This window comes from Haliotis rufescens, unplaced genomic scaffold (genome assembly GCF_023055435.1).
Source record: "Haliotis rufescens isolate VD_foot unplaced genomic scaffold, xgHalRufe1.0.p SCAF_5, whole genome shotgun sequence".
Classification (NCBI taxonomy): Eukaryota; Metazoa; Mollusca; class Gastropoda; order Lepetellida; family Haliotidae; genus Haliotis; species Haliotis rufescens.
Window position 1 is genome coordinate 38,324,675 of NW_025964223.1, and position 144,179 is coordinate 38,468,853.

The 144,179-nt window shown below is 40.7% G+C and overlaps 5 protein-coding genes and 1 long non-coding RNA gene across 9 annotated transcripts; 3 read left to right on the forward strand and 3 right to left on the reverse strand.

The window, feature by feature from the left end:
- Window positions 1–23,170: 23,170 nt before the first annotated feature.
- LOC125373401 lies at window positions 23,171–25,143 on the forward strand. Its single transcript, XR_007218369.1, has 3 exons — window positions 23,171–23,653; window positions 24,060–24,130; window positions 24,687–25,143. It is a non-coding gene; the product is annotated as an uncharacterized LOC125373401 (long non-coding RNA).
- Window positions 25,144–25,893: 750 nt separating this feature from the next.
- Window positions 25,894–49,764, forward strand: LOC125373122 (coiled-coil domain-containing protein 83-like). Of its 4 annotated transcripts, none has more exons than XM_048383993.1 (12): window positions 25,894–26,023; window positions 28,735–28,871; window positions 30,542–30,626; window positions 33,831–33,999; window positions 34,246–34,413; window positions 34,727–34,818; window positions 35,748–35,816; window positions 36,582–36,703; window positions 38,283–38,425; window positions 40,422–40,526; window positions 47,336–47,409; window positions 48,151–49,764. In XM_048383993.1, the coding sequence occupies exons 2-12, from the start codon at window positions 28,765–28,767 to the stop codon at window positions 48,325–48,327; spliced, it is 1,311 nt and encodes a 436-aa protein (XP_048239950.1). In that variant the 5' UTR covers window positions 25,894–26,023; window positions 28,735–28,764; the 3' UTR covers window positions 48,328–49,764. The 4 variants fall into 4 exon arrangements, with proteins under 4 accessions (XP_048239950.1, XP_048239952.1, XP_048239953.1 ...); XM_048383995.1 differs by having other exon boundaries at window positions 38,283–38,416; XM_048383996.1 differs by having other exon boundaries at window positions 38,283–38,407.
- An 8,250-nt stretch (window positions 49,765–58,014) lies between these two features.
- Window positions 58,015–75,787, forward strand: LOC124125324 (con-Ins Im2-like). Its single transcript, XM_046488606.2, has 3 exons — window positions 58,015–58,308; window positions 72,670–72,940; window positions 75,306–75,787. Exons 1-3 carry the CDS (start codon window positions 58,276–58,278, stop codon window positions 75,455–75,457), a joined length of 456 nt encoding a protein of 151 aa, XP_046344562.2. The 5' UTR covers window positions 58,015–58,275; the 3' UTR covers window positions 75,458–75,787.
- A 3,982-nt stretch (window positions 75,788–79,769) lies between these two features.
- LOC124125329 (UDP-GlcNAc:betaGal beta-1,3-N-acetylglucosaminyltransferase 7-like) lies at window positions 79,770–83,717 on the reverse strand. The gene is made up of 3 exons (XM_048384282.1): window positions 83,437–83,717; window positions 83,272–83,395; window positions 79,770–79,916 (listed from the first exon to the last, which is right to left on the reverse strand). Exons 1-3 carry the CDS (start codon window positions 83,715–83,717, stop codon window positions 79,770–79,772), a joined length of 552 nt encoding a protein of 183 aa, XP_048240239.1.
- A 7,355-nt stretch (window positions 83,718–91,072) lies between these two features.
- LOC124125331 (beta-1,3-galactosyltransferase 5-like) lies at window positions 91,073–93,555 on the reverse strand. The gene has a single exon (XM_046488614.2). The coding sequence runs from the start codon at window positions 93,134–93,136 to the stop codon at window positions 92,141–92,143; it is 996 nt and encodes a 331-aa protein (XP_046344570.2). The 5' UTR covers window positions 93,137–93,555; the 3' UTR covers window positions 91,073–92,140.
- Window positions 93,556–111,598: 18,043 nt separating this feature from the next.
- Window positions 111,599–121,982, reverse strand: LOC124125327 (ras-related and estrogen-regulated growth inhibitor-like protein). Its single transcript, XM_046488610.2, has 5 exons — window positions 121,869–121,982; window positions 118,493–118,549; window positions 117,116–117,192; window positions 113,614–114,385; window positions 111,599–111,825 (listed from the first exon to the last, which is right to left on the reverse strand). The coding sequence occupies exons 1-4, from the start codon at window positions 121,930–121,932 to the stop codon at window positions 113,912–113,914; spliced, it is 672 nt and encodes a 223-aa protein (XP_046344566.1). The 5' UTR covers window positions 121,933–121,982; the 3' UTR covers window positions 111,599–111,825; window positions 113,614–113,911.
- Between the last annotated feature and the right edge of the window lie 22,197 nt (window positions 121,983–144,179).

Below are 144,179 nucleotides of genomic sequence, written 5' to 3' on the forward strand. Positions count from 1 at the left end.
TGGTGGACCAGTGTATGTGTCTGGTGGACCAGTGTATGTGTCTGGTGGACCAGTGTATGTGTCTAGTGGACCAGTGTATGTGTCTTGTGGACATGTGTATTTGTCTAGTGGACCAGTGTATGTGTCTGGTGGACCAGTGTATGTGTCTAGTGGACCAGTGTATGTGTCTTGTGGACCAGTGTATGTGTCTGGTGGACCAGTGTATGTGTCTGGTGGACCAGTGTATGTGTCTAGTGGACCAGTGTATGTGTCTAGTGGACCAGTGTCTGTGTCTAGTGGACCAGTGTATGTGTCTAGTGGACCAGTGTATGTGTCTAGTGGACCAGTGTATGTGTCTGGTGGACCAGTGTATGTGTCTTGTGGACCAGTGTATTTGTCTGGTGGACCAGTGTATGTGTCTTGTGGACCAGTGTATGTGTCTAGTGGACCAGTGTATTTGTCTAGTGGACCAGTGTATGTGTCTTGTGGACCAGTGTATGTGTCTGGTGGACCAGTGTATGTGTCTGGTGGACCAGTGTATGTGTCTGGTGGACCAGTGTATGTGTCTGGTGGACCAGTGTATGTGTCTGGTGGACCAGTGTATGTGTCTTGTGGACCAGTGTATTTGTCTGGTGGACATGTGTATGTGTCTAGTGGACCAGTGTATGTGTCTGGTGGACCAGTGTATGTGTCTAGTGGGCCAGTGTATGTGTCTAGTGGACCAGTGTATGTGTCTTGTGGACCAGTGTATGTGTCTTGTGGACCAGTGTATTTGTCTAGTGGAGCAGTGTATGTGTCTAGTGGACCAGTGTATGTGTCTTGTGGACCAGTGTATGTGTCTTGTGGACCAGTGTATGTGTCTGGTGGACCAGTGTATGTGTCTGGTGGACCAGTGTATGTGTCTGGTGGACCAGTGTATGTGTCTTGTGGACCAGTGTATGTGTCTGGTGGACATGTGTATGTGTCTATTGGACCAGTGTATGTGTCTGGTGGACCAGTGTATGTGTCTGGTGGACCAGTGTATGTGTCTGGTGGACCAGTGTATGTGTCTTGTGGACCAGTGTATGTATCTGGTGGACCAGTGTATGTGTCTGGTGGACCAGTGTATGTGTCTAGTGGACCAGTGTATGTGTCTGGTGGACCAGTGTATGTGTCTTGTGGACCAGTGTATTTGTCTAGTGGAGCAGTGTATGTGTCTAGTGGACAAGTGTATGTGTCTAGTGGACCAGTGTATGTGTCTAGTGGACAAGTGTATGTGTCTAGTGGACCAGTGTATGTGTCTTGTGGACCAGTGTATGTGTCTGGTGGACCAGTGTATGTGTCTAGTGGACCAGTGTATGTGTCTGGTCGACCAGTGTCTGTGTCTAGTGGACCAGTGTATGTGTCTGGTGGACCAGTGTATGTGTCTAGTGGACCAGTGTATGTGTCTGGTGGACCAGTGTATGTGTCTAGTGGACCAGTGTATGTGTCTGGTGGACCAGTGTATGTGTCTGGTGGACCAGTGTTTGTGTCTAGTGGACCAGTGTATGTGTCTGGTGGACCAGTGTATGTGTCTTGTGGACGTGTATTTGTCTAGTGGACCAGTGTATTTGTCTAGTGGACCAGTGTATGTGTGTAGTGGACCAGTGTATGTGTCTAGCGGACCAGTGTATGTGTCTTGTGGACCAGTGTATGTGTCTAGTGGACCAGTGTATGTGTCTGGTGGACCAGTGTATGTGTCTTGTGGACCAGTGTATTTGTCTAGTGGACCAGTGTATGTGTCTGGTGGACCAGTGTATGTGTCTTGTGGACCAGTGTATGTGTCTGGTGGACCAGTGTATGTGTCTAGTGGACCAGTGTATGTGTCTAGTGGACCAGTGTATGTGTCTTGTGGACATGTGTATTTGTCTAGTGGACCAGTGTATGTGTCTGGTGGACCAGTGTATGTGTCTGGTGGACCAGTGTATGTGTCTGGTGGACCAGTGTATGTGTCTAGTGGACCAGTGTATGTGTCTGGTGGACCAGTGTATGTGTCTTGTGGACCAGTGTATTTGTCTGGTGGACCAGTGTATGTGTCTTGTGGACCAGTGTATGTGTCTAGTGGACCAGTGTATTTGTCTAGTGGACCAGTGTATGTGTCTTGTGGACCAGTGTATGTGTCTGGTGGACCAGTGTATGTGTCTGGTGGACCAGTGTATGTGTCTGGTGGACCAGTGTATGTGTCTAGTGGACCAGTGTATGTGTCTTGTGGACATGTGTATTTGTCTAGTGGACCAGTGTATGTGTCTGGTGGACCAGTGTATGTGTCTAGTGGACCAGTGTATGTGTCTTGTGGACCAGTGTATGTGTCTGGTGGACCAGTGTATGTGTCTGGTGGACCAGTGTATGTGTCTAGTGGACCAGTGTATGTGTCTAGTGGACCAGTGTCTGTGTCTAGTGGACCAGTGTATGTGTCTAGTGGACCAGTGTATGTGTCTAGTGGACCAGTGTATGTGTCTGGTGGACCAGTGTATGTGTCTTGTGGACCAGTGTATTTGTCTGGTGGACCAGTGTATGTGTCTTGTGGACCAGTGTATGTGTCTAGTGGACCAGTGTATTTGTCTAGTGGACCAGTGTATGTGTCTTGTGGACCAGTGTATGTGTCTGGTGGACCAGTGTATGTGTCTGGTGGACCAGTGTATGTGTCTGGTGGACCAGTGTATGTGTCTAGTGGACCAGTGTATGTGTCTGGTGGACCAGTGTATGTGTCTAGTGGACCAGTGTATGTGTCTGGTGGACCAGTGTATGTGTCTTGTGGACCAGTGTATGTGTCTGGTGGACCAGTGTATTTGTTCAGTGGACCAGTGTATGTGTCTAGTGGACCAGTGTATGTGTCTTGTGGACCAGTGTATGTGTCTGGTGGACCAGTGTATGTGTCTGGTGGACCAGTGTATGTGTCTGGTGGACCAGTGTATGTGTCTGGTGGACCAGTGTATGTGTCTGGTGGACCAGTGTATTTGTTCAGTGGACCAGTGTATGTGTCTTGTGGACCATTGTATGTGTCTGGTGGACCAGTGTATTTGTTCAGCGGACCAGTGTATGTGTGTACTTTGAACAGAAGAACTGTATCTACATTATGGTTGTGAGGAGACTGAGTGTTGTCGTCAACAGGACCAAGCCTGACGTGTAGACACAGGGAGCAGACAACATGAATATATTGATGAGACATACATGACTATCAAATATTAACTATAAGAGTCTCTGGGAGAGGTCAGCTCCAGCACATGCTCCACACATGAGTATGGGAAACTGACTGGCCAAGCTGCACTCACCCGCACATCATCATTCATACATTAATATTGCATGCAGTCTGCAAGGGAAACATTTCAAAGGAAAGGATTTACTCGGAGCTAAACAAACTAAGCAACTGTTCATGAACATTTCACTTGCTTGCAAACGACAGTAAAGTCCAACTGAAGTTTTTGAAAAGGTCAAAAAAATTTTTGTAGATAGATGATTCTGATACTCATGAACCACATTGTGTTTTTTTATAAGGTGCATCCGGGGAGCAAATATTTGAGTTTGTGGAACTGATAAGGCCCCACTGTCTATATTACAAAGCTAAGCTTGGTCATGCAGTTTTTGACAATATGATCTTGTGATTCTTTCCAACATGGCAACTCAGTGACATATTGATTTCCAATAGGTCTTGATAAAATAACTAAGCGTTAACTGTCATAACCATATGCTTTTTGTAGAAGAATATCATTGCAGAAAATTAAGAGATGTTGAAAATGTGAATGATTCTTTGGATGCTCCCGTGACAATGGGCAACTTCCCTAATGTCAGATCCCCTGGCCTGAAATTAGTACCAAAAAGGTAGAAGGCTGATCTTATGATCTGAAATTTGAAATAGGCCAATGCACAGGGGCAAATGGTACAATTGTTGTCAGCTGAATGTCGCATGGTGTAAAATCTATAGCCTTCCAATATGGATAGTGTATCTGTTCACTGGCTTTGTAATGTTGTCTGTTTTTTATGCAAGGATAGCATGATCTCAATGAATGATTCTTTAAATCTAAAAAAACCCATCTATGTAAACTATGTTGTACAGGAGTTTCTGAGATGTAAAAGATTTGATCAAAACAGAGAGCAGTTAATGGTGCATATAGGAAACTTTAACTACATTTATTAAAAAATTAATATCAAAGGAAAATACCCAATTCTGAACGTTAAAGCCATAATTCAAATCTAAATCCCATTGAAGTGCTATCAGCCCTCTTGCCCGTTGGCTTTCTCAGAAGATGATGCCTTAGTACTTTACCACAACTGGAGAATAATTTTTCATGGATGTTTTAAATAACCAATCTTTCAATTCCATGCCATAACCAAACTGAAGTCAAATTTGTTTAAGCTTTGTTGTTTCTGGTTTGAAAGTTTAAGATTTCCCTATTAATGTTTGTTTGATTTACTGGCATAAAAAAATGTGAATCCACCTGCACTTGTACTAAAGACCACAGCAAGTATTACTGAATGTTTTCCACAATTTTATCTTATTTCATTTTTATTTTAAACCACAATTTTGTTTTTAATGCCAAGTACAGATCTGAATCCTTTGGTTTTGGTTTTGTAATTATTTTCTTTAAGGAGATTGAACTTAAGAAAGCTTTTCTGCTCAGAATTCCATTGCTAAGTAATGTTTATTTTTATCAAACTAACAACAAATAGTATTTTGAAAGTAAATATAATAACTCAATTTTATTTCCTGAATTTGAGGATCGAAACCAAGAATAATGGTCTAGCCAAAAAAATAAGATATAATCATATTAGACAAGCACAATAATGTCCTGGGTGAGAACACTTATGTTCTACAGACTGTTACTAATTGCAGTCACTTTGTCGAAATTAAGCAAATATTTCATGTAACTCAAAATAGGTTTTCTTCATTTTATCGCTGGGAAAACAAAACTAAATAATTTATGTAACTCAAAATATTTTTTTTTTAATTTATTGCTGGGAAAACAAAATTAAATTTAAAATATTTTCTTTTCATTTCTGTTTGATGCTGTGGTGATTGATCCACTTGCAGAAAAATTTGAAGACTGTCATCACCTAACATACCTGATGATGGACAATACCTTGATCCAACTGTTTAATAAAATAAAATATAAGAAAATATAGTGGTTCTTGTCTCAAAATGTAAAAAAAATGTAAATGCATTCGATCCTGACCAATTGCATATTTATTATTACATTTTCACCTCCTACATCACCACATGTTGGTAGAGAGAATATGCTACACAACAAAGGCATTGCTCTGATCTAAGATCATAATTTCCTCTGAATATTCTCATCACAAAAAGCTCTTACAATTTAAAACCATTAACCCTGACTAAATCTAATAACTGTGTACATATCTTCATACACATTGTCTTTAACCAACTAGACATGGACAAACATTCAGGAGTTTTTTTCTCTGGAGAATGTCAATAGGAGACATACGTCTATGGAATTTAATACAAAATTGATTTAAATTCTTCAAATTTGACAGACCAGAAAATTTGATGACATTTTATGAATATTTCTCCTGTGAAGTTCTTTCTGTGTGGAATCGAGATTTTCACTCGGCACAAGATCTCTCTACTGGCTTGATTAATTTTATATCACTAAAAAAGTAAAAGAATCACTTTCTACTTAATTATTCATGATTTCCCAGGTAATTTAATAATGCCACATTAGTTGCCTGAATTTTGAATTATTGGCTATCACCTGTTTCAGGGCAATTAGGAGAGTTGAATTAGAAATAGTTGTTTCATTTCACTAAAATATGCACATTTTTCTATGGTTTTTGATGTTATGCATGATTTCCTACTTGGCTGAAGGACAAGAGCTTTGTTGTTGGTTAACTTCTTTAGACAGCAGTGTAACCAGTATGTAACTAATACCAGATATCGAAACTGATAAACACAGTTTGACCCTGTGCCTCTGACACAACATGTTCTACTGCATATTGTAGTTTGTATCATGTTCAAGCATGGGACATCAGAGAGATAGCCAGGTAATCACCAGCATCATGTCACAGGCTGCTCAAGAGCTTCTTATCATAATGGTAAATATTCTTTTATAATTACCACTTAAGGAAGCATTAATAAGCACGTTAATTTCAAAAGACTAGGCCTTCCTGAGATTGGTAAGTTTACAAAGTCTTGTTACTATGCCACTGAAATGCATTGTGCTGTGTGGGTGTTAAGTTCTCCAATATAAGTACTCGTAGGTCGGAGAATGGATGTTTTGGGTTGGTGGGTGTGTGTGTTGGTGGTTGTGGGAGTGGTTGAGTGGTTGAGTTGTTGAGTGGTTGACTGGTTGAGTGGTTGACTGGTTGAATGGTTGAGAGCCAAGGAGATTATACATAAGGTACAGTACAGGATCTATAGAACGTTTGGACCATGCACTCAATCACAAGCTCACCAATCCAAGAGCTCAGTATTCTGAACATATCATTGCACTGATGGAATGAAGTGAATAAACTTATGCTTTCAACCAAAAGGTAGTCAAAAATAGAATCACTTGTGTTTGATTTGAACACACACCTCACAAGAACACTTATGTCAAATAACTGATGGGTGATCAAGGAAAGCAATATCTACAAGAAGATATTGTTTGTGTGAATGAGATAAGAAATCAGACTGTCTGTATTGGCTGTAAGTCCAGCTCCAGCTCCTGCCATGTAAGAACGGCTCCCACTGATCCACGTGAGCATGTCCTCCTCTCCCAGCACTGGTCAGAGCAGGGAGCCAGCATTAAACCTTTCCTTAACATGGATTAGAAGATGACTAATATTTTGTATTTCATTGTCCTGCATGCAATGAAATCAGGAAATGATATTTTCTAGAGCATTTCTGTAATCATGTAAATATTACAAACTTAAAAGTTTATGTGAATACTGTTATCAATTCTAAATACTGGTTTGATAACAGGGTTCTATATTTTGTGTGAAAACAGGGCGTAAGTTGTTATAGCAGTCAACTTTAGTACATGCTGTCATAACTTACTTGACCGCATCCGTGGTCTACTGGCAGAGCATCCGCCGGGAGAGTGGAAAGTCAGGGGTTCAAACCCAAGCCACATCGTTCCAAAAAGATGTTAAAAGATGGTACTTGCTGTTACCCTGTCTGGCGCTCGGCTTTAAGGGGCTAAGACAAGGACTGGTCGCACGGAGTCAGTATACTGTGTCTTAGGGGGGTATTCATGTTAAACTGCGGCATGGTATCTCAGTGGGCTAGCACTATAAAATCGGCATTAGTCCAGACTAGTACAAGCAGTCCCCCCACACACTCATGTGCATGACATCGCTATATAAGTCCAATAATCTTGAATGAGACATTAAACCACATTAAACTTCACCTCATCACTTACTTGCCACTGTAACCCAAATGTAAATGGGAAAGAAGCTTCATAATAAATATTCCTTGACTTCCAATACAGAATATTTTTATTTTTCAAATATCCAGATCCATGTTAATGTCCCTGCCACCATGATGGCCACGGAACACAACCAATGTTACATTTGATTAATGTATGTGTCTATAGTAGTCAATCTTTTGTAATTATACTTCAGAGAATTCCTTTTTCTTTTTCTCTACTTCATTCTTTATAAACCCAGATTCTCAGACCACCCATGTGAATATGTAGCGTGCCAGTTTTCAGCTTAAAAACGCTTCTGTACAGAATTAAAATTATATTGGAAAAACTTAAGTACTGCCCTTTATTTAACTTCTCACACTTCTGTTAAACAAACTTGCAGACTATGAGAATTAAGTATTAACTGAAACATACACTCTCCCTGAAGTCATACCCCCACCCCCAACCTCCCTTCCTCGTGTGACATGTGTGTCTGCATATAATATGTTGGGTATGGCTCGGGATACCATTACCACGATCCTGATATGGAGCACAGATAGGGATCAGGTATTCACCATAATGTTTTTGCCGCTACTCAGATAATCCCCATAGGTGACCAATCAGGGGCAGCCTTACTTGTTCACCTGTAAACAGAACCAGCGAGATCGCCAGATAAACCTCATGTTCCTGTGTCAAGCCGTTGAGCCTTTGTTTAGACTACTACAACAATAACGTCAGACAGAATACGAAGACTGCTCAATTGAGCTTTTGTGAACCTTTTCTCCAATAGCAAAAGACAATACAGCAATACTAGATTTCTGACTTTTTCAAGGCGCTGCTAGGATTCAAATGAGCACCGACTCATAGAAATGGCTTAAATGGTTTGTAGGTATTCTGGTTCATAAACTTTCAAAGTAGAAGTTGGAGGGTCACTTTGAAGTTCCAACTGCAGCTGGGAGTATTGTAAACAACTGAAGATCAAAGGACATTCTTGAACTGTATTGAAACTTAATCACACACCCCATGATGAATGAATTTGTATCAAACTTATTGCTTAGTGCTGAAAATTTCTTTTTCAAAGTAGCCACAGATATTCTTACAAAGTTAATGTTACTTTGTGTTCTAATATAACCTTCTTAATGAAATGAATTTCTATCTTTGAAATTTGACATTTTGAGAAATATGTACAGACTTTTTGTAAAATTACATTAATGTTTAATGTAACAGGAAATTGGTGAAAAAACAATTATTATTTATCATACTTCTTATATTTACAAAGGGTAGGAGGAATATGGTGTCATTCAGTTTGTTGAATGCTGCATAATCATATGTAGTTCCATAGAAATCTAACACTAAAAGTGTGTGTGTGTGGGGGGGGGAGGGGGGGGGGGGGGGGCTGATCATTTAACCTAAAGACGAGAACTTTCAACTTGGGAAATGATGTTACTCTCAGGAAAGACAAACAGGAACATCATAGCTCAAACAATTGAAAAAAGTTACTGTTTGCTTAAAAAATGGAACATATATTTTGTCCTGTTTTATTCTTTTCCCCAAGCCACATCAAAGATGAAGTGTCTATCACTGTTTTATGTGTGCTGGTACCAACTGATCATATGTTTCCCTCAAATCTTATGTAAAAATGAACAAACCACAATGGTATTGCTACTGAGGAGGAAGAATGGTTTTTAGAAAACATAACAATTTCAATTCCTCATTTAACATATTATGGACATAAAATATCCCATAAACATCTAATCTCTCCTTGATAACACTGTTACAGCTCTGACGTACTGACGAAGGAGGCACTGCACCGTCTGAACTAGCTCTCTCTATGGTCTGAATCATTCATGCCACCTTTAAAATGACCTGCAATATTTATGCTGATCTTCAAGTGTGTAGGAAAGTTGGTGGGCATTCTGCAATATGTCTGATCTATGAGACATAATAAGCCCCAAGAATGGCTGCGTTCACACCCAGCACAGTACATTATGGGCAGATAAGGTACAACGACTTTCACCTGCTGCTGCTAACATGTGACTGATGATAATCTGAACAGTGGCTCAGCATTTCTAATGCAGTCAAGGTGATAAGCTGTTGTAGGTGTGGGGATATTATCACAGGCCCAATTGCAAATAATAATAATAATAATAAAAAAATTTTTAAATGGAGCAGTTTACTCAAGTTTTATATTCCTCTGCAGTTTCTAAAGTTGGCAATATGTCTCAAACTTCAATTATTTTGAGAAACACATTACCTACATAATAAAGAGATTATTACCCTCATGTGTTTCTATATAATAAATATTATATCTTTGGAATGCATTTTTATATTCCTACTACATGATATTTACAATAGGAAACAAATAAAAATTATAAAACACTTATCATGATAATCATAGTTATCATTGATATAGAAACAATAATAATAACAATGAAAATAATATTTTATTATTATCATTAACATAATCAATCCTTACAAACATAAAAACATGAATAAGAATCCTTACAATAATGATACACTGTATATCCTCATTATAAAAATAACAGCAATAGTGAAAATAAAATGAATAATAATAATCATGAATAAAACAACAATGATATTAGTGGATGGTAGTTGAGAAGGAGGAGAAGAAGAAGGAAGAGGTCACAAGAACACCAATAACAAGAATAAAACGCTATGTGTTCCCTTCCATCCTATTGGATGAACTACACGAAATACATGGACCTACCAAACATTCACACTTTTCGGAATGAAATCCATACACAACTACTGTTTGTTTCTTGTTTAACGCCGCACTCAGCAATATTCCAGCTATATGATGGCGGTCTGTAAATAATTGAGTCTGGACCAGACTAGCCAGTGATTGACATCATGAGCATCGATCTATGCACTTGGGATATGATGACATGCATCAACAAAGTCAGAGAGCCTGACCACCTGATCCTGTTTGTTGCCTTTTAAGACAAGCTTGGGTTGCCGCAGACCTATTCTATCCTGGAACTTCACTGGTCCACAACTACTGGCCACAGATGCTCTGAATAGAATTAAACATACACAAACAAAATACCTGACCCACCTCAAACTTTAGATGAAACTCTAATTACTGACTTTACTGTATGTCATTTATACTGTATGACTTTGCTTATGTCATTAACATAACTGTTATTATTGATATTATTATTATAACAGTTTCATGAGAGGAGTCTTCTGTACGTTTTGCTGTTATGAAATGAACTAACGACAAGAACTTAAATATCAAATTTTAGAGAATCAAAATAAGGATGATTAAATCAAAAGGGTATTTTACATAGTAACAGTAAATTACGGAAATACCTAATTATCAGGTGTACCCTGTGTCAACTTTCAGGGATAACATCAAAGACAATCTGTACAGGTGTGATTGGCTTGACCACAAGGGTGTGACATATGGCATGAGACACACATTAGATATCTAGCAAGTATATGTATTTGACAACAAGTCATTATTATCACTCAATCTGGCTATGCCAAGTCTGTACTTCACACTGTTTCATCAATCACTTGTCAATAATTCAATATATCTCATAAAGTTAGAAATAAGCTTTTATGCGCACCTGTTGACGGACAGACTGCTTGTACATTCTACCATATGCTTGTACATTTCAGACACAGCGCGTCAATTTCAATCAGTTTAATGCAGTTTTTATGATGTAGTTATTATACTATGCAAAATAAAATTTCTAATCACCTCTTTCTTGATGAGACCAGAAATACCTCATTATAGCATGGGTGATTGGCTACACTACCTTGACAATTTGTGTACAGAAATTGACAGTTATTTTACAGTTGAAATTGCTTTTAAAGTAGCATCAACATCATATTTAAGTCATGTCAACAAAATATTTGAAAATTTCATATAATTGACCCTGCTTTATCAAACTGTGTTATAATGAGGATTTCAAGTCTCTGTCAGCCACAGGTAAACTTCACAGGTAGCCTACTGGGATCACGGCCTCACTGCCCCATGGGGTGAATCGATTGTTGATTGAAGGTAATTACACTTACCTTACGGGAGGGATACTGTCTTGAGACCCATTTTTACCTGGCCAAGGTAATTTAATCAACACATAAGTGCCTTAATTATCATGAGAGTTTCCACCTTGCAACAACTTGATTAATGATGATCAATAAAATTTCTGTTTTTCGTTCATTTTGTCAAAAATCATATGCTTTCCATGCAGGGGGATGGAGAAGAGATATTTTTAATCAGCTTGCTGTGTTTACTGATGGACTGGAGTTTTCAGTTATCCCGGAGAAAGTGAATTGGTTCCAACAGAGAATGCAATGATAGGGAATACCTTGCAGGTGACAAATGTAATTAGCTGTACATCAATCAGAATTGACATCGTCATACCGGAATAAGTGATTATTCACAATTTTGCAAGTTGATGCAATTTGTTTTTAAGTTGATTCAAAAGTTAGCTATGATCCTGTCATAAATGTTTTTCAGCCCTTATGAACATTTTGTGAAAATCTGTTAAATTCATTGAGGACTTATTCCAAAAATGGTCTTACATGAACACAATTGTTGATAGAACAGTAAATCAAATTATTTGAAACCTCGAATTCAACGAGAACATTTCCATCAGTATCATCAGATTGTAATCATTCTCATATCATCGTCTGTGTCATCATCATCATCATCATCATCATCACCACCAAAGGTTTCAATGAAATTCCGAAGGCATCAAATAATGTAAATCATAATGCAACAAACAGTTCCGTAAGGTACTTTCTTGCTATGTGTGGTCAGTATCTGATGTCAGTGATGTCACTTTGGAATGTCATGATGTCATACGCTTCAATAACAACCGAGAAAGCCGAGAAAACATGTAGGTTTTCTTTTCATGTTTTAACCAGTTTGAATGAATGATGAATACAGTACTAATGGCAGCCCTCTATACACAATGTGTTTCACATTTTTTGATGCAGAAATATATATCTACTTGCATGAAACATATATTCATATGAAGTAGTTGAGTAAAATTTACACCTTCAAAATCTGATTCCAGTACACAAGAATGTAGATTGATGTGTGATTGAATAAAGACTAGGTGCATAAACAGATGTTCACTGCTTAACAGAACCAAGCAGAACATGCCTTGTTGGCCATCTGGTCTCTACAACACGATGTTGCCTGTATATACATACACAAGTGTGTGTTGGTTGGTTGGTTGGTTGGTTTGTTGTTTTACGCCGCACTCAGCAATATTCTAGCTATATGACGGCGGTCTGTAAATATTCGAGTCTGGACCAGACAATCCAGTGATTGATATCATGAGCATCGATCCATACAATTGGGATCGATGACATGCATCAACCAAGTCAGCGAGCCTGACCACCCGATCCCGTTAGTCGCCTTTTACGACAAGCCGAGTCGCCTTTTACGGCAAGCATGGGTTGCTGAAGACCTATTCTACCCCGGATCTTCACGGGTCCACAAGTGTGTGAGTTTAGGTAGGTTTCAGCAATGTGTCCCGCTGTAACCTGCACCCACTGTACCCATGTATGTTGTATGTATGTTGCCTGTATAAACATACACAGTGTGAGTTTAGGTAGGTTTCAGCAATGTGTCCCACTGTAACCTGCACCCACTGTACCCATGGCAGCCACAACCTGAATGCTATAACCACACCACTGAACTACATCCATTTACACTGCTCAGACATCACACTCTACCTGGTACCTACAACCTACTGAATGAATATAAGTGTTGCAGCTGTGAAGTGTGCTGGATTGGGGCTAAATGTTAAATATGAGGATAGAACAAGTGGTTTAGGTCTGATCCAGTGTGAATATTGACCACCCAATCCTCTGGACAGGTATAGACATGTACAGCACTTTATATCAGTGATAATCGTGTAGCTTAAGCTGGTTTTATCCATGATGAGCTATGACCGAGTCTTGCTGTCTATGTACAGTGTTCCTGCTCGTCCAACTGACACCGGAGGAGATTGAGAGTGTATCTGATTTTACCTGACATTTCAACCAGTGCTGTTTAGATATCTCTTTTCAAAAGTTTGAAATCCAAGCCTAAATTTCTATATAAAAAATTAATTTAGTTGACTTTTACTGTTCCTAGAAGGTTAGTTTTGCTATAATGAACGTGTGTACATCTCTGCAGTGTGGTACCTCCAGCCTGGGTACAGATGAAGCCTCACCAAAAATACTGCTTGTTTCCCATCACAGCCCAAATGGAGAAATACGTTCTTGTCATATCTCTCATCCTCATCATCTAGTAGCTAATGCATTTATATGTCATATTGCAGTTATTATAAAACCCAAATATAGTGCTTCAATACCATTCACAATGTCACTGTTAAAGGGGTTTCAATCAAATTATGTAACTAAAGACCGCAAACATTCTAAAACGTTCAACATCAAAGGTATCATTTGGTGTTTTTTCTGAAGTCAGACTATTATTTCCTCGCTTACATTAGTTTGTTATAAAAATAATTTTTAAGTCCTTGCTGTGACACTATGTTAAAAAAAACCATAAGGAAATAAAGGTGGAAAATAACCAAAAATATCCATTGATTTATCACTCCAAAAAAAGGATGAAATTTCAAATGTCATGTGTACCTTGCTATGGTGATACAGGAGACAGCGACAGAAACTCACCTTTCCTACACTTCTATAACATAAATACTTCATTGAGGAACACTCAATCAATGCACCATATAGATTAAACACTCATCAAGGTACATTCTAATGTTAGCAACTGCTACTCAAATTAAATAAATCATATAGTTTGTAAAATATAGTAAAATTACAGTGTCAAATATTTGTCAGGGAGTTGAGGGAGTGCTAATGTGACTGTTACCGTCTTCCATTGGACAAGTGTCACAATAGGACTAATTAAACATCTGTCATAGGCTCTTCAAAGATGACATGTTAGTTACAAAAGTAACCATTTAGCACCATTACCAACATTACTTGTGCAGTAATTTCCCACATATTTTTCAAATGAATATTTTAAGTGTTTCTGTCAAATGTGAGGACTTTAAAAGACGAAATTGACAAGATTCTGTTTCAAATTTACTCAGTGCCCTCTGAAATACACACCAGAAAATCAAAGTGGAAAAAATCTGTCAATAGCTCATGTGAGCAATTAAGGTACCGACACCTGTCCAGGGTCGGAAGTGCAGAATGTACGAGGCTCTTGGTACGTTGGATGAATTATAAACAAAGCCGGCACAAGCAAAGTACTGCTGGATGAGTTCTTCTGACTTGTAAATTGCACCTCAGACAGTATTGGTTTCATTGGCTTTGTCCAAGTGGAAAGCATATGCTAGTTTTTACAGGTATCAGTTTAATCACAAAAAAACAGCAACACACCCTGAAACTGATATAGTGAAAAAAATAGCTGACGTAAAACCAAAAACTGTTTATCTAAGAGGCTAGTTGGCAACATAAATTACTGTCTTATCACAACCAGACAGACGTATAGTACAGATTTCAAATTTATAGATTTTATCATGTTTATTGAACATTTTTTAAAATCAAATGCCCAACCAGTTTGAACTTTGGTTTAAAATATCAGACTTCCCGACTGTGATTTATCAGCAGTGAATATGTGATAATCCTGCTCTTGTGAATGTTGTTCTACCAAAAAGGCAGTGGCTTTGTAAATGTGTGTCGTAAATTATAACTATTAAAGTTTGTAACAATATTTGTAAAAGGCGCAATGTAGCGAGTAGACGTCATGCACGTCCATCTCACTGAGGCATGACAGCTGCACTATTCACCCTTGTGGGAAGCTGCATACAAACTACAAGCAACTGACAACCTATCAATATGTCAGCTCTTATCAAAATTATTTTATGGGAGATGTGATATATCTCATGAAATATACAATATTATTGTTTAAAACAATCAATGTATGAACATTCTTAAAGAAAAAAAATCAGAAAATTTTTTTTTAAACACATGACAATATCTTAATTTTTATATTTTTTTGATAATTGCAGTCTTTGTCTTAACTTATTTATAGAAATATTGTTGCTAATTTTTGTTACCATTAGTCTTGCAGAAAATAGAACATTGATAGCATTGCTCACCAGGTACAATCCGAGTGAGTTGAATATCATATATGATATGTATCATCAGCCCTCCTTTTAGGAGAATGTAGCGTCTACTTGGCTGTGTTGTGAGGTCGGATTAATGAGGGAGTCGAATTATATCAAGGCAATACCATTTCACTGTTACTGTAAAAATCATCTATAGAAAGTATCATTGCATGTTGGTAAGATTTAAGTTTCTGAGGTGAAAGATATTATAATTTTCGGAACAGTGACAATGGCCTAAATTGAGAGGCAATGATGCTGTTTAAAAAAGTCTTTATTATCATTATGTTTTACGAAAGCGCTATCACTGGATGTTAAGGAAAAAATACTACCCCTTTCCCTACTCATATCGCTAACCCTAACACTAACACTAACAGTAACACTAACAGTAACACTAACAAACACTAACATTAACATTAACCCTAACACTAACACAACACTTACATTAACACTAACATTAACAATAACCCTAAAACAACACTTACACTAACACTAATGCCAACACTTACTGCAACACTAACACCAAAACTAGACCTAACACTGACCCTGACCCTGCTGAACTGTTTATCTAAACATTTTGAACAACAGACTATTTTTCGGTTTGAAAACATTAAATCAAATTTGTCAGTTCTATGCCATGAACATTATTCAAGTCCTATTATGGTCTGACATAACTTCATTAGTTTTACTAAGAGCCTTGTTGTTCCTAAATAGAGGGGAGAGGAAATGGGGTTTAATAGTGCATTCAAGATATTTGCGCTAATATTGCTTATGTGTGATATCTTGTACTTGTCTGGACTAATACCAGATTTGTAGTTCTAGCCCACCAAGACACCATGCTGTAGTTTAACATGGATACCCCACATAGACACAGTATAAGACTACGAGGCAGCCAGTCCTTGTCGTATCCCCTTAATGCTAAGGGCAAGGAAGTGGAATGACTAACAAGTGTAGCAGGGCGTGGAGTCATCCCAAAGATGACATCCTTAACTTGTCAGCTTGCTGATGGGGTTAATCTCTTTGGTCATGTGGGCAAGGCATCCGACCGCGGATCAGAAGGTACATGGTTCAAATCCCATCATGGGACTCGGATATTTTATGGCCGCTACATTGGCGCCCAACGTGGGGCTGGGCACGTTCATATTAAATTTGAGCAAAATAAGCCTCAATACCCTACTATGCAGCCCGGGACGTGCCTTCTGTTGACGTGGGAGTATGTAGCAGGGCGTGGAGTCGTCCAACAGTTATCCTTGTGGACAAGGCGTCCGACCTTGGATCAGAAGGTCCATAGTTTGAATCCCATCACGGGACTCAGAAATTTTATGGCCACTACACAAGTACCATATTTTAACATCACTTGGTAAGGGAGCAGCCAAGGATGGAACCATCGCCCTTCTGCTCTCAAGGCAGACGCTCTATCCGCAAGACCATGGCGGCAGTCGTTTCTAAAAACAAGTTTCTTAAGGATATTTTTTCACTTTACAGACAGGAACAATTGCTACACACCATATCAACATTACAGATTCCTGGACCTTGAGTCTGAGACGCACATTCTGAAAGATTTTTACCTTTTTGTTTTTATTGTTTTTGAAAAAAACTTTTTACATTTATCACTACAAAAAATTGGAGTCCAAAGTTACAAGCTTATTCCTTCAGTTGTTTTGCAAATGAAGTCTACAGAAAATGGATGGATGAAGGGACAGACGACAGACAGATGGATGGTCGGAGAGACACAAGACTGTCGGATGGACAACAGGCCACAATCTGAATTGACTTGGTCCAGGTGAGCTAAAATGTGAATGTAACCCAAAATCATGATGAAGAAATATCTATAAAGCATAAACTATCCCTTGAGTCATTCAGTATATATGAGAGGTATATATACTCTCCAAAACAGTAGGGGATATTAAAAAATAACAGATGATTACAGAAACACAAAGACATATGGAGTGATGGTATTGGATGGATAAGGAAAATGAAGGACAAGGTGTAACATGACAATGAACAGAACATGTTGGCGGTGTATTGTAAGGGTGCAAAAGCCAAGAAAGATGACAGGGGTGTATAGTAAACTAGTAAAGATGACTTGAGGTGACTTGATATATGATGTCAAACTTTGGTTTATATGACGTGGCATGCTCCAAACGAATCTCCCAATGACAATTTGAGGGAGTCTTGTCCACTCCTCTTGCCACCATTGCCCAGTTTAGATAACATATCATATGACCCTGACGTTGGCGTACACGTCTCCCGATTGCGTCGCAGACTCAAGACTGGTCATTGCATTCTGGTGATGTTTCACTGTTGGAATTAGTCCGATGCGATACATTCATGGTGGGCACAAGCGTTATCATCTTAAAAGACAAAACATGGACAAGCATCGGGTGTGAGCGGCACAAGTATTGGCGCCAGTATGTTGTCTCTGTAGCACTGTCCAGTGACCTTACCATGGTCAGTGTGCAGTGGTGTTCGGCAGTCAGGTTTGTCTGGCTGTTATTTCTCAAAGCTGATCTTTTTTCCGACGTCCAATCATAACATTTATATTCATGATCCCCTACTTTTTTTGGAGAGTATATGTGAATGATGGACTTAGAAGAGTAAAAAGATTTCTGGCTTGATTGCATTCGTGACAAATATGGTTGACTAGTAACAATGAATAATGTCAGGGTTTAACAAACTAATATCCTGGGTGAGACATGGGAGTGGGTGTTGTGCCTGGATGAGCAATACCCAGCCCTGTCTATCACAGATCACATAGGTAATATCCACTTACAGATAAGCAGCTTCAGCAAGTCATCCTCCTCAAAAACAGAATGTGCTTAAGACAAAGGGATGTTGGTGCAATCTTATTTCTGAAAAAGAAGGACATTGTGTTATAAGATATCCTGAATAAAAAAATATCTCATTAAAGTAGCTGAATTGATATGTTTTATATATTTCAGATGAGTGTATTAATATGAGACAAGTGTGAATTTATTATCAGTACAATCTAAAGGGTGCTCCCTGTCTGGTTATTGGTTGAAAATACACTCATTGGAAAATAGATAGACTGCCAAAAGAACTTGTCTCCCCATTTCAAACCAATCTGTGTGAGAGACAAGCTCCATTTCAGTGTAGGACTTTGTTGCAGATATATTCTTGCCTTACAGAGAATTAATTTATTGGAGAAATATGGCTGCACACAAAAGTGTGATGTTCTGATATTCCGCAAGCATCATTAATGGAGGTGATGTGTTAATATTCAAATACAATATATGATATATGTATATAATATATTTATCACATCTTAACCCCAGAATAATCTGATTGCCTGTGGAAAACTGATCTGATCTTCCACTTTATGTTGTGTCTGAAGTGAGGAATGTTCTCCAAGAGAAGGCTGACAAACAGGAATCAACAAAGTACAAGATTTGATGTTCAGCTGACTACCATATTCGCTGACATAACCGCCTGGGTGGTTACAAAGTTGACAATGGGGGGAGCTTATTAAAACCATACACAAGTCAAAGTCATGCATACTTGTCAAAGAAATCTGGGTATTGTATTGTTTTTGATAATAGTAACTTGGAAATTATATACTACTCAAAAGAATTTTAACACCTAATTTTTTCAAGAGACCATATTTAATCTGCCATGGCCATGCCAGGTTAACTATAGTCATGTGAAAAAAACATTGGTGGCAACAACACAACAAAATAAAGACTCTTGTGATGTTTGGGCTTAGAATGGGGCCCTTCTAAAGATTCCTCACAGTGTTGTTGATTATGGGGTGCTTAATACAGGGAATACGGTAATTGTGCTTATACAAATAAGAATGGTTGAAAACAACAATTCCACAAAGGAATGTTCAAATTGGTTAGTCAGAGGTATCAAATCACTGAGTTTCAATCACATGGTTACAATCCAGGTAACAATCGACATGACTGGAGCGAATATATTTAGCAGCGTGTGCAGTGTATGTACATTACCAGCATGAGCTGAAAGAAAAGTATGTGCAGATGTAGTATTTAAAGCACTCTTGACCCCGGTTACATGCTAAATACACCTGCTCGCAGTCACTTGACTGTCGATTGTCACCCGGATTGTAACCACGTGATTAAAACTCAATGATTATGTTTATCGCTAAGAAAATGGACATTTCTTAAAAAGTGCACTTTGCAGTTTTTACTATTACTGCAATATTGTTTATTGGCAGAATGGCTTGTTTTCACTTTATAAGTATTAGCACAACTGCAGCTCTTAATTATCGAAATATTTTGTGTTTCTATGTTAAAGTGGCGAGGACAGTTGTGTCCTGGCTGTGTTTGTGTTACATTGTACCCTATCAATAATCTTCAATGGTTGCGGGGAACAAGGCATTGACTAACTATCACCAATGAGAAGACAACATGAAGATGCATCTTTAGAGGAGGTAATAGGTTGTATCATGGACCCTATATATAAATCGTATTAAGTGTCCATGGTTACATAGAGAGAGGTATTGAGGAATATATATAATTTATGATAGTGCTGCCAATCAGAGACTTATAAAATTATAATTGTGTTGTAAATCCAACAGTGCACATTGGAAGACGGGTCACAATTGGCAGCTCCCACCTAACACTTAACAAAGCACGAACGAGGACGGCAAGTACATAACATAGTCACCAGGTCAAAGGGAAGGAACTCTAACTAGTATTTAATGAAGTGTCCGTAAAATCCATGTTTTTAGTGTAGTGTCGTGTGTGTGTGTGTGTGTGTGTGTAAGCTTGAAATTTGCAGTGATGATGATGATGATGCTGATGATGATGATCAGCCATATGTGGGTTTTTCAAAAAAATATCTCACAACCAAATAAAGATAAGGCCTTATTTAATCATGGATCCGTCCAGCATTTTGGATGTACACTTGAAGGGAAATAACTCATAGGGCATGTTATGAGAAGCGGTCATAAAATATACGAAATGGTGTATAAGTTTATACAAATATACTGTTTGAATGGACGGACGCGCCATTCCCCAAAACAACTGAAATCGAACAACCGCAATTGTATCATAATGAAAGAACCCGTGAAGATCCGGGTTACAATTAGTTTTTAGCAACCGATGCTTGTCGTAAGAGACGACTAACGGGATCGGGTGGTCAGGCTCTGACTTGGTTGATGCATGTGATTGTTTCCCAGATCGATTCTCACTGGATTGTCTGGCCCAGACTCGAGCAACAAACACACAAATCAAAATGAAACGGATTCATCTGAGGTAAAATTCATGCCTATTTACTTCAATGGGCCGTCATCTTTGACCCAAACACCATTATGTAGGTACCTGGTATGCCTAACTTCGGCATGGCTTGAGCTCCAGGGCGTGGAGTCATCCCACAGATGACATCCTTACTTTGCCCGCTTGCTGACGGGATTAACCTCTTTGGTCATGTGGACAAGACGTCCAACCGCGGATCAGAAGGTCCGTGGTTCGAATCCCATCACGGGACTCGGAAATTTTATGGCCGCTACATTAGCGCCCAATTTGGGGCTGGGCACGTTCATATTAAATTTGAGCAAAATAAGCCTCAGTACCCTACTATGCGGCCCGGGACATGCCTTCTGTTGACGTGGGAGTATGTAGCAGGGCGTGGAGTCATCCCGCAAATGACATCCTTACCTTGTCAGCTTGCTGACGGTGTTGACTTCTTTGTGGACAGAAAGTCCGTGGTTCGAATCCCATCAAGGAACTCGGAAATTTTATGGCCGCTACATATAGATCATTATTAAAAAACCCATAGCCGTGTCTTTCCATTTATATACACACGAGCTCTTGTGATATTCGTCGCCAGAGAAATATTTTGCCCTGTACGTATTCTTAAAAGAACAAGAATTGTATGTGTATTGAAATGTAAGCAAGGTGGAATATCTCTATGTGAAATCATCTAATTATTACAATAACATTGATGGTGATCGTCTTTTCCATCCGAGACCTACATCTAGACCGAGACCTAGACCTACAACTAGGCCGAGACCTAGACCTACACCAAGGCCGAGTCCCAGACCTACAGCTAGACCGAGACCAAGACCTACAGCTAGATCGAGACCCAGACCTACATCTAGACCGAGACCTAGACCTATAGCTAGACCGAGACCTAGACCTACAGCTAGACCGAGACCAAGACCTACAGCTAGATCGAGACCTAGACCTACATCTAGGCCGAGACCTAGACCTACATCAAGGCCGAGACCTAGACCTACATCTAGGCCGAGACCTAGACCTACATCTAGACCGAGACCTAGACCTACATCAAGGCCGAGACCTAGACCTACATCTAGGCCGAGACCTAGACCTACAGCTAGACCGAGACCGAGACCTACAGCCAGACCGAGACCTAGACCTTTATCTAGACAGATACCTAGACCTATATCTACACTGAGACCTAGACCTACAGCTATACCGAGACCTAGACCTACATCTAGACCGAGACAGAGACCTACATCTAGACCGAGACCTAGACCTATATCTAGACCGAGACCTACATCTAGACCGAAACCTAGACCTATATAAAGACTGAGACCTAGACTTGTATCTGGATCTAAATCTAGACCTACAAACTGCCTGTTCTAGTGGATAGAAGCTCTGTCCAAAGAACGGAGTTCGGTGGTTCGATCCCCTGGCAGCACCATTACCAAAAGACGTTAAAATGTGGTATTTGTGTTGCCCTTGCTGGCGCTCGGCATTAAGTGGATAAAATAAGGACTGGTCAGAATACTGTGTAGGAGTTGGGTATCCATGCCATGTTATACTGCGACGTGGTATCTCATTGGGCTAGCAATATATAACCGACATTAGTTCGGACGAATACAAGCAAGGACGCACGCATGAACACATACACGTGCATGAATGGTAAACTTCATTTCACCTCTTGACCTGCATCTTCAACTACATCTACACCTACAAGTAGACCTAGTGCTATATCTGCAATACAATTATTTAGACCTACATCCAAACGTAAATCTTGACCAACACATGTACACCTACAAGTAGACCTAGACCTACATCTACACCAAAATTTAGACCTACATCTAAACGTACATCTAGACCTACAAATGGATAGATTTCTGAAAACTGCATGAACAAAAAAAGCATGCAAATACTTTTACATTAATTGCTGCCATTAAACACATGACATAAGGTAGATATTTGCCGTCAAATACGGTGAAATGCAATATTTGTTGCACTGAAATTGTTTGGAGTTAATGCGCGTGCCACCTTGCGCCTTGGGTAAGGCCATGGTGAATTGATATTACAGTATTTTTGATGAGAGATGATACGGGGAACGATTTAGGTAGTCAATCAAATTACGTCAGTCAGTGTGACCCTATCAGAGATACGATGAGAAGTTAATACAGCGTGACCGGTGGTCGTCAACTGTCCAGTCAAAGAGGCGGCCTTCTCTTTGACCGCGGTCAATAACCGGTGCAGTGATGTAATGTTGGCGGTGTCCGGGACACATCCTGGAGCTTGCCAGTATGATGTACACAGTCTTACATGAATGGTGAATATAAACAATCACTATTTAGAGAATCATTGCTTCATTTGCATGCGAAACAGAGTGTCTATATATATGGAAGTGCGGAGTTAACTCCCTTTGGCTTACTCCGTTCAGTGTCTGTGACAGTCTGTGTAATTGGCACCGTGTCTTGCTCCAAGCGCTTCAAGAAATAGTCTATTAATAGTCTATCAAACTAACGTGATTTTCCGCTATTATGCAATAATGTCATCAGTGATATAACCATGACAACAGGCTATGGTCAAGTGTTGACCAATGACCTAGGAAAGGCAGTTGTTTGTATAGTGGCCTTCTATTCCTTCCTGGTTAAAGTGATACAGATGGACATTTTCCGTCACACTCTACAGTCACGCGATGACCAGTTCACAACGCTGAAAAGTCAAAACGACACGTATAAATATATGCAGCTAAAGGATTTCCCCGTTGTACTAAATCTTTGAAACGATGCGTTACACGTCAAATGGGGACCATACACCGGCCTATACCGATGTTTTCTAATCGCATGAACGTCGTTACATTTATGAACGTCTCGTCATAAACCGCGAGAAGCGCGTCATGTCTGTGACGTCATACCATTGTTGATTGTGTCGAGTGACGAATCTTTGGAAACATCGCAGCCTCTGTGAGCAGAAGGATTACTGAAAAATAGTTTACAGTTCAAACAAACTTCTTGGGGTAAGTATATTATGTTTTCAGGCTAACTTCCAACATTTTATTTGGGACAGAATAGTTTATCCATCCATTTTAAGTATAAATGTTCATGAATTGAAGACTATTGTCGGAATCAGATTAAAAAGAATAAAACATACTTTCTGAATAATTGTTTTCACTGATTATAATATCGGCCCAAAATATCCACTCTTATAATACCCACTATACAGTGCCGTAGCCAGTCGGGGGGAGGAGTGGGGGTGGGTGAGGAGGAGTTGCACCCTAAAACAACATCCTGTATCCGCGCTTCGCTAACAATATTGGCTTCTCATTCTGAGATGGTAGACCCAATAAACTGTATTTAACAGTATACTTTCGGTGTAAATCAAAATAATCATAATGACAGAGTGTTTCTTTGTTTTCCTGACAGCCTACTGAAGATGATGAGTGTATGGATCGCTTCCTCGGCCGTTGTCGCCGGCGCCTATGTAGCTTTTAAAGGTATATATAACTGTAATATCTGCAATGCGGTCATCATCATCTGCCAAGCCTCGGGCTTTAAACAACACACGTGGTATGCATACATGCTGTATGGTCCATCTACTCCCCGGTCGACTATACTGAATCTCTGTAGCTTTAATTATATCGAATTATTTTATGAGCACGTGTGCAACTTTGAGTGGAATTTTTAATCGCTCAACATAAGTGAGCTACCCAGTGATCGATAGTATGATCAACGTCGGATCCGATGACACACGATCAGCCGAGTTATAGAATGTGATCCCCCAATCTCAATATCATCGTCGGCTTACATGAGGTGCTTCACGTATGCGTGAAAGGCTTTGTACATGAAGTATGTTGTAAAAGGGTCAGAACTGCCAAGGTTTACCTACGTTGTCATATTCAAGCAGCATGTCTAGGACAGTAGTTGGTTCTGTTAATGCATATGTTTAGTACAGAGGCGTGAAAAGAAAATGAAGCGTTTAAAAGTGCTTGATATCTGAGTAATATTCAGCCCTACAATTCTTGAATGTCTCATCTTTGTGATCAATTTCAGCCGCATTTTCTTGGTACGAGGCAATACGGCGTCCAACTTTGACCAAAGTGGAAGTTGAAATAATCCCCCCTGCCTTCCTCTCCTCTTCTCCTTGGGGTCAAAGGCCAACAATGCCTCACTCGCGACCGTCTGCCCGCCTTTCCGATGATGCTAAAGTTGCCCATCTGAAACTTGCCACCTCCCAGCTCTACCGCCGCTCAAGGGTGGCCACGTGAATCACTCCCATGTAAAATTGTGGACTTGTTCAATCGGTTACTCGGCCGAGGAACTGATATTGAGATGAATATGATATGTTGTATTGTTGAAAGGAGGTGCTAAATCAAGGCACTCGTATGTTTTATTTGGAATATTTTGTATATTTTGTTGTCGATTTCTCTAGGAATATATTCCGCGAATTGTCATTGCATGTGTCAAATGAAGTGCTATTTATTGTCTCAGATTAAAATGTATAAAAGAAGCATTGTGTTTTCCCTACAAGACAGGACCCTAGATTTGTTTGCTAGGACAGGTTTGGTTGACAAAGAAGATACGCGTTTATATACTATAGTATTAACAACTTCTTTATTATACTGTAATAGCGACGATTTGGAAAAGATCCTATACCGAACGTCACTATTATAGCATAATAAATAAGTTGTTATCCATAAACCTATCTATGTATACTTTGTCATCCGTCAACTTCTGAGAAATGACAATCAAACAGTTGAAGTTGGGTTCAGTCAAAGTCGCCATGTAAACTGGCGTGTTACCCAAATGGGAGAGGAGTGAATTAATGAATCCACTTTTCGTTCATTCCCAAAGCTACAACAAGCCGCACTATCACTATCCAGAGTGAAATTACTGACTTCTTTTACCAAGCTAAGTCATTGAATTAGATAAAAAATCAAGTTCATCATGTAGCTGAAACTACATAAAAAGTCATTTAAAAAATTTAGTTATCTTAACCGACCTGCGCCAAAACGGACTATGTAATGTGGACAAACGGTGTTTCACCACTATCTGTGGCCTTATGCCTAATAGGAAAATTGACAGATGATGAGATATGCGTTATTTGTCTAGACGGATACTCTTACATACAATTTATCACGTGTATGTTATATTGTGTATGAAGTATATTTTGGATATTGATAGGATAAGAGTAACGAAAGTTTAATGAGTATCCACATTGTGATCCGATCCCGCAATCAAACCGCGAATACGAAACTGGGGACTACTTGTAGTCAAAATGTTGGCTTTGCTTGTACTCGTTGCTAGTCCAAACAAACATGGCGGCGTAAACGCAGATGTTCGCTAGACGTTTGCATCAGCTGTACATGTAACTGCTACGATGGAGTAATGTACGTATTTCTTCTGTATCCCAATATAGATGTTACAGGACAAAACTGAATAAGTACATTATTATTCAGCCAATCACATTGCTGGAGATTGAGCAGATGACCGCAAGGTGTGATGGTGTCTATCTTCATCTTTCTAACAGCAACAATCTAAAATAACAATAGCTTTAAACATGTGAAATTAAATAGTATGTTTGCACTTTCGTAAATATTGTAAATGCCCATTATATATTTAGTCTTCTAAACGTCACTATGCACTCGTCATACAAAATGTACTATACACCCAATGATCATCTGCAAATAGCCTAGCCTAGCCTGAGCAATGAGAAGCATTCAAATAATAGCAGCTTTCTAAATTCTCTGATTTCGCTGCAGAAATTCTGTATACCATTAAAAATAGTATGTTACACCTTGTTCTTAATCATTTTCCTAGCAATGTTACAGAGAATGTGATCATGTTGATGGGTTGTCAAAAAGTAAACTTAGGTCCTCAGTGATCCATGAAAACACCCACAGCAAATAGATCAACATACCTGTCATTTGTCACTTTTAGGCCACTAGTCCTTATAATGATAACATATAGCAAAACCCTTAAAAATGGCATATTTTTTACTAGTCCTTATGATTCCTTAATTATTTGCCAGTTTGGCAACGACTACAGGACTAGGGCCAATTTCTAACGCAGAGGCGAAATCACATGTTTGTCACCGAAATTGTCCCTTATCATTTCATAAAGGTTATCATTTGTATGCAAAAGATAGGCCTTTGTTAAATCGTGAAATCTCATCATCGAAACAATCAGGTTACGGTCTGGGACATCAAAATCGTCCGATATCAAATGTACCATAATACCTCTTTCCTTGGACGTCAGGCGTTTATTAATCACGCCAGAGCCGTTGACCCGGCATGTATTCAAGACCTGGCTTTTCTTTGCGACCCAGCGTGTAATGGAGGAAATATTGATGAGTTTTACAGTTCCTATGGGTGATCGATCGGCAGACATTTTATTTATGGATTGATATGTAGGCTATCGATGTATTCATATGCTGGGTTTTGGTGTGAAAAGGCTTAATATATTTAAAGGAGATTTCTGTTGCAAAAAGGAAACCTCTTTTTAACCAAGCAGAATCAAGCATTCTTCAATGTCATGGTAGAAGTTATCCATAGGTTAATTCTGAGTTGAAAATTTTAGTGTCTACCGCTGATTCACTGAAACAAACGATAATTAAAGTAAAATATAACATTACAAAATAACTTTATTTATATGACAACATGTTGTTCACAAACTTTTTGTGATCGATATTCATTGCCATCTCTGTCAACCACCAACGTTAGGTTTTGTCACGAAGGGATTTGGACGACTGTGTCAGGGACACAGTTGTCACATTTCTTTCACATGCTTTCATCGAATGCAGTGAAATCTTGAAACTGACAGGTGATGGGTTAAATGAAGAATCCCTCGTGTCAATGCTGGCTCATCTGCAGCCTAAAACATGGCTGTACAGTCATATTCCAGTCACAGAACAAACCAGATGACTATTGGACATCAATATGACATCACCTAACAGTAGGTGTGATAATGGCCCTTCATCAAGCTATATGAAGGCATTATCAAGTGACACTGGCCCGCTCATTTCTGATAACAAGCGGGCGGTTTAATGATAATTCTATCCATTTTAGCTATAATGTTGTCATCTTGCCTTGTGTTACTTGTCTGAGGCACAGAGACTGTCCAAAACAACATTCACAGCCATTGACAGTAGAGATGAGTGACACATCCAAGTCCGGGGTGGAGAGGCCTTATTTTTGAAGTTGTATTATTTACTAGGGGTAATGGCTAACTAACTAATAAGACTTACACATTTAAAATACTTAGTAGAATGTTAATTAATAAAGTTTGTTTGAGAAATAAATTTATTAAGTATTTTTTAAACTCTTTCTACAACCTGTCACTCCTACATTGAGAGATGACATATGTGATTTCCAAAAAATGATTTGGTGAGTCCAAGCAGTGCACAACAGTTTGCAATGAAATTAAAACACATATCTTTGGACTCAATTTGTAGGGTTATTTGTCAACTTCTTTCTTAAAAAAACATGTGCATATTAGTGTTCAACTTTAGTAATATTTGTTACATTAATGACTTACTGTGACCCCTTTTCAGAATGTTGTAAGAGAGCGGACCTTAGTACCTGTGTAGGTACACACTGCTTTCATATCTCTCTGGTCGTCATGGGGGGCACAGGTGGCCCAGTCGTCTATGGCACTGGGTTTGCCCCGATTATGTTTCTAGGTTTGTCAGTACCATATCCATGCTCATGGGTTTCACCAAAGTGGTAAACATCCGAGACCTGCATCCCTTCGGGCTGACACGCTGTGATATAACTGGAATAATGTTAAAAGCGGCGTTAAACCCAACTCACTCACTCACTCTTGTCGTCATGGTAAAATAGAGATAAACCTACTGTTTTGAAATTTGATGTAGTCCAACTGTAGAGTAAATACCTCTTATTCAAACATTTGAAACCTGAGCGCCAAAGCGCTCCATAAAATCATGTCTATCCATGCACGCACTCGCACACACACATGGGATGTTAGTGACTAACTAAAATACATTATTCTTAGAACAGTACTTTCTGTATTAACAGCAGGTTTTTTTTATAAATGAAATGCAAGGACCTGTCTTCTTTCACAGTTTGGATTTGATTTCCAGCACCCCTGGCCAAAAAAGTAGTCTTTCAATATGGGTAAGAAAGGGAAGAAGGGGAAGAAAGGGAAGAAGGGGAAGAAAGGAGGGAAGAAGAGCAAGGAACCTCAGATGACAGCAAAGGAAGCTATCCTGGGATATCAGTGAGTTTTAACTCATCACACAGATTCATGCAACCAGAATTAACTTTTAAGTTCTGAACAGTGACAACACTCCTTTGCAATGATAAAGTGTGTGTTCATTCTATATCAGTCTCTACACTTGTTCAGGACTCAATGACCCCAATTGTGTTTCCAGGTCTGTCAGCACCATACCCGTGCTCGTGGGTTTCACCAAAGTGGTAAACATCTAAGACCTGCATCACTTGGGTCTCTCCTCCACATCCAGCTGACACCAAATTCAATTCGTGCTGTTAAACTTGTGATATGTCAAATACAGTCAAGCATAAACAATTATGTGGTTTCAGTCGTTACTGAATACTGTAAATCTAGAATGTTTTGCGATCATTTATAGTTTAAAAATCCCTGAGTGACACTGAGTTCCCCTTTCATCATGCCGCTTCCTACTAATCAACTATAACACAACATCTGTAATAATGGATGACAACATTGATATCATGTGCTTTTAAGTCCATGATCAGGTACTGTTGTATCTGGGGCGGTCGGGTAGCCTAGTGGTTAAAGCGTTCGCTCGTCACGCCGAAGACCCAGGTTCGATTCCCGACATGGGTACAATATGTGAAGCCCATTTTTGGTGTCCCCCGCCGTGATATTGCTGGAATATTGCTAAACGCGGCGTAAAACCATACTCACTCACTCACTCACTGTTGTATCTGAATGAGAAAAACGATTCAGAAACTATTTCAGATTTCATTAGCCAGATGCTGTCAGAAACATTTCCAGCTGCAATTTGGACTATGTGGAAGCTGGTATGGGGAGTTTTTTTTCATCTAGGTTTCATCAACCTCTCTGAATATTAAGTATTTTAAGTCACTTATATTTCAATCCTGTATTTGCACTGATAAGGGTCCCTGTTTTGTCAGCACCATGTATGTGCTCATGAGTTTCACAAAAATGGTAAATGACAAAAGCCATATAAACAACACATACCTGTCTATGTGGCCCCACCTCTGTATTAAAAGAACACATACCTGTGTATGTGGCCCCACCTCTGTATGTAAAAGAAAACAAACCTGTCAATGTGGCCCAACCTCTGTATGTATAACAACACATACCTGTCTATGTGGCCCCACCTCTGTATGTAAAAGAACACATACCTTTCTATGTGGCCCCACCTCTGTATGTAAAAGAAAACAACCTGTCAATGTGGCCCCACCTCTGTATGTAAAACAACACATGTATACCTGTCTATGTGGCCCCACCTCTGTATGTAAAACAACACATGTATACCTGTCTATGTGGCCCCACCTCTGTATGTAAAACAACACATGTATACCTGTCTATGTGGCCCCACCTCTGTATGTAAAGCAACACATACCTGTCTATGTGGCCCCACCTCTGTATGTAAAACAACACAAACCTGTCTATGTGGCCCCACCTCTGTATGTAAAACAACACATACCTGTCTATGTGGCCCCACCTCTGTATGGAAAACAACACATACCTGTCTATGTGGACATGTCTCTGTATGCTGTAGCATCATAAGAGTTACCTCCCTTGGACTATAAGTCATGAGTTATTAACTGTTTTGTGATGAATATTTTTTCAAGCACTGTAACATGTAGTTAGTTTTCTTGCCATGAAATATGATAATTTGGCATAAATATAAGAAACCATAATGTTTTCTACTCCAGGATCAACATTGTGGAGAAGAAATTAGAGGATGTGTCCTTTGAGATCCGTGGCTGGGAGGAGAAGAACAGACGCCACCTTGAGAGGGTAGGCAACTAAAACAATCGTCTGTCTCTGTGTCTGTTTAGTTAATCTATTCAAATATCATACATGTATTTCCATTACAAACCACATGAATACCAGACACTCTAGCTCATCATTTAATTGTTCCCAAGCACCTGCAAGGAAAATGACTATATGTGACCAACCATGAGTCTCATCATCATACGGGACCTTATAGGTGAAAAATCACAGTATGACTTCTTATTGCATTTTAAAATTACAGTATCTTACGAATACAAAAGTGCAAATTCATAAGCTTCAATTCATATTTATTACAGAGATACATGGCATTAAACATTTGGACTCACTTTCTGCAGTACCATTTTCAGACTTGTTACTGACATGTATGCTGAAATGTTTTGTAATGAAGTTTTTATTACATTGCAAACTTACAAGCAAAAGATAAGACTTTTAGGGAAGTATGTTGACGTCAACGTTTTTCTTTATGACATCAGAGCATAATTGCATCCTAGCACCCATAATGTCCCTTTTCTCCAGGTGGGTCATATATGTGTGTTCTCCTCTTTCTTTATTGTATGAAATATACCATATACCATCTATCCGAGGCAAGGGAGTTAACAGACTCTAAAAGTCCACTTCACCGTTTGCTAGACTAAGCTGTGATTTTTAGGTTCAATCTAAGTGCCTCCAGTGGCTCTTCTGAGTTCTGTCCCTTTTATGTCCCTCCTATTGACCAATCGTATTCCACCTCTCATATCACTTGCTTTTGCATTAAAATGTGCATCAAAATTGTGGCGACCAGGGAAGATGACCTGACTGATAATCAAGATCTATATTGTAATAAAAAGGGTCTTACTTCGTGAAGTGCATCAAATCTTGTGAGCACCTTGATGAAAAGATTTGGAAAATATCTGTTGATGCTAACATGCTTTGCAAATCCTACAATTGATCGAAATCTGCACTTCAGTTTATGAACCGGATGTCAATTTCATTACCCGATTTTGATTGAACTATGCATAGGCTCATTAGTCTAGGCAAAATATAACTCCATAATTTCAGCATAGTTCATCAAGGGTGGAAACTGGACTTTTACTGTCAGATAACTCCCTTGCCTCGGGAAGATGACCATATACAAAGTCCAACCAAACATGCACTCTTTAGGTGAATTACATCCACCAATATGGACAGATACCATGATCAATTTGTTATAAAAAATATATGCCAAAAAATAGAATGCCACTACGTCACATTTGTTATACGAGTAATACAAGTCATAAACGTGACCCACCATCATAGTATCTTTGGCACACAAGAATACAATTCACAAGCTCCAATTCATATTTATTACAGAGATACATGACATCAACATTTGGACTCAATTTCCAACTTATAACTGTTTATACAATAATTTCAGTTTTTGGAAATAATGTCTGATGAATTGAAAGTAGATATGTATGCTGAAAGGTATTGAAATAAAATGTTTTTATTACATTACAAACTGACGAGAGAAAAATAAGATATTTTTGTGCATTATGCACACATGGCAATCTTCACTGAAGTAAGTTGATGTCAAACGTCTTTATGATGTCACAGTACAATTGTATCTAAGCACCCATAAGGTCCTCTTCTCCTTGTAGGTCCGAATCTTGATTGTAGGCATTAGGGCTGCAACGAATACACTATGAGGTGAATGGGATTCATATCACGAATATAGAGTAACGAATACGAATATTAATGCACTCATACAATAAAAAGTCAGCTGTTGATTGTAGCTGTATGGGGGTTGTCAAGGGTTTGTGATGCATGTGTCCAGAGGTATTTTGGAGGTGTAGCTGTATGGGGGTTGTCAAGGGTTTGTGTTGCCTGTGTCCGGGGGTATTGTGGAGGTGTAGCTGTACAGGTGTTGTTAAGGGTTTGTGTTGCCTGTGTCCGGGGGTATTGTGGAGGTGTAGCTGTACAGGTGTTGTTAAGGGTTTGTGTTGCCTGTGTCCGGGGATATTGTGGAGGTGTAGCTGTACAGGTGTTGTTAAGGGTTTGTGTTGCCTGTGTCCGGGGATATTGTGGAGGTGTAGCTGTATGGGGGTTGTTAAGGGTTTGTGTTGCCTGTGTCCGGGGATATTGTGGAGGTGTAGCTGTATGGGGGTTGTTAAGGGTTTGTGTTGCCTGTGTCCGGGGATATTGTGGAGGTGTAGCTGTATGGGGGTTGTTAAGGGTTTGTGTTGCCTGTGTCCGGGGATATTGTGGAGGTGTAGCTGTATGGGGGTTGTTAAGGGTTTGTGTTGCCTGTGTCCGGGGATATTGTGGAGGTGTAGCTGTACAGGTGTTGTTAAGGGTTTGTGTTGCATGTGTCCGGGGATATTGTGGAGGTGTAGCTGTATGGGGGTTGTTAAGGGTTTGTGTTGCCTGTGTCCGGGGATATTGTGGAGGTGTAGCTGTATGGGGGTTGTTAAGGGTTTGTGTTGCCTGTGTCCGGGGATATTGTGGAGGTGTAGCTGTATGGGGGTTGTTAAGGGTTTGTGTTGCCTGTGTCCGGGGATATTGTGGAGGTGTAGCTGTATGGGGGTTGTTAAGGGTTTGTGTTGCATGTGTCCGGGGATATTGTGGAGGTGTAGCTGTATGGGGGTTGTTAAGGGTTTGTGTTGCCTGTGTCCGGGGATATTGTGGAGGTGTAGCTGTATGGGGGTTGTTAAGGGTTTGTGTTGCATGTGTCCGGGGGTATTGTGGAGGTGTAGCTGTATGGGGGTTGTTAAGGGTTTGTGTTGCATGTGTCCGGGGATATTGTGGAGGTGTAGCTGTACAGGTGTTGTTAAGGGTTTGTGTTGCATGTGTCAGGGGATATTGTGGAGGTGTAGCTGTATGGGGGTTGTTAAGGGTTTGTGTTGCCTGTGTCCGGGGATATTGTGGAGGTGTAGCTGTATGGGGGTTGTTAAGGGTTTGTGTTGCCTGTGTCCGGGGGTATTGTGGAGGTGTAGCTGTACAGGTGTTGTTAAGGGTTTGTGTTGCATGTGTCCGGGGATATTGTGGAGGTGTAGCTGTACAGGTGTTGTTAAGGGTTTGTGTTGCCTGTGTCCGGGATATTGTGGAGGTGTAGCTGTATGGGGGTTGTTAAGGGTTTGTGTTGCATGTGTCCATCAGGAGTGTGGGCGTACATAGCAGGGTGTGTTTAACCCAGGTTGCAAAGACAATTCAGATTATTTCTGAGTGAGTTATCCCCCTTGACTTTTCCAGAATGAGAAACTAAAGTCGGAGCAGCTACTGCTAGTGGAACACCTTCTCAAGCAGGCCAAGGATGCAGAGCGGTTCTTTGAGTCGGAGGAGATCAAAAACAGAGAAGATGTAGTCCTGGCCATGAAGAACATGTGGCTGCTTCGGCGGCAGCGAGAGAAGGAACTCGAAGGTGGGTGGGGCGTATTTGTTGCCTAAAACTGGTCATTCAAATTCTCCATTATGAAAAAGCCTTTTGTTCTCAGTAAAACCAAAATCAGATTTCCAGGGAAAGGTTTGTTTTATTGCTTTATATATATTTTTAAAAGACTGGTGTTTCTTTAATTCAACTCTTGAATATGCAACCAGAGAGCGGAGATATTAGTACAAGCTTGTGAGGCATGTTTTCTATTACCAGATCTGACTTTCCTATTTGCAGAGAAGAAGAGTGCAATAGCCATGGAACAAACTAAGATAGAGGGTGTGTCAAAGGAGGTCCAGTGCTGGTCGTGGTACCGGGACAAGGGCAAGGCCGAGCACGAGAAACAGATCCGCATCCTGGAGCAAGAACTGCAAGACATGCAGAACAGCTTTGACGAGATGGCAGGTATGTACTTCAACATCTACAGTTGGGGCACTGGTGACCCAGTGGTTGCAAGTGGCATAATTTGCTATGCAGAGTTGCTCCCCTTCACCAAGCCAGGATAAACTGGCTGTTGATTACCTTGTGAGGTACCCTGCCTACCTGTACCTCATTCCATGTGATGTAACCCTAAGACCACATATTTATGTCATGCACTGGGACCAATGAGATGTGATTGCACTGGGGTTGGTGTGGTTTCAAGGGGCTTCAACTGATAGTTTCCTGTGTCCTGTGTCCTGTGTTTTAATGAGCACCCATCTGTCCCTCTCTGTTTCAGCTCATCTGACCAAGTCTCTGGAGAAGTCCCGAGCTGAGGTAGATAAATACACAGAGGAGACTCTGGCCAAACAGAAGGATCTGGCTTCAGAGGTAGGGACATACTGGCAACACTGAAGGATTGCAACAAGTAGTGTGGATCTATTTTCTCTTTATTATTATCTCTTTATCATATTAGTGTGATGTGGGAGAGGTATATAAAAATGGATACTGTCTGTCGGGCCAATGAAATATATTAGAAATGTTGTAATGTTTGCAAGGTTTCTTAATGATAAGTGGGGCGGTCGGGTAGCCTTGTGGTTAAAGCGTTCACTTGTCACGCCGAAGACCTGGGTTCGATTCCCGACATGGGTACAATGTGTGAAGCCCATTTCTGGTGTCCCCTGCCATGATATTGCTGAAATATTGCTAAAAGTGGTGTAATATCAAACTCACTCACTTACTCACTCTTAATGGTAAGGAGGACATGAAAATGCACGTTATCAGATCATAGAATGATTGCCCTTGTTTTTCTGAAATGTGGACTTACTGAAAAAACAAAGATATGTAAGAGAGATGAGAGAATGAAAATTACTGGATCAAAGAGTTATTGCCCTTAGTTTTTGGAATCTTGACTTCACCTCATACTCAATGTCGTTGGCAGTGTGTTTTTGTATTGAAACATGCAAGGGGTGTTATATATGTCAGACTGACTGATCTGCTACTACCATAACTGATATAAGGGCCTAATTTTTCTTTCAATTTGGAAGCATCTGTGGACCAAATAAGGAGTTTTGAAGAGTGGGGATGCTCCAAAGTCTTTAATGCTCTTTTGATGGGGGGGGCGGTCGGGTAGCCCAGTGGTTAAAGCATTCGCCCGTCATGCCGAAGACCCAGGTTCGATTCCCGACATGGGTACAATATGTGAAGCCCATTTCTGGTGTCCCCCGCCGTGATATTGCTGGAATATTGCTAAAAGCGGCGTAAAACCAAACTCACTCACTCACTTTTTTGATGGGTGATGCAGGTTTTTTTGCTTACAGAAAGCCATAGCCCACATGGACAAATACAGTCGACAGGAAGTGCTGGACAACGACTGGCTCAAGCGTGAGGTGGGGCAGCGGTTCTTTACACTGCATCTCACACACAGTAGCTGGAGAACTTTATATGATAAATAGCCTTAAGGATTTAGAAACTAACTCTATAAGTTGTTTGAATAGGCAAGTCTTTTTGTATACATTGACACTGCTGGATTTGGGGGTAAGTTTTGTTTACTTATTTTCTTAGTCAGTAGAGAGTGGTATATAGTAAGACACAAGAGGCCAAATGTAAAAAAATGTCCAGATATGATCTTCCCATTTGGCACTTATAACAAACTAAGTGTACAGGTAAGGCTACACTTTTAGAGGTTTTCAGTAATTGTTTGTCTAACAGTGGAAATCTTTGACCGAAGCTGATTTTCTGAGACAATTGAGGATAAAATCAGTACAAACATGCAGTAAAAGCTCCACTCATTTTAGCCACACTGATGTATTTGATCATGTCAGAAGTCAAAATACTCCAAGCCTAAGAAAAACAAAAGGCTAGTTCTCAGCCACTTTTAAAGGTTACATTGCCATTTTAATTTGACCATGTTGACATTTCTAGTGGGCCAAAATTGTTTTCCTTCTTAATTCTTTCCTAATATCACATCTCAACATAAAATGTTTGACAAGATAAGCACATTTGCAATTAAATACAGCATTTAACTTTTCTTTTATTATCTTGTAAACTCAGTCACTGTAACAGACAACATGATAGAATTTGTTCTGCTTTTCACAGATTGTCTTTGAATTTATTATTGTGTGAGCCTGATCTTGTGTCTGTGCCATGTGCAGGTGATGATCCACCAGCGTGAGTCGGAGGAGTTGCACAGTGTCGTGGAGGACCTGGAGAAGTACAACCTCCATGTCATGAGTCAACTGTTTGAGTGTACCGTAGATGATCTGAAAATATCCAGGTCAGTGGCTACACTAAAGGAAACTTGGAAATTATTAGGACAACTAATGTAAATAATGTCTAGGGTAGAACTCATCTCCTTGCAGTGTATTATGCTTATAGTAACCATCAGCATGTAGATTGTGTTGCAAGTATGGGAGAAAATAAGATGGAACAGCATTATACACAGATTTCACTACCAAGATACCTGGAATCCATTAGAGTTGTATGTGCCTCTCATGCTGTGCTTTCTCGACAGGTTCTGTTTAAAAAAACAAACTACAAGTGAGCCCTCTCTGAATTATGATAATCCTTGTTCATGTTGAAAAAATCATAAAATTTGTAAAGTTTGGTTCAAATCTCTCAATGTTCCTTTCTATTGCCCTGAGCACTGGACCCTACAGGCTACTGCAGCTGTAGAGTCATTCAGGAAGATATGTCAGCCCCTTACTCTGCCCATGTCAATTTAAAGAGAATTAGTTATCATTCATGGTAAGGCCAAACCAATACACTTCCTGTTTTCTGGACAATCTGGCAATCTACCCCAAATACTTATCCCAGTACTGTTCAGGACATAACCTTGGTTCATTTGTTCACTTATGTGGTTAATCAGCGAGAATTCTCAAAATAGTATCCACAATGATTATGTTATTATTGAAATTATTCATATCTCTTCTTTGAAATGGGGGTGGTCGGGTAGCCTAGTGGTTACAGTATTCACTCATCATGCAGAAGACCGGGGTTTGATTCCTGACATGGTTACAATGTGTGAAGCCCATTTCTGGTGTCCCCTGCCATGATATTGCTGGAATATTGCTAAAAGCAGCGTAAAACAATACTCACTCACTCATTTCTTTGAAATGAAACTTCAGTCTGCTGAATTGTTTTAGCATAAAGAGGGTGGAAGATTTCAAACAGACGATGGGACTGGGACAAGGGACACTTGAAGAACTATTTTGCACATTTATTCCTGATAGGAGACTTCACATTACTATATAAAAATGTCCCAATGTTTTCAATGATACCAAGGTTAAAACCAAAGCGAACACAAAATTTTGTAAAAAAGTTTTAACTTGTCTGAATTACATCATTGAAGGTCGTATGCATTTAATGTTAGGAACCTTTTCAAATTGTTAAATTTGTGCAAATTGATTTCAGTAATATCTTCAATATCTTAATTTTAACTGAGTATAAATTTGATTGGCAAATAACAGCGCGATGGTAAATTATGAACCATTTCAATAAATTTATTATCCAAGCGCTAAACAGAATAAAACCCATTTTTCGAGGTCATTATGTCAGTTGCAGGAACATAAACGTCAGGGTTAATCTAACATTTCATTTTATAAAATTTGCAGGAAACAATAAATGACTTATAAATATTCACCAATCCTAATTTCAAGTGTTTTTGTGGAATATTTTCGATATACGAAAATCAATTTAAGGGTGTCCTTTGACTACACACCTGTCGAATGAGTTCGCCTGTTGCATTGAGAGCCTTAAGCATGTTAAGTGACCTGTCATGACCAAACTAAGAGTTTGCAATTTTACAATCAATGAAAACAAGAAATACATATTTACCTGCTACTGCTTGCATCCAGGAACTTCTATCTGACCCAGTTTGCTGACAGTGAGAACCTGGAGGAAACTGGGATCCTGGAAATGGATCTTGCCAGTCTCACCTTCCCGGAAGAAGAGGACAAGATAGACAAGAAACCTTGTCCAAGTGAGAGAAGTGAGAGAGGTAACATGTCCTAGTGAGAGAGGTAACATGTCCTTGTGAGAGAGGTGACATGTCCAAGTGAGAGAGGTAACATGTCCTAGTGAGAGAGGTAACATGTCCTAGTGAGAGAGGTGACATGTCCTAGTGAGAGAGGTGACATGTCCAAGTGAGAGAGGTGACATGTCGGAGTGAGAGAGGTAACATGTCCTTGTGAGAGAGGTAACATGTCCTTGTGAGAGAGGTAACATGTCCTAGTGAGAGAGGTAACATGTCCTAGTGAGAGAGGTAACATGTATATGTGAGAGAGGTAACATGTCCTAGTGAGAGAGGTGACATGTCCTAGTGAGAGAGGTAATGTGTCCTAGTGAGAGAGGTAACATGTCCTAGTGAGAGAGGTAACATGTCCTAGTGAGAGAGGTAACGTGTCCTAGTGAGAGAGGTAACATGTATATGTGAGAGAGGTAACATGTCCTAGTGAGAGAGGTGGCATGTCCTAGTGAGAGAGGTGACATGTCCAAGTGAGAGAGGTGAGAGAGGTTACATGTCCTAGTGAGATAGGTAACATGTCCAAGTGAGAGAGGTAACATGTCCTTGTAAGATAGATAATATGTCCAAGTGAGAGAGGTGAAAGAAGTTACATGTCCTAGTGAGATAGGTAACATGCCTAAGTGAGAGAGGTAACATGTACCTGTGAGTGAGGTAACATGTCCTAGTGAGAGAGGAAACATGTCCTAGTGAGAGAGGTTACATGTCCTTGTGAGAGAGGTAACATGTCCAAGTGAGAGAGGTAACATGTCCTAGTGAGAGAGGTAACATGTCCTTGTGAGAGAGGTAACATGTACATGTGAGAGAGGTAACATGTCCTTGTGAGAGAGGTAACATGTACATGTGAGTGAGGTAACATGTCCTAGTGAGAGAGGTAACATGTCCTTGTGAGAGAGGTAACATGTCCTAGTGAAAGATGTAACATGTCCTAGTGAGAGAGGTAACATGTCCTAGTGAGAGAGGTAACATGTCCTTGTGAGAGAGGTAACATGTCCTAGTGAGAGAGGTAACATGTCCTTGTGAGAGAGGTAACATGTACATGTGAGAGAGGTAACATGTCCTAGTGAGAGAGGTAACATGTCCTTGTGAGAGAGGTAACATGTACATGTGAGAGAGGTAACATGTCCTAGTGAGAGAGGTAACATGTCCTTGTGAGTGAGGTAACATGTCCTAGTGAGAGAGGTAACATGTCCTTGTGAGAGAGGTAACATGTACATGTGAGAGAGGTTACATGTCCTAGTTAGAGAGGTTACATGTCCTTGTGAGAGAGGTAACATGTCCTTGTGAGAGAGGTAACATGTCCTTGTAAGATAGATCATATGTCCAAGTGAGAGAGGTGAGAGAAGTTACATGTCCCAGTGAGATAGGTAACATGCCTAAGTGAGAGAGATAACATGTCGGAGTGAGAGAGGTAACATGTCCTAGTGAGAGAGGTAACATGTCCTTGTGAGAGAGGTAACATGTACATGTGAGAGAGGTAACATGTCCTAGTGAAAGAGGTAACATGTCCTAGTGAGAGAGGTAACATGTCCAAGTGAGAGAGGTAACATGTCCTAGTGAGAGAGGTAACATGTCCTAGTGAGATACCCAGTCAAGACTATCTGATCAATAATCATAATGTTTATTGTAATAAAACAGGTCTTACTTCGTGAAATGCATTGAATCACATGAGCACCTTGATTGAAAACATGAAAAGATTTGGAAAATATCCGTTGATAACGTGTCCTTGTGAGAGAGGTGAGAGTTGGCACATGCTTTGCAAATCCTACAATAGACGGAAATCTGCATGGCAGTTTATGAACCGTGTGTCAATTTTGTTATGCGATTTTGATTTGACTATGCCAAGATCAGCAAGTTCGGAAACTGGATTTTCATAGTTAGTTAACTCCCTTGCCTCGAGAAGATGGATATAACCATGATATGGTTGACTAGTGCAAAACATTGACTGACTCCCCCTCCCCATCTGCTCTAGTGCGACCCATGAGCGCCACCCAGAGGGCTGTGGAGCAGAAGGTGTTCACCCTGGCCACATCTGCTGTAGATGAGGTGGATACAGATGATGAGGAAGGTTCAACAGGTGGGTACACAGTGTTAGAAGTTGGCACTAGTCCTATAGTCCTTGCCAAACTGCCCATGAGGACTAGTATAAATTTGCACTTTTTAGGGGATTTGCTATATGCTATCATTAAAAGGACTAGTGGACGGAAATTGTTAGTTTCTATCGCTGGTACACATACTGGGCAGACCTTCATGGCGGGGATTAGTCGGGGATGAGATGTGTCTCATTACTGGATGAGGTATAGCTGACATCCAAAACTTGATAATTTATTATGAGACAGAAGATGTTGGTGATCCAAGACTTCTGCCATTAAACCTTAATTTTCGACAAACCTTCCCAAGAATTTTGTTTGTGAGGATCACAGTGCAGATTCCGTTCCTCCTTGCTTGTCTCTGACAGTAACAGGGAATTGTGGACCAAACCTACTTCGTATTTGTATTTGGATAGTATCTGGCCGATTTAGTTTATCATCATACCCATGTGGTGTAATGTGTATTGTCATATGTGTTGTGACAATGCATGTATTGATAAAAAATAAGTTCCCTACCACTTAACACTCAGCAAGGTCAATTTTACTAAATATAATTGAGTAAATTCTCTTAGTTATTCCATTGGTTTGGGAATACCTTTTCTTAACAACTCACCCTGTAGCAATTTCAGTTTAGAACTGGTTTCCAGACACCTTTGATTGTTGTACAAGGTCGATCAGGGTTGGGGACTTTGTTGGGAGTGTGGATATTTAGTTGGTGTATCAATCACTGGATTGTCTGTTTCAGACTTGATTATTTATAGGCTGCCGTCATAATAATATTCCAGCTTTAAATGCTGTGTTTAAAAACAAAGAAAGAAAACTTAATGCAGCAGTACGTGTCTAGCTGCAAGCAGACAACAGAAGCTACTGTGTCATTCAGCGGCCAATATACCCATGAAGATCTAGGTTAGACTCGGTCTTCAGCAACCCATGCTTGCTGTAAAGGTAAAAGGTGACTCGTCTTGTCGTAAAAGGTAACTAACAGGATTGGTTTGTCAGGCTTTCGTATTTGGTTGATGCATGTCCTTGTATTCCAATTGCATAGATTGATGCTCATGATATCTATCGCTGGATTTTCTTGCCCAGACTTGATTATTTACAGACCGACATTAAATAGCTGGAATATTGATGACTGCTGTGTTAAACAACAAACAGAACAAAAACAAAATCAATGGTGAATATTGTCTTCCAGATGGCAGTGTAGCGTAAAAACCTTGAAACAATCTGATCTGTATTAAAACAGATATAAAACATCATCTAATAAACAGATAATACATACAGTTCCTACACATACTGATATAGTAGGTGGCATTGTTGTAGGTACACTGGCTATGGAGGTCACATCCTAGCTATAAACAAGTATGTGCACTTATACAAGATATATGTTTGTCTTTCTATTACCAAGCACATCCACTAGACAGACAATATACACAGTTATAGTGCCAAAGGTGAGGTATGAGACATGAGAGTGGATTGAATGGCCGTGGATTTTCAGGTGCTAGTGGGCTGCTAAGATGCTAGTTAATTACATGTAAAACTAGCTTTGCCAATTTGGATTAGCAGCTGCCACTGTTGGCCTAGGGCAGCTATTGCTGACCAGAACTGGTAGCATATTATATTATAAAAAATGTACCGTTGCTTGGCAACTTGGCTACCGCTGCCTGGCTCAATTAGTAAAACCAGCTACTGCTGCCGGACCAAATGTCAACTAACGCTGACATGACGACTACCGCTGCTGGACCAATATATGTGTTGTAATTGGCTGCCCAACTTACACTATTTTACAATTCAACGGCTGACAAATTTGGAAAGACACGGTTCCCCCTGAGAACCAGGTAACCCCGGAAAGGTTCACGCTGAAAAGCAGGTAGTAATTTGGAAGCAAGTTATTGAGATATGATGCTATAGGACCAGCGAATGCTTGTAACATGTATATAAGATTTGTGACACAAAAATACACAACAGAAACGTTTTTCTTTCAAATCTCGGATTTATATAATTCATAGTCCAACTAAAAGTGAAACAGCATTGTGATAATTGTTAACTGGTTGGCGAGAAGTTGTCTCTTCCCTCTAATTGGCACATCTAGGTTTTGGAACTTCTTCTTCTTCGAAGGTATCAAAATACCTGGATTGTGATCGCGGTATTATCCAGCTCAACCTGCAGTATATCAATGAATATGTACAGATTTGGAGACAAGATTTGATTTGTTGACGTCGGCCCACTTCCCAGAGACATATTAATGAGCTTTGTGACAAAGTCATCTTTGGCGTTAATAGTGGTCGGACATCCTCTTTGGGAACATTTCCAATGAATGGAAATATGACATTCGGTCTTAATCATGAACTTGTATCCGACAAAAGCTAAGTGCTGACCCATGGAGAAACGGGCAGAAGTCTTACCAAAAGATTATGTCCTGTCACGCAATTATATATATTTTAAAAGTTTTCACACCGTACAGTGTATGTGCATATATTTCAACAATTAGTTGTGTCTATCTATTTTGTGAGATGTTCACCAATTAGTTGTCAAATCCTTATTCAAATATTGTCTCACCAATCACCACACTCAAATGAATTGGTACCTGCAACAATAGCTGCTGGACAACTTGGAAGACCCCCAATGAACCACCAGGCAGACTGGGCACTGGCCCCATTGTTGGAATTGCGCAGCACATCAATCATGGGGACAACTTCACCTGACATATTTTGTCGTCTGTTTTAGGCCATTTTCCTTTTTCAAATTTAATTTGATCAAACATTTGTTATAATGTATGTCCTAAAGTATTAAAATCTGCAAATTTGCAAAGTTGACTTTACATGCCCTTTAAAGCAGTGCAGTGTGCTGACGTACTTACAGATAAATACTGCTACTATTTTCCTAGAATATTGGGAATACAGTTAATGGATAGAATATAAACTACTAACCTTGGAAAATGATCCAAAGAGCCAAAAGATCCAGAGATCATATCCTTGAGATTCACAATGGTGAGCAGAATAAAAAAATGTGTGTATCCTTCAATGAATATGTACTTAACCGCAAAAGGAAACCCGATTTCATCTGACAAAAAAACATAAGTGCAAACGCAACCTCACAAAAGTCTGTGGGAGCGGTTGCGAACATTCCTTGTGCAAATCAAGATGCACGTGCAGTAGAAGATAGCTATGGGTTTAAAAGCTACCTCATTAGATTCATACAGTGGCAATGGTGAGATTAACTGCCAATGAGAGACAACAGGCTGTTGGAAGATTGAAAGCTGATCAGCTTGCATCGGTTGTCGCAAATCCTATGCGCCACGGAAACAGCTCGGCAGATGATCCGCACCCACCAGCGACCAATCAGTTCCGACACTGCACCATCAACAGCAACATCTTTTGTTGGTAGTTCTGCCCAAGTGCCCATCCTCACAGATTGTATCCCAATTGCGTGGATCGATGCTCATGATGTCAATCACTGGATTGTCTGGTCCAGACTCGATTATTTACAGACCACCATCATATAGCTGGAATATTGCTGAGTGCGGCGTTAAACAACAAAGAAAGAAACAAACAAACAAACAGACCGACATGGTCAGGTATGACTTGGATGGGCAATCCAGTATCAACATTGGCAACATCAGCATTGAGGAACGTCATCTTCTCTGATGAAAGTCATTATTGTGTGTTGGCGCAGGATGGTAGGGAAAGGATCTAAAGAACTGGACCTTTGGTCTTCCAAAATATTGGTCCAGGCAGGGGTATTGGTGTCACATAGCAGCGCTATATTGACCAAGTCCTCAGACCTTACGTCTTTCCCTTTTTCGCCCGTCACAAACGCCACATATTCAAGCAAGACGACGCTCGTCCCCCATAAAAGTTGAGTCAACAGAGACATCCTACAGCAGCATAACATCACCATGCCCTCAGTCTGGATTTGAATCCAATAGAACACTTGTGGGACACGATCCAAAGACGTCTGAATGACCTCCAACTAAGGCCAACAACTGCAGCGGAATTGAGTGAATGTTTATATACTTATAGATATTGCGTTTCTTTTGCGGTTGAGTGTATGTAAAGTGACTCCAAGACATTCTGAGGGGTCCGTCGCTGTATTGCAGATATAATGCCGTTGTGACAATAAATTTTAACTCACTCACTCTGAAGGGTCCAGTGTACAGCTCAGCTGAGTACCCAAGTTGGCTGGAAAGACAAAAGAATTTGAGGGGGAAGTGCTTGGCCTATTGTGATAGTGCACAGGGTGTGAATATTACAAAATAATCTTGCAAAAGCATGCTTAGTGAAAGGGTTGTTACTTTTGTGAAAATTTGAGATAGGCTAAGCAATATAATAAAACAACTAAAACTATGACTTACACAAGCGCAGACACTTATTTCGATAAAACTAAAAATCTGTTACTGCTACAGTGCGGTCATCTGATGCTCACGCTGGCAAAGGTATGGAAGTATAAAAAAATCGTCAAACATGGTGCAACAATATATTGATACAAAATGAGTTGTGTCCATTTACCAGTAAATATACCTTGTTTCAGGGCACTGTGGTACTGTTGAATCGTATGCTATTCAGAGCACCAAGGTACTGTTGAATCATACCCTATACAGGGAACTGAGGTACTGTTGAATCATATGCTATACAGGGCAAAGAGGTACTGTTGTATCAGATCCTATACCGGTCAGTGAGGTACTGTTGATTCATACGCTATACTGGTCAGTGAGGTACTGTTGTATCAGATCCTATACTGGTCAGTGAGGTACTGTTGATTCATACGCTATACTGGTCGGTGAGGTACTGTTGAATCATATGCTATACTGGTCAGTGAGGTACTGTTGAATCATATGCTATACTGGTCAGTGAGGTACTGTTGTATCAGATCCTATACTGGTCAGTGAGGTACTGTTGTATCAGATCCTATACTGGTCAGTGAGGTACTGTTGATTCATACACTATACTGGTCAGTGAGGTACTGTTGAATCATACACTATACTGGTCAGTGAGGTACTGTTGAATCATACACTATACTGGTCGGTGAGGTACTGTTGATTCATACACTATACTGGTCAGTGAGGTACTGTTGAATCATACACTATACTGGTCAGTGAGGTACTGTTGATTCATACGCTATACTGGTCGGTGAGGTACTGTTGAATCATATGCTATACTGGTCAGTGAGGTACTGTTGTATCATATCCTATACTGGTCAGTGAGGTACTGTTGAATCTTATGCTATACTGGTCGGTGAGGTACTGTTGATTCATACGCTATACTGGTCAGTGAGGTACTGTTGATTCATACGCTATACTGGTCGGTGAGGTACTGTTGAATCATATGCTATACTGGTCAGTGAGGTACTGTTGTATCAGATCCTATACTGGTCAGTGAGGTACTGTTGAATCTTATGCTATACTGGTCAGTGAGGTACTGTTGAATCTTATGCTATACTGGTCGGTGAGGTACTGTTGAATCTTATGCTATACTGGTCAGTGAGGTACTGTTGAATCTTATGCTATACTGGTCAGTGAGGTACTGTTGTATCATATGCTATACTGGTCAGTGAGGTACTGTTGATTCATACGCTATACTGGTCGGTGAGGTACTGTTGAATCATATGCTATACTGGTCAGTGAGGTACTGTTGAATCATATGCAATACTGGTCAGTGAGGTACTGTTGAATCTTATGCTATACTGGTCAGTGAGGTACTGTTGATTCATACACTATACTGGTCGGTGAGGTACTGTTGAATCATATGCTATACTGGTCAGTGAGGTACTGTTGATTCATACACTATACTGGTCAGTGAGGTACTGTTGAATCTTATGCTATACTGGTCAGTGAGGTACTGTTGATTCATACACTATACTGGTCGGTGAGGTACTGTTGAATCATATGCTATACTGGTCAGTGAGGTACTGTTGATTCATACGCTATACTGGTCAGTGAGGTACTGTTGAATCTTATGCTATACTGGTCAGTGAGGTACTGTTGAATCATATGCTATACTGGTCGGTGAGGTACTGTTGAATCATATGCTATACTGGTCAGTGAGGTACTGTTGATTCATACGCTATACTGGTCAGTGAGGTACTGTTGAATCTTATGCTATACTGGTCAGTGAGGTACTGTTGAATCATATGCTATACTGGTCGGTGAGGTACTGTTGAATCATATGCTATACTGGTCAGTGAGGTACTGTTGATTCATACGCTATACTGGTCGGTGAGGTACTGTTGAATCATATGCTATACTGGTCAGTGAGGTACTGTTGTATCATATGCTATACTGGTCAGTGAGGTACTGTTGATTCATACGCTATACTGGTCGGTGAGGTACTGTTGAATCATATGCTATACTGGTCGGTGAGGTACTGTTGAATCATATGCTATACTGGTCAGTGAGGTACTGTTGATTCATACGCTATACTGGTCGGTGAGGTACTGTTGAATCATATGCAATACTGGTCAGTGAGGTACTGTTGTATCATATGCTATACTGGTCGGTGAGGTACTGTTGAATCATATGCTATATAGGCCACTGTGGTACTGTTGAATCATACACAATACAGGCCACTGTGGTACTGTTGAATCATTGTTTAGGTGTCATAGTTTGATGAGGTACAAGTCTTCTGACGTGCTGCTGACATAATGCTGAAAATATACTGTTGACCTATAATTTGAAGACTGTTGACAGTTTGCGGAGATGCCGCTGACATACTGCTGAGATGAGATAATACCAGACCTTTCACTCTGATGGATAATGAACACCATATTACTTTATGTAAAGATCTTCTACTGACTGTTTCAGATGGAGCCTCCACACACACAAGTCAGGGCAGTGAGCTTTTTGAGAACCTCTTCTATGAAGAGGAAGATTTTACTGTAAGTTATTCTCTGGAGATGATGATATATTCACAGGCACAGGTATTTACAGTTTGCTGTGCAGAGTTGTATCCCTTAGCCGTCCCAGGAGCCTATGATCATGGGTTTGAAATCTGAGATTCACCTTGGGTATGATTCTTGGAGGCTTCAGCATCATGCTTGTAGTTTTGGGGTTCACTCTGCTTTAGCGAGTGGTAAACTTCTGAGACCTGCAACTTTGGGCTTTTCTCCCACATTAAACTTATGTGCTGTCATATGACTGGAATAGTTTTAACCAACTGTGCCACTTAACCAAACTCACTCACATTTTCTTTTGCCATTGGGTATATTATTCTGCTATTGTCATCCATGATGCCAGTCTACAGACCACTGTAAGCTGCTTCCTGTTTGTTCACCCACCCTCCTCCTGGGATGGGGCAGTCGGGTTGTCTTGTGGTTAAAGCGTTCCCTATTCACGTTGAAGACCCGGGTTCGATTCCTGACATGGGTACAATGTGTGAAGCCCATTTCTAGTGTCCCCTGCTGTGATATTGCTGGAATATTGCTAAAACCAGCGTGAAACCATCCTCACTGACTCCTCTTGTGGTTAAACTGTTGCTCATCATGCTGATGGCCCTGGTTCAGTTCCCCACATGGGTAGGATGTGTGAAACTTACTTCTGGTGTCCCCTGCCTTGAAACTGCTGGAATATTGCTAAAGCATCACAAAACCTAACTCACTCACCCCGCCTTCATCCTGCAGGACTATCTGCAGCTCGGCCCGCTGGAGCTGAAGCTGTTGAACATCACTGGCACCCAGATGCCCATCCACAAGCCGTACCAGCCCACAGACGAGGAGCTGCAGGCACTCAAGTGTAATCCCGAGGAATGGCCCGTCACACAGCCCATGCTCAAGAGTGCCATCACTCACACAGCATAGCCCTAGCTGTGGGGCATGCTGGGTGGGGCACGGGAGAGGATCATGGGTGGGTTATTGTATGATGTCCTAGGGTAAGGGACAGGGTAATGTGTGTGCAGTAATGAGATCAGCTTGGTGATATTTCATCTCATGTCACATGGCTTCTGTTTATGGTCTTACAGCTCATGTTTTCTAAAGCCCTCACAATGGGATAACAGTGCCACATGTTTTGTAAGGTATGAATGTAAACTGTAACATTCTTCAAGACTTTTTTGCCATAATCTCTGTCAGGCTATTTTTTTGTTTCATCCAAAAGTGGAGCAATTTTTAGTTTTGCTAGAACACACTGTCAAAAGCATCTCAGCCAAATACCCAAATATTGTTCAGCTACTATCATAGAAATATAATACTCACCTTAAAACTACTGTGAATTATGAATATGAATTTGATTCACCAAACAATCTGAGGAGGTAGTACTCAGATATCATGGGAAGTGTGTGGACTGACACTGAAAATCAAACTTGACCAATTATCGGTAATAATGTGTTGCCAGTTATTATCTTTATGTACCTATATATATGTTTACACTGAGATATTTATGTACTTTTCTTCCCTTCCATGTGTATACTTTTTTTGCGTTGCTCAAACCTAAATGACACACTAATTACACACTTGCCAGTAACTTGTATTTCATTCTTGTGTAAATTATTCTTATACTAGGATAATGATATGTCTTCCCAAATTGTTGTTGTTAAGAATTTTATTATACCCGCCAGTTTTCATCTTCTGATGGATTGATCAGTGTGATACACCCAACTAGTATGTGTCTGTTTTATTCAGTTGTTTCCATGAAACTCTAAATTTAGTGAAAAGAAATTTTGAAATGCAACTGTGATCAACTAGTGGTATAGTGTCTGCACAGTTAGTATGTAAGTCACATGTAGTCCATATAATGATTATAATTACATTTCCGTTATCAATGTATAAGATACATTTGACTTTTGAATGTATGCTCTCCAAAATGAAAATATTCTGTTTAGGTGATGAAAAAAATATGACAAAATAAATTCTTACTCTGACATTAAACCATTTACTGAGTAAAATTGTCTCATAACTAGAATACATTAAATGTTTGACATTTGAAACAGTAACAAATGTTTTTATATTTCAATGGTGTAAGAGGCTCAGATTTGTAGACTAGACAATCTAAGAACTTAAACATGTTAAAGACTGACTGCAGATCTACATGTGTACTGTTCCTGGCAGTTACATTATGATTCATCTGAACCTGATGATTCTGTACTGTTTACTATTATGTTGTATTATTGCTATCATTATGCAAAGTCAGAATTACTTCTATATCAGTACGTGTGTCTGTTAATTAAAAGTCATTGGTGTGGAGGAGAGATGGTATTTTATGGATTGTTGAATAAATGTGAATAAATGTGTTAGATAGATGCTTTGTTTTCTGTTAATGTCATTTACTATGTATCATCAAGAGTTTACTCAAATCACTATCATAAAGAGTTTACTCAAATCACTATCGGAAAGAGTTATCTCAAATCACTATCTATCATGAAGAATTTACTCAAATCACTATCATGAACAGTTTGCTCAAATCACTATCTATCATGAAGATTTACACAAATTACTATCATAAAGAGTTTTCTCGAATCACTAGCTTTCATGAAGAATTTACTCAAATCACTATCATGAAGAGTTTACTCAAATCACTATCATGAAGAGGTAACTCAAATCACTATCATGAAGTGTTTACTCAAATCACTATCATGAAGAGGTAACTCAAATCACTATTATGAAGAGTTTACTCAAATCACTATCATGAAGAGTTTACTCAAATCACTAGCATGAAGAGTTTACTCAAATCACTATCGTAAAGAGTTTTCTCAAACCATGAGCATGAAGAGTTTACTCAGATCACTAGCATAAAGAGTTAACTCAAATCACTAGCATGAAGAGTTTACTCAAATCACTAGCATGAAGAGTTTACTCAAATCACTAGCATTAAGAGTTTACACAAATCACTAGCTATCATGAAGAGTTTACACAAATCACTAGCATGAAGAGTTTACTCAAATCACTATCGTAAAGAGTTTTCTCAAATCATGAGCACGAAGTGTTTACTCAGATCACTAGCATTAAGAGTTAACTCAAATTACTAGCATGAAGAGTTTACACAAATCACTAGCATGAAGAGTTCACTCAAATCACTAGCATTAAGAGTTTACACAAATCACTAGCTATCATGAAGAGTTTACACAAATCTGTGACCCTCCTGCTGTGGAGGTCATACATCCACGTCTTCTCATCTGACACTGCACTGTGTCCCTCCTGCAGATGAGAGGACGTGGATGTATGACATCCACAGCAGCAGGGACACAGTGCAGTGTCAGATGAGAGGACGTGGATGTATGACCTCCACAGCAAGAGGGACACAGTGCAGTGTCAGATGAAGGGTCGTGGATGTATGACCCCCACAGCAGGAGGGACACAGTGCAGTGTCAGATGAAGGGTCGTGGATGTATAGACTCCACAGCAGGAGGGACACAGTGCAGTGCCAGATGAGAGGACGCTGAGTTTAGTGCCGCGCTCAGCAAGATTCCAGCTAATAGTATACTGAACAACAAAAGTGCCTGTAACATTGAATAAGATTTAATGCAAAGTTATGTTTTTTACCAAATCTGAAACAATTTCGGTTTGTAACAGATAAAAGACTCCTGTAAGTGTTCTAATGGTTTAATTTGCCATACTGACTTCAGAAAATGCGTGATTTCATAAAAAAATCATGAACATGCCAAAATGTCAATTTACAAGTCAATAGCGTGTGTGTCCACCTCTGGTTGCCATGCAAGCAACACATCTTCGTCTCAAGGAATGGACCAGGCGTCGCACAAAGTCCTGTGGGATATCTGTCCATATCTGCTGGAGCATGTTTCGAAGTTACTGGAGTTTCTGTGGAACTAGTGGTTGACGTCGAAGACGCCGATCCATCTCATCAGCATGGCTCGATTGGTGAGAGATCAGGGGAGCGAGCCGGCCAGGGGATGACATTTACGTTGTTTTGTTGAAGAGAATCCTGAACAAGACGAGCAATATGAGGCCGAGCGTTGTCATGTTGAAAAGTAATGCCTGGGCCATTACGACGCAAAGACGGTAGAACAACAGGGCCGATGATCTCATCGCGGTAGCGCTGTCCATTGAGATTTCCCTCTACCACTGTCAAACGGGTCCTCTGCCCGCTGTAATCCCACCCCATACCATAACGCTGCCGCCCCCGAACCGATCTTCTTCCATGACACAACGATTGACGTAACGTTCACTTCGACGTCGGTACACTCGAATCCGTCCATTGCTGTGGCTGAGGTGAAAACGAGACTCGTCAGTAAATAGAACTTGTCCCCACTGCATGGCCGTCCAGCGTAGACGTTGTCTGCACCACTGTAGACGTGCGTGACGGTGGTTTCCTTTCAAAATGGGACGTCTGGCGGGTCTTCTGGCGACAATCCCTGCACATCTGAGGCTACGACGTACGGTTTGTGAACATATTCGTCGAAGGCCAGGGAGCTTTCTTGCAGTCACTGTTGCTGGCTGGAATCGATTTCGTAGGTGTGTTGTTCGAATCCAGATGTCTTATTGATTATTGGTTACGCGTGGCCTGCTACTCCGAGGATGGTCTCTGACTGCATTCGTCTGTTGCCAACGTTGCCATAAATACCTAATGGTGTTTCTGTGGACGTTTAATTGTCTCGCAACATCTCGTTGACTCGATCCTGCTTCAAGCATACCAATGGCTCGCAGACGCTCATTTTCGGACAGGCGTGGCATTTCGTAATGTTGTATAATTGCGTAATCTTGTTGTTTTTCTCAGTGGTTGTTGTCAGCACGATGCTAAACACTGCATATGTAATCCTGTTAACGCACATGTATTTATGCCCATTCTTGGGTAGTGAAATGCATGGGGCTTGCATAAAAGTCAACTTTTGCATGGAATGCATGCTTTTCTGTAGCAGTTGCGTTTTTGTGACTTGATTCCATACATGTACTACAATATTGAAAACCAAACTTTACTTGTTTGAAAAATACACTTAAATATTGGTGTCACAGGAACTTTTGTTGTTGAGTATACATAGATGTCAGTGATTGGCATCATGACCAATTGGTATACGATGACATGCATCAACCAAGTCAGCTGGCCGGACCACTCGATCCCGTTAGTAGCCTCTTACAACAAGCATGGGTTGTTGAAGACCAAATCGAACCTGGATCTTCACGGGTCAGTTATTGATATAAGCCCTGAGCATTTGGCAAGGCACATATAGTCTGTTTTCAGAGGTGGGTTATTGTACAACTATGAAAATGTAGAAAAACTTCACATATTTAGTTGGTTGGTTGGTTTGTTGTTTTATGCCGCACTCAGCAATATTCAAGCTATATGACGGCGGTCTGTAAATAATCGAGTCTGGACCAGACAATCCAGTGATTAATATCATGAGCATCGATCGACTCAATTGGGATCGATGACATGCATCAACCAAGTCAGCGAGCCTGACCACCCGATCCCGTTAGTCGCCTCTTACGACAAGTATAGTCGCCTTTTACGGCAAGCATGTATATGTGACAATACACATTTAGTGTAAGTTGGATGTAAATGTAACATCACACATTTAGTGTAAGTTGGATATGTATATGTGACATCACACATTAAGTGTAAGTTGGATGTATATGTGACATCACACATTTAGTGTAAGTTGGATGTAAATGTGACACCACACATTTAGTGTAAGTTGGATGTATATGTGACACAACACATTTAGTGTAAGTTGGATGTATATGTGACATCACACATTTAGTATAAGTTGGATGTATATGTGACATCACACATTTAGTATAAGTTGGATGTATATGTGTCATCACACGTTAAGTGTAAGTTTGGTGTATCTTTGATAACACACATTTAGTGCAAGTTGGATGTATATGTGACATCACACATTTAGTGTAAGTTGGATGTATATTTGACATCAAACATTTAGTGTAAGTTGGATGTATATTTGACATCACACATTTAGTGTAAGTTGGGAGTATATGTGACGTCACACATTTAGTGTAAGTTGGGTGTATATCTGACATCAAACATTTAGTGTAAGTTGGATGTATATGTGACATCAAACATTTAGTGTAAGTTGGATGTATATTTGACATCACACATTTAGTGTAAGTTGGGAGTATATGTGACGTCACACATTTAGTGTAAGTTGGGTGAATATCTCCCATCACACATTTAGTGTAAGTTGGATGTATATGTGACATCAATTATTTAGTGTAAGTTGGATGTATATGTGACATCACACATTAAGTGTAAGGTGGGTGTATATGTGACACCACACATTTATTGTATGCTGGACGTAACTGTCACATCATACATTCATTTTAAGTTGGATGTATATGTGACATCACACATTAAGTGTAAGTTGGATATCTATATGTGACATCACACATTTAGTGTAGGTTGGATGTAAATGTGACATCACACATTTATTGTTAGTTGGGTGTATATATGACATCACATATTTAGTGTAAGTTGGATGTATATGTGATATCACACATTTAGTGTAAGTTGGGTGTATATGTGACATCACACATTTAGTATAAGTTAGGTAAATATGTGACAGTGCACACGTTTAGCGTTAGTTGGATGTAACTGTGACATCATACATTTAGTGTAAGATGGGTGTATATGTGACATCACACATTTAGTGTTAGTTGGATGTAACTGTGACATCCTACATTTATTGTAAGTTGGATATCTACATGTGACATCACACATTTAGTGTTAGTTGGATGTAAATGTGACATCAGACATTAAGTGTAAGTTGGGTGTATATGTGACATCACACATTTAGTGTTAGTTGGATGTATATTTGACATCACACATTTAGTGTAAGTTGGGAGTATATGTGACGTCACACATTAAGTGTAAGTTGGGTGTATATGTGACATCACACATTAAGTGTAAGTTGGATGTATATGTGACATCACACATTTAGTGTAAGTTGGATGAATATGTGACATCACACATTTAGTGCAAGTTGGATGTATATGTGACATCACACATTTAGTGTAAGTTTGGTGTATCTTTGACATCACACATTTAGTGTAAGTTGGATATGTATATGTGACATCACACATTTAGTGTAAGTTGGATGTATATGTGACATCACACATTTAGTGTAAGTTGGGTGTATATGTGACATCAGACATTAAGTGTAAGTTGGATGTATATGTGACATCACACATTTAGTGTAAGTTGGGTGTATATGTGACATCACACATTTAGTGTTAGTTGGATGTATATGTGACATCACACATTTAGTGTAAGTTGGGTGTATATGTGACATCACACATTTAGTGTAAGTTGGATGTATATGTGACATCACACATTTAGTGTAAGTTGGATGTATATGTGACATCACACATTTAGTGTAAGTTGGATGTATATGTGACATCACACATTTAGTGTAAGTTGGGTGTATATGTGACATCACACATTTAGTGTAAGTTGGATGTATATGTGACATCACACATTTAGTGTAAGTTGGATGTATATGTGACATCACACATTTAGTGCAAGTTGGATGTATATGTGACATCACACATTTAGTGTAAGTTGGATGTATATGTGACATCACACATTTAGTGTAAGTTGGGTGTATATGTGACATCACACATTTAGTGTTAGTTGGATGTATATGTGACATCACACATTTAGTGTAAGTTGGGTGTATATGTGACATCACACATTTAGTGTAAGTTGGGTGTATATGTGACATCAGACATTAAGTGTAAGTTGGATATGTATATGTGACATCACACATTAAGTGTAAGTTGGGTGTATATGTGACATCACACATTTAGTGTAAGTTGGGTGTATATGTGACATCACACATTTAGTGTAAGTTGGATATGTATATGTGACATCACACATTTAGTGTAAGTTGGATGTATATGTGACATCACACATTTAGTGTTAGTTGGATGTATATGTGACATCACACATTTAGTGTTAGTTGGATGTATATGTGACATCACACATTTAGTGTTAGTTGGATGTATATGTGACATCACACATTTAGTTAAGTTGGATGTATATGTGACATCACACATTTAGTGTAAGTTTGATGTATATGTGACATCACACATTTAGTGTAAGTTGGATGTATATGTGACATCACACATTTAGTGTAAGTTGGATGTATATGTGACATCACACATTTAGTGTTAGTTGGATGTATATGTGACATCACACATTTAGTGTTAGTTGGATGTATATGTGACATCACACATTTAGTGTTAGTTGGATGTATATGTGACATCACACATTTAGTGTAAGTTGGATGTATATGTGACATCACACATTTAGTGTAAGTTGGATGTATATGTGACATCACACATTTAGTGTAAGTTGGATGTATATGTGACATCACACATTTAGTGTAAGTTGGATGTATATGTGACATCACACATTTAGTGTTAGTTGGATGTATATGTGACATCACACATTTAGTGTAAGTTGGATGTATATGTGACATCACACATTAAGTGTAAGTTGGGTGTATATTTGACATCACACATTTAGTGTAAGTTGGGAGTATATGTGACAACACACATTTAGTGTAAGTTGGATGTATATGTGACATCACACATTAAGTGTAAGTTGGGTGTATATGTGACATCAAACATTTAGTGTAAGTTGGATGTATATGTGACATCACACATTTAGTGTAAGTTGGGTGTATATGTGACATCACACATTTAGTGTAAGTTGGATGTATATGTGACATCAAACATTTAGTGTAAGTTGGATGTATATGTGACATCACACATTTAGTGTAAGTTGGGTGTATATGTGACATCACACATTTAGTGTAAGTTGGATGTATATGTGACATCACACATTTAGTGTAAGTTGGGTAAATATGTGACAGAGCAGACGTTTAGTGTAAGTTGGATGTATATGTGAGATTACGTATTTAGTGTAAGTTGGGTGTATATGTGACATCACACATTTAGTGTAAGTTGGGAGTATATGTGACAACACACATTTAGTGTAAGTTGGATGTATATGTGACATCACACATTAAGTGTAAGTTGGGTGTATATGTGACATCAAACATTTAGTGTAAGTTGGATGTATATGTGACATCACACATTTAGTGTAAGTTGGGTGTATATGTGACATCACACATTTAGTGTAAGTTGGATGTATATGTGACATCAAACATTTAGTGTAAGTTGGATGTATATGTGACATCACACATTTAGTGTAAGTTGGGTGTATATGTGACATCACACATTTAGTGTAAGTTGGATGTATATGTGACATCACACATTTAGTGTAAGTTGGGTAAATATGTGACAGAGCAGACGTTTAGTGTAAGTTGGATGTATATGTGAGATTACGTATTTAGTGTAAGTTGGGTGTATATGTGACATTGCGTGAAGGTATCAAAGCTTATCGACGGGGAATGCTCACTAAAGGAGTCCTGTCCACCAAGAAAATGCTCCTGTTCACAAATCGGTGGTTGCCATGTCAGCGGTCCATGAGTGTGGCTTCGAACTCATTGACCATCCCCCTTATTCACCCGATTTGGCCCCGTCAGTCTTCCACCCGTTTCCCAAAATTAAAAAGGAACCAGCCGGTCGCCATTTTCCTAGTAACGATGACGTCATTTCCTCTGTGAATGACTTTTTTAGGGTGGCTGACGAAAATTCCTTCTTGACCGGCATCCAGGCCTTGCAGCATCGCTGGCAAAAGTGTGTAAACCTGGAAGGGGACTACGTGGAGAAATAAATAAAAACCATCGACTTGGTACGGGTATTTCACAGTTAGGCTTAGAACTTTTCAGCCAGCCCTCGTAGATCCACATATCCGCTTGTTGTTTCAGGATAAGTAGCCAGACATTGTACATGAATATGAACGTACAAGCTGATTGGTTCGAAATCTTCCATAGACTTGTGAACAACAGCATTTGATAGGTCTTTACCTATGCATTTGTATTGGAAGTTTTTTTTATCAATTTATCCCATAGGCGGATTTTGATATTTTGGACCCCTCCCTTTTAAACATGCTGGACCCGCATTCATATCGTTACTAGAACCTTCAGGAAAGCTTAACCTTTCTTACTTTGTCATGTACAAGCTTTGTTCTACAATCATTCAATCTTCCTAATATAATCACTGACCCTTCTCCAGCAGACGTCGGATATTTACCTTTAATTCCCTCCAAATGTCATGTATTGTCATGCATCGTCATGTCCTATTTGGATTAATGATTTTCAGACACGACTATACGCTCCTTCCAATTTTAGATGAAAACTGAGAAACAATAAGAACTGTTCGTCAATGTTGATCTTTAATTGCTGTAAAAAGTCAGATGCATTGAATCAGCTTGTATGTGAAATAAACTAATTATTAAACAGTTTTCACGTTGTTCTGTTCAGACACAACGCTATTTACATTCTACACAAAAGATTTCCGCTCAATTCTGCCTTAAGCCATGGTCGACCATCTCTCAGATCATATATTTACTAACTAGCACTTTTCTTTGAAAGTACGTGAAGATGTATCTACGCGCGTGGGCGAGGTCGCGGCTTGCGTGGGCAGTCGTCGACTACTAGAAGTCATTATTACCTGCCACACACAGGTGACAATTGTCGGCGTGTTCAGACAACTCCAGACAGCACAGCCCTGCCGTAGAGCCCCCAAGCCAGACAGCCAGCAACCTTGCTTCAAAACTCTACGCACATCCTGTGTCAATTGTTACCGGGTGCGGAGATTAGACTTCTTGTGCGGCTTCTTCTATCGTCGCTTGGGATGAAAATCCAGCTATAAAATGCGCCAATTCTGTCACTCGTCCCTATTCTAAGACGCCCTAGGTGGACCTCTATCTTCATGAAGTGTTGGGACAAAGACATACTAGATAAGGTGAGTAAAATATCAGCGCAAGAGATGTCAGAAAACAAAATGTTTATGTTTATTCAACGTTTTATTTTCACCAATAGAGGCCTCACGCTATAGTACTTCCTATTGTTAGTGGGTACAGCTCACATGGACATACATGTATCAGATTCAAGTTAACAATAAATTACTGGTACAACTAGGCGATACAAAGACGTACCACGGCTTTGTACAATGAAAATATTTAGTATAACTTTTTATTATTTTGTATAATATGTATACTAATAACTTTAAATGAAAACACACGATCAACTTTCTAACACTCTGCTCTTATTATCTTTTGGTAGAAGAAGCTGTTAATGATGAAAATCCTAGGAATACATCCACATATCTACGTATATATTTTAAAGTCAGTTGCTTATTTGGTTTGTATTTGTTATGTAGGAAATATTTAATTAATGTATAAGAAACAATTCATCTTCCCATTTCCTAAATTTAACTGCCCACGGTGATATTGAAATAACTTAAACAGTCGTGATGGCGATCCGCGTATTGGGCCGAGTTCTGGCCACAGGAACATAGTTTCAGGGTGACGCAGGTCGTGTTGGATCGAGTTCTGGCCACAGGAACATTGTTTCAGGGTGACACAGGTCGTATTGGACCGAGTTCTGGCCACAGGAACATTGTTTCAGGGTGACGCAGGTCGTATTGGACCGAGTTCTGGCCACAGGAACATTGTTTCAGGGTGACGCAGGTCGTATTGGACCGAGTTCTGGCCACAGGAACATTGTTTCAGGGTGACGCAGGTCGTATTGGACCGAGTTCTGGCCACAGGAACATTGTTTCAGGGTGACACAGGTCGTATTGGACCGAGTTCTGGCCACAGGAACATTGTTTCAGGGTGACGCAGGTCGTATTGGACCGAGTTCTGGCCACAGGAACATAGTTTCAGGGTGACGCAGGTCGTATTGGACCGAGTTCTGGCCACAGGAACATTGTTTCAGGGTGACACAGGTCGTATTGGACCGAGTTCTGGCCACAGGAACATTGTTTCAGGGTGACGCAGGTCGTATTGGACCGAGTTCTGGCCACAGGAACATTGTTTCAGGGTGACGCAGGTCGTATTGGACCGAGTTCTGGCCACAGGAACATTGTTTCAGGGTGACGCAGGTCGTATTGGACCGAGTTCTGGCCACAGGAACATAGTTCAAGGGTGACGCAGGTCGTATTGGGCCGAGTTCTGGCCAGAGGAACATTGTTTCAGGGTGACGCAGGTCGGAGAAATATCCTATGTAGGGTGTATGTATTTCTGCGGTTTTGAAGCAACTGACAGGCGAAAGTGATTTCGTTTTCACTTAGCGTCGTAATTTCGTACATGAACGAAAACCAGTTGTGTTTCTATGTGTTTATTCTTTTTCTGACGTGAGCGTACATGTAGGTAGTTGCACAAATTAATTACAAGAATGTCAGAAAACAGCGAAAATAGAAAAGCTTATTGTTATAACCCTGCAAATGACTCAAAGTACTGGCAGTTTGTGGTATTTCCAAGTTAGTTTAAAAAAACCTGTCTCTACTCAATATATATCTTACAATAATGAGCGAATGTTCAATTAAACCAATGTGAACAAACGCTATACATGTATGTGGTTCAATTCTGATAGGCAATGTGATCAATCAGAGAAAATCAGGTCTACAAAACTGAAAATATCATGCAGAAGGTTATAGAAGCGACGGCGCCTACTATCTATGTAAAACCTAATTAGTCACCAGCTTGAGCTTGACACGCCTCATTATCGCCAAGTGTCAGGGAGAAGTTGGCACTGATCATCTGATAATGAGCGACTAGACCGCAAGTGTGCATGTAATGAGTTCTTATGTATTATAAGCCTTTATTATCAACGCCATGTGTCTCTTATCGCGAACCTTTGCAAATTTAATTAATAAAAGAAATTTGATGCGCCAATTTGTGTAATATTGAACACCTATCCCCATTTTTTCAAATAAACCAGCAATTCTACAATGAATTCAAATTTAGAACATGAGGATACATTGTGACAAATGAGGTTCAATAAACTTTATTTTTATCCTCTTAAGGCAAATTAAATATCGTCGAACATATTTAAAGTCATGTTTATGAATTATAAGCTGATGAAGTCTATTTTGTTTCACTACCTTCTATCAGGGCAGTCAAAGTAGCCTTGTCACGTGACCGCTGTTCGTCACCGTGAGCAGATGCTAGAAATGAACAGAGAGCGCCGTTAAAACAATTCAGAAATAAGTTCAATCTTTTAAAACAATTCACAAATAAGTTCATATTTTATAGTTACGTTTATCTGTTTAAGATACAGATGTGATGTATTTTAACACAGCCATAGGTTAGATTAGAACCAAAGAAAAACGAGAGGCTACTTTTTCTCTTTGGTAATGTCCGAATCACTAGAAGACCACGAAGTACATCATCATGTAATACATAATGTTAAGCTGTGTTCCCAGACACTGGCACATGTTCGTGGCAACGGCCGTGGAGAAGAAATGTGCGTATTTAATGAAGCTGAAGAGGTCGTTCTCGTGTGACGTACTAGACGTGTACAAGATGTGTACTAGATGTGTACCTTTCTGTGTACTGAAATATACCCTTACCAAAATCGGAATACATAAAAGAACCCCAGTTTGGCAATATACATTGGAGCTAGGTCGAGTCTATTACATAATAAATGAGCAGTAGTAGTTCTAGTAGAAGTCGTAGTAGCATCAGCAGTAGCAGTAGTCGCAACATCAGTAGTAGTAGCAGTAGTAGTAGTTAGATGTAGCATCAGCGGCATTAGAAGTAGTAGTAGTAGAAGTAGTAGTAGGAGTAGTAGTACTAGTAGTAGAAGTAGTAGGAGTAGTAGTACTAATAGCAGTAGTTAAATGTACAAGTATCAGCAGTATTAGTGGTAGCAGCTGTAGTAGTTAGTAGTTGTAGGAGCAGTAGTAGTTTTGTTTCTTTGTTGTTTAAGCCGCACTCAGCAATATTCCAGCTGTATGCTGGCGGTCTGTTAATAATCGACAAGACAATCCAGTAGCAGTTAGTTACAGTATCATTATTAGTTTAGTAGAAGTAGTAGTAGTAGTAGTAGTAGTAGAAGTAGCTATAGTCGCAGTATTAACACCAGTAGTAGTAGCAATAGGAGAAGTAATGGTATTAACAGTGGTAGCAGTAGCAATATTAGTAGTAGTATTAACAATAGTAGCAGTAGTGGTAGTAGCAGTAGTAGCAGCAGTATTAGTTTTAGTAGTAGTAGCAATAGCAATAGTCTTAGTAGTAGTAGCAATAGTAATAGTCGTAACAGTATCAGCAGTAGCTGTAGTACTTGTAGCAATACTAATAGAACTAACAATATTAGCAGCAGCAGCAGTATTAGTATTAGTATTAGTATTAGTATTATTAGTAGTAGTAGTAGTGGTGGTGGTGGTGGTAGTAGTAGTAGAAGTACTAGTAGCAGCTGCAGTAGTAATAGAAGGCACGTAATTAAACCCTGGGGTGATAAATACAAGAGTGGATATCAATAATGTGTATATCAGGAGATACTACGCAGGATACAAGTTAGCATGTCGGTCATTGGCACTGGTATCAACTGCTTATACTTTATAAAGTGAATACAAGCCATTCCGCCCACGAGGAATATCACTTCGTGAAATGACAAAAAAATCCAAAGTGCAATTTTCAAGAAATATCTCCATTGCTAGCGATAAACATCATCATTGTGTTTAGATCAGGTCGTTGCAATCTGGGTTAAGAATTTTCGTTAATAAATCATCGCCATATTTCGTGTTTCTATACACGTGTATATTTCAAGTGGCGAGGAAGGGTGTCTAGAGAATTCCTCTTTGCCAAAAGAACTCACACTTACTTCAAACTGAAACTCCGTTATTGTCGTATTTACAAACATAACGTAAGTTAGAACACACTGCTGCATACACTGGCCGTAAATATACCTTCTAATTAATCTTTAATTGTCACAGACATATCACCCTAACAAAATAGTTATACCATATGCGCGGAGCGACCTAAGTGAATTCATTGATGTTCCTGCACCCATGGATACCCCACTTTGCAGACATTAGTCAATAAAATAATGAAACATGAGTTTCTCCATATATTTATTCTGTCCTACAAATATTCATCTTACAACAGACATCACATCCCCATTGTTCTCGGTGCCTTAGGTTTGGTACCTCCCAATCTGTTGACTGATATTGTGAGAGTACCCGTTTTGCTACCAGTAATACAGCCCTTCTGACAGTCTGGGTCATGCAGAAGGCTGCAGTGTTGTGGAGTCTTTACATTCTCCGAAAAGTTCTGGGTGGGTTCGACGAGGCAGCCCTTTCTGGGAGAAGTCCCATTCGCTGTCTGGGCTGCGTGTAGAGGGGGCAAGGGCCCTGAGCTGATGATGAGCCTAACCAGCCTGCCTGTGCCAGGATCATTTAAACCCAATTTGCTTCATTTTATATTTTAATCTGTAAATAATAATAATAATAATAATAACAACAACAACAACAACAGCAACAACAACAATAATAAAAGTCAGAATACTTTCATCTGCGTATATGATATATAAATAGTCTACTTTCAAAAAGTATCATCTACTATCTTCTCGAGTAATCGACACTGGTTCTGGGTCAGTTATATATAATCTCTGGCTTAATTAATATTGACCGATTTGTTTGACTTTCTTCCTTAACATATCTTTATTGAGGTACTAACTAGACATAACGTAAATCTTCAGTTCAGTGTGTCGAAGGTACTGAAGAATGACACACGCCACACTCTCTTACAACCGGAATAAAGAGAAGAGAGTACAACATGTTCTCCAATCTACAAACAAACTACAGTTCAATATTAAAATAACAGCGAAATTATATTTCAACCATAACATGGTTTAAGACGGAGAAATCACTCTATAATAATATTATTATTGATTCTTCAGAATCAGTTCGGATTTAGAAGAAGCTGTAAATCTATCAAGTAGTCACATTTGTGTGCACTGGGACACTGTCTATATAAGATGCGTACCTAGTCAGTAATAAATGAAACAGATGAATGCGACGCCGCAAAGGAACTGTTCACTCTAAACCTCAATGAGTTGATAATGGCATATGGCACGAGAAGAAAGCCTACGTGAAGTATCAGATTGTATTCTGTCAGGTTTGGATGGATGGTATTTAGTAGCATTGATGAAGCACATTCTATCTATAAACAAGTCGAGACAATTTACAGGCGCCAGCACTGTATTTCCTGAGATTTGTATGCCTACTGCGAATGATGACGTTATGTGATATTATATAGTCCAGTGACAGCGGATAATGGTATTAGAGTTCAATGACATTCGATGTCCAAGGCTAAAAGTCAATTCAGAAAGTGCACTCTCTTAGAAAAATCGAACCCATCCCATGATGTGTATCTAATGCAAACTTGTTAAAATAACTATCCATTTATGTATAAAATAAGCACACCTCTAACTTCTCAAGCTGATTAAAAAATAGTATTTTTCGTATTTTCTTCATATCTGAAAAATGTCAAATCACAAATCGAACTTATAACATAAATAGATCATTGTTTCTAGACCTGTTCCATGCACTAAATATTACTCGTGGACCACTAATCCATGTTTCTTACAGTGACAACTGTTTATTGAGCTTTATTCAAAGTGAGCATAATACACATAATTACTCTTGATGAGGTCACTAGGCGAGAACAAAGCCCCGAGGGTCCGGTCAGACCGCCGAGGGGGTCGGGTCCGAGGGAGCTATCATCTGTATCTACTGCCAGGATTCACTTGAAAGTTTTTGTAGACTTTACGTCTACTGTTTCATTACAGAAATTTAACTGCGAAACCAGAAATGTTTTCTAGCAGAGAAGTCAATATTTATCACGCGACAGGTCAATATGGATCATGTGACTAGTCAATATTCGAGGTCAGTGTCAGTCACATGATTTCATAGTATCAATCGGGCGGTCGGGTAGCCTAGTGGTTAAAGCGTTCGCTCGTCACGCCGAAGACCCGGGTTCGATTCCCGACATGGGTACAATGTGTGAAGCCCATTTCTGGTGTCCCCCGCCGTGATATTGCTGGAATATTGCTAAAAACGGCGTAAAACCATACTCACTCACTCACTCATAGTATCAATCACTGGTTTGTCTAGTCCAGACTCGATTATTTACAGGGACAGGCAACAAACAACAATCAAAACAATAGCAGCAGCCGCAGCAGCAGTAGCAGTAGCAATAGCAGTAACAGTGGTAGTAGTGGTATTGTCTAGATTGAATCACGTTCGACGCTTGGTCGGTGGTCGGAATAGAAGTATTGAATATTCTCCAAACAGTTTCATTATTCATTTTTGTGTGAAACGTGACAGGAATGATACACATTTTATAGTGGGAACAGAACCATACAACGTTGAAGCTATGAATAGTATTTGAGCAAACCCTTACCAGTCATTGAGCACGTACGGTATCAGTGAGTGAGTGAGTGAGTGGGCGGGTAAGTGGTTGGGTGGGTGGGTGGGTGGGTGAGTGGGTGAGTGAGTGAATGAACTAGTATGGTTTTAGCATTATTACGGCGGGTCAGAGAAATATTTTTGAAAACGGGTTATTCATGAGCGTGATTTTTATTATATCCGAAAACCAATGAATACAAAATAAAAGGCGTACGATCACCCTGGAAACGGTTCGTCTCAGTACAAGGATAAGAGTTGACGACAAACATCATACTCAAGCACCTTTATGTCTGTAAAACTCACCAAGAAAACACACGAGTGCGTATGGTATCATACCCGATTTTGATACTTTCAAGGAATGTCGATAAGTCTCTGTAGACCATTATTTCTGTCAATCTTATTAGTTCTGCTTATCATACAGTTGTGATGCACTGGATTTCATTCATTGTCTGCGTCTGCAACGCGAGGGGCGTCTTCGGGCTATTGACATGCTGGAAACTGGCAGAAGTCAGCGTGCAGTGGCCATTACGTTCAATGTTTCACAGCCTGTAATCAGCAGACTATGGAACAGGTACCAACAAACCGAAAATGGTGATGATCGACCCCGTTCAGGGCGTCGCAGGTCAACGAAAAGAGTACAGGGTCGTTTATCCGAAACCAGGCTCAACGAAATCGAGCTCAAACGGCGAATCAAATTGCTGCAATCTTTCATCGGGCGACTGGAGTACGAGTTACAGGTCAGACGATTTAAACTCGTCTACATGCAGCTCATCTCCATGCTCGACGGCCACGTGTTGTGCCGCCCCTTACAAATCGTCATATTGACAACAGATGTCAATGGTGTACACAACGTCGAAACTGGGGCAATCGTCGCTGGTCACGTGTCATGTTTTCAGATGAGTTCCGTCTCACTTCATTCCTTGATGGTCGTGTCTAGCGACGCCGAACTGAACTTCAGGCCAATGTCAACCTGTGATCTCATGACAGATTTGGCGGTGGATCGGGTATGGTGTGTGGTGGCATCACCATGACTGAGCGAGCCCCACTCCATGTTGTGCAGGGAAGGTCCACTGGACAGTACTATCGATTCGGCATACTGACACCCTTTGCTGTCCCATTTGCAAGGCCGACTATTTGTCTGTCAGGACGACAACGCCTGTACTCATCGGACATGAGTCGTCAATGCTCTCCTCCTGCAGCACAACATCCATAGAATGCTATGGCCCGACCTTTCCCTAGTGAACACGTCTGGGACATGATGGGGAGACGTGTGCGTCAACTTCATAAGTCGCCGGCCACGTTCGCGGAGGAGTGGGGCAGACTACTGCAAATCTGCATTTGAAGATTCATACGCAGTATGGCTCGTCGACTGAAAGAATATTTCATCAATCGTGGCGGACTGAATGCCATAAAATGCCATTGCCAGCAATGAGCCCAGACCATTGTCCCATTGAACACGTCTGGGACATATTTGGCCAGGCGCTGCAAGAGGAGTGGGACAGACGTCCTCAAATCGCCATTGGGAGACCCGTATGCAATATGCCTTGCCCATTGAATAAATGTTCGACAAATCGTGGCGGTATTACGCACCACTGATACCAAAACGTCAACTTTGATGTTTCACATCTTACCCCTATCGTCCTTTAAGATCGTTGGTGGTAATAAAAGCTACTGTCATACACCCCTACCGGTTGTAGTGTTCCCAAATCGTTCATTATTATCATACAACTATTTTGAGGAACTAATTTCTCTTACAAGTTTGGAATTTAAGTTCTTTCCGAGTATACCTACTTTTTTTTAAAGAGTATATAAATTATTTTAAACACCTATCTGTTGAAGAAAGTACACTTCTACAACAGATACAGTTAGAGAGCACTTGTCAGTGACCTTCAGTATGAAAGCACAAGAAGTGGGTAATTGTGCAGTGTGACTGTGTTCTGTTATTGTTTGCTGTATTAGAGTATATAAATATCGACCTTTAGATAGCACCGAAAGATATCAAAGACAACGCAAATCTGGAGATTAATCGTGTTTGACAGTGTTGTTGTTATTGTGTATAATGTAGTTGTTTTTCTGCTTGGTATCGTGTTTGATGTAGTTGTTTTTCTGCTTGGTATCGTGTTTGATGGAGTTGTTTTTGTGTCTTGTTTCGTGTTTGATGTAGTTGTTTTTGTGGTTATTACGGATGTTGATAGTATCTTCAGTCGGCCGAGAGTAATTTATTTGAAACTAAGTCCAAGATTATAGACAAATGCCTGCAGTTATAGCTCTCTACTCGATCAACAATACCGTCACCTGTCTAGCACGGACAGCTAACATTTACCGTTGTCTGATGACAACACGAGATCACATCTGCTTGCCATTCCTGTGACATTATAATACGTATGTCTGAATATACTAATTGCTCATACAGAAACTACATATTAAGACAACACATATTATGAATTAAATCTGTTAGCGGCGGGATTTACGAGCTGAATGGGTTTGTACGCCACGAGATCGAAGATCGAAAATGGAGGGGTTACACGAACTTTCACGTTCGTCTCGTTAGTGATGTGCACTTTATCATTACGAGTTCAAAAGTCATAGGGGGCGGTCGGGTAGCCTAGTGGTTAAAGCGTTCGCTCGTCACGCCGAAGACCCGGGTTCGATTCCCGACATGGGTACAATGTGTGAAGCCCATTTCTGGTGTCCCCCGCCGTGATATTGCTGGAATATTGCTAAAAGCGGCGTAAAACCATACTCACTCACTCAAAAGTTATAAGCATTATTTTCAATTAAATAATTTTGTCGATTTTAGATCTATTTTATTCCCACAGCATGGTCAGTATGGTTACTCAAATTACAAACAGGGTCAATTGTGATGTGGCAAGTGACGTCATACAATATGACGTCATGATATCCGTAAATGCCGACCAATCGATTTCAATGGGTTCTTACAAGACGGCGAATGACCAATCAGATCTTTGAACGTGTCACAATAAATATATTTAATACCTTGGCTATGACTGTTTATTGATTTTGAGTGATATCGGGGATCTAGCTGATAGTGTTTAACCGAAAAAAAAACATTAGGAATATACCACTATGTCTATCAATGCCACTGCTGTAATGATGACTGTGTGCGTGTTCAGCTGTATAAACAGTGAGACATGTCTGTTAGAAACTCACTGTCACTGAGAGTATTGGATCAATTTCCCAATACAGATCATGCACCTGCATTGACATTGTCAATAGTTGCATATAGTTTCTGATATTCGTATATTCTTATGTCGTTGGCGAACACACTAAAATTCTGATATTTATGAACACGTGAACAGATCTTTAAGATATTCAAACTCTTAACGTTTACATAAGTATGTCTAAATCCTCTTGTCATCAATATCTTCACTGACAGAAGTATGACAATAAGGACGTATATTGATCTAATATCCTCACGCCCCTAATTGCTTCATTAGCGGCGGCGAACACATCGGAAGCAGTATTTGATATACGCATAGACATCATGTTGTAAGGATAAACCTTCCACGTCCACAAATCGATGTGAACTGTAGATATATTGTCAGATCATAGGTCAGGCTCCAGCTAACACGACTTTATGATTGTGACATTGGTAACGTGACACGTGACACGTGTTTCTGTTTCATGAACTATTCTCCTTACAGTACATTGCACTTAGACAATAGTGATAAAAAATAGCACCGAATAGTGTCATCCGATTGCAGCGGGAACTTACCTGTATTGGGTTATAACATATAGGATGTACTGTTTTCACTTTCATAAATGGACTTATATTTCTAAATAAGTGCAGAGTTTCAAGTTAAACATCACCCTTTGGCTATGGCTATTACATAGGTAGAATGTATAGGACACTACCTAGATTAATCTACAGGAACCGGTGGTGTCAATCTTTAATGATAAATTAACTTGTCATTAAGTTCATTAATTAATATGTCATTTAATTCACTTTCATCCATCTTTTAATGACATCATCCGTATATTAACGGGCCATTAATTTAACTGGGGTTAGAGGTATTATTAAGCTGTCATTAAACATGTCTAATAACATGTGGTAATAAGTCGATGAAATGCTTGGGTACGATGAAAAAACACCTTGCGTTTCAATTGAAACCTCCAAAACACGTATATCAATCTCAAAGTGAACTTCAGAAGTGATGCATTACCATTTCAAGTTCGAAAATGCCGAGACTCTGCGCTGCTGATCGGAACATCGCGATAGGACGTATCCAAAGAGGGGAATCGCAGTCTTTTGTTGCACGCCACTTCAACGTCCACCACAGCACCATTTGCCGAGAGTGGTTTAACAATGAATTACGATTTCTTCTTGACCGGCGAGATGGAAAACAACGTGTTTATCGTCGTCGAAATGAGCGTTTTGCCCCACATTGTGTAAGTGAATTCGACCATTTCGGTGGCGGTAGTGTCATGGTGTGGGAAGCCATATCCTACACCACGAGATCTGACTTGGTTGATGTTCAGGGAAATTCAATCTCATTAAAATCAGACCTTAGTTCTCGCTACCGCTAAACAAAGATCTGAAGACATCCCATTAGGGGTCACGTCAAAACGACCTTTCATCCGACCAACGATAGCTTCGCTTACCAGATCATGAAAGTGACAGTCGGAATGTGATTTCGAATCATACATCCTCGAAAACTTTAACACGGGGTATTCCGAACAATAGTTACAGGTTTAACGACTGAATCCATAAAATCTAGACCATCTGTTAGCTATTCCAGAATGTTCTTTTGTTTAGGTTTCAAATTTGTAATGTTTCGAAGCCTAGTCGCCAATTTGAAATTAGTGCCGTAAAGCACGAGAAAGCTACCTTCTGATTGGTCATTCTACTGGTCGGTCAAAGTTCGCGGGGGCGGTCGGGTAGCCTAGTGGTTAAAGCGTTCGCTCGTCACGCCGAAGACCCGGGTTCGATTCCCGACATGGGTACAATGTGTGAAGCCCATTTCTGGTGTCCCCCGCCGTGATATTGCTGGAATATTGCTAAAAGCGGCGTAAAACCATACTCACTCACTCACTCACTCACTCAAGAAAGGGAAGATGGGGAAGAAAGGGAAGAAGGGGAAGAAAGGAGGGAAGAAGAGCAAGGACCCTCAGATGACAGCAAAGGAAGCTATCCTTGGATATCAGATATGAGTTTTAACTCATCACACAGATTCATGCAACCAGAATTAACTTTTAAGTTCTGAACAGTGACAGCACTCCTTTGCAATGATAAAGTGTGTGTTCATTCTATATCAGTCTCTACACTTGTTCAGGACTCAATGACCCCAATTGTGTTTCCAGGTCTGTCAGCACCATACCCGTGCTCGTGGGTTTCACCAAAGTGGTAAACATCTAAGACCTGCATCACTTGGGTCTCTCCTCCACATCCAGCTGACACCAAATTCAATTCGTGCTGTTAAACTTGTGATATGTCAAATACAGTCAAGCATAAACAATTATGTGGTTTCAGTCGTTACTGAATACTGTAAATCTAGAATGTTTTGCGATCATTTATAGTTTGAAAATCCCTGAATGACACTGAGTTCCCCTTTCATCATGCCGCTTCCTACTAATCAACTATAACACAACATCTGTAATAATCGATGACAACATTGATATCATGTGCTTTTAAGTCCATGATCAGGTACTGTTGTATCTGGGGCGGTCGGGTAGCCTAGTGGTTAAAGCGTTCGCTCGTCACGCCGAAGACCCGGGTTCGATTCCCGACATGGGTAAAATGTGTGAAGCCCATTTCTGGTGTCCCCCGCCGTGATATTGCTGGAATATTGCTAAAAGCGGCGTAAAACCATACTCACTCACTCACTCACTCACCCACCCACATACATACTCACTCACTCACTCACTCACTCACTCACTCACTCACTCACTCACTCATTCTTCAACCTTACCTTCTTTCAATCAATGGAGGGAGCTGTTTCAACAGGACAACGCTCCACAACACACAGCTCGTGTCACGGTAGACTACTTTCATAATGCCAACATCAACGACTTGTCCTGGCCGTCGAGATCTCCAGGTCTGAACCCAATCGAACACCTCTTGGATGAACTCGATCGACGTGTATGTCAACGTCAGAACACGCCGCAGACACTAACAATTGGCCAACGCGTTACAAGCAGAATGGCGCAAAATTCCGCAGGACAGAATTCGTACACTTATCCAGTCAGTGCCGAGTAGATGCAGAGCCGTGATTGCTGCCCAGGGCGGTCACACGAGTACTGAGTTCAGCGCAACCTTGTGGCCTTATGTGACATTACAATGAACGGTTTTAAATGCCTTTGTACAACGACAACATGTGACTATCGAGCTCCAAAATTTCATATTTATATCTATGATATTAAATTAAATATATTGACTTTATTAGGTACAATACATTAACTAAAAATCTACCTGTGCGTTTCTTTTTTTGGAGAGTGTAGATACCATTGTTGGTATATTGTAGATCACATTGTTGGTATAGTGTAGACCCCGTTGTTGGTATATTGTAGATCCCATTGCTGGCATATTGTAGACCCCATTGCTGGCATATTGTAGACCCCATTGCAGGTATGTTGGAGATCCAATTGCAGGTATACTGTAGTTTCCATTGTTGGTGTATTATAGATCCCATTGGAGACACACTAGGTGCACTTGCCACAGACACAGACCAGCACACTGTGTGTACTGACTACAAGCCCACGGACACACTTGGTGTACTGACCACAGACACAGCACTGCGTGTACTGGCCACCATCTTCCCCAAGCTCCTCAGTTCGCGAGCTCTCTTTACTATCGCTGCTTCCAGTCAACGCTCCCCACTGTGATAGGTGGCTGACCGTTATGTTTACAAACAAGTGATGACTGAGGTGTCACCGAATACTCTAATACCTGCTAATTTTTTTCTTTCTTTTTGTCAGTTTGAATTTCTGTTTCATAACATAGTAAGAATGTAAGGGGAAAATTAGTGAATTTTCTTTCGTCTGCAATCTCGAACCAATCTAATAAAACAAACAAAAAGGTAATTTCAACTAGGAAGTCGTAAACCTTTTCAAAATTCACTTTGTTTGCATTCCCATAGCCATAAACAAAAGTATAAACATTACTACATGTACGTTTGAGGTTAGAGGGCAACACTGGTGGCAGCGATGTTACCGAGAATGTAACGGAGGTGTCACGCACCAGGAAGGAGCGTGCATCTTCCCGAGACAAGGTAGTTAACTCGTTCGAAGCGCCACCATGGGCTATTACGAGTTATACCCCTTCTATATCGCTCCTATTGACCAATAAGAATCCACCTCTCATAGCACTTGCATTTGCGTCAAACAAAATGGCAGCACAGTCAAGACGATCTGATCGATAATCAAAATCTAGAATGTGATAAAACGGGTCTTACTTCAAGAACAGCATCAATTCACGTGAGCATCTTCATTAAAAACATGAAAAGATTTGTTAAATAACTCTTGACGCCGAGTTGGTGGTGCACAGGCTTTGCAAATTCTGCAGTCGACAGAAATCAACTAGTTGGGTGTAAGGAATTTGACGAGCTAAAAGGGCGTTTACACCACGAGACCGAAAGTCGGAGGTGTATACTAACATTCACCTCATAAAGATGAACCTAGTGACTGCCATCAGACTTTCATCATAGTAACTCGCAATGCCTTGGGAAGATGACAGACCACAGACGCGTAGACACACTGCATGTACTCAATATATCCGAGATACTGTTCGCTTACTCAACATCTGCATTTGGTACTTGGTATGTAAAAAAGCTTCTTCGCGTTCCTGTACTATAAAGTCTTCAAAACAGTTTAGCACGGCGCTCTGTTGATTTTTTTTCTGTGACAATGTAATACTGATGCGGCTTAAACTATAAACTCACTCTGTTACAGACGGTGTCTCGCTCCGCCCCCAGCGTGGAGTGGGCGATACGAGCAGTGATGGTGATGGTGATGCGCTGCCCCACTGTACTGCTGTTGTTGTTGTGTCTCCAGCCCGGGCCCGCCGTCGCCGACTTCGAGAAGACCTGTAATCTGGAGGACCGGCGGGAGGGGCCGGCAGCGGGTGGGATCTGTGGGAGCCGGCTACCGGAAGTCATCAGGCTCACCTGTCTGGTTAGACGACATCGCAGGTCCGCCAAGTCTCTAAAGGGCAAGGCGATAGGTAAGCTCCTGCAGTGCGCTGTGGTGTGGCGGAAAGATGGGTCGTTGGTTCGAACCAAGATCCCGAAAAGGGATAGGTGTAGGTGTTGAGTATTTATATTGATAATCGATAATTAGGGTTCATTCCTAAAAGGCGTTTCACAATCATTAAATACTTAATCATCTTTCGAAATGTTTAATTATAAAACAAAAATGGAATTTAAAATTGCCACAGTCCGACAGAAGTATGCATGTTTTCACGCCATGTTGTAATGAACGTAAACCTGTTAATTTCCCTAATTTCTAACATTTACTTACAATTTCTGGGATAGTAGGCAGATCTACTCGATTATCCAGGATGTTGCAGGGTTTTTTTTCATACAGAATATTGCATTATTTTGTACTTAAAGACACCAAATCTTTTAGTCTAACAGGAGGTAAACAATTTCTTTTGGACTCACAACACATGTCATGTGAACGATTGATTGGGAAATCAACAAACTGTGTTTTCAATGTGGAGCTAGGTTACCTGCAGATTTTACCGCGCTAAATTGAATTTGGAACCGAACGCGCAGCATGAGGTTTCAAATGTTAAATTTAGCGCGGTTAAATCTACAGGTAACCTAGCTCTACATTAAACACACAGTCTGTTATCTCCATTCTACCATGTCAGCAAATATATTGATTGAAGTGGCGTGGTCAACCATGCCACTTCAATCAATATATTTGCTGACATGGTCCAGTGTTTTGGTCTCAATCACTGATAACAGCCTGTGAACAAAATATGGCGCTGTAAACGCTCAAGCAGTTTGTTTAACACCGATATACTGCACTTGAACATATGACAGGCACTGAAAGCATATAATCACGGCAACTTGGTAAGCTAACATGAGGTGGGCATCCCTAAAGAAAACTAAGCAAACCTTGCAAAGCTTTCGTTCTACAGCGCACGTCACCATAATGACGTCTTATCGCTCATTGTGACGCAAATGATATGACGTCACAGTCGTATATAGAAAAGCACCAAATTCTAAGCTCTCTGATGTCCCCAAAACTTAAAATAAATTCTTTCTGTAGATTTCTATCGTGTTTTCTGCTCGTAATGTATTGCCACACATCCTTTGAATATTGTAGAAACCAGAAATTGTGTAACCTGTATTTGCACACATAATCATTTATATATGCCTACCGACAATGACTGAAAAAAGTACTATTCTATGAATATTACCTTCCGCGGTGATGTGGCCGTCAAACCAGTTGTTTCACTCAGAGGGGGTTTATTTTGATTTAAAGGCCTCTGATTGACCATTCAGAATCGAATAATTTCCAAATTCATGTTAGAATTATTAATAAAACCTAGGGACGAATTAATATTTCCCTGCATTTTAGAGAACATATTCATACTTTGTCATATCTGGCATTGGTATTCAATTTTCTGATCACAATCAGCGGCGGATCACGACTGATATAGGTGTGTTCAGGTTTATCTTCATCCTGGTAGTGACGTCACATTTGATTTGAAACTATCTAGTGACACATGTAATTCACAATCTCTAACGCCTCCTTGCGGACGTGTAGTAAATAAGATAGCAGGCGTAAAATCTATATCATTAGGAATCGTTGACACGTGATAATAATACCGGTAATGACACCTCGATGCTGTGTCATTAGCATTGGGAGATGTTGTAAGAGGCAAAAAATAACACGACTCTGGTACACTGCAACCTCACTATTTAATTACAGTGTACATGCATATACTTATGGAGATAAAGTTCATTTAATAAGAGAGGCGAAGAAAGCACCATATTCAGATGTAGTAATGTGTATGAATACCATCCCTTTGACTGACGACTGTATATTATCTTATATTTGGTGATGGGGGGACGTTTGATATACAAACCCGTGATGTATTAACGATACCGTTACAGATAATAGTGCCGCTGGCTTGTAGAGTTGTCAATTGAGGGTATTCAAAACACTATTGCGAAGCTCCTTGCGAGACCTTCGCGCTATAGGTTCAACTGTTGCCATGGAATTTCTATAGTTCAAAACCCAAATGCGAAACTATTGAAATAAAGGTACCGGCATTGCAATAGTATTGCAATAATTTGATACATTACATACAGCGTTGACGGAATAAAACGGAAGTTAGTCAAATCGTTCAGTCAATTCTGTGTTCAATGACGAATGTTATAATTTGTGTAACTTCGTTCCTACATACAGTGCTTACATCAAATAACCAGAGCATTGTTCCACAAAGGGATCATCGCCCTAAGGTGACTGTAACTCCCATACTTTAACAGACTTACGACAGTCCTTGTAACGCGTAGAAGATGGTAGAGTATAATTGGAATCTCATTAAAAATTGTAACTCATGCCATTTTCAGATAAACAGAGCGAGTTGAAGGATCTGACGCTACACAAGAGCACAGCATTGTCCTATTTGTTGAAGCGGTCGAACGGCCTTGGGGAGCAGGGCATCACATGCGAGTGTTGCTACAACCGATGCAGCCTCACGGAGCTTATGCAGTACTGCTGACGTCACAACCAATCATAGACACTGTGCAAGTGTCCCGTGATGACGACATCCATTACATCGCAGTCATGTGCCTTTAACATCCAAGTTCAAGGTCCCGGTTCTTAGGCAGACGAAGGCTGCACAATCTCAGCTTGCAGTAACCAATTATTGACTCTTACCACTGCCATCCTGCGTCGTTGTCATAGACATGTCGTGCGTCCTCAACGTCACCTGTGTACTGCGCATGCGTGTTCACGTGACATTCATGTGCCAACATAACCCCTGAAGGTGCACCATACCAACAGGCATTGTCGTGTCGCATTTTTAATAAAGTTTGTTGGTATAAAATTACACAGATTCTGTTTTTTAATTTGCATGTTAGTGCTTGTTTTTCGGTGAGTGTGTGACACGTGCGAACATGTCAGGGGATTCTTCAATACTATTTTTGATTTCCATACAAAATACACTGAGGCCAAGTTTACTTAAGGATTGAAGTTGTATTTGTTGACGTTCATCAACTGATGAAGACAATGCCTCACGTGAGCAAATTCCATGATGAGTCGTGACGTAGTGACGTCCGGAACATTCCATTTGGAGTCACATCCCTTGGTTTTACAAACGGCAGAAAATGGCGGCTACGGCAATGCCATTCACTTGAAATAAAAGTTGCACCCAGTAAAGTTAGCGTTAGAAAGAAATCCAGACCCGGCTGATGCTGAAAATGGATTGATATTAACTTTCTGTGAACTTTGGGTGTGTGTTTGAGTCATACTAAGGCTGTTGATGACAGGGATCATCGCTTGAGGCGGCGCTTTTGGATTTCCCGAAGCAATGCACGACAGTGTGGAACTCAGTGATTTGGTAAGTTGAGCATTCTCTGTTAAAGCTTCGAATGGGCGCTCATTTCGGTGACAAGACATGTCTGGCTTCAAAGCCTGCATCATTCATAGCCTGAATCGATGTCGCTCTCAGTTCACAATTCACAAATATACCCTGACATACAATTTGCACCAGATGTTCCTCGATGGCTGCTACACGATATTAAAAAAAATAAAGCTACATACTGCATGACGAAGCTGATATCAATATCTGATAAGGGCCAAACTCACAAAGCAACTGTCGCGTTGCGACTGCCGTAAATCCATGTCAGTTGATACGATCAACTTTGTGATGCGTAACTTTCAGGCGTGTTAGTTGAAGTGGGGCCTGAAGAGCCAAGGTGGTCCTGCCTTCAACAATCCCCTCAACTCACAGTCATTGTGCGACAATTAAAAAGATGAAACTTGGCAAAATTGATCACCAAGGTTGACATTAAAGTGTCAAATGTTCTTAAAGTTAAACACAACACTAGTCTCTGAGAAAATGGCATCACAAGCCATTATCTCGGTTGTCCGCCATGTGCATTGATGACAGCCGTGCAACGTCGATACATGGAATGGATGAGGTGGTTGATGAAGGCCACAGACACTTGCGCCCGCGCTCTGAGGAACGCCTGACGCAGTTCAACTGCAGTTGTCGGCCTTGGTCGGACGTCATTCAGCCGTCTTTGAATCTCGTCCGACAGGGGCTCAATGGGATTTAAACCGAGACTAAGAACAGGCCACTGCATGGTTCTGATGCTATTCTGCTGGAGGAAGTCTCTCGTTGCTCTCGCAGTGTGGGCACGGGGGTTATCATGCTCAAACTCGTGGTTGCGGCGACGTGCCAAGTAAGGTTAGCGTGTGGTCTCAAGACTTGATCAATATACCGAGCTGCTGTGACCCCATTGCCTCCACCAGGACCGATGTTCTGGAAGACCACAGGGCCGACCCTCTGTGCAAGACCAATTCCATGCCACATCATGATGCTCGGAACACCCCACGAGTCTCTCTCAACAACACAAGCATCCGAATAACGTTCCTCACGGCGTCGCCAGACCCTCTCTCTTTGCCATCTGCTGTTGAGATACAGTAACGGCTCTCGTCTGGCGATGGCGCCAAAGCTGGTGCTGTGTTGCCGACTGGAGGCGGTCCCGGCGATGACGTGGTGTCAGAATGGGTCCTCGGTGTGACCTGCGACAGTGGAGGTGTTTGCTCGTCAATCGTCGACGCACGCTGTCCGCACTAATGTGTCGCTGGTGTGTCCCTATGGTCAGTCGAGCAGTTTCCACAGCAGTAACAAAGCGATCTTGAAGATGCTGTCGCACAATCTGACGATCCTTACGTCGGGTGGTGATCCTTGGTCTTCCACTACGTGGTCGGTCATCTGTAGTGTTGGTCGTCTGGTTTTGGTTTGGTTTGGTTTGTTGTTAAACGCCGCACTCAGCAATATTCCTATATGACGGCGGTCTGTAAATAATCGAGTCTGGACCAGACAATCCAGTGATTAATATCATGAGCATCGATCCAAGCAATTGGGATCGATGACAAGCATCAACCAAGTCAGCGAGCCTGACCACCCGATCCCGTTAGTCGCCTTTTACGACAAGCATAGTCACCTTTTACGGCAAGCATGGGTTGCTGAAGACCTATTCTATCCCGGAATCTTCACGGGTCTGGTGGTCTGGTACCGTTGCTGGAGCCTGTATATCCGTAATGTAATGTCATCCGATCTGGGTGCATTTTATAGGTCAAGAAAAGGTCAATTTGCACGGAACTCACGTGCATCGGCTTACCATGGCCGTTGCCGTGATGCGTTTGGGCCATCGGTTTTATTGTCATCTGCTTTGGTTTTTTTATCATCAGATTTCACTTTTCCGGACAAGGTAATGTTAGATTTTAGAAACTTTGACAAAAATTACCCAGATATTTAAATGACAACTTTTCATGCAATGTTACTTGGGGTGACGTTTCTTTTCCGGTTCAGTATATTATAGTTGTTTAAATATCAAGACCAAAAAATTTATTACAGCACAATGTACAAATAGTAACACAAAAGTAAAGAGCTGGATCGTTCAAAATATGACAGGCTGCTTCTACTATTTTACTCACCACTGAAGGTAAATTTCACACCACGGCAATAACAAAAACTTGTGGTCGAATCTTTATATGACGCAGAATAGACAAGCCATGAACTCGTGGTGTGATCGTCTGTCTGTCTGTCTGCCTGTCTGTCTGTCAGTACTACGGTATCTGCTGACACAACTTTTCAATCACCTTTCAATGGTTAACTAATTGGTCAGTGATGACTTACACTTATAATCGCCACGAATTCAAGAACAACTTCGGAAATCTCTCCCGTCACGTTTTATCGTGAATGTATTATAATTACGATGCGCTCTCCTTGTGACTGACAATCTAGGGTACTTCTTAAGAAACCTTTCTCATCTTAATATGATATTATTTGAATATATGTCTTATGAACTAATGTTTGAATCTGGCGGTAACTGACCATGTCATTTGAAACAGCCGCCTTCTCCCGGCACATTTTTGTTCGTTCGGTTCGTTACAGTCTGACTGTTGCAGCTCTCCTCGTCTCTTGTTTCGATTGACAAGTCCTATGAACTTTGTTTTGATCATACTCTCCGTTGATTGGCTTCTGACTTTGTAGGCGTGTCAAGTTAAACTGAAGATCAAAAGAAAGTTTACATTGGAAAGTTTTGAATAACCAAAAAACACATTCGGTCAAATGTTTGAAACATGATGCAAACAATTGTCCCAAACGCAGCACACTTGCTTCCAAAGAACCATGACCATGCAGCCGTCGATGCACGTGCTGCGACAAAAGATACCGTAAACAGGCTTTTCGGTGCTGCGTGGAGCATCCGTGCAGGCTCCTATAAACATTTCGACCTAAAGTGTCACACATGATCACATGAACAAAAAACACACCGAACAAATGTCACGTTTAAATGCAGACCAGAGAGAGAGAGAGAGGGACATTGGTATGGCCATGGTGGGGACATATTACCACAACACTCGGTTGCTCACGTCAGACGATCAGCAAACTGATCTAACGGAACAACAGGACTGGCCACACCACTGACAGGATAGGCAGATTACGTGTAACCACGCCCTTAGAAGATAGATATCTGCGAACCTTGCATCTACGCAACCGGTTCCTGACAGCCACGGAATGGGTAGCAACGAGGTTGGATCACCGTGACAGCCATCACAAAGTAAGAAGACGACAGCGTGCTGTCGGCATTAGGGCATACAGACCGCTACGTGGGATGGTGTAGGGTTCACAACATCGCCAAGACAGAATATTGTGGGTTCGAAGTGTACGACGTTGGCAGCGACGCGAATGGCAACGTGACTTGTTCACCGATGAGAGTAGGTTCAAGCTATTCCATGCAAACGGGAGGGTCCGTATTTCTCGCCGTAGGGGGGAAAGAATGGCTCCTGGCTGAATATTAGTTGTCCATCCCCATTGAGGTCGCGGTCTCATGGTGTGGGGCGGAATCTGTGACGACCAGAAGACACCGCTCGTTGTTATCCATGGCAACCTCAATGCACAACGGTACGTTAACGAAGTCCTGAGACGAGTAGCGGTGCCATTTCTGCAGCGACAACCAAGGGGGATCCTGCTCAACGTGCCGTCAACGTGCCCAACAACATTCCGGCAATCGTCAAACAGACGGCGCATTGAGGCATGCATCCTTCACAGGGGAGGTCATACGCGATATCGTGGCGTCGCCCCAATGCCACCTAAGTGTCCACTGATGTTTCCACCCCCTTATTGGCCACATCCTATGTCAGGAACTTTGTGAAAACTGACTTTTGGTACCCCCCATTCATATACACTGACCGCGATTGGTGTTCAGCTGACTGTATATGCATTTGCAATTATTGATATTTTGCATGATTGACGACAATTGAATTGAATACACATAATCAATTGCATCAACATTCTTAGTGTCATTGCTTTCATTTTAAAGTTCATCAAACTCTGTGTCAACTTTCTTTTGATCTTCAGTTTAATAATATTTCCTATAGAAAAGACCTAAATGGATTATGCTTTGGTCTAGTTTAACATCTTCTATAAGCATTTTCCTTTTTTTCTGCAGCAGAATCATCACGTGTTCAGATAATGCAGTGGGGATGTTTTAAATTTGTATTTGATAGTGATTGGTTAGCACATGCTTCTGATATACTCTTTAAAAAAAGAAACGCAAAGCCAGATTTGTGTGAGGCAGGAAAATACATTTATACGAGGAACCATACAAGGTATTTAGCCAAAACATTGTGTAGAGAACACTTGGTGATTGTAGTCATCTCTTGGGGGACGTGTGGTAGGAAAATTTCGTTGATGTATCGTTGAGCCGTAAGATTGGCGTTGATATGAACCAAACCTGTCCTGCTATGATGAGAGATAGCTGCCCACATCATGACACTACCCCCATCAAACCTGTCCACGTCCCGTACGCAGTTTCTGTAGACCCGTGCTCTTCCATCCGCTCGACGGAAGAAAACGTTTGGTTCATCGCTGGACCAGACATCTCTCCATTGCAGTTTAGGCCATACCCTGTGTTGACGACACCAATGAGGTCGTTGTTGACCATTTTGTCAACTCAATATGACGCGTGGAACAGGACGTCTTGCTCGTTGACCTTCTGCTCTTAAATGGTTACTTGTGGTCGTCTCGACCTTGGCCGATCACGTGTTGACCCATGCTGTTGAAACCAATCCCATGGCCTTGTGATGGTGCGAGGCGCTACATTGAAAGCCCTGGCTACAGCTGATCGGGATTCCCCTACCTGCAAGCGGCCTCTGACGTTGTTTCTTTGGCATCTTGGCAAGTTGTTAGATTGACGCAGTTGCCAGGCAATAAAAAAACCTGCATTTTAGTGCGTGCACCTCCAAGGCCCTTTTGTTAATGAACTGGGTGAGTTTTTCTGAATCGTACGTGTTTCCCGACTAATGGTTTGCATGTCACTGACACTATAACACATTAAACTCTTCATTTTGCACTGATATTTTTGTCCGCTAATGTTGCTTTTATGGCCAAAAATATCTGTATTGCGTTTCCTTTTTTTGAAGAGTATATGGTTGGAATCGTATAAAGGTTTCTTTCAGCGGAGATTTCTTATAACGAGAAACGGGTTAATGAGTTTTGACGCTTTCGTGAAAAATAATAATTTGATGTTGCTATCACTGCACATACATTACGAGCACTTGTAAATATAGTTTGCTTTGAATCGATTCGATCCGATCCTGAATTAAGCAGTGATGAAGGGATGCTGCAGGCAATGACCACCATCTTATCAGCAATGCTTAAAGTATGTGTGAGATCTGTGCGGAATTTACACATCCTTCTGGAGACTTTGTTAACACGTTTCCTATCTGCTTCTTCCAAACTTCCCAGTCATATCACCTTGTCCTAATGCAGAATATCCGGGCATCCTGTCATCACAGCATACATAGTCTTCAGAAGGTCATCGGGTTGAGAAACTTATAACTAATCTGTTTTGTCAGTTATGAAGAGATTTTTTGGTTTTGGTTTTGTATGACATAATTCTAGTTGTCCTAATATTAGTATAGAAGTAATTTTGATCACGCAAAAGAGGACAGATGTTTCAGGTGTCATATCCCCTCAACTAGAGGGAAGCAACAATACCTGGTGAATGAGATCGTCCAAACAGACACTCTGTAAAAGCTTACTGTATGTACATTTTGATAGGAAATGGAAACACTGACTTGCACTATATTTCCTCCTTGAAAGAACATAACCATGATGCTTTCTCCCCTGCCAAAATCAAATCATGGTTAATTCAACTCGTAATAAAGTTTTTTAACAAGTCTGGGATCATGAAATAAAATTGTTAATACGAAGTATTAGAACAAAGACAAGTGTTGTCGACAAACATCCTAAGTAAGTACGTTTGTCTGTAACACCAAGACACATCTAAAAGTTTGCAAGCGCCTTAAGTACACGTGCGTAGAGTGTCATTCCTTATTTGGACACTTTCACAAACGGTCGATTAATATCTGTGGACCTTTATTTCTGACAATCTTATTGATTCTGCTTATAATACAGTTGTGATTTACTTGATTTTCATGTATTATTTGTGTATGTACTAGCGATGTGGCGTCTGCAACGCGCGGGGCGTCTTCGGGCTATTGACATGCTGGAAACTGGCAGAAGTCAGCGTGCAGTGGCCAATACATTCAATGTTTCACAGTCTGTGATTAGCAGACTATGGAACAGGTACTAACAAATGCAAAATGATAATGATCTAGCGACGTCGAAATGAACTTTCGGGAAGGGAAGGTCCACTGGGCAGTACTGTCGAGACAGAATACTGACACCCTTTAATGCCTCATTTGCAAGGCGTGTGGGTCGACTATCTGTCTGTTAGGACGACAACGCTTGTGCTCATCGGACATGAGTCGTCAGTGCTCACCTCCAGCAGCACAACATCCATAGAATGCTATGTCTGAGCGGGGTATTCATGTTAAACACACACACACACACACACACACACACACACACACACACACACACACACACACACACACACACACACACACACACACACACACACACACACACACACACACACACACCTCCAGATTTCAATTGATTGTCATTACTTACTTTACTTCCTTAAATGAGTCTAGGTTTTTGAACACATGCAAGTGCTTTATTTGCAGACTTTATTATAACTGTACATTCTGATTTAAAAAGTTTATATCGTAGGTATTTTTAGACTCAGCTCGGATAAGGGACGGCTTGAATCCAAAGACAATTTATAGGGAGTAATATTTATGATGTCTCTGTATCGTATTGGTCCATAGTGTAGGTATGATACTATTATCAACAACGCCAAATAAGTAAGTACAGTTTTCTCGAAGAAAACAGGTCTGGTTCGTTTTGCTTGAGTAAGTGCCGCTAGAAATACCTCTATGTTGTACCAAATGGAGGCGCGATGGCAGAACTCCTGAAAAGTAGACATCATCCACCCACAGGAATGGTGAGAATGTTGCTGCCTTGTACAACCGTCCAATCATGTCACCTCTCATAAAAACACCAAAACCACTACAGCGAGACCACTGGTACTTTTTGTAATACCTTAATACATATTTAGGCACACTCCATTCCCCTCTCTTAGTATCAATGCACTTCCTGACTGAGAACACAGCAGTACATCTCGATGCTCTTGAAGAAACGGTATGAGGACTTTTAACACTTTAACTGTGTCCACGAATGTATCATCATCAATTTTAGCAACAACCCTCACGTTGAAACAGAACTGAGTTATCCAACACAAGCCAGAAACAACCTTCAATGTAAGGTTCCGATAGGAGTCCAGGTAATTCCCTTGTACGACATCTCCATACATCCGGTTCTCAATCGCCATTTTCTTTTCAATGTCCTCCTCCTCATTTCTTCCCACAAGAAAGACAACCCGTACAGCTTCACGAGTGAAGTAGGATTGGTTAGCGAAAGTAGATCGGATATTGTGACGATGTTGGAAATGATCTGTAGATGAGTGGACAAGAAACAGAAGAAAGACTTCATCGGTATGCCCACAAAGATTTGGATTGTTCAAGATAAACCTTCTACCGAGATAAGTTGGGTAAACTGTCTTAGTCCGGGTAAAGTTGACCCTCCTGGATTGCCTGCCATGACAAATGTTGAGATCCATGTTTTGTTGTTTGTTGTTTTTGAGAAGTATGCTCATATCGGCTATAAACATACCCAAAGCGATGCAAACAACGATGAGAAGTAACACTTTAGTGAAGTGCGTCATGTCGAAATGCTTCTGTTAGTCTGATAAATGTGAATATATCGCATTAGGGATTTGTTATGTCCTTATAGTCGGATGTGCTCTTGTTATATATCCGAGGCTAATCAGAATCAATATAGTTTCTTAGAAGAAAATTATCCGGAATAAAAGGTGTCCCCGTTAATTTTAATAATGACCAGCAGGGTGGTGTGTACTTTTGTGTATTCTATTAAACATCATCATCCCAGCTGGCGTTGCACAAAACACATCCTGGTATCTGCAGCACGAGTAAGTGTGAAGGCTAATCTGTGTAATATTCCGAATCGTGTTCTGGCGTGTTTTGAGCACCCAGTCACTTGACTGCATTGGACATTGATTTTACTGATGAAAAGTTAACTAAGATACCTGTTGGTTTAAAGTTTCAACAATTGTAAAAGAAGACTGACTTTTAGATACACGCATCACGTGAAGCATGATAGGTTCGTCCGACATCAGCGTTAATACACAGTATGTTACATTTGTGTTGTTATGGGATCTGCTCGTGACATAATCTGCGGCAGTTGTTTTTATGTAGTGAAACTTGTGATGTAAGTTGATGCATAATTTATGTAGTCAAACTCGTAATGTTAATGTTGTAGAAACCCGTAATGCTACCTACTGCTGTGTATATTTAGTGAAACTCGTAATGTAACTTGCAGCAGTGCTCATGTAGTGAAACTCGTAATGGAATTTTCTGCAGTGCGTATGTAGTGAAACTCGCCAAGAGACCTGCTACAGTGCTTGTGTAGTGAAAATTTGCAATGTAACTTGCTGCAGTGCTTACATAGTGAAATTGCAATATAACCTGCTGCAGTGCTTATGTTGTGAAACTCGTAATGGAACTTGCTGCAGTGCTTATGTAGTGAAACTCGCCAAGAGACCTGCTACAGTGCTTGTGCAGTGAAAATTTGCAATGTAACTTGCTGTAGTGCTTATGTAGTGAAACTCGCAATGTAACTTGCTGCAGTGCTTACATAGTGAAACTGCAATATAACCTGCAGCTGCTGCAGTGCTTATGTTGTGAAACTCGCAATGGAACCTGATATGTTGAGTTTATTTGTCCGTTCAGCAGCGTCGGTGGCGGAGAGTAGATGGATGGGGAAGGTGTTCAACTTGCTTGGCTAGTTTGGGTTTCTAGGGTATTGGTCCTGTTCATAACCCAAACACATGTGCTAGCTTTATAGGCAAGTGACTTTGATCAAAAGAGGTTTTTGTTCAACCGGTAGGATGAGATGGTAATGTAACTGTTAACTGTTAGTTGTTGTTGTTGATGATGTTGTGACCCTGAATCCACACGCTCTCATAGCTTCACTGATCTCCTCGTTCCAAAGGTGACTCTTGATCTACACTCCTGGCAACACATGCTCAACGGTTCTCCTCCCTACAGGCGACACCACTCATCCTTTTTAGTTTGGGACTTGTAATTTAAAGTAGCAGTGTATAAAACATGCATAGAATGAAAAGAGTAGTAGGCTAAACAATGTTTCGATAATGAAGGCATATTCGATAACGACTATAATTCTACCTGGTGATTTCCTATATTCTCTCCTTCCTTAGGATTTAACTGCCCAATCATTCTATCTTTACCGGTTACCGGTTAGAAAAATAACAAAATATGCATTTAATACAACGTATTTCTTCAGTTATATAATTGTTGCTTTAATTTGGATGCTTATTTTGTATTTCCTTTATGTAGACAACAAAGGCTTCGCTGACGTAAATACATGTTCCTATAAATAAATCTACTGAACATCCAGCACGTTCATCGAATTTAACATAAAATTCAATATTAAATATAAAATTTTAAATATGTGAAATAAATAATATTTTGAGCTACACATTTATTTTTATTTGTACCCAAGTCTCCTTAAACATCTGTAAACCAAAACATATAAAACGTGTTACCCTATACTATTGACGCCCGACATACTGCTGTTGACGCCAGACCGGGGATAAACAAAGACAGTATCATATACTACACATGCATCTAATGTAGATTCAATTGCCAAAACACCTCCATGAAATCTATTTTCAAAACAACCACTAAGATATTTCTGTCAAACTAAAGAACATTTTCGAGCCATTGTTGCTGCTTTTGCTCTTTTAATACCTTCAGTCCGAGCATCGCACCAGAATAATAAAAAGTAATTCATATGTGGAAAATATGTTCGAATTTAGTGTAACGATATCAATTAAAACCGTTTAGCAAATATGTTAGGGCCTTGTCATGGTAACAAACACGATTTCTTTTCTTTACAGATTTACATATAGGATTTTGACTAGATTTTCATGTGCATATAATTAATGGCGTTACACTGATGATCACAAGATGGCAGCCTCTACTGCTAGAACGTACCAGGAAAGGGCCATGGTTCTGTGGAGTGATTTTTGTGCTTTCGTGGCGTTTTTATATCATTATTGATGTCACTAGGGCCGTAGACAGCTTGCGTGTATTGATTTCCAATGTATGAAATAACTTTGTGGAAACTAAATACGATGTGTTATTTGTGAATTACGTCGACTGCTGTTTCCAAGGGCAACATCAGAATAACGTGTCTACTGTGACTGAAAACACGTCGAAACGATAACAGACATTCATAAAATGGTACCCGATAACCCTTACATAATTCCTGACCACGATGTACCTGCAGTCTTTTAAGAGGAGACATTGTTTGTTCTCTGACGACGGGGAACCACCGATTAGGAATATTTTGCATTGTATTGTATTGTCTTGCAACTTGGATGGCAGAACTCCGGAGAAAAATACGTCATCTACCCACAAAAAAGGTGGGTATTGTTGATGCCTTGTAGAACCGTCAATCATGTCGCCAGTGACCCACCGCAGTGTTGCCAGGGGTCTGTGCTGTACATGTAATGTCTCAAGACGCTTGTGTCAGAGATTTTAATTTCACTTTTCTCTATAAAGTCGAACGGGGATATATATTATATACTTCCTTTTTCAGCTTCATTATAGACGTATATACTTTAAAAAAATTCACAGTGTCTACAAATGCATCGTCATCGATTTTGGCCACTACTGTAGCATTAGGCACTATATGGCTCTCCAGTAAAAAAAACCCTGTCACAACCTTCAGTAAGCGTAAGGGACTCATATGTATGAATGATGTTCCCTTGAATGACGACACCGTACGTCCGTTTTTTCATCCGCCATGTTGTTTTTCAAGTCTATGTTTCCTGATATCCCAACAAGAAATATCAAACAAATGGCACGACTGTTAATTATGTAGAGTTTTAAAATTAAAAGGAAAGCGTGATTAAGACCTCTTGCAACTGAAGGAGTCTCGTCTGCAAGGATCGTTATTAGTATGGCATTTTGATATTCCTTGTGTCAAGCGACCAAAACGTTGAAAGTGACCCATGTTCGGCATGTTTCATAAACTAAAAGCACCAGATGTCCCATGTCCATGAAACACTTCAATGTAAGGAATCCATACGGGTAGTGAAAACAAAGGGTACGAAGAGAAAAACATTCCTTTTTTCACCTGTTGTTTTACAATCCAGGGCACAGCGTCATTCCACCGCAATTTGGTTTTTCAAAAATATGTCAAAGCATCTGTCAGTATACGCAATATTTAATATATTTAAATATGTCCGTGACACTTATATATCTGGTACATCAGGAATATCTACATGCCTTCAGGAGAGAACTTTACTTTACAAAAGACGCGCGGTTATTGTATTTCCACGGTCTGGCGGTGCCTATAGCCTGTCCCATAACAAGTAATGGAGTCTGAACTAGACATACCAGTGGCTGACACTATGAACATATTATTTTTTTAATATGACATCCGAATATTTGTCTGAATCTTTTCCTTCGCGAACATCCGGTGTCATCACTGACTTGCAGGGATCCATACATATAATTCAAACAGCTTTCAACGCTTGTTTGCCTTTTACACCAAATTGAATCTGTTTCGGCAAATAAACGAGACTGATTATTATCAAGCTTTACGGTCTATATACGTACTCAACCCGTTTAATAGATACCATGAGGGGTTAAACATATTTTTACTAAGTGTCGAAGTGACATTTTCGCAATATCCTCTTTGGAAAACGTAAAATGTAAAAGAAACAGCGAGAGCTTGCGAGGAAAGTTGAACCAGTATTCCATCGTTTATCACCCTTATGCTGGTCAATGAGAACACACCTATACTCTGCAAAACAAGAAACGCAAAGGTGATTTTTATATTTTTTATATTTTATATATCATATTTATAATCAACAGATAGTAACCGGTTGTTTGGCACACATCATTGCCATTGACCTTGGTTCAATATGGCACACATAGAACAGTAGATTTTCAAGGTGAAGGTCATCTGTTCTTAATATCTTGTATGGCCACCATTAGAATCCAAAACTGACTGGCATCGTCGTCCAATGGAAGCAGCCAGATCCCGAATTGTGGCCTGGGCAATGTTCACCCACTCTGCTTGCAGTGTTTGTGCCAAATATCGGAGGAACTGTGGTTGTTGCTGGCCTGCATCAAGTGCATCCCATGAATCCCTCGATTGGGTTTAAATCTGGAGACCAGGAGGGCCATGCCAGTATCTAGATGTAGTGTTTTCTGAAAAGGGCTAATTTCAGTCTTGCCTCGTGGGGGATGGGCGTTGTCTTGTTGGACAATTACGTTCACTTGTTGCATAAAAGGAAGGACGAAACTCATCTGTGTACCGTTGTGCCGTCAAATCTGATCTACCAGTTTAGGAGATTGCTGCCCACATTATAACACTACCATCACCAAATCTATCCACTCCTTGTCTGCAATTCGTGCATAACGTTCCCCGCGACATCTGTAAACACGATGTCTACCATCCGCACGGCGAAGCATAAAACGTGACTCGTCACTTCACCAAACTTATCTCCATCGCAGTTGTGGCCATAATCTGTGACCTTGACCATTGACGTCGCAGCCGTCGCCGTCGCAGGTCCGTCAAAATGAGACGTCGAACTGGTATTCAAGTGTTAACGGTTCCTCACTGTCTGGGCTTATATTCTACGCAATCCCATATTATTTTATTGTACATGTCGTACTTGGCCGGCGTAGGTGGCCACGGTGGTTCTTTCACGTAAGTAACGTAGCCGTATGAATTTGTACTTTGCTCTTGTAGTGATACGTGTTGGCCCTTGTGTCTAATAACAGTTTTTACAGTCGTGGAAAAACCTAGCTGCGGCTGAAGATGATTCTCCTGTTTGCAGTCGGCCGATTGGACTTCCGTCATGTTTTCGCTGTTCACTTGCTGCAAGATTGTGATGGCATTTCAAATGAGGACCCAGCGTTTTCATATTCCAACAAGTGATCTGGCACGTGCAAATGTTGGTATGTTTCGGTGCCAGGCTCTCACGCGGCTGTGTTTTGGGGATTTTTCCATCTTTTCACCAAATTTCTGCAGTACCTCATTCTTTTCACACAAGTCAATCCCAGTCCATTCGAAATGACCTATTCATTTTGGTATTAAATTTGTATGGATGTCGGCAACACTCTGTCAGGTACTTATAATTTTACCAATTTTGCGTTTCTTATTTTGCAGAGTATCATGCGACTACCTTCTGGTAATAATTCTTGCGACCATATATAACGTCGGCAGCTGGCACACATTAGGTAAATGAAACAACATGCAGTAACTTGTTCACGGCTATGCAAACACAATTAACATGTACACATTGCAAGGTTTAATAAAGTATTAGGAAATTGGCAAAGCTTTTAAATTACTCAGATTTATTATCGGAAGAAATGTCCACATGTTTGGTGTAACAAAGACCTTGAGGACAATCACCATTCTTAAGACGACTCAATGTCGTATTTGACAACGGCATGGAGAGCAAACCACCACCATTCAAACTGTGTGGGGAATACGCTGGCCAATTCATAGGTTTGTTGTTCCCTTTGAATATGATCCATGACGAAAACTACATGTAGTCCTGTACGTTCGGGCATTCCGTTAGAACCTACTTATATGCACCGGCGTAAGATCTTACAGTCGACTGAAGGACCTCATCATGTCCCTGGCATCAGTGAAGGTTCCCTTCTTTATGCTGCACAGCTCCGTGGGTCCGGGCAGTGTCATAAATGACCACATTTGTCATGTTCAACAGCAGTTTGAACAGCAACGAAACGTTGACCATATGAAAAAAGCAAACAGATTGGGGACCCATCTGTGAACTAAGTACGCTGGAATTGACTGGCAATCCATTTGACAGGAGGAGGAAACACACACATGACGGCCAGCCAGCCCCCGAGCTCTTTAGTGTGAACCATGAACTGTGTTTCGAAATGTCAGAAATGTGCAGAAATTGCTACTGTTGTAACATTCCCTTTTGACGGGTCATTTCCTGTTTTGAGGTCTCTCTACAGAACCAATCTGCCGGTACCTGTACCAAACACATATGAAAAAAAACATAGCAAAAACGTAGGGCCATGAGTTCAAATGCGACCTCTTCAGTTAGACGGTGTCTTCTTGATGGCACTTAAACAGCAATGTGCCAGGGAACAAACGTGTAATAGTACTGTTTGAAATGACAAATATTTTATTGTGAAACGATACAGTAGTCACTGCTCAAGAGAATGTCAACTAAATAACAACTAAGTATTGGCTTTTTATTTCACCTTGACAGAGTCTTTCTCTTTGCGTTCTGGTTTCTTAAACTGATATTTGCAAAGGTGAGGTGAGGTGAAATTTGGTTAAACGTCACGTCCGAGATGATTGCACTTCTAGAGCGACGTGCATGCACGTGTGTGTGTGTGGCTGCTTGTACTAGTCCGGACTGATGCCGATTTTATTAGATACCAGTTTAACATAAATATCCCACTTAGACACAGTATATTGACTCCGAGCCGACAAGTCCGTGTTTTAGCCCCTTTATGCCGAGCGCCAGACAGGGTAACAACAAGTACCATCTTTAACGTCTTTTGGTATGACGCGGCCGAGGATCGAACCCCGGACCTTCCGCTCTCCGGGCGGACCCTCTACCACTAGACCACGGAGGCGGTCCCTTTGCAAAGAGAAGGGTAATTACTATCATCGATTATGTACTTTGTTTAGCGGTAGCGAGAACTAAGGTCTGTTTTTAATGAGATTGGGTGAATTGTTAAATGTCATAATGTTTTTAGTTTCCAATTTATTGTTCAGATTGGAATTACTCTCGTACAGTGTGTACATTATATTCCGCTGTTTATATATTCCAGTGTGTCTTGTTTCTCGTGTTTGTGTCAGTCGGTAAACAATGGGAAGCAGAAGGCCAGGCTCTGTAACTTGCAACTGTTTGGCTGCCTCTATGTCACCGTACCCCGAAGGCACAACCTCGTGACCATGCTGTCTGCCTCTTGAGTGCCCTTGATTATTTACAGAGGACCGTGATGCAGACGGAATATTGCTGACTTGCTTGAAACAACAAAGAAAATAGGGTGATCAGTCATTAATAAATTAATACATTACTGCCGAACTGTGCATTTCTTGCTTGCTTCACTTTAAGTAAGTTGGAGCATAGGGAAGATGTTCTTCCAAATTAAGACAACTTATTTCAATGTGAGAAATAACGGTCTATACGATCATAACCTATGATTATGTACGTGCTTATGCTAGACAACAGCCAGGAGATTTCCTTAGGAATGTGAAAGCTGCTCGGAAGTGTGTACGTCATTTCCGGACCAGTAGGAAAACCGTAAGTCGCGCGATCGCCTCGTTAAAAAATTGTTAATATTTAAAAAACAAATTGCATTGTTTTGATCCGAAATGACCTTTGAAATAACCTTTTTGACAAATGATCTGTATCTTATTATTGTGTAAATGTTGACATGATCCATTCTCAGAAATCAAATAATATATAGTGTCATATATGAACATACCAATTAATACCTGTGCCACGGTTTTTGATTTTTCTTCTTTTCAATATGTGTTTATATTTAATCACCATTTGAGAAACAATAACACAACACTAGTTTAACTAATTAACGTGCATCAATAGAAAACAAATTCATTCAGTGAGAGGTAAATAATTCAAAAGGTGTATTGTCGATATCGTGTTTTTATGGTGTAATTCCAAATTTGGTATAAATCTTCCTTGTCCACAACTCCGAAAATATCATGACAGTTGTAGCGCAAGAAACACTGTGTGTTGTTGACTTGACCGTTCCATCTGTTCTCCAAGTGTTTGTACTTGATGTCGGTGAGTCTGGATGGGAGTACTCCCGAGAAGTAGACATCGTCCACCCATAGAAAAGGCGACGTTGTGGCCGCCTTGTACAACTGAGCAATCATATTGCCGCTGAAAAACACCCCATAGCCGCTACAGTAGCTCCAAGGAAAGGCGTCATAGTGTTTGAGCACGTGTTCCTTGTTTGAAATTATCCATCGTCCTGCACGGTCAATCAGCATCCTTGGAATAAAATTACACAAAATATATCTCCTGCCAGTCCGGAAAACGGGAAAATAAGATCGCAGAAATTTTACAGTGTCCACAAAGGCATCGTCATCAATCTTAGCGACAACAGTTACATTAGGACAATGTTTCGCCACCCAATGAAACTCCGTCACGACCTTCAACGTGAGATTACGATATGAATCCAGGAAGTCACCCTGTATGACGTCACCATACTTCCGGTTTTCGGCAATCAGTTCGCGTTCAATGCTTTCTTTCTGTGACTTACCTACGATAAAAATGAGTCTGATGACATGAAATCGGAAGTACGTGTGATTTGCAAATGTATCACGGATATACTGACGAGACTTCGCGTGAGTTGTGGATGAACTGACAATAAATAAAAGCGACACTGTCTCAGTATTCCTGCATATGTTTGGGTTGTTGAGTGTGTATTTTATACTGTTCGTGGCTGGGTATGGCGTCCTTGTCCTTGGACGCCCAGATGGAAGATGCCATGGATGACTCAGGCGATGATTATCACCATGCTGCTTCAACACGTGAATATTCTGCATCCATATTAGAGCGTTTACCATCATGAGCGTTGCAGTAACACACCACTTGAACCGGCTCATTATCAATATATATGAACAACTCTGGTGATCGACACGATCCCGAGCCAACCAAAACTCTTCCCCAAACTTCTTCACCGTCAAAAGATGTTTAACATGACAGAAACTGTTCTCGGGAACACCTAAAGTGTCCAACCTCGAATGTTGCTCATCACGTATACAGAAACTTACACGGTCGTATCACGTCATCTTAGCCGTCCTATAGTTTGTGTTGGGAGAAAATCGCATTCTTTTGTTCATCGTAGACTTCGTAACAAACACACGTGCACACTTGCACTCCATACAATGTCAGCAGTAGTCCTGTAATATAGCAAACGTAATGATACAAAGCATCGTGTCTTCGTTGATTCACAGCTTATATTACGTCCATACCAATGCGACTGTATGATCAGTTTCAGCTTGAAGGTGCTGCATGGTGTGAGCGTCATGTATTAGCAAGATGTTATGATATTGATTAAACTGCATGTTATCACTTTACCCATTGATCTGTCCTTTGCAGCTGTGTACAGCTCAAGTGTTCCTATCATTCAGGCGTTCTACAAGCAACACGCTGTGATCAGACAATGCTTTGACTGCGTCTAATAAAACTCACATTGCCGTCAAAAGCAGACATAAAATAGTGCAGTGGGCTGCATGGATATTAAACAGTGCAGGAAAGGTCGGCGCATGCTCCAGGATGATATACTGTTCCGATGTACATACATCCTGGCACACTCACCAGGAAAATTGAAACAGACACCTAAATAAAATTCATCTGGTAGATTGTGTTACACTTTTGTATGAATTCTCCCTGAAACCATAGCGTTTTGTGGAAAACTATAAACATTGTGTGAGGTTACATCATGACTAGTTTTGAAAATGTAGAAACATGACCATGTACATGTAAGGGCTGTTGAATGCCTAGTTATTTTAAAGAAAAATATAACGTTACCATGGGAAAACATTTGATTGTGTGTCAGCTTCAACGACCAGACACCGGGTCCTCGTGTTCCAACTTTTACTCAAACATAATCAACGCCAATGCCCAATGTTGTTACACATAATCCGTCAGCAAATATGATTAATATTTCGGCAGTAGCTAATTACGTTAACTTTGTAGCCCATTGTATTTTGTGGTCTTAAGACATCGTTCTGGCAAATAGCAGGCCCCCGTGCCCTGAATCATAATACTAAAGAAGTCTCTCTTAATAGGGGCAATTTAGTGAACAAGACTAGGTTTAAGACATATTCAGGTTTCATTGAATGAATGAATGAATGAATGAATGAATGAATGAATGAATGAATGAATGAATGAATGAATGAATGAATGAATGAATGAATGAATGAATGATATTAAACTAGGCACGTAACATAGGCACGGCGATTTATTATTTCACATACTTATTAATCTATTGCCTATTAATTGTAATGAAAAATGACTCTCTATATCATCCACAGACGTCATAGTTAGCCATTGAAATTATATACGCAGTCTCGTGATTAGGTGAAATAGTGATCAATGCAAAAACGAAAAGGTTTGTCTATGAAGACCTCGAAAAGCGTAATAATCAGACAAGAGTGCCACAATGTCAAAGCCACCATCCTTCTGTTTTTGACTCGACGGAAACCCAAACTACCCCTGTCACTCGTGTTGCTATGATTGTCCCGTGTATTTAGCACGTCTCCCTCGCTGATGACAGTACTGTGACAAACACGGAACAAGAACGTCGCGGATATTAAACGTTTTTCTAGAGATTCCTGTTTTGGTGTAAATATCCATCAATGTGTTTTGACTTGATATTGCAGGAAGAGGACAATGTCGCGCCAGGAAACCGACTCTGCTTTCAAAGACTTTCTCCATCAATGGTATGTACTACTAGATTCCGAGTTCAGACGCTCCCTATCAATGGTGTGTACTAATAAATGCCCTATTAGACGTTCTCTTTCAAAGATGAATGCTAATATATGCTTTTTCAAGAAATTCTCTGTATACTGACAGATGTCTTTTTCAGACGTTCCTTAATTATCAATGGTGTTTACTGATAGATTCCGTGTTCAGAGGTTCTCTATCAATGGCTTTTACAAATTGATTCCATTTTCAGACTATCCCTAACAATGGCGTGTGCTTATAGATGCCATGTTTAGACGTTCTCTTTCAATGGTGTGTGCTTATAGATCCCATGTTCAGACGTTCCATATCAATGGCGTGTGCTTAAAGATTCTATGTTCAGACGTTCCCTATCAATGGCGTGTGCTGATAGATTCTATGTTAAGACGTTCCCTATCAATGGCTTGTGCTTATACATTCTATGTTCAGACGTTCTCTATCATGGCGTGTGCTTATAGATTCTATGTTCAGACGTTCTCTATCATGGCGTGTGCTTATAGATTCTATGTTCAGACGTTCCCTATCAATGGCGTGTGCTTATAGATTCTATGTTCAGACGTTCTCTATCATGGCATGTGCTTATAGATTCTATGTTCAGACGTTCCCTATCAATGGCGTGTGCTTATAGATTCTATGTTCAGACGTTCTCTATCAATGGCGTGTGCTAAAAGATTCCATGTTTAGACGTTCTCTTTCAATGGTGTGTGCTTATAGATCCCATGTTCAGACGTTCCCTATCAATGGCGTGTGCTTATATATTCTATGTTCAGACGTTCTCTATCAATGGCGTGTGCTAAACGATTCTATGTTCAGACGTTCCCTATCAATGGCGTGTACTTATAGATTCCATGTTCAGACGTTCCCTATCAATGGCGGGTGCTTATAGTTTCCATGTTCAGACGTTCTCTATCATGGCGTGTGCTTATAGATTCTATGTTCAGACGTTCTCTATCATGGCGTGTGCTTATAGATTCTATGTTCAGACGTTCCCTATCAATGGTGTGTGCTTAGTGATTCTATGTTCAGACGTTCCCTATCAATGGCGTGTGCTTTTAGTTTCCATGTTCAGACGTTCTCTATCATGGCGTGTGCTTATAGGTTCTATGTTCAGACGTTCTCTATCAATGGCGTGTGCTTATAGATTCTATGTTCAGACGTTCCCTATCAATGGCGTGTGCTTATAGGTTCTATGTTCAGACGTTCTCTATCAATGGCGTGTGCTTATAGATTCTATGTTCAGACGTTCCCTATCAATGGCGTGTGCTTATAGATTCTATGTTCAGACGTTCCCTATCAATGGCGTGTGCTTATAGATTCTATGTTCAGACGTTCCCTATCAATGGTGTGTGCTTATAGATTCTATGTTCAGACGTTCTCTATCATGGCGTGTGTTTATAGATTCCATGTTCAGACGTTCTCTATCATGGCGTGTGCTTATAGATTCTATGTTCAGACGTTCTCTATCATGGCGTGTGCTTATAGATTCCATGTTCAGACGTTCCCTATCAATGGCGTGTGCTTATAGATCCCATGTTCAGACGTTCCCTATCAATGGCGTGTGCTTATAGATTCTATGTTCAGACGTTCCCTATCAATGGTGTGTGCTTATAGATCCCATGTTCAGACGTTCCCTATCAATGGTGTGTGCTTATAGATTCTATGTTCAGACGTTCTCTATCAATGGCGTGTGCTAAACGATTCTATGTTCAGACGTTCCCTATCAATGGCGTGTACTTATAGATTCCATGTTCAGACGTTCCCTATCAATGGCGGGTGCTTATAGTTTCCATGTTCAGACGTTCTCTATCATGGCGTGTGCTTATAGATTCTATGTTCAGACGTTCTCTATCATGGCGTGTGCTTATAGATTCTATGTTCAGACGTTCCCTATCAATGGTGTGTGCTTAGTGATTCTATGTTCAGACGTTCCCTATCAATGGCGTGTGCTTATAGTTTCCATGTTCAGACGTTCTCTATCATGGCGTGTGCTTATAGGTTCTATGTTCAGACGTTCTCTATCAATGGCGTGTGCTTATAGATTCTATGTTCAGACGTTCCCTATCAATGGCGTGTGCTTATAGGTTCTATGTTCAGACGTTCTCTATCAATGGCGTGTGCTTATAGATTCTATGTTCAGACGTTCCCTATCAATGGCGTGTGCTTATAGGTTCTATGTTCAGACGTTCCCTATCAATGGCGTGTGCTTATAGATTCTATGTTCAGACGTTCCCTATCAATGGCGTGTGCTTATAGATTCTATGTTCAGACGTTCCCTATCAATGGTGTGTGCTTATAGATTCTATGTTCAGACGTTCTCTATCATGGCGTGTGTTTATAGATTCCATGTTCAGACGTTCTCTATCATGGCGTGTGCTTATAGATTCTATGTTCAGACGTTCTCTATCATGGCGTGTGCTTATAGATTCCATGTTCAGACGTTCCCTATCAATGGCGTGTGCTTATAGATCCCATGTTCAGACGTTCCCTATCAATGGCGTGTGCTTATAGATTCTATGTTCAGACGTTCCCTATCAATGGCGTGTGCTTATAGATCCCATGTTCAGACGTTCCCTATCAATGGCGTGTGCTTATAGATTCTATGTTCAGACGTTCTCTATCATGGCGTGTGCTTATAGATTCTATGTTCAGACGTTCTCTATCATTGCGTGTGCTTATAGATTCTATGTTCAGACGTTCTCTATCAACGGCGTGTGCTTATAGATTCTATGTTCAGACGTTCCCTATCAATGGCGTGTGCTTATAGATTCTATGTTCAGACGTTCTCTATCATGGCGTGTGCTTATAGATTCTATGTTCAGACGTTCCCTATCAATGGCGTGTGCTTATAGATTCTATGTTCAGACGTTCTCTATCATGGTGTGTGCTTATAGATTCTATGTTCAGACGTTCCCTATCAATGGCGTGTGCTTATAGATTCTATGTTCAGACGTTCCCTATCAATGGTGTGTGCTTAGTGATTCAATGTTCAGACGTTCCCTATCAATGGTGTGTGCTTTTAGTTTCCATGTTCAGACGTTCTCTATCATGGCGTGTGCTTATAGGTTCTATGTTCAGACGTTCTCTATCAATGGCGTGTGCTTATAGATTCTATGTTCAGACGTTCCCTATCAATGGCGTGTGCTTATAGGTTCTATGTTCAGACGTTCTCTATCAATGGCGTGTGCTTATAGATTCCATGTTCAGACGTTCCCTATCAATGGCGTGTGCTTATAGATCCCATGTTCAGACGTTCCCTATCAATGGCGTGTGCTTATAGATTCTATGTTCAGACGTTCCCTATCAATGGTGTGTGCTTATAGATCCCATGTTCAGACGTTCCCTATCAATGGTGTGTGCTTATAGATTCTATGTTCAGACGTTCTCTATCAATGGCGTGTGCTAAACGATTCTATGTTCAGACGTTCCCTATCAATGGCGTGTACTTATAGATTCCATGTTCAGACGTTCCCTATCAATGGCGGGTGCTTATAGTTTCCATGTTCAGACGTTCTCTATCATGGCGTGTGCTTATAGATTCTATGTTCAGACGTTCTCTATCATGGCGTGTGCTTATAGATTCTATGTTCAGACGTTCCCTATCAATGGTGTGTGCTTAGTGATTCTATGTTCAGACGTTCCCTATCAATGGCGTGTGCTTATAGTTTCCATGTTCAGACGTTCTCTATCATGGCGTGTGCTTATAGGTTCTATGTTCAGACGTTCTCTATCAATGGCGTGTGCTTATAGATTCTATGTTCAGACGTTCCCTATCAATGGCGTGTGCTTATAGGTTCTATGTTCAGACGTTCTCTATCAATGGCGTGTGCTTATAGATTCTATGTTCAGACGTTCCCTATCAATGGCGTGTGCTTATAGGTTCTATGTTCAGACGTTCCCTATCAATGGCGTGTGCTTATAGATTCTATGTTCAGACGTTCCCTATCAATGGCGTGTGCTTATAGATTCTATGTTCAGACGTTCCCTATCAATGGTGTGTGCTTATAGATTCTATGTTCAGACGTTCTCTATCATGGCGTGTGTTTATAGATTCCATGTTCAGACGTTCTCTATCATGGCGTGTGCTTATAGATTCTATGTTCAGACGTTCTCTATCATGGCGTGTGCTTATAGATTCCATGTTCAGACGTTCCCTATCAATGGCGTGTGCTTATAGATCCCATGTTCAGACGTTCCCTATCAATGGCGTGTGCTTATAGATTCTATGTTCAGACGTTCCCTATCAATGGCGTGTGCTTATAGATCCCATGTTCAGACGTTCCCTATCAATGGCGTGTGCTTATAGATTCTATGTTCAGACGTTCTCTATCATGGCGTGTGCTTATAGATTCTATGTTCAGACGTTCTCTATCATTGCGTGTGCTTATAGATTCTATGTTCAGACGTTCTCTATCAATGGCGTGTGCTTATAGATTCTATGTTCAGACGTTCCCTATCAATGGCGTGTGCTTATAGATTCTATGTTCAGACGTTCTCTATCATGGCGTGTGCTTATAGATTCTATGTTCAGACGTTCCCTATCAATGGCGTGTGCTTATAGATTCTATGTTCAGACGTTCTCTATCATGGTGTGTGCTTATAGATTCTATGTTCAGACGTTCCCTATCAATGGCGTGTGCTTATAGATTCTATGTTCAGACGTTCCCTATCAATGGTGTGTGCTTAGTGATTCAATGTTCAGACGTTCCCTATCAATGGTGTGTGCTTTTAGTTTCCATGTTCAGACGTTCTCTATCATGGCGTGTGCTTATAGGTTCTATGTTCAGACGTTCTCTATCAATGGCGTGTGCTTATAGATTCTATGTTCAGACGTTCCCTATCAATGGCGTGTGCTTATAGGTTCTATGTTCAGACGTTCTCTATCAATGGCGTGTGCTTATAGATTCTATGTTCAGACGTTCCCTATCAATGGCGTGTGCTTATAGATTCTATGTTCAGACGTTCCCTATCAATGGCGTGTGCTTATAGATTCTATGTTCAGACGTTCCCTATCAATGGTGTGTGCTTATAGATTCTATGTTCAGACGTCATCTATCATGGCGTGTGTTTATAGATTCCATGTTCAGACGTTCTCTATCATGGCGTGTGCTTTTGGATTCTATGTTCAGACGTTCTCTATCATGGCGTGTGCTTATAGATTCCATGTTCAGACGTTCCCTATCAATGGCGTGTGCTTATAGATCCCATGTTCAGACGTTCCCTATCAATGGCGTGTGCTTATAGATTCTATGTTCAGACGTTCCCTATCAATGGTGTGTGCTTATAGATCCCATGTTCAGACGTTCCCTATCAATGGTGTGTGCTTATAGATTCTATGTTCAGACGTTCTCTATCAATGGCGTGTGCTAAACGATTCTATGTTCAGACGTTCCCTATCAATGGCGTGTACTTATAGATTCCATGTTCAGACGTTCCCTATCAATGGCGGGTGCTTATAGTTTCCATGTTCAGACGTTCTCTATCATGGCGTGTGCTTATAGATTCTATGTTCAGACGTTCTCTATCATGGCGTGTGCTTATAGATTCTATGTTCAGACGTTCCCTATCAATGGTGTGTGCTTAGTGATTCTATGTTCAGACGTTCCCTATCAATGGCGTGTGCTTATAGTTTCCATGTTCAGACGTTCTCTATCATGGCGTGTGCTTATAGGTTCTATGTTCAGACGTTCTCTATCAATGGCGTGTGCTTATAGATTCTATGTTCAGACGTTCCCTATCAATGGCGTGTGCTTATAGATTCTATGTTCAGACGTTCTCTATCAATGGCGTGTGCTTATAGATTCTATGTTCAGACGTTCCCTATCAATGGCGTGTGCTTATAGGTTCTATGTTCAGACGTTCCCTATCAATGGCGTGTGCTTATAGATTCTATGTTCAGACGTTCCCTATCAATGGCGTGTGCTTATAGATTCTATGTTCAGACGTTCCCTATCAATGGTGTGTGCTTATAGATTCTATGTTCAGACGTTCTCTATCATGGCGTGTGTTTATAGATTCCATGTTCAGACGTTCTCTATCATGGCGTGTGCTTATAGATTCTATGTTCAGACGTTCTCTATCATGGCGTGTGCTTATAGATTCCATGTTCAGACGTTCCCTATCAATGGCGTGTGCTTATAGATCCCATGTTCAGACGTTCCCTATCAATGGCGTGTGCTTATAGATTCTATGTTCAGACGTTCCCTATCAATGGCGTGTGCTTATAGATCCCATGTTCAGACGTTCCCTATCAATGGCGTGTGCTTATAGATTCTATGTTCAGACGTTCTCTATCATGGCGTGTGCTTATAGATTCTATGTTCAGACGTTCTCTATCATTGCGTGTGCTTATAGATTCTATGTTCAGACGTTCTCTATCAATGGCGTGTGCTTATAGATTCTATGTTCAGACGTTCCCTATCAATGGCGTGTGCTTATAGATTCTATGTTCAGACGTTCTCTATCATGGCGTGTGCTTATAGATTCTATGTTCAGACGTTCCCTATCAATGGCGTGTGCTTATAGATTCTATGTTCAGACGTTCTCTATCATGGTGTGTGCTTATAGATTCTATGTTCAGACGTTCCCTATCAATGGCGTGTGCTTATAGATTCTATGTTCAGACGTTCTCTATCAATGGCGTGTGCTAAAAGATTCCATGTTTAGACGTTCTCTTTCAATGGTGTGTGCTTATAGATCCCATGTTCAGACGTTCCCAATCAATGGCGTGTGCTTATAGATTCTATGTTCAGACGTTCTCTATCAATGGCGTGTGCTAAACGATTCTATGTTCAGACGTTCCCTATCAATGGCGTGTACTTATAGATTCCATGTTCAGACGTTCCCTATCAATGGCTTGTACTAATATATGCCTTACTTATGTGGACGTTTTCTCTTTAAATGGTGTATGCGAATAGATTCCTTATTCAGATGTTCTCTATTAGTAGGGTGTACAAATAGATTCCGTGTTCAGGACTCGTTCTCTATCAATGGTGCGTTCTCATAGATGCCTTTTTCAGACCTTTTCTATCAATGTGTGTACCAAAAGATGCCTTTTTCAGTCGTTCTCGGTCAACAGTGTGTACTTATAGAGGCCTTATTTGAACATTTTCCCTATCAATGGTGTGTACTAATATTTGCTGTATTCAGACGTTCTCTGTCAAGAGTGTGTACTTATAGATGCCTTTTTCAGACATTCTCCATCAGACGTTGTGAGCTAATTGATTCCGCACTCAGGCGTTCTCTATCATTGATGTGTACCAATTGATGCCTCCACTGGACGTTGTGTTTCAAGAGTGTATGCTAATATATGCTTCGTTGAGACGTTCTCTATCAACGGTGTATACCAATAGATTTCGTGTTCACATTTCTCTATCAATGGTGTGTTCTGATAGATACCTTATTCAGACGTTCTCTATCAATGGTGTGTTCTGATAGATACCTCATCCAGACGTTCTCTATCAATGACTAATATTGAGACAGCGGTGAGTACATCAGAGACCAATGGTGAGGCGGCGGGGAGGGGGTACACCAGAGACCAATGTTGAGACATGGTTGAGTACACAAAAGACCAATGATATCGCAGTGGTTGGTTCACCAGTACACCAGAGACCAATGGTGAGGCAGCGTTGGGTATACCAGAGACCAATGTTGAGAGACAGGTGGGTATACCAGAGACTAATGTTGAGAGACAGGTGGGTATACCAGAGACTAATGTTGAGTGACAGATGGGTATACCAGAGACCAATGTTGAGTGACAGGTGGGTATACCAGAGACTAATGTTGAGAGACAGGTGGGTATACCAGAGACTAATGTTGAGTGACAGGTGGGTATACCAGAGACCAATGTTGAGTGACAGGTGGGTATACCAGAGACCAATGTTGAGTGACAGGTGGGTATACCAGAGACTTATGTTGAGTGACATATGGGTATACCAGAGACCAATGTTGAGTGACAGGTGGGTATACCAGAGACTAATCTTGAGTGACATGTGGGTATACCAGAGACTAATATTGAGACAGCGTAAATGAAGACCTTTGCATCTTTCAATATTGTCCAGGTTAAAGAGGTTGTTTTCGAATCAAGTATCGTTCATGTATTTAGGCAATCGGCCAGTGTACACATATGTATGTGTATGTTATTGTCTAAGAAAATATATGAACATACACTTAAGTTAAGTTAAGTTAAGTTAAGAATCTCAATACAATGCAATAACCAATAACATGTGAGATGCTTCATGTATTTTACTTTATATACGCTGCTCTTCACACACAACAAGCCTCTGTTTAAACATTAAACATGAAACTGCAAAATAGCACCACCATCCTTGCTGAACCATGTCGAAGCAAAACCATGAATATTTAACAATGGTTTTGCGTGTGATGCCCAGGTACATCCTCAAACACATTCGAAATATTTCATGAGAATGTAACATTGCTAAGGACACCAGTGGTTATGCATATGGCGCAGTTCAGGTTTCACCAATCCTGATCAGTATCCTATCAGCCTTGCGTGTGCGAGTGCGTGTTCGAGTGTGTGTGCTGCTTGAATGCTTCGAGCATATACGGGAACTAATTTCGTTTTTAAAAGATCTTCAAAACTGTAATCGCACAGAAAAGGAAGTTAAACCCAATTTCACCTGACCTAACCTTGTGTTGATGTTGTTATAGGGCAGTGTATTTTGTTGTTGAACAGTGATTGTAACTGTGTTGAAATACGGTAAACGCTCATTGCATTGTATTTGGACAGTGCTTAGATATCATGGAGGTAATACTGTTTAATGTAAGCAGTTTGAGGGAGTTACTATATTTAGATGTTAGTGTCATGTGTAAACTTCCGTGATACCATGGACTTGTGTGTAATATTCGAGTTTTGCTAGACTGGTGATTGCAATGTGTAGACATTTGCAGAAGCTAGGTGATCTGTATGTAAGGGGACAAGAGCATGCCTCGCGTTTTTCTCACACATTTCCATCTGAGAATTTATCAAGACCAGCTTTCGTGTGAAGATCACCCCGGAATCGCTACCTAGGCCCATCTCGGAAGCTTGACTACTGTCGCGGCTGCGTGAATTTATCATCCAAAACTGGCTCCCACAGGAGATATCGCTTGCGTGAGATCAAGCGATATCTATACTGTAGATATCGCTGCAATGAAATTGCATCAGAATGCTTTACAGACCATTGTGACGTCATTGGTTACCATGACGTCACAATCAAATGACAGCACTAATGGCTCTGCTACTGAAGCTGTTAGCAGTACTTTTTACACTTAAGACACTGCTTATTACTTTCTACAAACTGAAAAAGTTGGAAGAATGATGTTGGATGATAAATAAAATCTCACCCTCGTGTCTTTTGATATCAAATATATCAACACTCGTTGATAAAAGTGGAAAAAATCCTGGGCAATCCTCGGAGTTTTCCCACTTTTATCAACTCGTGTTGATATGTTTGATATCAAAAGACACTCGGGTGAGATGCTCTATATATACTATTGTCACTGACTTTTGCTATCACCACTGTATTTGTGTATTTGATACTGACCACTGCCATCATATTATATATTGCCATTGACCATTGTACTGCCACTCTATTGTATACTGCCATTGACCATTGTACTACCACTCTATTGTATACTGCCATTGTAAGTGTACTACCACTCTATTGTATACTGCCATTGTAAGTGTACTGCCACTCTATTGTATACTGCCATTGACCATTGTACTACCACTCTATTGTATACTGCCATTGACCATTGTACTACCACTCTATTGTATACTGCCATTGACCATTGTACTACCACTCTATTGTATACTGCCATTGTAAGTGTACTACCACTCTATTGTATACTGCCATTGTAAGTGGTGTGCAGTAATTTGTATTGATTTGTAAACTTAGGTAATTTTGTGATACATTTGTTGATTGTATACCACTTATTGGTTGTTTGTTGGTTTCACTCCAAGTTCTTTTACGTACGGATTTCTGGGTTAACATGTTGTTTCAATTTGGGAATCGACACGTAACAATGTGACTATTTCATAATGAATATGTGAACATTTAAAATAATTCACTATTAAACCAAACACATGTACTATACACGGCAGTGTATTCACTTGAATCACATTTCTTGTATCTTTACACTGAGGGGAATTTGTTTTATTGCTGTGATATATATCAGCGGCATTGAGCATATTTCTCTCGTAGGAATCCATTGGATGTAAATGATTAGGAGTATATATTGACTGAAGGTTTATGAAACCTCTTTAAAAGTAATAACACACTCAAAATAATGATCGATAGATCACAAAATGATTTTGCCACAGATGCCTCATGTTGAAATAACACACAAGAGACATCTTTGTGAGGGAGATGATACAACCCTCTAGCGCCCGTGGGCAGCTTGGGCTGTATACTCTCCAGGGAGTTGAGAATGAAAACTGGAATTAAACAGGTCCACTGTTCGGGGAACAAATAAAACTGCATTTGAGCAGATACTAGTACCTGGATACCTGTGGTATATAAATGTATAATATAAATACATATTAATAAAGTTACGACAACTGTTAAATGTCTTAAATAACGTGCCATCGTTTATGAAAGTGGGGATGCATGTATAAGGTATAAACTACCCCTTCCCCTTTGGCTGTGATAAATCGTATAGGCCATCAAGAATTCAGTGGTTACAAGTGAATCTCCTGCATCTACATTCTGCGGAACAAAGACTGAACAGGAAACAATGTCAATGATCGAGTGGAAGGTCGATCTCTTATAGAGGTCAGGGTCTCTACAGTATAGTAACCCCTTCCCGAAACACGCACACCATCTCCAGTATGCCTGCTCTTCCCTCATTCGTCACCACCTACTATCTTTCTGGGTCAGTGCTGGCAATAGGACATGTGTATAATCAGTCGTTTGAAGTCATCATGCCCGAAGCCATAGGGCAGTGCCACAACGTAATGGACGCGTGTCCAAAATTGGTGCTTAGACCGAATTAGAGTTTAATGTATAGGATGTGTAGTGCGTAGTTGTTTTTGTCGAGATAATGCCCAATGTTAGATCAGTGGAACATCGCGTTGGAAATGATACAGGCGGTAATTTGGCCCCATGGCAAGGTGACTTGGTGCGCCATCTGAAGCCAGTAATTGAGCAGCAGTTACATGACGTTGTTTATGCAATGACATTTAATGACACTGATGTGGAGATAAACGATTAATTTCAGTTCACTTGTTACCTTGCTTTGGATAGCGCCACCTACGTCACGATAAGTAAAGGAGACATGACATTGTAGCTTACCTGATTAAAGATAGTTGTTTCCAGCATGCATATACTATGTAATGTGAGGTAAATGGGGTTTAACGTAGCGATCAAGATTATGCATCTATTTAGTGACGTGCAAGGTGAGTGTATGTATGCGTGTGTGTTAGTGTGTGTGCGCGCGTGTGAGATAAAACGGGGTTTAAACCTGCAACTTGCGGTAGGGTAGTTCCGTATGGCAAGCGGTTTTCACATTTCTTACGAAATTACTGACATCTTTAATTGTTTTGAAGATATCGGTATTCTTTTCAAAGATGTTTTTAAGATATCCAGAAATATACTCCTCAAAAAAAGAAACGCAATACGGATATTTTTGGCCATAAAAACAAAATTAGCGTATAAAGAGGTACAAAATGAAGAGGTTTAATGTGTTATAGTGACAAATTTCCCGGATCAAATGATCCCCAAAAGGACATGCAAAACATAAGTCGGGAAACACGTACGATTCGGAAGAAACGCACCCAGTGCATTAAAAAAAGGACCATGGAGCTGCACGCACTAAACGTGCAGAAGCTCTATGGACGGTATTAAAGTGCAGGGGTTTTTTTGGGTGGCAACTGCGTCAATCGAACAGTGACAGTTCAACAACATGCCAGGATTAACAGAAGTGCAAAGAAACAACGTCATATGCTGCTTGCAGGCAGGGGAATCCCGATCAGCTGTAGCCAGGGCTTTCAATTTAGCGCCCAGCACCATCACAAAGCTGTGGGATCGATGTCAACAGCATGGTTCAACACGTGATCAGCCAAGGTCGGGACGACAAAGCGTAACCACCCCCGCCCAAGACTGCTACATCCAACTGTATTTAGGATATCTTCAATTCAATTCACGATATCTTCAATTCAATTCAAGATATTTTAAAAACAATTGAAGAGATCAGTAATTCCGTAATAAATGTGAAAACGGCTTGCCATAGTACCGCATATTCTTAGGGAGGTAGGGGATCCGAGATGGTCAGTCAGACAGGAATGTTCGACATATAACGCAAATTTTACCTTACTCCTGAGATTTTTAACCTACCAATGTGCAAAAGGTTTCATTCTATGGGGCATTTCACAAGGCAACGATGGGAGCTACTCTTCGTCTAACTTAAGAACAAGAGGAACAAATAAAATGATTCCTCGTGCACTTTAACTGGGATCTTTATATTGTCCAGAAAGAATATGAAATGGAACAACAATACACACAATACACAAGATGAAATAAGGATATTTAAGATTACAGTGTTTCAGAACATGAGGTTGCGTATGCAGATGTTGGTCGTAGCATTGACAGCACTGATGACACTGATAAGATTAAGCCACCTCAAAATGTTGGCCAGTATCCTCGTTGCTTCTGTGTACCATGTGTAACTGAAAATAGGTAAAGGACAGGCCCCGCCCAATGGAAACAGCTCCTTCAGGAAGTCAAGTACTAGAAGTTTCGGAAAATGCTGAATGACAGAGATGCTTGGCAAATATAAATCATTATGAGATAAAGAAAACTCCGCCACTCAGACACATTGTTGTAACAGATAATAATGCCAGTGTTTTACATCTTGTTCGTGGATTATACCCAAACCTATCTGGTATTGAAACATAGGACAAATGACAAATGATTGCATACTCAAATAAGTGTTATCTCACTACTTCCCAGCTTATTGCTACCACTGTACCTATATATGCTTGAAATGAAAAACTATTAAGTAGGGGAGAGGAAGATTCCTGCTATATTCATCAGGAAAGACTAAGACACATGAACTCTGACCCTGTCATTCAAATGCTCAACAACTGCAAACATTCAAAGAACACATTTGAAATATTTAACAAAGCTACAAAAACTTGTGTTTGGTTTAAAGAAAAGATTGCATGCTACAGCTGTGACAGCAATAAGCATCCAGATTAGTTTATGAAACACGCCACACGATTTCCTATGTCCCAAGTGGAGATCCTTGTTTTATCCCTTAATGCCAAGCGCCAAGCAGGGTAACATCAACTATTAACGTCTTTTGGTATGCCGCAGTACACTCCCGACCTTCCCCTTCCTCGGGCAGACACTCTAGCTACCAACCAGACTACAGAGGCGATCAACGTATTCTAGAAGATAGATAATGATTTCCCTCTAAAGTATAAGGATCTTGTTTATTCATATAACGACCTAATAGATGAAGACATTTTAGAAATATGCAGACAATTAGCCAGAAATCGAGGGTGTGGTCAAAGTTTTAAGCTCATTACTTTTGCATCCGGAAAATAATTATACATTTATATCACCGCAATGCCTCAATCACACAACTATTCAGTCGTGTTACAATTTGAGGATGTAAATATGAGAGACATCTTGAGAAGTCCTCGTCCAGGGCATTTAGATGTGGAGGTCACATTGATTGTTTTAGGTTTTACAATGTGGTTAGAGATTCGATGGCAATGATTGAAATACATTTAAAATAAACATCCCGGAAAATCTATGTCTGTATCACATATCTTTTTACAACATATGCACTACCCATCTTTACACAACACATTCACTACCCATCCTTACACAACACATTCATTATCCATCCTCACACAACACATTCATTATCCATCCTTACACAACACATTCATTATCCACCCTTACAAAACACATTCATTATCCATCCTTACACAATACATTCATTATCCACCCTTACACAACACATTCATTATCCTTCCTTACACAACACATTCATTATCAATCCTCACACAACACATTCATTATCCATCCTTACACAACACATTCATTATCCTTCCTTACACAACACATTCATTATCCATCCTTACACAACACATTCATTATCCATCCTTACACAACACATTCATTATCCTTCCTTACACAACACATTCATTATCCTTCCTTACACAACACATTCATTATCAATCCTTACACAACACATTCATTATCAATCCTCACACAACACATTCATTATCCATCCTTACACAACACATTAATTATCCTTCCTTACACAACACATTCATGATCCATCCTTACACAACACATTCATTATCCATCCTTACACAACACATTCATTATCCTTCCTTACACAACACATTCATTATCCTTCCTTACACAACACATTCATTATCAATCCTTACACAACGCATTCATTATCAATCCTCACACAACACATTCATTATCCATCCTTACACAACACATTCATTATCCATCCTTACACAACACATTCATTATCCTTCCTTACACAACACATTCATTATCCTTCCTTACCCAACACATTCATTATCCATCCTCACACAACACATTCAATACCCTTCCTTAGACAACACATTCATTATCCATCCTTACACAACACATTCATTATTCATCCTTACACAACACATTCATTATCCTTCCTTACACAACACATTCATTATCCTTCCTTACACAACACATTCATTATCCTTCCTTACAAAACACATTCATTATCCTTCCTTACCCAACACATTCATAATCAATCTTTACACAACACATTCATTATCCATCCTTACACAACACATTCATTATCCACCCTTACACAACACATTCATTATCCTTTTTTACACAACACATTCACTACCCATCCTCACACAACACATTCATTATCCTTCCTTACACAACACATTCATTATCCATCCTCACACAACACATTCATTATCCTTCCTTACACAACACAATCATTATCCTTTTTTACACAACACATTCACTACCCATCCTCACACAACACATTCATTATCCATCCTTACACAACACATTCATTATCCTTTTTTACACAACACATTCACTACCCATCCTCACACAACACATTCATTATCCATCCTCACACAACACATTCATTATCCATCCTTACACAACACAATCATTATCCATCCTTACACAACACATTCATCATCAATCCTTACACAACACATTCATTATCCATTTTTACACAACACATTCATTATCCATCCTTACGCAACACATTCATTATCAATCCCTACACAACATATTCAGTATACATCCTTACACAACACATTCATTATCCATCCTCACACAACACATTCATTATCCATCCCTACACAACATATTCAGTATACATCCTTACACAACACATTCATTATCCATCCTTACACAACACATTCATTATCCATCCTTACACAACACATTCACTACCCTTTCTCACACAACACATTCATTATCCATCCTTACACAACATATTCATTATCCGTCCTTACACAACAGATTCATTATCAACCCTTATACAACACATTCGTTATCCATCCTTACACAACATATTCATTATCCATTTTTACACAACACATTCACTACCCATCCTTACACAACACATTCATTGTCCATCCTTACACAACACATTCATTATCCATCCTTACACAATACATTCATTATCCATTTTTACACAACACATTCACTACCCATCCTCACACAACATATTCATTATCCATCCTCACACAACACATTCATTATCCATCCTTACACAACACATTCATTATCCGTCCTTACGCAACACATTCATTATCAATCCTTACACAACACATTCATTATCCATCCTTACACAACACATTCATTATCAATCCTTACACAACACATTCATTATCCATCCTTACGCAACACATTCATTATCAATCCTTATACAACACATTCCTTATCAATCTTTACGCAACACATTAACTACACATCTTCATACAACACATTCACCACACATCTTCATACAACACATTCACCACACATCTTCATACAGCACATTTACTACCCATCTTCATACAACACATTCACCACACATCTCATACAACACATTCACCACACATCTCATACAACACATTCACCACATATCTTCATACAACACATTCACCACACATCTTCATACAACACATTCAACTCACATCTCGTACAACACATTCACCACACATCTCGTACAACACATTCACCACGTAAATAACGACCTTCGTTTTAACATGCTTAATCGTAGACGTCCGCCGAAGCATTTGCCACTGAACTCAGTTGAAAATACACTTTCAACATGCGTCAAAGACTAGACACAATACATCAAGGGCTCTATACATAGACTGTTTCTACACATGCTTATTTGGTCATGCTGTTGTATTCTATTTTAATGCATGAAATGTATTAAGTTGTGTTACATACATAGTGTGACGTAGGCTTTATATGGCAGTATGCTCCAGTATACGTATTTAACCTGTATATTTGCTGTGCATTTTATAACGTGAAACTTTGATAAACATTTTGTTTCTCTCTGTGTGTCATAAGAGTAACATTAAGACACAAACACCATTCTTTTCACGAATATATTCATTCTAAATTTTATTGCACTTCTTCTATACAAGTTTCGTTACAAATATGTAACATAAATTATATATATTTGTATAAAACAACTAAAAAAGTCCATACTGTTTTGGAAGAACATGTTGAGGAAATATGTTCTAGCCGTTACGTGAAATACGGTGCCCGTAGCAACGAGGAGATATCGCCATGAGCGTCTTCTCCAGCGTGTATATGTCGGCCCTGTGAAACATACCGGGGACTGCCTGAAAACAGAGACAACATCGTTGACGTATAGCAAAACATGGAGTGAGTGAGTGAGTAGGGTTAATTGGCGCTGTTTTGAAAAATATTTCTGTGATACCAATTTTACGTGGTAATGAAAACCAATGAAATCTGTGAGCACGGGTAAGGCCTGACAGATCTCAGATCATAATCTCTGCGAATCGAAGGTCATTCATATCCGACCCCAGAACATCGAGTCATGACAGCGAGGGAGGAAAACTTAGAACGGAGTTCACCCGTTCCCACAACGGCATCGAGGAGTTTATCCGTTCCCACAACAGCATTGAGGAGTTCACCCGTTCCCACAACGGCATTGAGGAGTTCACCCGTTCCCACAACAACATCGAGGAGTTCATCCGTTCCCACAACGGCATTGAGGAGTTCATCCGTTCCCACAACGGCATTGAGGAGTTCACCCGTTCCCACAACGGCATTGAGGAGTTCACCCGTTCCAACAACAGCATTGAGGAGTTCCCCCGTTCCCACAACAGCATCGAGGAGTTCACCCGTTCCCACAACGGCATTGAGGAGTTCACCCGTTCCCACAACAGCATCGAGGAGTTCACCCGTTCCCACAACAGCATTGAGGAGTTCCCCCGTTCCCACAACAGCATCGAGGAGTTCACCCGTTCCCACAACAGCATTGAGGAGTTCACCCGTTCCCACAACAGCATTGTGGAGTTCCCCCGTTCCCACAACAGCATTGAGAAGTTCCCCCGTTCCCACAACGGCATCGAGGAGTTCATCCGTTCCCACAACAGCATCGAGGAGTTCACCCGTTCCGACAACGGCATTGAGGAGTTCCCCCGTTCCCACAACAGCATCGAGGAGTTCCCCCGTTCCCACAACAGCATTGAGGAGTTCCCCCGTTCCCACAACAGCATCGAGGAGTTCCCCCGTTCCCACAACGGCATTGAGGAGTTCACCCGTTCCCATAACAGCATTGAGGAGTTCCCCCGTTCCCACAACAGCATTGAGGAGTTCCCCCGTTCCCACAACAGCATCGAGGAGTTCATCCGTTCCCACAACAGCATTGAGAAGTTCACCCGTTCCCACAACGGCATTGAGGAGTTCACCCGTTCCCATAACAGCATTGAGGAGTTCACCCGTTCCCACAACAGCATCGAGGAGTTCACCCGTTCCCACAACAGCATCGAGGAGTTCACCCGTTCCCACAACGGCATTGAGGAGTTCACCCGTTCCCACAACAGCATCGAGGAGTTCACCCGTTCCCACAAAAGCATTGAGGAGTTCCCCCGTTCCCACAACAGCATCGAGGAGTTCACCCGTTCCCACAACGGCATTGAGGAGTTCACCCGTTCCCACAACAGCATTGAGGAATTCATCCGTTCCCACAATGGCATTGAGGAGTTCCCCGTTCCCACAACAGCATTGAGGAGTTCCCCCGTTCCCACAACAGCATTGAGGAGTCCCCCCGTTCCCACAACAGCATTGAGGAGTTCCCCCGTTCCCACAACATCATAGATTGAGTTCACACGTTTTCGTAACTATTAGGAGTTTATTTTATGACATTTCCCTTTTTACATTACACGTCGTCCAGTGTTGGCTGTATTGTGATACATTATTTTACTTTTTGTATCCATTTACATAAGGGACCGGTCATTATATCTAATATCCTAAAAAATGTGGCCATATTTTGTACAAATGCAAATATCACCAATGAAAATGAACACGGTGCTGAATGAAATTGGGATGTACTATTTTACATAGCGGCATCATCATAAGGAGTCCAACTGTAGAGAACTTACCTCAACAACCACGACCGCCTCATCAGCCCTGTCGTTCTTGCTGGTCATACTGGTTGTGTCCAGTCCATCCATGGTCAAACGTGAACGGTCATCGACGGAAACAGATTGTCATCACACATAGTGTCATTCTCCTCTCCAACGTTTCATCTAAGGTAATGTTGAGTATATGGTATGATAATCTCTAAGGACCAAATACGTGATACTTGTCATAGATTATATCAATTCCAGGTCTGCTTTAGTTTCCTGACAAAAACATACCGCTTCAAATGTTATCAAAGTTTCATATAAACACAATCCATCACAATGATCGCCTTGCACTTTGCCTGGATGGCGACAGGCGCCTTTTTAAGAGAAGATCTTCTAGGCTCTTCCTTTTAAACATGTTGCCCAACTTTCTGGACATATTTCCTAAAATACTCCGCCTCCTTTTAACATTTTTCGACCTTTGTTTCTGCGCCTCAAAAGCGTCTGACAAAAGTCCTTCGAAAACAGAACATACGCTCGAAAAGTCTTCGGCGGCGGATATTTCAACATGGCGACACTGGTACTTCTGAGCGAGAGGCCGGAAGTCGTCTGCTTCCACTTGCCGAAAGTGCTCTAGATCGAGCTTGTTGCCGAGTATTGTGACGGCACTTCGTGGCGATTGACGACCTCTGTGTATTTTCTCGAGCTCGGTCTGGACGGCGACGGCAGCAGAAACATCAGCTATGCTGTAGACGACGATGAAGGCGTCGGCCTGGTACCTCCTCAGCGTGGACTCCGTCAAGCCATCCTGCAATTTTAGAGACAAAGTTGTTTTTACGTGAAACATAAGACCTCTTTGATACATCAGACATATTGTACCTGGGTCTTTTCCTGTAACTAGAAAATGCGCTCTTTCAAAGTTTAACCATGAAATTAAACATACATTCACAATACGAGTCTGTGGGCGCATCATTTCATGGATTAACACACGGGTCCTCTTGAACTAAATCCTGCTATAAATTATCCTTCCTCTAGTAAGGGATGGTGAGTGGGCTCAGTGGGTAAAGTGTTCGCTCTTCACGCCGAATGCCTGGGTTCGATGCACAACATGGGTACAATGCGTGAAGTTCATTTGTGGCGTCCCCGCCGCTGGAACATTGCTCATGTTCATGTACAGCTGGACCGTGTCAAGTCCGTGCTGAGACAACTGGTCATTTATTGTGGTGTTCATCGTCGGAACTATCGATTTTGACCAATACTCTCTTAACCCCTTGGCTCCCATCTAACAAACATTATGCATTCCATGCTGTCTACAAATTGTATATATTCGCACAAACGTTTGTAAGAGGCGCGCATGGACCTATCGGTGTCTAGTGGTTAAGTTGTGTGAGTCTACTAGGGATTCATGTCATTTGTCGTGGTGGAAAAGAAAGTTAAAACAGCCACTTCTTTCATCTGACAACTGATCAATTTTGTCTTACTGAGCAACAACATACATGTACTTCTGGTTCTAAAACACAATGGTGACGTAACAATAAAGCTTTTCAAAAACATCCACATCAAATCAAGCATTGTGTCATCAAAAGCAAATAGATGCATTGGGTTGAGTTCATGCACTCCTGACAATACAGGACAAAGGCCCTATCGAGTGCAAACAGATTACTTGTTTGTGCACAAACAGAAAATGCGTCAAATACAAACAAAGAAGTTTACTGACAGCTAAAAAGCGAAATAAAATTTCATAATCCTTTTCATCTCACATCCTTTCTAAAATACGGTAACGTCTGTTCATATTTACAATATTACAGTTGCAATGGCATGAGAGGAAGTTGGGCCCTATTTTTGGTATGCGAACGGCTCAAATCTTTTATAACTTTATGATTCATACCGGTCACGACTCTAAACCAGGTTCCCAGCGGATAGTTGCTTTGAAAAAAGGCTTAAGCTTTCCCAGTGCATAAATATTACAAACAAGTGTAAATTGAATTTTGCTCTAAGGCGACCTGTGTAAGCAGCCATGTTGGCTCGGAACGCAAGAAAACAAACATAGTTCTTTGCAGACAATCCCAGAATTCCGCTCCAAATATGGCGTGGGATAAACAAGTTTACGTGTGATCTTGTGATGTATTGAGGACGTTTTTCGCTACAACGTGTGGCCAGAGAATAGCGGTCAAGGGATATCACAAGCGTGGTCAGTTAATGTCCGGAGGATATACGCCAGATCACATGTTGCTTGGCGTGGACGCGCGTTCATACCGACTAAGCCATCAGCGTGATCTGTATCACATAGTGGTCTCTGTGCGAGACTGAAGATTGAGTGCTATTTGTCGTCGGTTTTAAAATGTTTGCTGGACACGTTTATACACGTCATAGCATTCAGAGATGCCACACAATGAGTGGGTTAATGTTACGCCAAGTCAGCAATAGTGCAACTATAAAACGGCGCCTGTGTGTAATCAAGTCTGGCCCAGAAGTATTACGAAACCCACACGACTGGCCCGTATTGTAATACACAACATCAACTCGGGATTCAAGGCTGCATTAATCACCTGGAGTGAATTTTTTTCATTAATCTAGTTGTGGCGGTGAGACCTTTTACCGCCACCTAGCGAGAGAGACATACACTAATCAAATCGCAGTCGTGAGATCGCTTACGAGACAATTAGGCTGACAGACAATTTGTTTTTGAAATTTGAAACCTTGATTGACAAGTGTGCAAGTGATATATTTAATGTTTGACATTTGGACGTTTCCCTTTGGCATTTGTTGACCATCTGTAACTTGGAAAGATGGGAAAGTTAAGCTGTCTAGACGGAACATGATGAGAGATGAAGAAGGTCAGATAAGTAACTACCCCTATTCGCTGTTTCATCAAGACTACTTTTTGTTATTAAGGGGAGAATTAATGTGACTTGAAAAGGTACGAAATGTTTGCAATATTGATCATTAGCTAATGTTATCAGCAGATAAATATAAAGCATAATTCCGCATAAGTATCGACAGATGAATATTGGTTTAAGTGTTCGAGCAGTTGTAAAAATATGTTTTACGGAAAATAGACAAGGAGTTAAAAACATGGGCACTGTTCTTTCCGCTTTTCGGCCGACATTCGGTGAAGAAGAAGTGTTTTCCTAAAGTGGCTGACGGGGATGAGTGACTTAACACCCCAGTTAGCCATATTACGGCCTGTTCAGGTTAGAGTCTACGAAGGCCAGACACATCAGATGTTGGCCGCGTAAACAAACGTCCACGACGGGCGTACACTCAGCCAGATAAAGCGTTGTAATCACAGGTTATCCAACTGACCCGTTGTTACGAGAACTATAGCATATTGAAGAAATAGTCAAACTCTGAATAGGTCACTGGTGTGTGCACCCGTCAGAAACACGACTTTGGTTCGATTCCCTATTTTATTTAAATCATGTTTTACATGGAACATATTCTTTTATTAAAAAAACAACAATTAAAGATCCAAATCATTAGTTTTGTCTTTGTACTAAATTTCACCTTCATCATACCATCAATCACGTGACCTCACCTGGCTATCGGAAGTGTCCAGAATCTCCAGCTTGACCGGTTCATCCCCAATGTTAACCACGGTAGTGTACTCGAAGTCTGTCGTTAACAAATACAACAGTTAATATTTCTTAATTCAGAGAAATATGAACAATTTCCATACGTTATCTTCGATGTGGCTTCATTTGAAACCTCATCACGATATGGCTGCAATATTGCCGATGCGCTGTAAAATTATAACTCACTCACTTCATTTGAAACAGGGTCGTATATAGACACGGCCATAACAACCATCCAAGTATACTGTTGACCTTGGCCGTCTTCATTAACCGAGACCGGGTACCAGCACCGACAAAGTCTTCATTATACATACAAAGAATACTTAGCAAGGCGCCGCATGAACAAAGCGATCGTGGTCTAACATGTGCGGGTAATTAGCACTAGTATAGCGGATAGTGAGTCTCACCTTGAAGTTGGGTGTGAACCGGAGCAAATTTGGTCTGACCTTGGGTTTACATCTTGGGTTATGTAGCACACACGATGTTACTGTTGAGACTGTCTATTGTGACTCCTATACGTTCAAATAATCTAATAGTGTCGGATTTTAATCCGAAAACAAGATTGTGGACAGTATATGAAATTAGGTGAGGTGAAATTGTGTTTAACGTCGCGTCCAAGATTATTGCACTTATATAGCGACGTGCATGCACGCGTATGTGTGTGTGTGTGTGAATGCTTGTACTAGTCCGGAAGGATGCCGATTTATAGTGCTAGCTCACTGAGATACCATGCCGCAGTTTAACATGAATACCCCACTCAGACACAGTATACTGACTCCTAGCCGACCAGTCCTTGTTTTAGCCCCTTAATGCCGAGCGCCAGACAGGGTAACAACAAATACAATCTTTGAACGTCTTTTTGTATGACGCGGCCGGGACCTTCCGCTCTCAGGGCGGACGCTCTACCAAAAGACCACGGAGGCGGTCGTTTATGAAATTAACTTGAAAGAATGAATATTGTGTTTACGCTGCAATTAGCAATAATTCAGCTATAAAACGGAGTGCAATCGATTCTGGGCCATAAATCTGAATGATTTTGCCTTTCTGACTCGATGAATAAGAAATGTATGCCACAGGCAGACATATATCTGGAATATTGCTGACTGTGGCGTTAAACAAACAAACAAACAAACAAACAAACAAACAAACAATCGAATCATAACTAATTCAACCTGAGGGTGATAAGAGTCATTCCTTAAAATGAAGAACACTTTAACATGCTTGTTTCTAATACATGAACTCAAGCTTAGACTCCAGTCAAGACCCATTATAATCAACTGGTCAAATGAACGGCTGGTCGGCCCATCAACTGTAAATAATGATATCTGAACTCATATTACCTGAACCGGAACTGTATTCTCCAATATAGCGCTTAGTCAGGTAGCGAACAGTGATAGCTGAAATACAATAAGGTCTTATTGATATTATAATAATAACACCATATTCGTACTGTAGGTAGAATGAGCAAACAAAATTAAAATATCTTAAAGTGAAACGATTTCCTAACTTTTAGTTCCTTTTCTCTCTTACATGGTATTCCCCTTATAGAATGAAGTCAAATATGATAAAATAATGATCAAGGGAGCTCAAATAACTGGATGTATGGATGTATGAATGCAGAATTGCCTATAAACGTGTTGTGCGTGAGTATATCTTCTCTACTTTGAACTTTGTGCTATTCAAAGTAACACGGATCGAAGACGTTCTACACTAGCGTGAAAACCTACGGATATTGTCCAAAGACATTACATAAAACCTTGGATTCGAACCCGCAACCATATGAGGCCAACTGTGTACTCCGCGTAAGAATCCTTTACTAATTAAATACGATTATAAATGTAAATGTAAATTTACATAATAAAGAATGTATTTGTGTTGTATATTTATATAGCCAATGCTGCATAATATAACTATACTCAACAACAAAAGTTCCTGTGACACCAATATTTTAGTGTATTTTTCAAAAAAGTAAAGTTTGGTTTTCAGTATTGTAGTACATGTATGGAATCAAGTCACTAAAAAACCCAACTGCTACAGAAAAGCATGCATTCCATGCAAAAGTTGACTTTTATGCAAGTCCCATGCATTTCACTACCCAAGAATGGGTATAAAAACATGTGCGTTAACGGGATTCCATATGCATTGTTTAGTATCGTGCTGACAACAACCATTCAGAAAAACAACAAAATTACGCAATTATTCAACCTTACGAAATGCCACGCCTGTCCGAAAATGAGCGTCTGCGAGCCATTGGTATGCTTAAAGCAGGATCGAGTCAGCGTGATGTTGCAAGACAATTTAACGTCCACAGAAATACCATTTGGTGTTGGCAACAGACGAATGCAGTCAGAGACCATCCTCTGAGTCGCAGGCCACGCGTAACCAATAATCGACAAGACAACTGGATTCGAACAACACACCTACACCTCCAGTTAGCAACAGTGACTGCAAGAAGCATCCCTGGCCTTCGATGAATATCTTCACAAACCGTACGTCGCCGCCTCAGATGTGCAGGGATTGTCGCCAGAAGACCCGCCAGACGTCCCATTTTGAAAGGAAACCACCGTCAAGCACGTCTACAGTGGTGCAGACAGCGTCTGCGCTGGGCAGCCATGCAGTGGGGACAAGTTCTATTCACTGACGAGTCTCGTTTTCACCTCAGCCACAGCGATGTACGGATTCGAGTGTAGCGACGTCGAGGTGAACGTTACGTCAATCGTTGTGTCATGGAAGAAGAACGGTTCGGGGGCGGCAGCGTTATGGTATGGGGTGGGATTACAGCAAGACAGAGGACCCGTTTGATAGTGGTAGAGGGAAATCTCAATGGACAGCGCTACCGCGACGAGATCATCGGCCCTGTCGTTCTACCGTTTTTGCGTCGTCATGGCCCAGGCATTACCTTTCAACATGACAACGCCCTGCCTCATATTGCTCGACTTGTTCAGGATTCTCTTCAACAAAAAACAACGTGAATGTCATCCACTGGCCGGCTCGCTCCCCTGATCTCTCACCAATCGAGCACATGTGGGATGAGATGGATCGGCGCCTTCGACGTCAACCACGTGTTCCACAGAAACTCCAGGAACTTCGAAACATGCTCCAGCAGATATGGACAGATATCCCACAGGACTTTGTGCGACGCCTGGTCCATTCCATGAGACGAAGATGTGTTGCTTGCATGGCAACCAGAGGTGAACACACACGCTATTGATTTGTAAATTGACATTTTGGCATGTTCATGATTTTATGAAATCACGCATTTTCTGAAGTCAGTATGGCAAATTAAACCATTTGAACACTAACAGGAGTCTTTTATCTGTTGCAAACCGAAATTGTTACAGATTTGGTAAAAAACATAACTTTGCATGAAATCTTATTCAATGTCACAGGAACTTTTGTTGTTCAGTATATTTAGAAACTAGCCAATTAACTAAAAGTTCTGGTCGTGTAGAATCATCCCAAAGTAAACATTATAAGACACTTCATATTATATGTCAAGAATAAGTGTTGATCCCGTGAACGTTCAAAACACCACGCCCAGCCGGATATACCGTAGATAATTTGTGAATGCAGGGTCCCGTTTCACAAAGCGATTGTGGCGTTCCGACTGCCATACTTTAATATGAGCGGCCATCGTAGCGTTAAGATGTCTTTGTGGGGCGGTACCAAAAGGCATATATACAAATATCCGAGTGGATGTCAGCAGCCCTGACCACCAATTCCAGATAAGTTTCGGTTTTACTTTAATGTCAAGTTTTGTATCAACACGTGCTATCCACGTAAAGTGATAGATTGGGCTTTAGGTTGAACACCTGGTGAATCAAAAAGGGCTGTCTGCGTCAAACAAGCGCCACAGCTAGCTAAACACAGATGTGGTGATCGGTGTGACTCGGTGTAGCTACATCCCCACATTGCTTTGAGAGAGAGTCCAACAACACGAAATACGTTTTTCACAATCTTTAATAAAAAATCTAGAATAAAAATATGTAGGGATATGAAAATCACATGCAGTGAACCTTATCGCGTAGACCCGATCTGACTGATGGTGTAGGTTGGCGCCTTATAATCTGCCTGGTGATTTCACTGTCGGTTGTTCAAGTAAGATTACGTTACCAACGATACAGAATTTCTGCGGCAGACCTTATGTTAATGAAGTGGACATGTGTAGATCATTCGGTATCTGTTGTAATACATATACGGTCGGAAGGGTAGCCTAGTGGTTAAGGCGTTCGCCTGTCACACCAAATGCCCAGGTTCGATTCCTCACATGGGTACAATGTGTGGGGCCTATTTCTGGATCCCTGGCTGTTATATTGCTGGAATATTTCTAAAGAGGCGTAAAACCATGTCAGTCCAAGCAAGTTTCTTTCAAATCTTCAATACCTATTTCGTTGTCTGGTAGCTCAAAGTTTAGGATGTACATGCCGATACTACCACAATAGATGTCGCTGTATACATGTCCTAATAAGCATCAATCCTGACGTCCCACATATGCGACATTAAGCATATTACATTTCAAGAACAAATTATTTATATTTAACGGCAAGGTGTTTAACATGTTAAACTGAAGCTATTATAAAACTATTGTGCATATATTCGCTGTCAGTGATCAATTGGCGTAATATTTTCAAATGCAATCAATTAATTTTCGGATTCATTAGATAAATTTACACAGCTACGTGCAGCGTAGATAATAACAAAGTATCACAAACTTACCCGATTTGCCAACCTTCTTCTCACCTAGGACTACGATACGTAAACTCCCTACAGTGGTTTTCATCGTGAACCTCCAGCACTGTGCGTATCCTACGAAATGTGTCCGCTTCCTAACAAGACTCAAGCGAAACTACCGCAGCTTTCTACGCCCAGCACGGTTAAGTCTTGGTTGTTTACAAACCTGTAATCACGTGACACAAACAAACACACCCTGACCTTCCTAGACGAACTCGAAGTTCGGCAAACTAAAAGGAATCCAAATACCACTGTCCTTTTACACTACTGCAAGACAGATCGCGGGATTAACCGGGACATTTTAAGATTCATATCTTTTCACATTAAGGAATAATTTGCGGCGATGGTATTAAAAGATTTCAATGAAAGTGTTTTGAATCGATACAGATGCAAGATAAAGGTGGTCGCTGGCCAACACAGACTATTGGTCGTATGCATACAATATCAAGGTCCCAGACATGTTTAGAAAGGAATCTCATATTCAGTGTATAACAAACACCGACGGTTTGTCGCATAAACATGGCGAAAAGGGTAGGAAAAAACAATAGACCTTGCAAGGTTTCCAGAAACCGTCTATCTTGACACAGTTTTTTTGTCACCGTTTGTCCTAATTTGGGACTTAATGAGAAGATCAAGCAGTCGCAAACTGATCCAAATAATGTTGTTGCCTCACCTTGAACTTGAGTGTCGTCACGCTCACAATCTCGTTGTAATCCCGTGGACTTGTTAGGACGTATAGCGTCCAACATACCTACGCCGCATGTAATGATCAGAGGTTGGAGAGGAAGGTTTCACATTGATGTAATTTATTGCAAGCTTGGAAAAAGAAATGTACCAATGATTGTGACTGCAATTTGACTCATGTGAAACGCCATTGTCAGCTGGATCGCTATGTGGATGTGGATGTACATAGGAATATAAGGCGTGTTTCTTTTCCACGCTTGTTTGTTTTCGTCTTGTAATAACATACAATGTAGAGTAATTGCTAACATTGGTGTGTGAAGTTAAAGGCTTGCAGGAAGCCTAGTTCTAATATTTGAACCCGATGACTATTGAATCTCAGATGATTATCAATGAGATAGCAAGTAAACAGGTATTGGAATTACATATGCTGAAAAAGTCAACGGGGTCATCAACATTTTCGCCGTTGTCATTCAAGATTTGAGAAAATACCCTTTTCCGATCATTCTTTTGCACAAGATCAAGATAAGTGAGATAACGTTGGTAGCTTTTCAAACTGAAAAATATTTAACACAGTTACTTAACTTTAAGTTTTGTCTTTTGCAATAATACCTCGTCCATTAGTATTAACTTCATGGAACCTATCAGATACAGACCAATCAACTGCAAGGTGACGACTTTGACTTCATAAAAGAAATGAATGTAACTTCTGAATCCAGTTTGTATCTGTTTCAATCAAAACAATTTTAATGATGCTTTGATTGGTTTAATATATTCTAACTATGTATAACCGAATCTGGATTAGACAATCCAGTGATTGATATTATGTACATCATTCCATTTAAGTTACACCTCTTACGACAAGCGAAGGTATTGGGACCAAGACTACCCTTTAGTACACTGCCTGTCGGTATTGGGACCAAGCCTACACTGTAACACACTGCCTGTAGGTATTGGGACCTGGTCTACCCTGTAACACACTGCCTGTCGGTATTGGGACCAAGCCTACACTGTAACACACTGCCTGTAGGTATTGGGACCACGTCTACCCTGTAACACACTGCCTGTAGGTATTGGGACCACGTCTACCCTGTAACACACTGCCTGTACGTATTGGAACCACGTCTACCCTCTAACAAACTGCATGTAGGTATTGGGACCCCGTCTTCTCCGCAACACCCTGGCTGTAAGTATTGGGACCTGGTCTACCCTGTAACACACTGCCTGTAGGTATTGGGACCACGTCTACCCTGTAACACACTGCCTGTACGTATTGGAACCACGTCTACCCTCTAACACACTGCATGTAGGTATTGGGACCCCGTCTTCTCCGCAACACCCTGGCTTTAAGTATTGGGACCACGTCTACCCTGTAACACACTGCCTGTAGGTATTGGGACCACGTCTACACTGTAACACTGTGCCTGTAGGTATTGGGACCACGAGTTCTCAGCAACACTCTGCCTGTAGGTATTGGGACCACGTCTACCCTGTAACACACTGCCTGTAAGTATTGGGACCACGTCTACCCTGTAACACACTGCCTGTAGGTATTGGGACCACGTCTACCCTGTAACACACTGCCTGTACGTATTGGGACCACGTCTTCTCCGCAACACCCTGACTGTAAGTATTGGGACCACGTCTACCCTGTAACACACTGCATGTAGGGATTGGGACCTGGTCTACCCTGTAACTCACTGCATGTAGGTATTGGGACCACGAGTTCTCAGCAACACTCTGCCTGTAGGTATTGGGACCACGTCTACCCTGTAACACACTGCCTGTAAGTATTGGGACCACGTCTACCCTGTAACACACTGCCTGTACGTATTGGGACCACGTCTACCCTGTAACACACTGCCTGTACGTATTGGGTTCACGTCTACCCCGCAACACACTGCCTGTAGTTATTGGGACCACGTACTACCTACAACAGTCTGCCTGTAGGTATCTGGACCACGAGTTCTCAGCAACACACTGCATGTGGGTATTGGGACCACGTCGTCCCCGCAACACACTGCCTGCGGGTATTGGGACCACGTCTACCCTGCAACACACTGCCTGTAGGTATTGGGACCACGTCTACCCTGCACCATTCTATCTGTAGGTATTGGGACCACGTCTACCCTGCACCATTCTATCTGTAGGTATTGGGACCACGAGCTCTCAGCAACACACTGCCTGTAGGTATTGGGACCACGTCTACCCTGCAACACACTGCCTGTAGGTATTGGGACCACGTCTACCCTGCACCATTCTATCTGTAGGTATTGGGACCACGTCTACCCTGCACCATTCTATCTGTAGGTATTGGGACCACGAGCTCTCAGCAACACACTGCCTGTAGGTATTGGGACCACGTCTACCCTGTAACACACTGCCTGTACGTATTGGGACCACGTCTACCCTGCAACACACTATCTGTACGTATTGGGACCACGTCTACCCTGTAACACATTGCCTGTAGGCATTGGGACCTGGTCTACCCTGCAACACACTGCCTGTACGTATTGGGACCACGTCTACCCTCTAACACACTGCCTGTAGGTATTGGGACCACGTCTTCCCCAGATCTACCCATGCATTCATATCTATATGCATTCGTTCAAATGACCCCTGTTTTCGTATTTCGAATGAGCCAAATAAAAGCCATTCCTTGTTATATTTTATTTAGGATATACTATGTGTTTTCGGATCTGCGGGTGCAGTTGTTTGTAATGGATGCGCAGAAAATTTATTAAAAACCAACGGCGCAGGAAAAAGTTGAACTCTGGAATGCTAAATCCATTGACACGCCCTAAAGATTTCCGAGATCCCATTACACTTAACAAAGTGTAAAACCAATCAGATTACAGCACAATTATGTTACGTCTGTGTGTGCAGATGTATACAAGATGAAAGAATGGACTCGGGTATCTCTCAGATACTTGACATCTTTTTCACATATTTCCAACTATATTCCTGTGGTCATAAAGTAGATTTAACTTTATGTCAATACATACATCCTTCACAAATAACCACACGCTGTAAAGGAAAAACTTAACTTGACCTTGACTGCAGTCAGAAGGCATGACACAGAACTCACCACAAAACCAGCTCGTAAAATCACCAACAATTTGAGTCACTTCTTTGAAATGGCAGAGCCTTGAATCCAACCATACGTACATGGATAGCTATAGCTTTACTGAGATGTGAAGTTAACCTTGAAGGCTCTGAAGTCGATATCTTAAGCCAGGCGGGAGCCTGCCCCTGCGGCAAGGTTAGGGAGGCTAGAAGATCGCCTTGTTCACTCAGTTTACCGGGAGCATTGCATAATACTCGGCTGTTTGACTTGCGTATACTCGCTGAGTGCGGGACGACCCAGTTGACTGAATCAGTCGCTGAAGAAATGTCGTTCCTTACGTCATGAAGTAGGAAAAAGGAAAAGAATACGTTGCCAGCGTAGAGTAAATAGTTGAAGCCTTCCATGTCGACGTGAAATACCTGCGACGGGGAGGCGTTGTAAGAAGAAGGTAGCCGGTGCCTGATGGAAGGGCGGGAGACAGAGTGGTTCGACATTGGTGTGGCAGTGTATAACGTGGTTCGACACTGGTGTGGCAGTGTATAACGTGGTTCGACACTGGTATAGTTGTTTTGAATGTGGTTTGACACTGTGCAGTACTTTGAGTGTGGTCCGACACTGGAATAGAAGTTGTGAGTGTGGTTCGACACTGGAATAGTAGTTTTGAGAGTGGTCCGACACTGATGCAGTAGTTTTGAGTGCGGTACAACACTGGTCAAGAACGTTTGAATTCCGTTCGACACTCGACACTGGCATTGTAGTTTAAGTGTGGTTCGGCGATGGTGCAGTAGTTTTGAGTGGGGTTCGACATGGCAAACACTGTTCACTGTCTATAATTGGAGGAGCAGTGAAACGGCAATGCACATTATCAAGTTAATTATCAGAATTCATATTCAAATTCAAACATTTGATAAATCTGATAAATCATGCTTGTTTTAAAAGCAGACTTAAATGAGAATCGGCTGTGTTATTTGACTGATGGTCATGTTTGCTGTAGTCGACCCATGGCGTTGTACGCTAGCATGGTTTCAATCTGGTTTTCTTTTCTTTACAGTTCATCGTGGTATAGCAGAATTGTGTTGACTACGATGTCAAGATTCACCCACGCACTCACACAACCAAGCAAAACGCGCGCATGCCCGATCGGTCACTCGCAGAGGAATATAATGGTGACTACTTGTGTCATTAAGAGACAATAAGAGAGTGATGGTGATCACCATATGCTCGCCATACCTCACACAGTGGCTGTTTAGTGGGTGGACAGACTCTGGTAATTAAATCCCTCATATGATGGAAATATATTAGATCCTTCTCGCCATGTACATAAACGGTTTCTTGATAAACGGGTCGGGTCGTTATACAGTCAAGCATTGCAAATTATACGTAGCGCGGACATAGAACTAACAACACATACATGCAATAGAAGATGGCAAGAGTGAGAAATACGTGTCGCTCTTTCTGTGCAAACCTTGGAAACACTTCTGAAAACATCCGATTGATAACCATTATAATTTTCTGTGAGGTGCACTATAGTTGAGAGGAATGTCGAGACATGCAAGACTCGTTGCCATCCAGTAGTCGTGAAGGTATATCAAGATGACTGTTACACACATGTAAATAGATTTTACAGAGCTTATCCATTAACTCTGAATGCAGTGTATATCACATCACCATTCGGAACCCCTAGTACCATTCCTACACCCCAAACTCCCATCTCTACATCACCAATTAGGAACTCCAAGTGCCATTCCTACACCCCAAACTCCCATCTCTACATCACCAATTAGGAACTCCAAGTGCCATTCCTACACGCCCATCTCCAATCTCCACATCAACAATTAGGAAACATCAAGTGCCGTTCCTACAGTCTCGTCTCCCATCTCACCACCACCAGTTAGGAAACATCCAGTACCATTCCTTCACCCCCATAGCCCAATTCCACATCAACAATTAGGAAACACCCATTACCGTTCCTACAGTCTCATATCCCATGTCACTATCACCAATTAGGAAACACCCATGACCGTTCCTACACGCCCATCTCCTATCTCATATTAGGAAACATCCAGTACCATTCCTAAACCCCCATCTCCCATCTCGACATAAACAATTAGGAAAGACCCAATACCATTCCTTCACCCCCATAGCCAAGGTCTTCATCAACAATTAGGAAACACCATTCCTACACCTCTAATTCCCTTCCCTACGCAAATAATTAAGACGAGACGTAAATAACACCCTCAAATACAGACCCGTTCACGCATCTCTATTTCTTCGTCTTATAGAACAGTACACAAATGAATGATTTCAACAAAAACACGAAAGAGACAAAACACGTGACTTATTTTCGGACAGTCTCTTTCTGCAAATTTTAACAGCGCCTAATTACATCACAGAAAAGCCAAACATGCCAGTTATCTGCCCAGTGTGGTCTTCGTATTTGGAGTTGAGTGTTGTTATTTGTCACGAGCACAGAGTAACTGCCTAGAGCAACATGAGGTTGGGTTATCCGAGTGTGATATGTTCGCACTTAATACATTGAAGGTGACGACTGACACAGACTTTACATTGTTGTCTGGCAACGTCTCAACTCTGCTCGACTGGAGCAGCGACATCTGAAAGTATGAGTGTGAAGCTTGCGAAACATCTTCAAAGCATCTGCCAAAATGAAATCATTCGAGAAGTATTTTTCACAAAGAATCACCCCGCGCGACCTGCGAGCCAAACATGGTTTAACGTATATGTTGGAAATGATATATTCAATTAAACTAGACATGTACAAGGTTTATATATGTAGTGTATATTGGTAGAGAGAAAGCTAGACTGACACTGACTGTCACTCCTGAAGTACCTAAAATATCTTCTTGAACAGCCTTGTTTTTCATCCATACTTGATTGTTCTGTTTGTTTGTTGTTTAACGCCGCACTCCATATGGCGGCGGTCTGTAAATAATCGAGTCTGGACCAGACAATCCTGTTATTGATATCGTGAGCATTGATCCACGCAAGTGGGATACGATGACATGCATCAACCAAATCAGCGAGCCTGACCACCCGACCCCTTTAGTCGCCTCTTGCGAAAAGCATAGTCACCTCTTATGACAAGCATGGGTCGCTGAAGACCTCTTCTATCCCGGATCTTCACGGCTGCAGTGTAACATTAATGTACACACATATCTCCCATCCGGAGATGAGGTTCACATAATCAAACCCGTACTTTTCGTTTTATATGAATCAAGATCTAAAGTACTTTTTATCAAGGAAACAAATGCAACTTTGCAATTGCATTCATACCTAACTAAGCAAGACGTTCTTCACCAACAAACTGACGCATCTCGGCAAGAAAACCATTCCCCTAAGCTTATTGCGGTGTTAGCATGATGCGTAATGTGGATGTGGTGACTCAACCGCTGTCTTGTCAGGGGGTAAGGATTCGCCCCTGACAAGGGCTGACCCACAGCGATCACTGTTTGACCGCAACATTCACTCAAGTCTCTGCAACAAATATTATCCTAATTGAATTGGCTGGTTGAATCATGTCGAGTGTGTGAAGACAGTCGGCGGATTATTTGCCAGCTGTTTGTAAAGCGTGCTATTCTTCTACTATTTAGACTTACACCTGTTTAAGCAAGTTTGATGCATGTTTAAACTAGTCTTCAAACGTCAGATCGTGAGACCGTAATCGAATACATTCAAGAAATAGTGGGAAAAATGTCTGCAGGGAGAAACCTGTGACATTGGATCATTAAACACAACGATCAAATCATGTGCTATTCTGAGCTAGTTGTTGTATGTATGTATTGTGGGAACGCACATCTTACACATACATGTAGACATAGATGTTAAGGGACATATAGAGAAGGAGATAGGATCAGAGCCCATGTTTGACCCACTGCAGGGAAAAACAGACACGTTGCAATGGCTGACAGCTAGCCTTGTTTCCTTCTTACAGTTGCAAGTGTTGGGCTTCTGACATCGACAAATACATAAATATAACTGAAATGAGTGAAAATGGAGATTTTATTAGCAAGTCCGTGACCAAAAATGTCCACGATTGTAATTGTTTTTATCTACTGTATCGTCTCCTATATGGAACAAGTTTGGGTGAATGACTTCATCATGCACAAGTATTAGAAAAAGCTTCATGAAAACTTCTAAAACCAACCCTTTTGTACACATTTCATACTTACTTATGCATTTACTGTTGTCGGAAGTCCCAAACATGCTCAACATAACATGCATGTTTAATTGTCATCTATTTGAACTTAACTGATTTGGGTATAAAGTTTTGTTTAGTTCATTAACTATGCACATCGCGGGGGCCGATATATATCCCCCACGTTGGAATATTGCAATCAGAATGTCCACTAGGAACAACTCCTGAACCGTTGAATATTTCTAGATAAAACTTGTTGTACAGATCAGCCTAGGGTGGGGTGAACTGGTGCTTTTTGATGAGTTGGGATATTTATGTTTTGTGTTTTTTGCTTGTTTTCATGGCGACAAGTTGGACGAGGGTAGAACTTAAAATAAAAAATAAACGTTGAATATTTGTAGATGAAACTAGCTGTACACATCAGTCTAGTAATAAACTGGAGAATTGGGATTTTATTTTTCATTTTATTTGTATGTGTTCATGACAAGTTGGACTTATACTGAAAACGAAGGAAGGTCTCGTTTCCGGAGCAGAAATCCAAAACGTTTGAATATTTTGTTGTTGAAATTTGCTATACAGATCAGTGTAGTGATGAATTGGTGCCTATTGATGCTTAGGGATATTGAAAAATACTGAACAGCGTCATTTTGTCTTCACTGAACTGAAGGTATTCAATGGCAGTGAACCAAGAGTGGGATATAAGTAGCCAAACTTGAATAGCACCAGAACGCGGGATATGTCACCTGCTGATGACTCTTGTTTGAAGTGTGACCATACCGTACTGCGAACGGGGTCATGTTGGATTTCCCTTGCACATGAAATACCCAACGCACTCTGTATGATTTAAATACCATCCAAATCTCGCTAGAAAATCTGAATTACACCCACGTATTATCTGAGAAAGTATTCATCATATATCATTTCATAGATGATTTAAAACTCTTCTCAGATAGCTAAAGTTGGCCTTTTTTATGCACTTACATGAAGCAAAGGTAATAGCTTTTTAGTTATATAATAATCGAATTACACTGGCGCGGTCCAAAGTAGGTTAAGAAAATCGGTTATATAATCAAAGTAAGTTAGATAGAACCTTGACTCGTACACAAGTACAGTGACTTTAAAATGAAAGTTCCTAGCTAATTGGCGAGTTTTAATTGTAGTTGTGATAACGGTGCCAATAGTCAAAGACATTTGGATATGTTTTGTTGATAATATATACCTGTAGGTGTGAGATACCATTTGTATATCTGATGTCAACTGGCACCTAGACACGAAGAAGAAAATACTCGGAAACAGAAGTTCGCAAACGGGGATAATTGGTATTGACCTCGTCTGAGAGAGGAGTGATGTGAAATACAATCATGATTATTTGTATCGCTTACAGAATACCCTTTCTATGTAATAATGTATTCTGACAGAAGCATCTTGCTCCGTCACACTGAATGGAAGACAAAACATTATCTGTGAGTGATCTGACTGACAGATGTAGCATGTCAATTTCAAATCGAAGGTAAACAAACACGGAGATGTTATGCCTCACAAAAATAAGTATTGGGCTGTCACTGAAAATAAGGTTAAGTACAGTTGTCATCCGCCACTGTAGTCTTGAACAGAGGACAGATGTTATAACACGACGTCGTATACACGTGCATTAACCCTCAATTGGCCTACCAGAAGCGAGCATCTTGATGCATAAAACTTTACTTTCAAAACACGTGGCTCTGTAAGGCAAGTTGGCATGTCTTATCAACCTGCACTAATGTTAATAATTGAGCACAAGGGAAGGGCAGGAGTGGCGTAGCCACGAGTAAATATATTTCTTTTCCCCCGTCACGAAATGAGAGAAACGTGATATTTCACTCGACACATGGAATACCCTATTTATTGTATACTTTTTGTGTAGTTGACTTCAGGAAAATTAAACTATTTCATTACAAATGTGAAACCGTGGAACGTAAATTCCCCCTACCTAACACACAGGGGCGGTTCACCACCCCTTGTATTTGCCACTTAAAAAGTAGTTTCGTGTTTGCCAAATCTTAAAAAAGTAACAAAAAATATTTAGGGTCACGAAATTTCTTCATCATACATTTAGGTTTGATTATATACAAAATCAACTTTAACAAAACATATTCTTGAAAACTATGACACTGCTGTTGGAAACGAAAGAATACACGCTGGTCAAGTAACAAATATGGCTCCTTGCGAAATGAACAGTCTCGATTGACGAATTAAATGAGAAATTAACAGATTATAACAAAACATTTTCAAGAGTATAACAAACGCCAAGAAACGATATTTATTCCATAAATTACCATCTGTTACTATTTTGCCTTGTCAATGTAGCATCAACGTAAAAAGGAAGTCAAAGTGCGGGTCGTGCACTTACGATAAAGGGAGACAATTTGAGGGGAGGTAACTCGTGTATGTCAATAGTTCCGTCAAAGTGTTATGTTCACAGTATCAAGTGTTATGTTCACTGCAGTGAAATATTAAGTGTTATGTTCACTGCAATGAAAATGTCATTTTTCTCAACTTCAGAAAACTAAACTCACTCTTTCACACTGAAGTATATATTAAAAGACAGTCGACATAAGGTGTCATTACCACAAGACATAATGGACACACTGTTTCCTGTAAACACTCAAACCCACCTGGATTTGATTGTTTAAGCGAAGTTGTACTTATCCAGAAACTCTATTTAGTATTGACGACTCTACATCTTTATGTAAACAAGGAAGTTTTATGTCGCTTTGTTTGACGCCATGACGTCCCATCGCGACAGCATAAGGTACAATATGTCATTCTGTCTTTAAAATAAAATGTAAATTAACACTGACTAACAGCTTGATGCCAAGCCCCGAGTCTCAGCCTCACAAAGCGCCCGCTGGCCAGCACCATAGAGAGAGAAAACACATGGTCAGCGCCAGCACCAGTGCATATTTAATACGTTCGTGAAACAACTCTGAGATGCATTCCAGGTTACAAGATGTCGATGTTCCTCAAACTCAAGACGTTCCACTGAAGGATTATCTGGCAAATACGACGTCTGAAGTAAAGATGTGGGGAGAGGTTATGTCTCCACTACACACGGTCGATGTTTGTGTGAACAGGGCACAGCTTGTAGAGAAGAATCGTTGTTTCAATAAGACGTTTGTCAACACACATGGAGGTGTCAGGTTACTCATTGGACAACACTCTCACACGGGTCAGGTGGTGCACGCGCTCTGACGTCACCAATACTGCTAGGTGAGCTAATTAGTGAGAGTGGGTTTTCAGAGAGCTTGTATCAGGTAAATCATATGTAGAGAGTACAAATTGTAGGATATTGAAATCCGTGAATGTATCGATCTTATTAAGACACATGTACACGGGGAGCTTGGTGTGATGTAAACACATATATACAGTGACAGCTTGGTGTGATGTAAACACACATATTCCCCAACAGCCTGGTGTGATGTAAACACATGTTTACACTGACAGCTTGGCGTGATGTAAACACGTGTGTACACTGACAGCTTGGTTTTATGTAAACACAGGTCTCCACTGACAGCTTGGTGTGATGTAAACACATATACATGGACAGCGTGGTGTGATGAAAACACATCTATACATTAACAGCTTAGTTAGATGTAAACACATGTATTCACTAGCTAACAGCTTGTTGTGATGTAAACACATCTATACATTACCAGCTTAGTGTGATGTAAACACATTATACACTGACAGTGTGGTGTGATGTAAACACATGCATGACATGTTTAGCTTGATGTGATGTTAACACATATACATTGACAGCTTGGCGTGATGTAAACACATGTGTACACTGACAGCTTGGCGTGATGTAAACACATATATACCAGGACAGCTTGGTGTGATGTAAACACATATATGCACTGACAGCTTGGTGTGATGTAAACATATATATACACTGACAACTTGGCGTGATGTAAACACATATACATGGACAGCTTGGTGCGATGTAAACACTTGTGTACACTGACAGCTTGGTTTGATGTAAACACGGGTCTCGGCTGACAGCTTGGTGTGATGTAAACACATATATACACTGACAGCTTGGTGTGATGTAAACACATGTATACACTGACAGCTTAGTGTGACGTAAACACAGGTATACACTGACAGCTTGGTGTGATGTAAACACGGGTCTCCACTGACAGCTTGGTGTGACGTAAACACAGATATACACTGACAGCTTGGTGCGATGTAAACACATATATACACTGACAGCTTGGTGTGATGTAAACACATATATACACTGAAAGCTTGGCGTGATGTAAACACATATACATGGACAGCTTGTTGCGATGTAAACACGTGTGTACACTGACAGCTTGGTGTGATGTAAACACGGGTCTCGACTGACACCTTGGTGTGATGTAAACACATATATACACTGACAGCTTGGTGCGATGTAAACACGTGTGTACACTGACAGCTTGGTTTGATGTAAACACGGGTCCCGGATGACAGCTTGGTGTCATGTAAACACATATATACATTAGCAGCTTAGTGTGATGTAAACACATATATACACTGACAGCTTGGTGTGGCGTAAACACAGGTATACACTGACAGCTTGGTGTGATGTAAACACGTGTGTACACTGACAGCTTGGTGTGATGTAAACACATATATACACTGACAGCTTGGTGTGGCGTAAACACAGGTATACACGGATCCAGATTTCGACATATGAATAAGGTTGTACTTTTTTTGTCTTTGTTTTCTTTCCTTTTAAATTCTCCCTTTGCCAAATTCTACAGAAAACTTGATTCCTTTCCAAAATTGATCCAGAAAAATAAGTTCAGGGGTCGCGAATCTGACAGAGCTTCGGTTTGGAGGTGTAACTGTTACACCAGGAGTGTGTGCCTTTGTGTTTGCGCAATTTCATAACTATTTCCTTTAAAAAGATAGCCCTTCCATAAGTTATTCAGCGTAAATAAATCACAACAATTAAGTTATAAAGCTGCTGGACTGTTTTGTATATGTTCCATTGTTTCCTGGGTTTTGTGGTGGGTTGGGAATAGGGGTGGTGGTATGTATGTTATTTCTTTCTTGTAAAGGGTAAGTGTACAATACTATGTGTGGTATGATGGCCGCGTCTATGGAATTCGGTGGGTTTTACCGCTAGTGTAAGTAAAGGCTGACTATGCTGTTCTGTATTGTTCTGTAATCTGTACTATAGCTACGTAATGTACTGTACTGTAATGTACGGTTCTGTGTTGTACTGTTCAGCTTAAAACTGTATTGATTTTGTTCAACATTGTACTTTACTTCTATGCATGTCTCTGTACTCTACGGATCTGTCCTTTATCATCCAAAACTGGCTCCCCCCCGAGATATCGCTTGGATGAGATCAAGCGATATCTACACTGTAGATATCGCTGCAATGAAATTACATCACAGGGCTTTGCAGACCTTTGTGACGTCACTGGTTACCATGACGTCACAATCAAATGACATCGCTAATGGTTCTGCTACTGAAGCTGTTGCCAATGCTATTTACACTGAAGACACTGCTAATTACTGTCTACAAATTGAAAAAGTTGGAAGAATGATGTTGGATGATAAATTAAATCTCACCCTCGTGTCTTTTGATATCAAATATATATATAATACACTCGTTGATAAAAGTGGCAAAAATCCTCGGCAAGCCTCGGAATTTTTCCACTTTTATCAACCCGTGTTGATATATTTGATATCAAAAGACACGAGGGTTAGATTCTCTATGTATTGTACTTCTAGTTTAATACTGAACCGTTGTGTTCAATACTGTACTTCTTTGCATGTTTTTGTACTGTACGGATCTGTCCTGTATTGTACTTTTCTGTTTAACTACTGCACTGTTGAGTTATACTGTACTACTGTACTTTACTGTGCGGTTCTGCTTTCTAGAAACGAGGGTCGGGAACTCATTAGGAAAATAGCACATATCGTCTTGTCGATATACAGAAAAGGGTCGGTCAAAAATCAATGGCGTCGTTGCAGGAGCTGTTGCAAGGGTGCGGTCACAGACGTCGGCAAAACGATCTCTTACATCTTTCCGCACATACATGAACACATATTGAAGAAGCTATCAAATATCCTACTGCTGTCAACACGCATTGAATAACTGTGGCCTTATGGCATTAATGTGAGATTGTTTGCCCTGCTTTGGGAGCTCCTTGGATTGAGTGAACATAAGGTGTGATGTCGAACATGTTTATAAATTATGGCAACCCATGCTTGCTGTAAAATCCGATTATGCTTGTCGCAAGAGGCGACTGCCGGGATCGGGTGGTCAGGCTCGCTGACTTGGTTTTTGCATGTTTTCGTATCCCATTTGCGTAGATAGATGCTCATGATATCAATCACTAGATTGTCTGGTCCAGACGTGATTAATTTCAGACCGCCGTCATATAGCTGGAATATTGCTGAGTGCGGCGTTAAACAACAAACAAAAAACATAAATAATGGCTACACGCCAACTGTCACAATGACTATTCACATACTACTTTAAACCCGCATCGTTGATGAATCTAGAGAACATGCATGTTCATCATAAAGACGAAAGTTTTATGTATGATCGTTCTTGGCAATAAAATGTTTAAGGTCAATGTGGTTGTTGTATTCGAGTAAATGCCAAACAATATGTTTGAGTTGTTCTTCCCCAACAAGTACAAGTCCCTTTCAAACAACCCACAGTTGTGACAAAGCATGTCAATGAAATCAGGTCCGTATGCCCTTTCAATCCAGACAATATTTACTGCTACTGTGAGTTGACCTCACATCAATCCGTCTAGGTCAGTATTTGGGCCCCGTTAATCTCCAGCCGTAGGGGAAACAATAGTTTAAGATCACTCACATTTTCTACGACTGTCCTTCTGTTAGGGAGAGCCTAAAATATCCCAGTGACCCTTAAATGCCAAGGTCACAATAGTGTACCTATTGCCAGTATTGCCAAGTGGTCGTGGCTATTTCTTGAGCCACGGCATTGGCCACATTCACGGCGTACCAACTTCCATGACAGGAAGCACGGAGCATGAAAGCCCAGTTGTTACACTGTCACAGTCCATTTCTATATGGGAATTAAATATGAAGTAGTTTTCTGAACAATTAGATGTGCAAAAAAATCCGTCTGAAATTTTTTGGGCTGCCATCGAAGAACATGTAATTATTGTCTTCGAAAATATGTTACTATTGAAAGAGAAACTGGAGAACAAGCGCGATGTCTCTAAAATAGAGGGACAACACATTCAGGGATCAATGCACAATAGTGGTTGTGAAAAAAGTTTAGACGGGGACGATTTTGGTTTATTTTTCAAAAGAAGAAACCAAAATTGATTTTGTTTGGGTGCATTTCACGAAGGGTTTGTGAAATATCAAATTTCATTATAGCATGGACAATGCTTGCAGTATTGAGACAATGCTACCATCGGTTTCAAATGATAAAACAATCTATGAAATTTAAACAAGAAGCGTTTGAAGTTGTGAGTGATGGAAAGCAGTACAATACATTTACACAAAATTCATATATAGTTTCAGATATAATTGTACTGACTTGAATATGAAGCATCTTACAAAGACAATAAATTACTATTTAATATCGAAAAGTTTTTTGGGGAGAAAACATCACGCAATTCAATAGTAAATGGGAATGTCTTAAATTACACTAAAAAACAAAAACACCTCACCGAGCCACCACATTAAGTTTACGTTGTTTCACATGTTTGATTTGATGTTGTTGTTGATTATTGTCAGCAATTTTCAAACCATATATCTCGGCGGCCTGAAAATAATAAAGTCTGTTTCAGGCAAACCAGTGATTGACATTATGAGCAAACGCCCCTTGCTGTCGGGGTACGAATGACCCTCCGATCCATTTAGTCGCCTTATACGACAAGCGGCTGCTGCGCAGGGGTTAGTAGTTTGGAATAACCATTTGATACAATGTAGAATCAAAAGCAGAAAGTGTTATGGACTAACTCTTTGAAAACGTCACCAGTTTCACACAAACGGGCTAGCATAAGTAGTTTCTAACGCTGACATAATCAGGCATCGCACGGAATAACGAAGCATTGTATGACTTGATATAAAGAACACGTTATAAGAACAATATTTATATAATATGATATATATTAATGTTTGTATCCATTACACTACTAATGATGAAAATTAATTATGAAAATACAATTACCATCAATACAATTACTCTCACTTCTCTTTTTGAGTACACGAGGATGTGACGACAGCAGCTGCAGGTCATGGCCTCGCTCCATTTACACATGACAAGGTAAGAACACGAACCCTACTTGAATCCTTTTCCAGAAATAACAACCTTATTAAAATGTTTTTGATAGATAAGACTAGCGAAAGCTTGGAATATATAATTACATTCATTTACAGACTTTTGACTGTTTTGATCTATCCTCAACTAATAACAAGCTTTGTCAAATGTCACACGACCAAATAACGATCTTGTAACAGGCCGCCATACGCCCAGCCAACGTTAATGATCATAAGATACCTTTGTGATGGGCTCTTCCCTGTTTAATCAATATGTATTTCATCCCTTTCCATACGTGGACACATATCATACGCATGTCACTGGTCATTGTCCGTATATTTGTGTAACCAGTGACCGATGTCAGTTCGCACCTGATAGCGACACTGACACTTCGAATGTAAGCATGACGTATTCGTAATTTGATATATTGCTCTTGATACACAGAAACTTTGGATTACATGAAGGACAATGACGCCAAGTCCAAATCTAATATTCTGAGTAAGTGTGACAGTGGACAATATTTTTGTAAACGATTCATATGTTTGAAAACAAAAGAAGATTGATTGCGCAACAGTAACTTTATGGAGATGTATTTTAATACTCGAACTGTGATCTCCTCCACATACAGTGTGCTTGTTATCATATTGATATTTATGTTGTTTAACGTATGTGTGTGGGTATCAAATAGTCTAGTGAGTTGTGTGACCAGCGGTCACTTCATCATGGAGACTCTCTCCGGACATCGGAACACTGACCGACACATGGACAATATACATGTTATGCGTGTAAATAGATCCCTAAAGTCGAGAAGTGTCACGATATATCCAAAAACGGATTCCTTAAATTTTACTTTGAATAATCCTGAAGTGTGTAAAGGGAACATCCGAAACTCGGTGGACGGTGTGTCTGTGTTGTTCCTTGTGCACAGCGCTCCTCGTCATTTCAAAAACAGAGAGAACATTCGTTCAACGTTTACGAACCAATCATATTTCAAGTTACACACTGTCCGAGTGATTTTTATTGTAGGAAAATCCAAGTTTAAAATACAGAATACAAAACTGGCTGCTGAACATCGGAAGTACGGTGACGTCATACAAGGTGACTTCCGGGATTCGTATCACAATCTCACATTGAAGGCCGTTGCAGGATTTCATTGGATAACTAAATACTGCCCTGACGTCAAAGTTGTCGCAAAAATTGACGACGACACCTTTGTGAATACTGTGATGTTACTTCAAACATACTTTCCGTTTCTCGCCAAGAGGAGGAAGAGTCTGATCTGTCATCGCCTTCCATTCATGAAAGTGAACGCCCGGGGTATATGGACTGCTATGGAAATCGCGACCACCCTGAGGTATTACCCAACATACCCTTGGCACCACTGCAGTGGGTACGGCGTGTTTGTTAGAGGAGATCTGATTGGTCCGTTGTGTAAGGCCGCCACCATAACGCCACTCCTGTGGGTGGACGATGTCTATGTAACAGGCATGCTAACATCTAGAATTAATGGAGTTACATTTAAACACGCCCCTAATCGGATGTTGAATCACTGTTTTCATAAACGAAACTGTAACATGCTGTATGGCAATGTTCCTGTTAACGACATACCAAGAATTTGGAAGTACATATTTACGGTGCGGTATCAGAATCCTTATGTGTGACGTCACTTGGTGAATGTTTGTGCTGCATATGTTGATGCTGTACACACAGTGAAACTTATTTAACTCGAAGTCCTAGGGGCCACCTAACACATATCGACTCATACATAGTTCGAGACAAGCGGAGGGCCGATATTCGAACAATCCGATATAGATTCTACCGGGACTATAAAGGTCGATATAGCGAGTTAATGGTATTCGAGTTAACCAGGTTTCACTGTATTACAAACCCGTGAAGATCCGGGTTAGAATTGATCTTAAGCAACCGATGCGCGTCATAAGAGGCGACTATGCTTTTCGTAAGGGACCGACCATTTGATATTCAGCTCTTTTCTCAGCTACAGATACAAAAATATATTATTTTATGTAAAAGTATGTGACTGAATGTTTTTAAGAAACATACCTTGCAACAATGTAACATTTAAAGTAGACAATTATTTTTTCAACAGTCTGAAGTTGAATGATCTTTTTCAAGAATTTTAGGGGACGATGTATTGTTTTCGATAAATAGAATATCAAATGATCGGCCCCTTAGAGGCGACTAACGGGACCGGGTGGTCGGGCTCGCTGTAATCGAATTCCAATTGCGCTGATCGACGCTCATGATATCAAACACTGGATTGTCTGGCCCAGACTTGATTGTTTACAGACCGCCGTCATTAAGCTGGAATATTGCTGAGTGCGGTATTAAACAACAAACAAACAAATAAACAATCACTGTATTACAATGAGACTGGTATCTAAATATATTGTTTGCGAATAGTTCAAGCAAATGCTACAGAACAAACATCGTTATTTCAAATAAAAACAAATCTTAAATTCGATGTTTTTACTCTTCCTTATGTTACGAGCGTTGTCTCAGAACGTATATAGCATTGCACGCTATAATATTGAGGTAGTTCATTCATGATGGATCGTAATGGCAAATGCTTACCAACACATTAACTGTGTCATACGCAAAATGTTTCTTGTTCTTTATTCAGCTTTTATGACACATCAATCAGGATTAATCGATGCTGATTTTCTTCACCGAGTTCGGTGAACAAAGTACCTGTCATTGGCGACTCAATGGCGGGTAACTCTATATTATCGCGGGATCACTATTTTGTGTGTGATACGTGTGGATTATGTGGTTTACATCACTTCCTGTTTTTGATTATGCATAATCAGTATTCATACGACCTAGGTTGGGTCAAAGGACATCGTCCAAACAAGTGGATTCTTTTCTATCCAATTTCGAATGGAGTTAGGGGCAATTGCACGTACAAAACATTCCAGAAACTATCATAAAAAAGTTCATGTGTATACTTACGCTCAGTCGTGACATAACGCAACGAGACCTGCCTTCGATCATGCGATGAAATATTGTGCTTATTTTTCCGTAAGTAAACAGTCGAAGGGAATGTACGAGGGGTGTTCATTAAAGATTTCCCCTGACCCACTTCCGATGGACCGAGTGGAATGAAACTTGGCATAGGTATTAGTCTTTCTCCACATAGGAACCATATGATGGGGCATCTTCTCCATAAGTTGCTTTCATTTCATCGAAAGTTTCTTTTGTGTGCGACCTTTCAAATATAAAAACCTAACCACTGCTCGGTATTCTACTGGCTCAATTGTCACACCCTACTCGATCATAACACCTGTAAAAGTGGTAAGATTAATAGTTCGGTGCTGCAAATTCAAACAACCCATAGATACATGTATCATTACACATGTGAAATTTCAACCAAATTTGATAACCCTAAGTGGTTTAGGGGAAATCTTTAATGAACACCCCTCGTAGATTACGAGATTTACCGATACTGCGATAATATAGAGCCCGCGATAATATAGAGTCATACTATAGTGTTAAAGCTTTATTTGAATAACCACTACACACTGCCACCGTGAAATGTTGTATGGTAATGTATTTAGAGATACTGTCACTTAATACATCATTTTGATGATGGTGACAGTGTGTTCCGGTAGTGAGTACAATTTGTAATGACCTATAACGTTCTCGACTATCCACACTGTCAGGCTATGATGTCACACATAGAACCAAGCAGTTGAGCCTGTCTACCCGATCATAATCGCCTCTTACGACCAGCCTAGGTGACTGGGGACCCCTCGATAAGAAAGACGTTGTATAGACGCCTTGGTGAAAGTACAAGGCAGATGCAGCAAGCATAGTACACAACGTGACGCTGATGAAGCCTTTTACGAGCGCTTCAATCAATGCACTGGTTTCAGTGGTCTCCATGGTGAATACAAGGACAGTTTGTCATACACGTTGCTTTCAAAGTGCTAAATTAATGAGATAAACTTTGAGTCTTTTAACAAACACAGTTTTGCTTCGAGGAAAACCACATGAAATTAGGTTACTGAACTGATAAAAGTGACGTCAAAGCTATGCTTTGTTTGTTTAACGCCGCACTCAGCACTATTCCAGCTATATGACAGCAGTCTGTAAACAAAACAAACAACACAAGCATGGTAGACAGTATGCCTGTAACGTTTATTTGTTAACAATCATTTCAAATCTTATATTTCAAGATGCCACATCATGTAAGTCACAGTGTTGTATCCTTCGTCAAGATTAGTGACTCCACTTGTCCCAGTGTGATATGACTGTCTAAACAGTTTGTGTCATATATTATTGTGTCTTTAGGTTGGAGGATGGGGTCAGTTTTCAGTAATCGATCAACCATCAAGACCCCCTTTAAACTTCTAGAATGTAACACTTGTCAGTCAATATTGTGTATGCCCACCACAGGCATCAATGCCCGCCCCAACTCCACGACGGGCAGAAGATATGAGACGTCTCATCATAATAAGTGTGATTCGACGACACTCTTCTCAAAGGGCCTGTGTTAACTGATCCTTGTGCGACCTGGTCCTGCTCTAATCTGTCAAGTTGATCCCACAAGTGTTCTAATGGTGTTTGTTTGTTTGTTGTTTAACGCCGCACTCAGCAATATTCCAGCTTTATGACGGCGGTCCGTAAATAATCAAGTATGGACCAGATAGACAAGTGATTGACGTCATGAACATCGATCCACGCAATTTGGATACAATGACATTTATCGACCAAGTCAGCGAGCCTGACCACCGGATCCCGTTATTTGCCTCTTACGCCAAGCATAGTCGCCTTTTACAGCAAGCATGGGATGCTGAAGACCAATTCAACCCCGGATCTTCACGGGTCTTCTATTGGTGATAAGTCTGGTGGTTGTGCTGGATGAGGTAAGATGTTGTATGAGGCCTTGTGTTATCTTGTTGAAACTGACAAAATCAACAGATCTGTCTTCACGTGGCTACATATGCCGCATTGACAGGGCTACAATTGCCACATTGACAGGGCTAAAGAAGCTGCATTGACAGGGCTAATGATGCCGAATTGACAGGGCTTATGATGCCACATTGACAGGGCTAATGATGCCACATTGACAGGGCTAATGATGCCGCATTGACAGTGCTAAAGATGCCACATTGACAGGGCTAATGGTGCCACATTGACAGGGCTAATGATGCCATCTTGACAGGGCTAAAGATGCCGCATCGACAGGGCTAATGATGCCACATTGACAGGGCTAATGATGCCGCCTTGACAGGGCTAATGATGCCGCATTGACAGGGCTAATGATGCCACATTAACAGGGCTAATGATGCCGCATTGACAGGGCTAAAGATGCCGTATTGACAGGGATATTGATGCCACATTGACAGAGCTAATGATGCCGCATTGACAGGGCTAATGATGCCACATTGACAGGGCTAATGATGCCGCATTGACAGGGATATTGATGCCACATTGACAGGGCGAATGATGCCGCATTGACAGGGTTAATGATGCCACATTGACAGGGCTAATGATGCCGCCTTGACAGGGTTAATGATGCCACATTGACAGGGCCAATGATGCCGCCTTGACAGGGCTAATGATGCCGCCTTGACAGGGATATTGATGCCACATTGACAGGGCTAATGATGCCGCCTTGACAGGGCTAATGATGCCGCATTGACAGAGCTAATGATGCCGCATTGACAGGGATATTGATGCCACATTGACAGGGCTAATGATGCCGCATTGACAGGGCTAATGATGCCGCATTGACAGGGCTAATGATGCCACATTGACAGGGCTAATGATGCCGTATTGACAGGGATAATGATGCCGCCTTGACAGGGCTAATGATGCCGCATTGACAGGGCTACAGTTGCTGCCTTCACAGGGAAAATAGAGAATACTTCTGTAATATTATCTGTGGTGTAATTTTACAACTTCAGTCATTTTTACACTGTGACAAAATGTGTTTAGAATGTAAACACGTGCATGACATGTTTAGATAAAAAACACCTTAAGTAAGGTGATTAAATTGTACAGGGAATGCACATTTGGTGTGTTCTATCGGAAAACGTTTAGGGTCTAAACGCATGAAATGAGTTATCGTCTCACAGCCTC

Excerpts from the sequence above, each read along its gene's own strand:
- LOC125373122 (XM_048383993.1), top strand. The coding sequence starts at position 28,765 with ATGGGTAAGAAAGGGAAGAAGGGGAAGAAAGGGAAGAAGGGGAAGAAA. Across the intron at positions 34,414-34,726 it reads CAGCTTTGACGAGATGGCAG|CTCATCTGACCAAGTCTCTG; the intron begins GTATGTACTTCA and ends TCTCTGTTTCAG. Across the intron at positions 36,704-38,282 it reads GATGATCTGAAAATATCCAG|GAACTTCTATCTGACCCAGT; the intron begins GTCAGTGGCTAC and ends GCTTGCATCCAG.
- LOC124125324 (XM_046488606.2), top strand. The coding sequence starts at position 58,276 with ATGAAGTGTTGGGACAAAGACATACTAGATAAG. Across the intron at positions 58,309-72,669 it reads ACAAAGACATACTAGATAAG|ACGGTGTCTCGCTCCGCCCC; the intron begins GTGAGTAAAATA and ends ACTCTGTTACAG. Across the intron at positions 72,941-75,305 it reads TCTAAAGGGCAAGGCGATAG|ATAAACAGAGCGAGTTGAAG; the intron begins GTAAGCTCCTGC and ends TGCCATTTTCAG.
- LOC124125329 (XM_048384282.1), bottom strand. The coding sequence starts at position 83,717 with ATGGCGATTGAGAACCGGATGTATGGAGATGTCGTACAAGGGAATTAC. Across the intron at positions 83,396-83,436 it reads AATGGAGTGTGCCTAAATAT|TGGTTTTGGTGTTTTTATGA; the intron begins GTATTAAGGTAT and ends GTCTCGCTGTAG. Across the intron at positions 79,917-83,271 it reads TGCCATCGCGCCTCCATTTG|AAATGGCACCGCTACTCGTC; the intron begins GTACAACATAGA and ends TTGTCGCTGCAG.
- LOC124125331 (XM_046488614.2), bottom strand. The coding sequence starts at position 93,136 with ATGAGCCGGTTCAAGTGGTGTGTTACTGCAACGCTCATGATGGTAAAC.
- LOC124125327 (XM_046488610.2), bottom strand. The coding sequence starts at position 121,932 with ATGAAAACCACTGTAGGGAGTTTACGTATCGTAGTCCTAGGTGAGAAG. Across the intron at positions 117,193-118,492 it reads AGAATACAGTTCCGGTTCAG|ACTTCGAGTACACTACCGTG; the intron begins GTAATATGAGTT and ends TGTTAACGACAG. Across the intron at positions 114,386-117,115 it reads TGGACACTTCCGATAGCCAG|GATGGCTTGACGGAGTCCAC; the intron begins GTGAGGTCACGT and ends CTAAAATTGCAG.